The sequence below is a fragment of the Canis lupus genome, chromosome 7 (assembly GCF_011100685.1).
Source record: "Canis lupus familiaris isolate Mischka breed German Shepherd chromosome 7, alternate assembly UU_Cfam_GSD_1.0, whole genome shotgun sequence".
Lineage (NCBI taxonomy): Eukaryota > Metazoa > Chordata > Mammalia > Carnivora > Canidae > Canis > Canis lupus.
In genome coordinates, this window is record NC_049228.1 from 65253885 (window position 1) to 65398063 (window position 144179).

General features: G+C 37.2%; 1 protein-coding gene and 1 non-coding gene across 5 annotated transcripts; one reads left to right on the forward strand and one right to left on the reverse strand.

Moving 5' to 3' along the window:
* The first annotated feature begins 1542 nt into the window (after positions 1 to 1542).
* On the forward strand, positions 1543 to 1647 carry LOC119872785. Its single transcript, XR_005362800.1, has one exon. It is a non-coding gene; the product is annotated as a U6 spliceosomal RNA (small nuclear RNA).
* Positions 1648 to 16688: 15041 nt separating this feature from the next.
* RBBP8 (RB binding protein 8, endonuclease) lies at positions 16689 to 117824 on the reverse strand. Of its 4 annotated transcripts, XM_038543668.1 has the most exons (20): positions 117635 to 117824; positions 100106 to 100207; positions 95661 to 95866; positions 79598 to 79640; positions 72491 to 72586; positions 62920 to 63032; positions 61709 to 61775; positions 53161 to 53336; positions 50813 to 50917; positions 46878 to 46975; positions 45209 to 45318; positions 41497 to 42397; positions 41291 to 41414; positions 36168 to 36256; positions 34526 to 34643; positions 31242 to 31385; positions 25959 to 26031; positions 21331 to 21427; positions 18368 to 18509; positions 16689 to 17090 (listed from the first exon to the last, which is right to left on the reverse strand). In XM_038543668.1, exons 3-20 carry the CDS (start codon positions 95767 to 95769, stop codon positions 16993 to 16995), a joined length of 2703 nt encoding a protein of 900 aa, XP_038399596.1. In that variant the 5' UTR covers positions 95770 to 95866; positions 100106 to 100207; positions 117635 to 117824; the 3' UTR covers positions 16689 to 16992. The 4 variants fall into 4 exon arrangements, with proteins under 4 accessions (XP_038399596.1, XP_038399598.1, XP_038399597.1 ...); XM_038543670.1 differs by lacking the exon at positions 117635 to 117824 and having other exon boundaries at positions 100106 to 100218; XM_038543669.1 differs by lacking the exons at positions 100106 to 100207; positions 117635 to 117824 and adding an exon at positions 99547 to 99792.
* Positions 117825 to 144179: the final 26355 nt, after the last annotated feature.

Genomic DNA, 144179 nt, shown 5'->3' on the forward strand with positions numbered 1-144179 from the left:
TGAAACGCCGGGACACCTGCACCCCGATGTTTATAGCAGCAATGGCCACGATAGCCAAACTGTGGAAGGAGCCTCGGTGTCCAACGAAAGATGAATGGATAAAGAAGATGTGGTTTATGTATACAATGGAATATTACTCAGCTATTAGAAACGACGAATACCCACCATTTGCTTCAACGTGGATGGAACTGGAGGGTATTATGCTGAGTGAAATAAGTCATTTGGAGAAGGACAAACATTATATGTTCTCATTCATTTGGGGAATATAAATAATAGTGAAAGGGAATATAAGGGAAGGGAGAAGAAATGTGTGGGAAATATCAGAAAGGGAGACAGAACGTAAAGACTGCTAACTCTGGGAAACGAACTAGGGGTGGTAGAAGGGGAGGAGGGCGGGGGGTGGGAGTGAATGGGTGACGGGCACTGGGGGTTATTCTGTATGTCAGTAAATTGAACACCAATAAAAAATAAATTAAAAAAAAAATGATGGGAGTCTTTAAAAAAATCACAGTGTATGAAATGACTCTATGGCCAAGTGTTACTTGCTCTGTGGCCCTCCTCCAGAGTGTGAACATTTGGAATGTAGGGAGGTTTCAGGGCCTTAGAGTTTTAGTATCATTTGTTCAATTTTACTTAAAGATCCTGACTTAGGGGCATTCTTGTGTGTCCCATGGGCTGTGACTTCCCTATTGGACACTGCTACCTGGTTAATTGTCATCTCCTTGCAGCCCTCATCACAACCTGGCACCCCTCCTCCTCTAGTGCTCCCAGGCCTTTGCTCATATGACCCCCTTTCCCTTATGAAACCCCCTTTCCCACTTTGCTCCTCAAGTCTGTCTATATACCTTAACTAGTCTTCAAGGCCCAGCTCAAATTCTGACTTCTCCAAGAAGCCTCCTTTCTGATTCGTCACCACTGTCTCTTCAATATTGACAATGATGGTACCAACGACTCTCAATGATTGAGTAGTAACTGTGTGCCAGGCACTATAGGAGACTCCTGCAGCATCTCATTCAGTCCTCATGATAGCTTTGTGGCTGGGAAGTACAGAATGCTCGGAGAGTCAGAGTGCACTGGCCATGTTATACTCTAAGTGATGGGGCTGGAACTACTGTCCTGGTTTGTTTGGCCCTGACAGCCATGCTTTTAACCCCTTCCATTCTGCCCTCCTGAAAGGTGCTGATTATCTAATTGTGAGAAGCTGATGAAGCTAGGTGGGGCCTCAAAGGTCATATTATCTAATCCTCATTTATAGATGAGGATCTTAAAGCCCAAAGAGGCAAAGAGACAACAGGTAACACAGTGCAGTGTTAGCAGACTCGGAGTAAGTACCAGTTTTTCTGGTTCTCAGACTCAGTCATCACTCATTCATTCAACAAAAGTATATTAAAGCCTTCTATGTTTAAGGCACTATGTTGGGCCCTGAGCATCATTCCTGCTGTACCGTTTGTGAGTTTAATGAATCTACACAAAAAGCTGTCTTTTTTTTTGTGTGCCCCCCCCCCCCACCTTCCCAAAAAGCTGTCTTAAAACAGGATCAGAGTGCTCGCTTTGGCAGCATAAAATACTAAAATTGGAACCATACAGAGATTAGCGTGGCCCCTGCACAAGGATGACTCGCAAATTCATAAAGTGTTTCATGTTTAAAAAACAAAACAGGGGATCCCTGGGTGGCTCAGCGGTTTAGTGCCTGCCTTTGGCCCAGGGCGCGATCCTGGAGTCCCGGGATCGAGTCCTGCATCGGGCTCCCGGCATGGAGCCTGCTTCTCTCTCCTCCTGTGTTTCTGCCTCTCTCTCTCTCTCTCTCTCTGTCTCTCTCTCTCTCTCTGTCTATCATAAATAAATAAATCTTTAAAAAACAAAACAAAACAAAATGGGATCAGAAAGAGCAAGCCCTTGCCTCCTCCTAGTGTGGCTTTGTGCAGAAGCGCCACACACCACTGCCAGCTTCAACATGGTACCATTGTCCTTGGTCTGACCCACTCTCAGCAGCAGCAGTGTGTTAGAGACCGGAGGGCAGGGTGTTTGCAGGGTCATGTGGAGGGTGCAGAAAAGCACTGCTTATGAAGATAATTCTTTTTTTAAAAAGATTTTATTTATTTATTCATGAGAGACACACAGAGAGAGGCAGAAACATAGGCAGAGAGAGAAGCAGGCTCCATGCAGGGAACCCGATGTGGGACTCCATCCTGGGACTCCAGGATCACGCCCTGGGCCGAAGGCAGACACTCAACTGCTGAGCCACCCAGGGATCCCATGAAGATAATTCAATATTGTTCAAGTAGCTATTTTAAGGACGAGCATTAGAAAACAGGAAGCATAACTCCAAGTTTTGCCAACAAAGTCTAATCCAATTCCAAAAGACTGTATCCCTCTTTTGCTCTTGTGTGTGCGTGTGTGCGTGTGTGTGTGTGTAGAAGTCACCAAGCTTGTCTTAGCTGTCTCCCCTCCTGACATCACTACCTGACTGTATTATTGTCTTTTATTTCACGGTCAGGTATTGTCTAAGGATCCCTGGAAATGCCCAACAAACCCTCTCAAGTGAGCTAGCAGGAGTTGGGGGCCACAGTGAGATCCTGTTTAGGAACTTGGAAGGAAAGGAAATGCCATTGTTCCTTGAGATTCAAACGGTAATGTCAGCACATACTAGATCAGAATAAAGATAGACACGCACACTGATGTAATGGAGAAAGAGGGCTACGGGGCCAGCAGTATTGGACTGCAGCCTGCCACATGCCACCCGAACAAGGCTGTCTGACCCAACTGCACACAAACAGGCCTTTTCCAAGTGTGTCTAGTACGGAAGCACAGGCACAGAAGCAGTAGCTGAGGGACAGGCTCCCTGTTGTTCATTCCATGCTGGTGCAGCCTATGGTGGTTTAGAAAGGCCAGACTTCAGCCTGTAGGGGAGGGAGCCTGACCCTTGGACTCGAGCTCTTATGCCTCATGGTTGGGAAACCCAGTCTGCCCCAGGTAGAGCACCCTCTATTTCCAACACCCCTCCAACCCTACCCACCCTCCATACAAACTTCCTGAGAGGGACAAGAAGGAGGCTATAATTACAACCAATTATCCACTTGCCCTAAGGGGCCATCAGGATTCCTGCCATCCTGTCCTATAATCTAGTGTCTCTGTTGCTAGAAGCCTCTGGTAATCCTTCCCATCCAGACTGTTCCGTGGGTACAGTCTGACACATCCGTAATGTAACTCAAGCTTTCCAGACTCCTCTCTTTTCTATCTACAACCAAAATTGGTGACCTCATGCACCAAAGGCTTTCAATAGTGCCTGGAGGTAGATGACTCCCAGGCTGGCTTTTCCCACCTTAGCTTCTTCCCTGAACTTCAAAGTCGGAAGCCATTCAGTTGGCAAGCCTCATGCCTCATGCCTGTGCATCTCAATGTCCAAGACCAATTCCTGTCACGCCATCCCAAATTCACTTCTCCATTTTCACCTCGCTGTGCAAGTTAGAAACTCTGGAGCCATCCTTGACTCGGTTTCCCTTGCACCCTTTTAAGTCGCCTGGTGACTCCTACTGATGCTCAGCTCCATTGCTCAGCCTCGTAAACCACCACCAGCTGCATTCATCTAAGACGCCCCACTCCCACTTTTACCCCCTCTCAGCCTTTCCTCACATCAGCTTGAATAATCCTTTTAACAGGTCAGGTCACATCACATTCCATCCCCTAATGGTTTCTCATCTCAGACTAAAAATCTAGTCCTTTCTGGGCACAAAGCTCTACACCATCTTGTCCTTGCTTTCCTTTCTGACCATATTTCCCACCAGATAACCCCAGATATCTGCTCTGCTCCAGATAATGAGGGCTCAGCATACTACATACTCCTACCTTAAAGCCTTTATGCTACTGTTCTGCTTGGAAACCTCTTCCCCCCCCAGGTATTCCTGTGGCTCAGTGCCTCACTTCATTCTGATTTCCCTACTGAAGCCTTCCCTGAAGGCTCCTATCAAAAGAGCCAACACCACCTTTTAGAATGTAATTCAGAGATAGCAGGGACTTGCTTTCGCTTGCTCTCTGCTGAATCACCAGCACCTACAACAGTGACAGGGACATTGTCACTTACTAATTTTTTTAGAAATATTTTATTTATTTATTCATGAGAGACACACAGAGCCAGAGTTAGAGGGAGAAGCAGGCTCCCTGTGGGGAGCATGATGTGGGACTCGATCCCAGGACCCAGGGATCACGCCCTGAGCTAAAGGCAGACGCTCAACCACTGAGCCATGCAGGTGCCCACTAAATATTTGGTTTTTGCTTTTGAAGATTTTATTCCCACATTGGGCTTCCTGCATGGGGCCTGCTTCTCCCTCTGCCTGGTCTCTGCCTCTCTCTCACTCTCTCTGAATGAATAAATAAATAAATCTTAAAAAAAAAAAAAAAAAGAAATGAACCCTGGACTTCTGAGTAAAATAGGTGATATGTTGTGATTTTTTTTCACCATTTTGGTAATAAGTTCTTCAGTGTAAATTTCAGCTTTCAGATATTCTTATTTTAATTAATTAATATTTTATTTTATTTATTTTTTAAAAAAGATTTTATTTTTAATAAGTAATCTCTACACCCATCATAGGGCTCGAACTTACAACTCTGAGATCAAGAGTTGCATGCTCCACCAACTAAGCCAGCCAGGTGCCCCTAATTAATTTTTTAATTTTACTTACTTATTTATTTTTTTAGGCAGGCTCTGTGCCCAATGTGGGGCTTGAATTCATGATTCCGAGAGTAAGAGTCGCACACTCTACCAACTGAGCCAGCCAGGTGCCCCTAATTGATATTTTAAAAATTGTTATAAAAAAGAAACAATAGTTTTCAAAAAGAATACAGGTATTCAGGCTCCTAAGTGTTTAACTCTGACTTTATTATTTTTATTTTTTTTACTTTATTTTTAAAAACCACATTTAAAACTATTAAAAGCTTGTAATTTTAAAAAATGCCATGCAACCATGTTATATATAAAATTCTGATAAATTGGATAGCAAGGAGTTAACTTGTACTGCTAGATTAACTCAAATTTTGTGGCAACTCAGAATAAAGCTTTCCCTACTATCTCTGGGCATATATTAGAAGTTCTTTAAAAAATGTGGAATCAATTAGGAAGTTTACACAGCCATTTAAAAAATTTGGCCTGGTCATGTCTGCTCACAGATAACAGCACAACAAAGACGGTACCCGTCACAACTGTACCACGCGTATTGAACAATAGTGAACAAGGCTCTGTTGCATTTGTTACCATCCTATAATCCGTTAGACAAGTGGGTATTAATACACACAGTTTTGGAAAGTTTTGGCTACTTATGTGACTTGTTCTATCTATGTAAGAAATATAAGCCCTTGTTTGGTATTTTTTTTTAAAGATTTTTTTTATTTATTCATGAGAGAGACACACACACAGAGAGAGAGAGAGAGAGAGAGAGAGGCAGAGACACAGGCAGAGGGAGAAGCAGGCTCCATGCAGGGAGCCCAACGTGGGACTCGATCCTGGGTCTCCAGGATCACGCCCTGGGCTGAAGGCAGGCGCTAAACCGCTGAGCCACTAGGGCTGCCCCCTTGTTTGGTATTATAAATGATTCACCTTTGCCCTGAAATTGCTTTATTCTTCTTCTTCAAGATTTTGGATTAGTTAATAGAATAGCGTCCTATGTGATACAAAATAGATGTTAAAAATGTTTTCCATTAACAACAACTTACCTATGTGGATCAAGATAATCTTGACGCTGAGCAATGAAAATATGGAAATAACCTTAATTTTTATTCTTTTTCAAGATATTTATTTATTTATTTATTTATTTATTTATTTATTTATTTGAGACAGAGAGAGGGAGAGGCAGAGTCATAGCCAGAGGGAGAAGCAGGCTCCCCGTGGGGAGCCTGATGTGGGGACTGGATCCCAGGACTCCAGGATCATGGCCTGAGCCAAAGGCAGATGCTCAACCACTGAGCCACCCAGGCATCCCCAGAAATAACTTTTATACTAAATAAAGCTGGCATAACATTGCAGCTGTCATTTATAACTCCAAATTTCAAATTTATCTCTTCACCTGTAGAAAAAAAGACAACTAATCACATACCCTCAAATTATTTATGAACGGTTGAATTAGATTATTTCCAGCATTCACTTTTTATCCAGTGATACTTTTTCCTAAATTTTAAGTGATCTCTAAAGCCAATGGAGGTCTCAAACTTAAAGCCTTTGAAGAGTTTGCATGCTTCACTGAATGAGCACCCCTATCCTATGATACTTTGAAACTTCCCATCAGATACTTGCTCAGCAGGACATTTTGCAGTTTTTTTTTTAAGATTTTATTTATTTATTCATGAGAGACTAGAGAGAGAGAGAGAGAGAGGCAAAGACACAGGCAGAGGGAGAAGCAGGGTCCATGCAGGGAGCCTGATGCGGGACTCGATCCCGGGACTCCAGGATCACGCCCTGGGCCAAAGGCAGCGCTAAACCGCTGAGCCACCCAGGGATCCCCATTTTGCAGTTTTTTTATCTGTGGTTTTCTTGAGCTTAATGCTAACTTCCTGTAAAATCCACTTGATGGGGGTCCTGGGTGGCTCAATTGGTTAAGCAGCTGACTCTTGAATTCAGCTCAGGTCATGATCTCAGGGTTGTGAGATGGAGCCCGCATATTGGGCTCTGCACTGGGCATGGAGCCTGCTTAAGATTCTCTCTCTCCTTCTCCCTCTCCCTCTGCCCCTCCCATCCTCTATCTCTTAAAAAAATCCACTTGTTAAAATGTCTGACAGTCAGTATATTAAGTTCATATTTATCATTTCCGATGCTCTTCATTCCTACCTGTATTTCCACGTTTTTGTTTGTAATCATTTTCCTTTGACCTCAAGGACTTAGGACACTATTTTAGTGCAAGTCTGCTGGGTGATGAATTTTCTCAGCTTTTCTTTGAAACTGTCTTTTACTTTTGAAAGATGCTTTGAGCATAGAGTTCTAAGTTATCATTTATTTTCTCTCAGCAATTTAAATTAGTCATCCTACTGTCACCTGGATTCCAGTTTAAGAAATCAGCCATCTCATTGTGAATTATTTGAAGGTAATGTATTTTTCCCTCCTCTGGCTGCTTTTAGATTTTTCTCATGATTTCTGGTGTCTCACCATTATATGGCCAGCTGTGGTTGGATTTGTGTGTCTGCTGCTTGGGATTTGAAGGTTGGTGTCATTTGTTCGTTTTAGGAAAGGCTCAACAGAACTATGCTATGGCTTCTGCCCATTCTCTCCTGAGAGTCCATTTACATGTGCTCATTTGAATTATTCTCATAGCTCATTTGAATTATTCAATGAGTCCCAGGTCTCTTAGGCTCTTTATCTTCCTTTTTTTTTAAGATTTATTTTTTATTTGAGAGAGAGAGAGAGCGAGCAGCAGGAGGGGTGGAGGGAGAGGGAGAGAGAATCCCAAGTGGAGCATGGAGCCCTAAGTGGGACTTGATCTCACGACCCCAAGATCGTGACCTGAGCTGAAAACAAGAGTAGACTGCTTAACTGACTGAGCCACCCAGGGGCCCCTACCCTTCTTGTTTTTTAATCTCTTTGCTTCAGTTTGGAAATTTTCTATTAACCTATATTCCAGTTTACTGATTTTATCTTTTGCTGTGTCTAAAGTGATCAAGTTCTTAATTTCAGGTATTATATGTTTCAATTCTAGAATTTTTTTTAAAGGTTTTTAACATAGATTTTAATTTTCTGGTGAAATTGTCTTTTTAAAAAATTGATTTTCTCAGATTTCCTCTCTTTTCATCAGTGATCTTGAAGTCTTTATTCACTCTAGTATCTGGATCACCTGTGAGTCTGTTTTCACCGCTGGGTTTCGGCTATAGGGTCCTGTCTTTTGGCTTGTCTAGAATTTGTTTATTTTTTAAAGTAGTTTCCACACCCACCTTGGGCTTGAACTCATGATTCTGAGGTGGAGAGTTGTACGCTTTATGGATTAAGCCAGCCAGGGACCTGTCTAGAGTTTTTTTTTAATGGAATGCTGAACACTGTGAGGCTCCAGATATGATGTTATATTCCTCCAGAGAGGACTCCCACTTTCCTCTGTCAGGCAGGGTGGAGACTGAGCATCTCAGTCCAACCAGGGACTAAGCGGAGGGCAAGTGGGGTTACAGTGCTGGCGAGGCAAAGCCTGCCTTTGTTAGCCGATTCCGACATCATAGCCCTCCTGGTCTTTCAATTAGAAGTCTGGGGCATTAACCAGGCACCTTCCTGTGGCAGGTCCTGAACTTTATTGTTGCTTTCTTTAGCAGAATGAGTCTGGTCAAAACTGTTTTTAAAATTTTCTCATTATGGTAAAATATAAATATACCATTTTAATAATTTTCCCCAAAAGAGGATTACAGTATAACTTTTAGCCTCTCATCCTGTATTATTTCAACATTTGATATACATCTTGAGGGAAAAGTTGTAATGTAAAGCTTCCAGGGTTGTCCGTCCAGCATTGTGAGACTACCAGCAGTTCCACTGGGTTCTCAGCCTCCTCTGATGGACGAAGCCTGGACTGCTCAGCCTCCCATCCCATAGAAACACTGTCAGCTTCCCTCTTCAAGGGATCTCCTCTCCCTGGAACCTTAGAATCTCTATCTGGGGTTGTTTCAGCAGATCTCTACTGCATTTAAAGAGTGATTTTTATTGAATGGATCCTGCCTGGAAACCTGAATACCTTTCTCTAAGTTAATTTTAGAGACTTTCTCTAGCTTGCCTTTATCTCTATTTTCCCGAGAATTATTGACTTAAGTTTTTAGGCCATTGCCTGGTCCACTGGAAATCCAAGTCATCCTTCATACTTTGAGAGCACTTTTTCTCCCAAATATCTTGTCAAAATAGATTGATGGTCTGAGGTTGGTCTGAGTTTCACATTTATTAGTCCTGCCAGCCTTTGGTGGAAATGTTAATGGACAATGAAAAGGGCCCAGAGTCAGTAAACGTGAATGAATGATTAGCTGAGGGAATAAGTGAATAAAGGATAAAAGAAAAGAAAAAAAAGGCAGATCTCTTGGGCAAATCTCCAACTGGATGATAATGTGTACTCCTGAGCTTGAGTGGAGAGTAACAACAATACTAGGGAATGCATTAGGAGAGATATTCCAAGCCAACTGTTAACAGCCCAATAAAATTGTCCTATATTTTGTGGGGTTTTTCTTTTTTTGGCCTATGATTCAATAAATTATTTTTTGTTGGGTAAATATCTATTATGTCATTGTTGCTGAATTCTTTAATGTGTAAAAATGTTCACTTCAGAATTACAGACGAATTCATCTGTTTTTTAAAGTTTTACCATTATAAATACCATGTGGAGCAAGCGTCTCTTCTCATTTCCAGTGGGAGACATTGTCCAATTGATTCTTACTTCATGATATCCCTTCTAAGCACTAAGTTGGTGATAGGTATCATATTCATCTTTGTATCCTCAGCTGCCACAGTAAACTACAACCATGAAGTAGTTGCTTACATTCTCCCCCCCATTCCTCCTGCCATCATCTTAGCCTAGCTGCTCTTTATTGTGCTTGGAATATTATAACAGATTACTGAATTTTTTTTTCTTGTACACTTGATGCCTGACTACTCCTGACCCCCCCCCCCCCCCAAAAAAAAGAAGGAAAAAAAAAAGAAAAAAAATCATCTTACAAATATTGCTAACTTGATAATTCTACCTAAATCAATGCATCATTAGCCAGCTCAAAATTTTTTAGTCAAGGGGATGCTGGAAGTTTAAAATTTTGCTACTTAGTTTTCTGTTGTTTAAGAGAAATTTCTTAGATTTGTCTCATCCTAATATCTGGAACTTTATATTTTTTCAAAGATTTTATTTATGGAACATGTAGGTGGCTCAGTCAGTTAAGTGTCTGCCTTCAGCTTAGGTCCTGAGCCCAGCTAAGCTTCCCATCAGGCTCCCTGCTCAGTGGGGAGTCCACTTTTCCCTCTCCTTCTGCCTTTCCCCCTGCTTGTGTTCCTTTTCTCTCAAATAAATATCTGAAAAAATAATAAAAAGTCCTTATTCCTTTATTTTTAAAAAATATTTTATTTATTTATTCATGAGAGACACAGAGAGAGAGAAAGAGAGGGAGAGACACAGGCAGAGGGAGAAGCAGGCTCCATGCAGGGAGCCCGACGTGGGACTCCATCTCGAGTCTCCAGGATCACGCCCTGAACTGAAGGTGGCGCTAAACCGCTGAGTCACCCGGGCTGCCCAAAAGTCCTTATTCCTTTAAAAATATTTTATTTATATTAGTGAGACTGTGCATGTGCATGAGTGCATGCGTGAGTGGGGGGAGGGGTAGAGTGAGAGCATCTCAAGTAGACTCCTTGCTAAGCTTGGAGCCCCATACAGGGTTTGATCTCACTATCCTAAGATCATGACTGGGGCTGAAACCAAGAGTCCTATGCTTAACTGACTGAACTACCCAGGTTCCCCCGGAACTTTTGAGATTTCTAAATGCTCAGGCTATACCCAAATCAAAATCCAGAAAAGAAGAGCCTAAAAATCTCTATTTATTAAGCATCTGGGTGACTTTTATGATTAAGTACTTGTGATCCTTGTACCAGCAGCATCAGCATCACCTGGGAGCAAGAAAAAAATGTAAATTTTGGGCCCCTCTCTGCTTTGTGGTGGGGTTGATAGTTTTGGTGTAAATAGTCTTTCAGGTGATTTTGATGTATACGAAAGTTTGAATAACATCAAACTAACCTCCAACAGTGACATAGGGCAGTGGTTCTTAAATTTGGTTGCACACTAGAATCACCTAAGGAGCTTTTTAAAAAAGTACTGATGCCTGGACCTTATCCCCAGAGAGTCTGATTCAATTGGTTTGGGGTATGGCAAACGTTTTACTGGAATATCATGGATAATGAGGCTTATGTCCTCTGCCATCCATAATCATTTCACCATAATTTTGAATTTATTTAGTCTTGCTGATTGGATTTATACGCAAAGGTTTATTAAATTTGGATGCTTGAAATAAACTTAGGACTTTAAAATATCATTGTTTATTTGGATTCTGTGTAAGATTTAATTTTAATAAAGGGATATTACTAATGATTTGAAAACTACAGGACCCGCAGACTCAAGTCTAAACTCTTTAGTCTTTTTTAAAAATTCAATTAGCCAACACACAGAACATCATTTCAGATGTAGTGTTCAATGATTTATTAGTTGCGTGTAAACCCACTGCTCCTCACATCATGTGCCCTCCTTAATGCCCATCACCCAGTTACTCCATCCCCCATGCCCCTCCCCTCTAGCAACCTTCAGTTTGTTTCCTATAGTTAAGAGTCTCACGATTTGTCCCTCTCTGATGATTGCTGTTTTCTTTCCCTTCCCCTATCATCCTCTGTGCTGTTTTTTATATTCCACCTGAGTGAAACCATGTAATTGTCTTTCTCTGATTGACTTATTTCGCTCAGCATAATACCCTCCAGTTCCATCCAGGTCAGTGTAAATGCTAACTAAGTATGCATCCTTTCTGATGGTTGTAAACTGTTTAGTCTTGCCTTTAGGACAGAGTGTACTGCTTCTCTTATTGATACCCCCTTAGCTCTGCTCTCTAGCTGTAACACATGTCTAGGAAGTAGGCCTTCAGCACTTAGGAAGGGGAAAGAGCACCATAAGGATGTCCCAGACTACATTCTAGTTCTAGCCCACTGTAATCTTGGCAAGTCACTAATTCTCTTTGGGGTTCTGTTTCCTCATTATGAGGGGAGGAGATAAAACCAAGTCTGTCTAGGACCCCTTCTGAATTGGTATGTTATCATTTACACATTTAGGTGAATTTCCCAACTTGGAGTGCATTATCTTTTCCTTTCTGCTTCTCTGGGTTAATTTATCCTGAGGCATAGTTTGAATTCTAATTATCCTTACTATTTTTTTTTCATTCAGTCTAAGTTTCTTCAACCTCTTAGGCATCTTTATATGTTTATGTCTGGCTTCCTACTGAGTAATAACAAGGTCTCACATATCCCTTTATATCCCCAAATACCTAACACATGGTAAATAAACACGGTTTGGTTTTTTTTTTAGGACCATGAATTACTGCCGCTGCCCATTTTTGCCCAGTGAATCTTTCTTACTGTACCAAAGGTTCTAATTCATATCTTATTCACCTTATAAAGTTTCTTTTATCATAGTCCTTCCTATTTATCCTCTACTTTCCAGGGAGTGTTCTCTAAAAACAGCTCTCTTCTGGCCTCTGCTGGTGTGATAGCAGACAACTGTTTTGTTAATTCTTGCTTAAGTGCATGCTCAAGGACTCAGGCGTAAGTAGACACTGGAGTTTTGAAAGAAACCATTCTAACAGCATCAATTCAGCAAAGTGAAAGATTTTGAGAGGTCTCTTAAACTGCCACGCTTGCTGAGCACAGACAGCTGGATGGTAAAAATTTGAGATGTATTTCAAAATGCTTATTTCTGAAGTGGTATTTTTCACAATTAAACTCCACACTGTTAAAATCAGGATTAACAGAATAAGATTCTTAGGTGTAGGTTTCTTTTCCTTTTTAAAAGAGATTTTATTTATTTGAGAGGGTGCGTGCACAAGTCGGTGGCGGGGGGGGGGGGGGGGGGCGGGGCGTGTAGATTGGGAAAAGCAGACCCCACTGAGCAGGGAGCGCAATGTGGGACTCAGTCCCAGGACCCATGACCTGAGCTGAAGGCAGACGCTTAACTGACTGAGCTACCCAGGCACCCCAAAGTGTTTCTTTTTCTTAAAGTTTTTATTTATTCATGAGAAACACAGAGAGAGGGAGAGACACAGGCAGAGGAAGAAGCAGGCTCCCCACAGGGAGCCCAATGTGGGACTCCATCTGGACTCTGGGATCATGCCCTGAGCCAAAGGTAGACACTCAATGATCAAAGGCTAAGCCTCCCAGGCATCACTATGCATTTTTATTTAAAGAGTTTTTAGGGATGCCTGGGTGGCTCAGTGGTTTGAGTGCTTTGGCTTAGGGCGTGATCCCAGAATCTCAGGATTGAGTCCCTCATTGGGCTTCCTGTATGGAAAACCTCAAGTTTTTAAAAAGTGCATTTTAAAAACTCATTTAAAGGTAGAGTTGGTCAGGGGCACCTGGGTGGCTTAGTGGGCTAAGCGTCTGCCTTTGGTTCAGGTCATGATCTCGGGGTCCTGGGATTGAGCCCCATATCAAGCTCCCTGTTCAGCAGGGGCCTGCTTCTCCCTCTCCCTCTGCCCTTCCCCATGACTTGTGTTCTCTCCCACTTGCTCTGCTCTTTCTCTCTCAAATAATCTTTAAAAAATATAATAAATAAAGATCTAGTCAATAACAGATAAAAAGGGAGAGGAAAAAAAAGGGAGAAGGACCTTAGTTTACCCAACCTCACAGGTTGACTGAAGAGAAAATGAAAAATGCTAGGTATAAATGGTTGGATAGGGCAGCCTGGTGGCTCAGCGGTTTAGCGCCGCCTTCAGCCCGAGGTGTGATCCTGGACCCCTGGGATCGAGTCCCATGTCGGGCTCCCTGTGTGGAGCCTGCTTCTCCCTTTGCCTGTGTCTCTGCCTCTCTCTCTGTCTCTCATGAGTAAATAAATAAAATATTTAAAAATAAAATAAATGGTTGGATAACTGTTAAGCTACAGGTTAGACTATCTCTTGCTTCCTGTCTCTGCTTAGGCTGCCTTTTATTTATTCTTTAATTTTTATTAAAAAACATTAAAAAACTTTGAAAGAGAGAGAGAAAGTACTTGAGCAAGTGCAGGGGATAGGGGCGGAGGGAATCTTTCAAGCTGACTCCATGCTGAGCGCAGAGCCTGATGCAGGGCTTGATCCCAGGATCCTGAGATCACAACCTGAATGGAAACCAAGAGTCGGCCACTCAACTGACTGGGCCGCTCAGGCACCCCTTAAGCTTCCTTTTATTTATTTATCTATTTATTTAAAATTTAAAAAAGACTTTATTTATTTATTCATGAGAGACACACAGAGGCAGAGGGAGAAGCAGGCTCCATGCAGGAAGCCCAACGTGGGACTCGATCCCGGGACTCCAGGATCACACCCTGAGCTGAAGGCAGACGCTCAACCGCTGATTCACCTGGGCTGCCCCTTAAGCTTCCTTTTTTTTTTTTTTTTTTGCTTTTTTTTTTAAAATATATATATATTTATATATATATATATAAGATTTTATGTATTTATTCATGAGAGACAGAGAGAGAGAGAGAGAGAGAGGCAGAGACACAGGCAGAGGGAGAAGCAGGCTCCATGCAGGAAGCCCGATGTGGGACTCGATCCCGGGTCTCCAGGATCAGGCCCTGGGCTGAAGGCGGCACTAAACCGCTGAGCCACCTGGGCTTCCCCTTAAGCTTCCTTTTAAAAAGGAAAATACATTGGAGATATAGAGCTTTAACTGCACATGTGGTGCCTGTTCAAATCCAGGTGTCCCTGACTCCTGGCCTTTAGAAGTACTATACAATAATGGATACAGCTCTGATTCTGGAATTAGGCAATCCTGGGCTCTAATTTTCACCTCTTAGTTATTAGAGGTAGCCCAGTAACAATTATGGTCATTGAGAAACAGGGGAGGTTATTAGGTGGGGCCTTCTGGAAATAAACTTTTTTTTTTTTAAAGCTTTTATTTATTATTTATTTATTAGAGACAGAGAGCGAGAAGCAGGCAGAGGGAGAAGCAGGCTCCATCCAGGGAGCCCGACGCGGGACTTGATCCAGGGTCTCCAGGATAATGCCCTGGGCTGAAGGCAGCGCTAAACTGCTAAGCCACCAGGGCTGCCCTGGAAATAAACTTTTTAAGTTATTTAAGTGATAAATCTCTACGGCCAATGTGGGGCTCGAACCCACCACCCTGAGGTCAAGAATAACATGCTGTTCTGACTGAGCCAGCCAGGTACCACCTCAATCTAAGTTTATTTGAGTGGAAACTTTTTAAAGAGGGACAGAAACAAATGACATGTTTTTTTCTTTTCCCTTCCTTCTGTTTAGAACATGGATATGATGTTAGAGGTGGCATAGCTACTTTATAGTGACAAGGATGAAGGCCACACACAAAGTACAAAAGAGCAGAAAGCTAGAATCTGGGTCCCTGAGGGCATGATGCGGCTGCATTACCAGCCTTGGACTGCTGACCTCCAGACTTTTTAATGTGAGAAAAATAAAACCAGTCATTTGTTGTTTAATCTGTTTTTTAGGTCCATTTTTTTTTCAGCTTAACGTTAAGCTGACACATGAATTCACAAGATTATTTAAGGATTAAAAGAGAAAAATCTATGGAAGAGTGTAACACAGTTCCTGGCATATAGCAAAGTTACCACTGAATGGGTGCTGTTATTTTGGAGAGATTGGGGACTGCCAGCAGGGAACAAAAATCAAATATAGGATAAACAATTTGGGAAGGGAAGAAAAGTATAGAAGCTACGATATGGGGGATGCCTGGGTAGCTCAGTGGTTGAGCATCTGCCTTTGGCTCAGGTGGTGATCTCAGGGTCCTAGGATTGAGTCCCACATCAGGCTCCCTGCAAGGAGCCTACTTTTCCCTCTGCCTATGTCTCTGCCTCTCTTTCTGTGTTTCTCATGAATAAATAAATACAATCTTAAAAAAAAAAAAGAAGCTATGATAGGCTTGTAAAAAATTCAGATGTTTAGAGCCAGGCCATGTGTGTTCTTAAGGGGTCTTGGAGTAGATACTCAGTGTATGTAATTTCTTTTGCTATCCTCTCTGTGAGAACATAAATTGATATCATGTGTTCATGTGAGAACCTTGATCAACGAAGAAGATGAGACAAGGCAGAGATTTCTAGGAACTCTGAGAACAGTTTTATGTATGTGGTTAGATTTTAGTGAGGCATTCCATTCGGTGTCTCATTTTCTCCTGCTTAAGCAATACTGTCAAAATATGGATTAAAGAAATATTCAAAAAAGACACTGATAAACAAAATGTCACCGAAAATGGTTGACATAAATGTGGTCTGTCATCTTGATGACTCAGATACTAGGTCCCGGAGGAACAGAAGTTTGCTGAATAGAGAAATCTATTTTACTGCCCACTTGGAAGTTAATAATATCAGTCATTTCAGAAAGACAAATACTACTGAGCTTGAACACATTGGCAGAGAAGAACCTAACAAATTCAGCTTGAAAACTGCACCGGAAAAATAAAAGTATGATGAAAAGAGACTGTGAAAATCTGGGATATTATGATCAGATCAAAGAATTATGTGAACTTATAGAATATGCAAAAAGAAGAAAGGTTGGTATTTGTGGCTGAGCCTCCAAAGGAATTCACTCATTTAGTGAATAGTAGCTCATTTCAAGTAAACCAAAGAAGAATGCTGTAAAGTTAAAAGGATTACTAAAATTTAGACTTTTTTTTTTAAGACTTAAATGTCAGATAGTGGAAAGACCTAAAGAAGAGCATCTGATTGGGACGCCTGGGTGGCTCAGCGGTTAAGTGTCTGCCTTTGGCTCAGAGTGTGATCCTGGATTCCCAGGATTGAGTCCCACATCCTGCTCCTTGCATGGAGCCTGCGTCTACTCCCTCTACCTGTGTCTCTCATGAATAAATAAATAAAAATCTTAAAAAAAAAAAAAAAAGGCAACTGATTAAGAGAATGAAAATTTGTAGCGATTCACAAAGCCACTGCTGAATGTAAACACCAAGGGAAGACTGAGTAAAAAGATATGAAAGGCAACAAATCACAGACTACAACTATCATATTTTCAAAATTGTAATAAGGTATTACCAAATAAAGTAAATAAACAACTCTTAAGTTAGAGTGCAAATGAAAGCACCTTACTGTTTTAAAGGTGCAAAGCAAGACAATACAACATAAGCACATCCACATTTTAAATAGTTGTGTGGTGGGTAAATGCCATTTAAAAACACGTTCAATAGAAAAATGATTTATAAGTCAGTTTATAGAAGATCAAACAAAATCAATGTTTAATACCAACTGTAACTATAAATAACTAAAAAGAAATGAACTGTCTTCCATCCTGTTTTTGCTTCAACATCTATGTCTTCTGCTCCTTGCCTTTTGGAGAAAACATTGCATTGTAAGGCTGCCGTCTTTTGGGACGAGGACAAGGATCAAGATCTTCCTTAATGTAACCTTAAAAACAAATGACAAATTTAGGACACTGTATTTGCAACATGTATTTCTCTCAGCATGTACCCAGTAAACATATGACTTATTTAATGCCTTCTAGTTTACATGCTCCTGATTATTAGCCATGCAATGTTAATGAACGAATCATTTCACTACTTATCAAATGTGTTGTATACATTATCTCGGCTAATGCTCACACTCCTTTAAGTAGCCTCCACTATACCTCCTTCACAGATGAGGTAATGGAGACCCAAGGAAGTTAAAGAACTTGTTCAAGTTCACAAAGCCACGAAGTGGAAGAGGCTGACACTTTGCTAAATGGCTGTCAAAAATTCAGAACCAGAGCTCTTAAGTACTTTCCTAGTTTGCCTATTAGTTGCAAATGGGGAAAAACTGCTAAACGAGAACTCTTCACTATTACAATACTATTACAATAATTCCAGGTGCTTATCAACAAGACTTTCTGTGGCAGTTACTTCTTTAGATGACGTGCCCCTATACTCTTCAATCATCCGATTCTCCTAAGGTATCCTGAATCATGTAGTTTGCACTTTGTCATAACCCCTTAAGGTCATAGTAGGTGTATAAACACAGGGTCTATCTAGATTGTTTAATTCTATTTGATGACCAGGCAGGGTCATCAAGACAAAGGGAAGGTAATTTGGCTTATTAGCGGGGAAAGTGAAAATATGGTAATGGCTACAAGAGACTTTGCATCTTTTGGAAAAACTATCTTACTACTCAATATCTGGAGCTTCAGAGCTATATACATTCTCAAGTCATATTAAATGTTAGCGCCAATTGGAAGGCGCTAGTTGCAGCAGTCTTCCAAACAATGGTCCTTTTAACTCAGATATGGTTTATAAATACCCAGCATTCTGGATTAAGTGAGGTTTTAAAATCTAAAATTCAGAGTAGTTGCTTTAAAAAGATACTCTCTTTTTAACGATATAACTTTGCTGGCAACTTTTGTAATGTCATTTTATTAAAAGTCATTTTGATGAAAAGAAAGGATAAATGAGAAATTAACTTTCTGAAATTTGAGTGATAAATGAGGATAATGAATACACAATCGTATTTAAGTGATTATACACAATCTCTGGTTTCAATGACATTACTCACAGTGTTAAAGGTAAGCCTTTTATCTTTAGGAATTTATTTTTATGTCCCAGAACTAGCCTCTGAGCAGAAGGTAAAAGGAACTATAGGGAAAAGTCTAATGTTTAGACTTGCATATACACATTATAAAAAAGCCAAAATGTTATAATCTGTACTCTCACCTCTTTCCATACATGTCTGCGTGGAAGGAAAACCAACTTCCCAGAAATTCTCTGGTGTGTTGGGTGGAATGTAGCGGAATCGATGTCTTGAGCAGGAAGCCAATTTCTTTTCTCTTTCTTCTGCTGGAATATCTGCATAATACTAATAATAGAAACTGGTAAGTTTTTTCACTTAGAAATAATAAATGTACTGTTAGGCTTATTGATTACAAACTGGAAGCTAATAAAAAAGCTGTCAAAGTATTCAGCATGTTAAAGGGACGGCTGGGTGGCTCAGTGGTTGAGCATCTGCCTTCGGCTCAAAGAGTGATCCCGGGGTCCTGGGATCGAGTCCCACCATCAGGCTCCCCAGAGGGAGCCTGCTTCTCCCTCTGCCTATGTCTCTGCCTTTCTCTGTGTCTCTCATGAATAAATAAATAAAATCTTAAAACAACAACAACAACAAAGTATTCAGCATGTTAAGGAAACAACATTCACTGAAGATAATATTAGTAATTAATACTAACAGTAACTAGTGCTGGTCTGTGAAATCTTTGCTCCACAAATGAGAAAAGGAGCCTGGAGCTTGTATAAGGTAAAAGCAATATGCTGCTTTTCTCATTGATAAAGTCTTACAATACAAAAACAAAAACTGCCAGCTTAATAGTGTGCTGAGTGATGTAGTTGATTTATATAATGGCACAATCTCAACTGTCAGATGAATAACAAAATTGCACTTTGAACAGCACTTTTCTCAGTTGTTATTTGGATATAACATGTGTGTTCTGAAGTAATTTTCTTATTTAAGTAATTTTCTTATCTAAGTTTTTACAAATAAAAGTTTAGCTCTGCAGTTGCAGGTTTCATGACTTCTCCCTTCAAGCTATTTTTTCAATTAGGATCAACGATGTATTGTTTCTTACAACTGCAAATAAAGAACTTGAACTTCATAAAAAGAAGGCTAAAATTTATTTTTATTTTTAAAAAAGATTTTATTTATTTATTCATGAGAGATACAGAGAGAGAGGCAGAGACATAGGCAGAGGGAAAAGCAGGCTCCCTGCAGGAAGTATAAAAAAGAAAAGAAAAACGAGGACAGAGGTATATGGGAATTCTCTGTACTTTCTGCTCAATTTTGTTGTGGATCTTACACTGCTTTCAAAAAACAGTTGATTAAATAAAACAGAAGGAAAGCACATAGCAGCTATTTTAGTAGTCCAGAGTGATGAAATGGTGCCTTGGTCCAGGGGATTAGTGGTGGTGAAAGTTAAGTGGGTGGAAATGAGATACACTTTGAAGGTAGAACTGATGGGATTTGCTAATAGATCTGTTACTGAGATACGAAAAGAATAGAGGATAGTTATAAGAGCTTTGGTTTAAACAGCTAGAAGAATGGACTTATAAGAGATTCAGTTGAGTAGGGGATCAGTGGTAGAAACTCTGCTTTTGGATATAGTGAAATTTGAGATGATTATTACACTTCCATATGTATATTGCATATTCCACAGGTTGGAACAGACACTGGGATACATTTTAGCAACTGTCAGCATATAGATAATATTTAAATACACAGGACTGGCACTTTCACTCCTGGTCATGAGAGAGTAACAGGGAACAGATTTATCTATCTTAAACAACAAAAATATTGGAATAAAATATAAGAGACAATGGTTTTTAGAGACTGAATAGCAGACAGCATAAGAAATGATTCCTGAGAAAAAGAAAGCAAATTAACAGTTTGCACTATACCTGTACTATAAGCTATCCATATATAACTAACTTATCAAATTTTCTTTCTTCTTTTTCTTTTCCCTTTCCCCTTTTCCTTTCCCCTTTCCTTTCCTTTCCTTCCTTTCTTTCTTTCAAGATTTTATTTATTTGAGATCGAGCAAGAGCAAGCATGAGTGGGAGGTGACGGGTGGACAGAGGGAGAAGCTGACTCCCTGCTGAGCAGGGAGCCCGATGTGGAACTTGATCCCAGGGCTCCAGGATCACACCCTGAGCCGAAGGCAGATGCTCAACTGCTGAACCACCCAGGCGTCCCAAAAGAAAATTTTAAAGGGGGACTAAATCATTAGAGGCAGGCATCTAATAGGTAACAGATAGCAAGGGAAGTAATTAAAAAAACATGTTTCAGAAAAACACAGAACCTGCATGAGATATTTAGTGATAGGATAATTAGTACTAATTCTATGTCATTAGTCCAAGATAGCCAATATATAAAAGGAAAATATAATTGTGTTCAAGGATGACACAGAACCTGTTCATCACATTTTGTTTAGGAAGGAGTATTTGGGGAAAAAGTTAAGAGCTTATAGTTATATCAGTTATTTAGAAAAAAAAATTATGGATACATCTCATTTCCTGAGATTACTGGTATAATAAATGTTAAAGATTCCTACTAAAATATCAGAATTTTCCCCAACAGCATATGAATAAGGAAGGGTCTTTGCTATAATGTAACACCAGGGGAAAGAAATTAAAACATTTTTTTTTTTAAACTTTTATTTATTTATGATAGGCACACAGTGAGAGAGAGAGAGAGGCAGAGACACAGGCAGAGGGAGAAGCAGGCTCCATGCACCGGGAGCCCGACGTGGGATTCGATCCCAGGTCTCCAGGACCGCGCCCTGGGCCAAAGGCAGGCGCCAAACCGCTGCGCCACCCAGGGATCCCAAATTAAAACAAATACAAATAAACAGGGAAAAGAAAAACGGCACAAATGTCTTAAGCTGGTAAAATGAATGAGGGCTTAGGCTCCAAATTCACTTAGTGAAAGTCTGAGACTGAGGGCTTTCATTTCCATGTATTTAGATCTCTCAAGTCACAGCCAGTGTGCTCTTTAATTATGCATCCTGCTATTCCTGGCTCAAACTAGGTTTCTAGATACAAATATAGCCTCTATGATTTTTAAGTCATGCATTTATGATCTATAAAGCCATATTTTAAAAAATCCACTGGACAGTATTTACATTAGTACTTACAACTTCACATTCCTTGCATGTGTGTCCAAGCAATTTCCTTCTCTCTTCTTTTTTCCGAACTACCTCAATATGAGGAAAATTTTGTAACCTAGTCTCTCTGGAAGAAAAAGGAATTAAATTTAAAAATTAATCCACTGTTACTACAAAGATCCCTGGTTTAGAGTTTTAATTAATGAAGGTGAGAGCCTAGAGGAGAAATAATCCCAAAACATTAATTCATTTTACTTGAAATGTTTATTATGTTAGAAAAACATTTTGGGCAGCCCCAGTGGCGCAGTGGTTTAGCACCGCCTGCAGCCCAGGGCGTGATCCTGGAGACCCTGGATCGAGTCCCACGTAAGGCTCTCTGCATGGAGTCTGCTTCTCTCTCTGCATGGAGCCTGCTCTCTGCATGGAGCCTGCTTCTCTCTCTGTGTCTCTATGAATAAATAAAATCTTAAAAAAAACAAAAAATTTTTTCATGCATTCTTCTCTAAATACTTATTAGATACCTACTATTTGTCAGGTATTTTTATGTATATTGTTCTCTAACTGAAAAAAAAAAAACCCTATTATTTCATAGTTTTGGCTCTGGATGGCAGAAAATAATATATAAAACAACCTAATTTATTATTATTATTTAAAGATTTTATTTATTTATTTAGAGAGAGAACATGTGGGCAGTTGGGAGGAGTCGAGAAGGACAGAGATAATCCCAGGCAGCCTCTGTGCTGAGCATGGAACCTGACGTGGGGCTTGATCTCACAACCCTGAGATCATGACCTGAGCTGAAACCAAGAGTCAGATGCTTAACTGACTGAGTGAGCCACCCAGGAGCCCTGAAAATAACCTAATTTAAAAAGAAATGCTGTACTATTAAAGTCCGGAATTGGTATTCCATAACATAACCAAGAAAGAGAATAACTGCCTGTTAATTCAGTTTTCTTTAAGAACCTGTATTTCTGGGCTAATCTACTCCCCTCCCTCAAAAAAAGAGATTCAATGGGATGCCTGGGTGGCTCAGGGGTTGAGTGCCTGCCTTTGGCTCAGGTCGTGATCCCGGGGTCCTGGGATTGAGTTTCACATCGGGCTTCCTGCAGGGAGCTTGCTTCTTCTCCCTCTGCTTACGTCTCTAGCTCTCTCACGCATAAATTAAAAAAAAAAGAAAAGATTCACCTGTTTGTATGTTATTTGTCATTTTCTCTAAAAATTCCTTTTGCTGCCTCCACCAACCCTAGATACTTCAAAATGTTAGGAATAATTATTTGCGCTTGTCCTTAAATGGATCAGATCCTACTGAGAACTACTGGGAACTGAAGAGGGTCAAAGCCATGAGGTATGTATTAATGAGGTATAGAGTGTTTTGGGTAGAAAGAGCAAGCAGAAAGTATGGAACTTTTTAATATACTGTATCCTGCTATAAATTTTAAAGCCAAATATAGAAAGTCCAAACTTACAAAATAGGTAAATGAAGAATTAAATGATGGTATATATATATTTGTTTATAATAGAAATCTCCCCCAGGAGCTTCAACAGCCTGACTCACAAAATCTGATTTCTGAAACGATTTATTGGTAACATATCTACTCCTCTGAGGCATTCTGATCACATGCCCCTCTAGTTGACAAGTACTTTCTCTCAAAAGGAAGCTTTAATTGCTCTAGATCAAAGTATATAAGGTTATAGGTTCTGGGGTGGGGCTAAAACCCAGGAACTCTCAACTTTAGAACAATCTGTAACTTAAAAGGACAGATAAAAATTGCTTTCTTTCAAATAGTTTATGGACTTTTAAAAGCTTTTGCAGAATACATTTTGGCCATATCCTCTCCTTTGTTGTTTATTCTGCTTTTGTTGTTAAAATGCTGTCGGGAATCTATTAGCACTCTGGCATCTGTAGCAGACCTTAAGCATCACCTAAAAGATTACTAAGCTTCTTGTTCTACAAAACAACCCATCTTCCCAGGTTTTGCTAGTATTGTCTATGGGGAATAATGCTAATCTTAAGACTTTTACCATCCTTATGCCTTATACTCAACTCTTAGGTCTCCAGCTATCTAATGGTTTCAGAATAAATAAAACTACACATGTTTTTAAAAAGTTAGTGAACCTTCAATATGAAAAATTTGAAATGACAGTTCTTACTCTGCAATCCTACTTCAAGGAATCTACCCCAATGATACACAACAATACAAAAAGAGAATGTACGTTATTCACTGCAGTGTTTTGTGTTAGCAAAACTATAAACATCCCAAATACCCATTACTAAGGAAGAAACTATGGTACAAACAATAAAATACTATGCAACTAAAAAGAGAAATGTGGAATACCATCATACAAAATTATGAGTGATTTCTAGCATATATACTTAAATGAAAAAATTGAAAGCAAAATGGAGAAAAGTATATATAACACCCTACCACTTGTTTAAGGGGAGAGAAAACAAAAATATATTTCTGTATAGATATCTGCTTTTATTTTTTAAAAAAGACTGAAAATCCTCATTTTTAACGAATGGTTACCTTTAGGGGTGGGAGCTGATAGGGTAATGGGGACAATGACAGAAACTAGAGTATCTGAAAACACCTTGTTTTGAAGCCTCTGAAACCATGTACGTATTTTACATAATTAAAAAAAAATATTTATTTATTCATGAGAGACACAGAGAGAGGCAGAGACACAGGCAGAGAGAGAAGCAGGCTCCATTCAGGGAGCCCAACGCGGGACTCGATCCCGGGACTCTGGGATCAGGCCCTGAGCCAAAGACAGATGCCCAACCACTAAGCCACACAGGCATCCCTATTTTACATAATTTTTTAAAAAAGAATTAAAGATAAAAAGAAAAAATTTCTACAAAATTCAAAAGCAAAATAAAGCAAACCAAAGACTGAATCAGTGACATACCTACACAAAAAATAATTATTCCAAATGGCTTTAAAACACAGTGACTGTACATTTATAATAGTCATAACTTTTTTCATTTTTATAATTTTTATTGTATGAAAATTTGCAGATAACATGGTTGTTCTAATAGATCTTAAGAACAAAATCCCCCACAAAAACACATTAAACCATTTTCATAAATCATAATTATTGGTGATAATTTATGTTATTCTGAGATTGCTCAATATACTAAAGAATAAAGTTAAAGAGAAATGTTGTTGGTAGCATTGAGAGGTGGGATTCTCAGAAGGGGAAAGTAGGTACAGATGTGAGACAGAAGAGGTTATTACATAAAGATCCTGAAGTTGCAGCTATCAATATGAAAAAGTATAGTTATCTTAAAAATCAAAATGAAACAAAAACCTTATTCCTAACTCTGTCCACCCAAAAGATCTAGAAACAATGACTAATAGTAGCAATGAATAACCCTAGTGCTCAGAATAAAACACACGAAACATTTAAATCCATGAGTTCATAATAACACCATAAATAAAAACTCCCTACTCACATCTGGGATTGCTAGAGTACTATTTCTTTGAAGAACTGGTAAATAAAGGAAAAGAATTAAGCACTAGCAATAAACAATAGTTCTTGTCTATCAGAGTCTTAAGGGTATCAACAAAAGTTTGTCTCAGCCTGTCAGATCTCTAAAATTCTCAACAGAAAGAAGTATAAATTTTGTATATTGAATAACTCAATTTGCCAACATCATAATGAAGAAAAAAAAAACATAAAAAATTTTTAAATTGAATTACTATGCCTAAGTTCACTTCTAGAATGAATAGTACATGATTAAAAGTTACAAAATTTGCCATCTTTGGGGGCACTTGGGTAGTTTATTCTGTTAAACATCTGACTTTAGCTCAGGTCATGATCTTGGGGCCCTGGGATGGAGGCCTGCATTGGGCTCCCTGCTCAGTGGGGGTCTGCTTTGCCCTCTCACTCTGCCCCTCCCTCTGCTCATGCTCTCTCTCAAATAAACAAAATCTTTAAATAAAAAAAAGCAAACAGAATTTGCCACCTTTGAACAAAGGGCACAAAGCAGCATCATGGTTCAAAATCAAGATGTAAAAAAAAAAAAAAATCAAGATGTTCAGTTTTTCTTTTAAGGTTTAAAAACCCTCATGTGGGACGCCTGAGTGCCTCAATGGTTTAGCGCCTGCCTTTGGCCCAGGGTGTGATCCTGGAGACTTCAAGATCAAGTCCCACTTCAGGCTCCCTGCATGAAGCCTGCTTCTTTCTGCCTGTGTCTTTGCCTCTTTCTCTGGGTCTCTCATGATTACATAAATAAAATCTTTAATAAAACAAAAACAAAAACAAAAAAAAAAAACAACCCCCATGCAATAATTCTTAAGCACAACCTAAGGCTTGCCACCTAAAGTCTTATTACTATGTAACAGTTACAGTATATAATTTAACAAATTCCTGAAATTTAAATAAAGTCTACAATAAAACAGAACTAGAATAACATTTGTTATAAAAAAGAGAAAATAACTATTGCCACTGTTAGAGTAGTGGTGATATCAATTGCCTTATTTGTAATATTAATTTTTATGCCTGACTCCATCTTTTTTTATGACCATAAAATTAAATCAGTGATCTGCACCTGTTTTTAACCAAAGTAGCAATTTAACAGTTCAGTGGTACTCTGAGAACGATAGCTGTTTTACTTCCAATCACATCACTAGTATTAATCAAGGCCAACTTACCTTTCATCATCCTTAAAATATAGCTCCACAGATGCTTTCTGCTTGACTTTATCTTGTTTATTATCATCATGAACTGTAAACAAAACACACATACCACACACTGAATGCAGAACTAAGAAAAAGTTTTTTTGCAACAGGAATGACTTACATCAAAACTTCCATTCTTATTGGATTTCATACTGTAGGCTACTGGGCAATTCATTTAAATTTTCTGTAATTTTTTTTTCTTCTGCTTAATGAGCTGATTATCTTGTTTACCTCAGAATTACTCGAGACAAAAATCTTACCTAGAAAACTATTTTAATTAAAAAAAATTAAAAAAAGATTTTATTTATTCATGAGAGACACACACAGAGAGAGAGGCAGAGACATAGGCAGAGGAGGAAGCAGGCCCCCCGCTGAGTAGCGAGCCCAATGCGGGACTTAATACTTGAGTTCTGGGATCATGCCCTGAGCCAAAGGCAGATGCCCAACCACTGAGCCACCCAGGTGTCCTTAGAAAACTATTTTAGATTTAAAAACTATATATATGACGTATATGTACATATGTGTAGATTACATATAAATATCAAGTATTTTAGACTTTAAAAAGAGTTAGTCTGATGCCCGTTATCATTTGGCATCAAACAAGACAGCTTTTAATAAGTTTCATTTTTAGTCTTGTTGATTTTTAAAGTAAGCTCTATGCCCAACATAGGGTTCAAACTCACAACCCTGAGATCAAGAGTCACAAGCTCCAAGTAGGTGGTCCAGTCCTACTGATTTTTATAATGTGTCTTTGAGGTAGATTAACTAGGAAATAGCGGTTAAAAAGTTTTATCAGAAAATTGGTGACAAAATTAGAACAGAAGCTCAGGGAAATGAATCCCAAATTGTCTAGACCCAAATAGCCAACTGCTATTGTGTATTCAAATAATCAAAATTTATCAAGCATCTTGCTAAGTTCTGGCCATGTAATGTCCAACAGAAGAAACCAGGTCTCCTGTCCTCCTGGAGTTTATGCCACAGTGAGGGAAAAAGGCATTAAGCAAGTAGATAGCTAAAGCTTATCTGAGGAAGGACATGAAAGGTGGTAACTAATTCAGCCACAAAAAGCAAGAGTGGAGAATGGAGAAGGTTCCAGGTAAAGTTCTTGAGATGGGATAAAGTTTGGTATATTATAAGAACTAAGAAAAGGCCAGTGTGGTTGAGATTGAGTGAAGAAAGGTGTTAGGAAAGATGAGACTGAAGGGGTAGGCAAGTACCATATCATGATGGGCTCTGAAGGCCAAAAAGAGTTTGAATTTTGTTTTGAATGCAAAAGAAAGCCACTGAAGACTTCTGAAAATCCACTTTACTGAGGTAATATTTATAAAGGAAACACCCTGATTTTAAATATATTAGGATTAATTTTGGCAAATGTTTACTCCAGTGTAACTACTATCCAAATCAAGACAGGGAACTTCAACTTCCCTCATCCCTGGAAGTTTCCTCCTGTTCTGCTTCTCAAACACATGTTCTCTGCTGTCTCTTCCCTTCCCCTCTGGAGGGATGATTTCTGCCACCACAGCTTAGTTATGCTGGTTTTAAAACTTTGTATCAATGGAATTCCATAGTATGTATTCTTTTCCATCTTTTGGATTTTTCTAGCTCAATAGATTTTAGATTATTGCTGAGTCTAATACCCTCCTTTTTATTGACAAGTAGAGGAGTTTACCACAATTTGTATTTCGTTACCTGTTGATGGATATTTGGTTTATTTCTAGTTTTGAGCTACTACAAATAGCACTATGAACATTCTTGAGCACAATGCTTTATGAATGTGTTTTGGTTTTAAAAAAATATATTTTATTTATTTATTTAAGAGAGAGAGCATGAACAGTATGGGGTGGGGAAAGAGAAGGAAAGAAAAGCAAGCACACCACTGAGCAGGGAGCCTGATGTGGAGCTTGATCCCAGGACTCTGGGATCATGACCTGAGCTGAAGGCAGATGCTTAACCGACTAAGCCACCCATGTGCCTCTGTTTTCATTTTTCTTGTTTATATACCTAGGAATGGAATTGCTAGGTACTATGGTGGGTATGTATATAACTTTATAAGAAACTGACAAACCTCAATAAAGCTGTTAAAAAAAGCCTTGCTGAACTCTTTTCCATAGCACACTTTTATATTCCCACCAGCAAAGAATGAGAGTTCCAGTTGCTCTTCACTCTTGCTCATGTCAGATATTTTTTTTTTCTCATGTCAGATATTACCAGTCTTTTTAACCATTTCAGTGGATGTGAAGTGGTATCTCAGTCCCTCATGTCCAATAACGTTGGGAATATATTTTATTTATTTTTATTTATTGATTGATTGATTTTTTACGTTGAGCATATTTACATGTGTTTACTGGCCCTTCAAATATCTTTTCATTGAAGGTTTTTAAGTAAGAAGATAATACAATCCAACTTACATGTGAAATAAATGATTTTTAATTTTGTGCAGAGAATGGATTGAAAAGGAGAAACAACTGTCATAAAAAGACTAGTCAGGAGGCCTGTAGTTGAAGAGGTGGAAAGGAGAGTGGTTGAGACTAGAGCAGTGGCTACAGAGATGGAGAGAAGTGAAATGATAGGAGACATATTTTGGAGATAGTAGTGCCAGGGTATCAGACTGGGCATGATGAGGAGTTGAAAGGAGAAGTCAAATATGACTCCCACATTTCTATCTTTAGTAATCAGGAGGATAGTAACTGAGGTTTAAGGAGACCAGGAAAGGCAGGGATAAATCAAATTTCGGTAGGAAAATAAAGATTTCTAATTTGAATTTATTAAGTTCAAGGTGCTCATAAGATGTCCAAGAGGTAGCTGGATTCAAGCCTGGGGTTCAGAAGAGAGAGGAAAAGGCTAGGAATAATGAATATATAGAAACGTCTTAAAAAAAAAAAAAAAAAAAAAAAAAGAAACGTCTTCACATGACTTCCACTACAGCACATACTCCTGTTTCCTTCCTATTTCACTAGCTGTAGCTCCTTCCAACTTCCTTTGCTGGCTCTTCTTTCTTTCTCCAACCTTTTATTTTTTTTATTTTTATTTTTTTTATTTATTTATGATAGTCACACAGAGAGAGAGAGAGAGAGAGTCAGAGACACAGGCAGAGGGAGAAGCAGGCTCCACGCACCGGGAGCCCGACGTGGGATTCGATCCCGGGTCTCCAGGATCGCGCCCTGAGCCAAAGGCAGGCGCCAAACCGCTGCGCCACCCAGGGATCCCTCTCCAACCTTTTAAAGTTGTCATACCCTAGAGATCAGAACTTGAAATGCTTCTCTGATCTCACTCAGTTTCGTGGCCTTAAGTACCATCATCTACTTGCTGTTGACCTCCTGCCCCCTAAATCATTTCTTTATCCTGGAGGTCTTGTCCAAACTCAACACCCTATCAATTACCTACTGATACTTCCACTTGAATATCTAGTAAAGTATTAACATGTCTGGAACTAAGCTTTTGGTACCCTCCCTGAAACTTGTTCTTTCTAAAAAAGATGAGGTAGAATTTTGTGATATGAGGGTCAAGAAAATGAAATAAATGGACAGTAAAATCCTAAACCATGTGACTGAGAAATGAAAAAGTCTGAAAGGTCATTTGGTAAGAAATAAATGGAACCTGGCTTGGATATGTTAAGTTTAAGTTGTTGAAGAGACACAAAAGTAGCATTTGCATTTATATTACATTTTCTCTAAGAATTGCAGGACTGGGATTCATCAGAGAAGTCAAACTAGAGATACAGAGGTAGTTAAGAAAAGCATGAGAAAAATATATGAGAAAGAAAACAGAGTCCTGGGATACTCTAAGAAGCAGAAGTTCCCAGAGATCAAAAGAACAGTACAGCACTGACACAAATGATTAAGTGAGAAGAAACTTTGGGATGGTCAGTGTAAGATAAAAAAAAAAAAAAAAGAAATTAACAATTATGTCTAGTAAAAGAACCCCCCCCCTTAAAGATTTTATTTACTCATGAAAGACACAGAAAGAGAGGCAGAGACACAGGCAGAGGGAGAAGCAGGCTCCATGTGGGAGCCCGATGTGGGACTCGATCCCGGGTCTCCAGGATCACGCCCTGAGCCAAAGGCATATGATCAACCACTGGAGCCACCCAAGTGCCCCTCCCTCTCCCCCTCTAAAGTGAAAACAATTAGCAAAAGGCTCTTCTTGGGGGAAAAAAGTGAGCTGAACAGTTGTAAATTTTTATTACAAAAGTTGGCCTGATCAACTTTTTGCCATGGACTGAACAAGCAAAACCCTGCTGTTTTGTACCTTTGGTTAAGGTCTTTCTCGCTTTGAGCTAATAAGGGCTGTATTTTTAAAAACCTGATGGAAGCACAAGGAAAACATAATCAAGAGAGAATGTACTAAAGCAGAAGGTGTGCTCATTTATAACCTTTGCACTGGACTACAAATTCCCTTTTATTCACAAAAAGAAAATGAGACATTTAACTTTAACTTTCAATTCAGATTATCTACTTGGAGTTTCACTTATTCTTTTGATTGCTACCTTGCACTATAAACTACTGCTTCTAACATAAAGAGTTTTAAAAAGATTGATACATATAGTTACATTATGTTGTTTGGGAAGGAAGGTAAAGCATTCAAACAAAATTAGTCTGAATTTTCTATAAAACTTTCTCCTTCCACTGTATTACAATGATTAATTTATTACTTGACAAAAAAAATCTCAAAACTTTTATGAACTTTATGAGTAAGGTACAAAGAAATTTGTAGTATTCAATCAAGATTAATTTTTTAGTTCTTTTAAAAAATTTTTTAGTTTTTAAACATTTTATTTATTTGAGAGAGTGAGAGCGCAAAACTGAGAGGGTGAGAGCGTACAAGAGAGCATGAGCGGAGGGAGGGGCAGAGGGAGCAGCAGACTCCCCACTGAGTAGGGAGCTGTACCTGGGGCTTAATCCCAGGACCCTGGGATCATGACCTGAACCGAAGGTAGCCACTTAACCAACCAAGCCACCCAGGCACCTCAATTTCTTAGTTTTGATGAATATTTTTATGGTAGTATTTAATATAAGGGGAAACTGAATGAAAGGTACAGAGAATTCTCTAATTATTTTTTTCCTTCTGAGCTATCTTTTGTAACTCTTTTACTGGTCTGAAATTATCTCACTATCTAAAAGAAATTTATGTAAGAAATATGAAATTTAATTGTTAATATATACCTCATCAAGCCTTTGTTAACTAACTAGCTCCTTGACTTGATTTACTAAACTGAGTGTAACTGAGGAGCCATAATTAGGAAGAAAATAGCCTTACTGTTTGGTTTCTTTGTGGTAGTTGACAATCCCTCTTCTTCATCTGCCACCTGGGGGAAGCTATCTGCCAAACAGGATTCATATTCTTCATGTGTTGTCCGATCAAACATATCTTCCAAGCTATCATTCATTTTTCTTTCTCCATCTGTGTAAAAGAGCATTGGCTTAGGGCAAGAAGCAAGCTTTTTGCTTTCTATGTAGACCAATGTGAAACTTGTAGTAACTGCCACAAAAGACACTTGCCTCAGATGTACATGGGGCAACAATAAACCAAGTCTAGATAGTTACTGTATTTATAAAGACTTAGCGCTTTAAATGTCCCTTACTCATGTGCAGAGAATGCTACTTTTTTGTTGCTGTCATTACATACATAAAAATCTTTTTCTCCCTATTAGCTCATGTATAATTCATACTATGCAGGGCAGCCCTGGTGGCTCAGTGGTTTAGCGCCACCTTCGGCCCAGGGCATGATTCTGGAGACCCAGGATCGAGTCCCACATCGGGCTCCCTGCATGGAGCCTGCTTCTCCCTCTGCCTGTGCCTCATTCTCTCTCTCTCTGTCTTTCATGATTAAATAAATAAAATCTTCATAAAAAAAATAGTAATTCAAAAAAAAAAAATAGTAATTCATACTATGCTAAAACGAGTCTTACCAAAAACTGTAAGGAATAGAAAATGCATCATAATGAATGGTGAAAAATACTAAGTTTAAATAAAATGTGTATAAACAGCTGACATTAAAATCTATAGAATCTTGCTCATCTGCTTATTTTTCTAATGTACTTGCAAAAAATGTAATTTCTTACATCATTATTAACCATCATTTCTTACCATCATTATTGGTAATTGAATACTGATAGAAATAATGAATTCAATTCCTCATTTGAAATTTTAAGTGCTAAATTCATCTTCAGAGTACTAACTACATTTCCTACTATATAATCACATTTTGAAAAACAGCAGTTAACTAAAAAACAGAAATAGATCCAACTGGCTAACAAAGATGATGGAGCAGAAGCCTGCTGAAATTCCTCTCTATGAAAGAATCACTTCCCCCAACCCCCAATCCCTCTCTTTCTTTTTTAAACAGAAATAAGGAAAACATTATCAGGAGTTGATACCAGAACAAAATACTCTTAAAACCAAAATATCTCTCTCTTTTTTTTTTAAAGATTTTATTTATTTATTCATGAGAGACACAGAGAGAGAGGCAGAGACATAGGCAGAGGGAGAAGCAGGCTTCCCACAAGGAGCCCGATGCAGGACTCGATCCCGGGACTCCGGGATCATGCCCTGAGCTGAAGGCAGATGCTCAACCACTGAGCCACCCAGGCGTCCCAAAACCAAAGTATCTTCTTAAGAAGAAAGTTACTTAGGTGTCATTCACTATAAAAGGACAATAAATAACTGTTAAAGATTCTTTTAATAGGTATTGTCCTTTCCATGTAGACAGCCAGCTACTTGATCTTATAGTTCAAAGACTACTACAATTTTTTCTTACATACTGCAGTTAGGGCAACAAGAGAGAGTGTTTCTTCTTCTTCTTTTTTTTTTTTAAAGATTTACTTATTTGGGATCCCTGGGTGGCGCAGCGGTTTAGCGCCTGCCTTTGGCCCAGGGCGCGATCCTGGAGACCCGGGATCGAGTCCCATGTCAGGCTCCCGGTGCATGGGGCCTGCTTCTCCCTCTGCCTGTGTCTGCCTCTCTCTCTGTGTGTGACTATCATAAATAAATAAATAAATAAATAAAATTAAAAAAAAAAAAAGATTTACTTATTTGAGAAAGAGAGAGAGTATGTGCATGAGCAGGGGTAGGGGCCAAAGGAGACAGAGAGATTGGGGCAGCAGATCCCTTCTGAGCGGGGAGCCTGACATAGGGCTCAATACAACAACTGTGAGACCATGACCTGAGGTGAAACCAAGAGACAAACGCTTAACAGCCATCCAGGTGCCTCAAGATAAAGTATTTCAAAAGAAGTGAGAATAAGGGACACCTAGGTGGCTCATGGTTGAGCATCTGCCTTTGGTTCAGGGCGTGATCCTGGGGTCCCAGGATCGAGTCCTGCATTGTGCTCCCCAGGGAGCCTGCTTCTCCCTATGCCTATGTCTCTCTCCCTGTCTCTCTCACGAATGAATAAATAAAATCTTAAAAGGAGTGAGGACAAGACTGGCTTCAGCCCTGGGCAGGCAGATTACAGAATATTCAGAACAAGATAGGATATGTACATATAGTCTGATTGTCCTCAGCTACTAGCAGATGATCCCTGGAAAATGTCCTTGCTTTTGGTACTGCATCCTCTGTGGCAGATCCTAACCCCTCAATACATAAGGGTGTAAGTGACACTATTCCTGGGATATTGCTAAGATGGTGCCAACCAAAATCCTTCTACTGTTCCTGAGTCTTTTAGAAATTCAAGGCTTTATTTTATTTATTTGAGAGAGAGAATGAGTGAGCATGAGAGAGACAGAGAGCGAGCACGAGCAGGGGGGAAGGGCAGAAGTAGAAGTAGACTCCCTGCTGAGCAGGGAGCCTGATGCAGGGCTCGATCCCAGGAGCCTGGGATCATGATCTGAGCTGAAAGCAGATGGTTAACCAACTGAGCCACCAAGGCACCACAAAATCAAGGCTTTAGATGAATAATTAATAGTTTGTCACCACAAAAGGCTAAATATCTTTTTCTGTAGAAGCAGAATATGGCAGAGTAACTCAGCATATACACGATTACTCTTAGTTTACTGTTAACTTACACTAATACTTATCAGTAGAGTCTCCCCTTTTCATACCTTATCAAATTGCTTTGGAAATTCTGCTTTCTAAAATAGGACTCTCAATATTCCCTTTTACAAAAAATTATCTAGGGATAATACTAGGGATCACAGCAAACATTTTCTTAAAAAGGTCAGACAGGAAATATTTTTGGTCTGGGGGCCCAAGAAGGTCTGCAACTACTACTCAGCTCTGCTGTGGTACCATGCATGCAGCCACAGGCAATACATAAACAAGTGAGCCTGTGTTCCAATAAAACTTTGTTTATAAAACTGGCAGCTGGTTGTGGTTTGCTGAGCCCTGGACAATTCGAGTTCTTTCTGGAAAAAAAAGATTTTGGCTAAAGATATTTTCCCCTTGTAATACTGAAACTGAGCTTTACTAAGAGAAATCTATTCATCAGAACAAGAAAAAACCCCTGGTTTATGGTGAAGAGGTCACTTCTGGTCATCAGTGCAATGGTATGACTATAAACTTCCCTCTACATTTTTATTAAATTAAAAAAAAATCAAATCTTACTTGGACTTTTCTCTCCCTTCTGCTCTTGCTTCTTCATTTTTAAAAGCACAGTTTCACTAACCAATGTGCAGTCCATGTCCACTGTCTCTCCTCCTGCTAATCTTGACTGACTGCCATCCTAAATATTTAAAAATTCAAAAATTTTAACAATTATCCCATATGGCCTTATATTTACTTTTTAAAAATTCTGGTAAAATATACACAGCATGAAATTGACCTTTTTTTTTTTTTTTTTTTTACCATATTTTAAGTGTACACTTCAATAGCATTAAGTTATATTTATTTTTATTCTTTAGGAATATATATAGATTTAGGTTTTATTGCCTGTAAAACATTTTAGCTTCAATACACAAGTATCCTCTCTCAAGCCCACAAAAAGAAGGACTGCTGCCAAGGAAGGGAGAGATGCATACCACTGACCTCCCTGGGCTTCTCCTCCCTTTCTTCTCCAGTTGGCTTCACAGTAATGAATGTCAGTGTACACAAAGAACAACAATTTCATACTGTACCAAGTTAAATACTTCATTAATATGCTCCCAAGTGAAAGAGTACTTTTCAAACTATATAAAACCTAAAAACAAGCCAAAAGAGTTATTTCCACTAGGAATTTTATCTTTTTTTTTTTTTTTTTAAGAGCAGGGGAGGGGCAGATGGAGGAGAGAGAGAATCTTAAGCTGGCTCCATGCCCAGCATGAGGCCAATGTGAGGCCTAACTCATGACCCTGAAATTATCACCAGAGCTGAAATCTAGAGTTGGACATTTAACTGAGCACCCAGGAGCCTGGGAATTTTAATTTTTAGAGAAATATACAGTATTTAAAAAATAGCCAACTGGGAAAATAATTTTTTTCTTTATGGTATGTTATTTTAAAAGTTAATCAAGGCATATGATGAATTATTTTGATAAAATATAAAATTATTAAGGGGCCTGTGGCTGGCTCAGTTGATTAAGTGTCTGCCTACTGCTCAGGTCATGATTCCAGGGTCCTGGGATTGAGCCCTGTATCGGGTTCCCTGTTTAGCAGGGAAATCTGCTTGTCCCTCTGCTCCTCCTAGTTTGCGTGCGCGCACTCTCTCTAATAAATAAATAAAATCTTTAAAATATATATGTGTGTGTATAAAATTATTAAAATATGTAATTAGCATTTTTCGTTATTTAATACTATAATATTTTTCAGCAAAGGCCTTTCTTTTTCATTTTTTTTAGGGGGGGGAGAGAGAGAGAGAGAAAGGGAGACAGAGACAGAGACAGAGAGAGAAGAGGGGCAAAGGGAGAGGGAGAGAATCTTAAGTAGGTTCAAAGCCCAGCATGGAGCCTAATGTAGAGCTCAATCTCACAACCCTGAGATCATGACCTGAGCTGAAATCAAGAGTCGGATGCTTAACCTACTGAGCCCCTTGGGTGTCTCAACAAAGGCCTTTAAAGTCAGAAAGTATTATTACCCTTTCAAAAACATCATAAAGTTAGAAGAATAAGCATTTTCATTTCTTAGTTTTCTGAATAAAGAAATGCAGGTTTTATTTGGAATAAATAAATGCAGATATGTGATTATCTTAACGTCACAGAGTTAGTTAGGGGAGAAGGATGACTAACAACTTACTAGAATAACCACATGGGCCTTGGTTTTACTTTCTAACTTACCTTTGTATCTACTACAGTAGTATCCATTTTATATTGAGAGAGGTCTGCTCCTGGATCTATGCTCCACTGGATATTTTCAAAGGATCCATCTTCAATAAGGAGAAAAAAATACAATTAAAATGGAAAAAATGGATTTTAAACATTCTTATCACTTTAAAACCTTATGAGATCCAAAGAATGGGAAAAAAGATTTGCAAATCCTCTATTTGCTAAAGGGGCTGCATCCAGGACATAAAAAGAACTCTCACAACTCAATAATAAGACAAATACCCCAACTGAAAATAAGCAAAGAATCTAAACAGACAATCCTCAAAGAAGATATACAAATGGCCAATAAGCATATGGAAAGACATTCAACAGCATTAGCTGTCAGGAAAAGGCAAATCAAAACCACAATGAGATAACACTTCATACCCAAAGTATGGCTAGAATAAAAAAGATAATAACAAGTATTGGTGAAAATGTAGAAAAATGGGAACTTTAAGTGTTGCTGATGGGAATGTAAAATGACATAGATGCTCTGGAAAACAGTTCCTCAAAAGGTTAAATACAGTTAGCATATGGTCTAACAATTTTACTCCTATATATAACTCAAAAAAGATGAAAATATACATCTACATAAGATTGCACTCAATGTTCTGCTATGAACATTCATAGTAGTGAAAAAATGAAAAGTCACAAAAAATCATATATGATTCCGTTCATATGAAAACACAATAGGCAAATCTATAGAGATAGAGGGTAGGCTAGTTGCCTGGGATTGGGAAAGAGGGAAGAGGAATGCAGAATGATTGCTAATGGGTATTGTTCTTCATGTAGAAAATTCTTTCTTACTCAAGTATAATTAACATCCAGTGTTATATTAGTTTCAGATGTACAATGTGATTCAATAGTTCTATACACTTCTCAGTGCTCATCAAGAAAGCGTACTCTTAATCCCCTTTATCTAGTTCACTGATTCCCACTCCCCCACCTCCCCTCTGGCAACCATCAGTTTGTTCTATGTATTTAAGAGTCTGCTTTAGTTTTGTCTCTTCTGTTTGTTTCTTAAATTCCACATGTAAGGGAAATCATACAGTATCTGTCTTTCTCTATTTCACTTAGCATTATACCCTCTAGGTCCATCCATGTTGTTGTAAATGGCAAGATATTTTTCTTTTCTATGACTCAGTAATATCACACTGTATATACATAACCGCATTTTTGTTTATTCATTGATTTATCTATGGACACTTGGGTTGCTTTCATATCCTGGCTACGGTAAATAATGCTACAATGAAATATGGGGTATATATATCTTTCTGAATTAGTATTCTCTTTTTAAAATTTTTTTAAAATATTTTATTTATTTATTCATGAGAGGCACAGAGAGAGAGAGAGAGAGAGAGAGGCAGAGACACAGGCAGAGGGAGAAGCAGGCTCTGTGCAGGGAGCCCGATGTGGGACTCAATCCCCAGACTCGAGATATGCCCTGAGCCAAAGGCAGATGCTCAACCACCGAGCCACTCAGGCACCCCCTGAATTAGTATTCTCATACACAGTAGTAGAATTATCGGATCATATGGTAATTCTATTTTTAATTTTTTGGAACCTCTACACTGTTTTCCATAGTAGCTGTACCAATCTGCATTCCTTTTTTTTTTTTTTTTAAAGATTTTTATTTATTTATTCATGAGAGATACAGAGAGAGAGAGAGAGAGAATGAGAGAGAGAGAGAGAGAAAAGCAGAGACACAGGCAGAGGGAGAAGCAGGCTCCATGCAGGGAGCCTGACGTGGGACTTGATCCCGGGTCTCCAGGATCAGGCCCTGGGCTGAAGGTGGCGCTAAACTGCTGAGCCACTGGGGCTGCCCACGCATCTGCATTCCTTTTTTTTCCCCAGGATATAAGTGATTTCTATTATTTTTAGCCCTGAATGATTTTAGGAAAAGTTGGAAAAACAACATTAGAGAAACAGCATTAGAACATTAGAAAAACAACAACAACAACGCCAGCTCTACATTTATCAAGCATGGCTTAGTTTTTAATCCATTATAAACCAATATTGTTTCACTCAGCTTCTTTTTTTTTAAAATAAATTTATTTTTTATTGGTGTTCAATTTACCAACATACAGAAAAACACCCAGTGCTCATGCTATCAAGTGCACCCCCCCAGTGCCCATCACCCATTCACTCCCACCCCCCGCCCTCCTCCCCTTCCACCACCCCTAGTTTGTTTCCCAGAGTTAGGAGTCTTTATGTTCTGTCTCCCTTTCTGATATTTCCCCACACATTTCTTCTCCCTTCCCTTATATTCCCTTTCACTATTATTTATATTCCCCAAATGAATGAGAACATATAATGTTTGTCCTTCTCCGATTGACTTACTTCACTCAGCATAATACCCTCCAGTTCCATCCACGTTGAAGCAAATGGTGGGTATTTGTCATTTCTAATGGCTGAGTAATATTCTATTGTATACATAAACCACATCATCTTTATCCATTCATCTTTTGATGGACACCGAGGCTCCTTCCACAGTTTGGCTATTGTGGACATTGCTGCTATAAACATTGGGGTGCAGGTGTCCCGGTGTTTCATTGCATCTGTACCTTTGGGGTAAATCCCCAACAGTGCAATTGCTGGGTGTTAGGGCAGGTCTATTTTTAACTCTTTGAGGAACCTCTACACAGTTTTCCAACTGTGGCTGCACCAGTTCACATTCCCACCAACAGTGTAAGAGGGTTCCCTTTTCTCCGCATCCTCTCCAACATCTGCATTCCTAACAATAGTGCGCGAGGCTTCCTTTTCCTCTACATCTTTGTCAACATTTGTAAAGATTTTTTTTTTTAATTTTTTATGATATTTGTCAACATTTGTTATTTGTGTTTTTGCTTTCAGTCATTCTGACAGGTGTAAAGTGATATCTCACTGTGGTTTTAATTTGCATTTTCCTGATGATTAGTGATGTGGAACATTTTGTCTTTTAAAGTCTACATTTTATTTATTTATTCAGACAGAGAGAGAGAACAAGCAAGTGGGGGGGGGGGGGGAAGATAGGGGCAGAGGGAGAGAAAGTCACAAGCAGGCTCCATTATTGTCCCGGGGCTCGATCTCACAAACCTGAAATCAAGACCTGAGTCTAAATCAACATTCAGATGCTTAACTGACTGAGCCACCCACGTGCCCCGTAGAATATCTTTTCATTATGTCTGCTGGCAATCTGTAAGTCTTCTTTGAAAAAAAGTGTCTGTTCAGGTCCTCTGCCCATTTTCAAATTGAATTATTTGTGTTTTTAGTGTTGTCTAAGTTCTTCACATATTTTCGATATTAATTTGATGTGTACTGTTCTTTTTGAGGTGATAAAATGTTTTAAACTTAAGATTACAGTGATGGTTACACAACTCTGAGTATACAAAATAATGGACTTGTACACTTTAGTGAGTGATTTTTATATAACAGATTGTTTTAAAAAAAATTGTAGGGACGCCTGGGTGGCTCAGGAGGTTGAGCGTGTGCCTTTGGCTCAGGGAGTGATCCCAGGGGTCCCGGGATTGAGTCCCACATCAGGCTCCCTGCGAGGAGCCTGCTTCTCTGCCTATGTCTCTGCCTCTCTCTCTGTCTCTAATGAATAAATAAATAAAATCTTTAAAAAAATAAAATGTTAAGATTGTAATACTGGAGGAGTTTTCAATGTATGTGGACATACATGACACCTATATAAAGCACAGTCACAGAACACAAAGTGGTGCAATATTAACTTTAAGTAGGTCATGAAAGGTTAAGTATGTAAACTATAATCCTTAGAGCAACCATAAGAAAAGAACTTCAAAACCAAAAATGTAAAAAAAAAAAAAAAAAAAAAAAATCAGAAATGAGAGTGAAAAAAAGTGTTTTTTTTCATAGACAGACTGAAACTCTTGCTGGAAAAACAATTAAAAGGAAAATAAACCCAGAATGAATGAAAAACTCCACAATGAAGAATAAAAGAAAAAATACTACCTATACAGTACAGAAGCATTTGGTGGCCAAAAAACAAAGGCTCATTTTAAACACAGCAAAATTATGAAAAGATTAACATACATATTAAGAGCAAAAAAAAAGGGGATCCCTGGGTGGCTCAGTGGTTTGGCACCTGCCTTCAGCCCAGGGCGTGATCCTAGAGTCCCAGGATCGAGTACCACATCAGGCTTCCTGGATGGAGCCTGCTTCTCCTGTGTCTCTGCCTCTGCACCTCTCTCTCCCTCTCTCTTTCATGAATAAATAAAATCTTAAAAAAAAAAGAGCAAAAAAAGATTTCAAATAAGTTTAAGAACCCACATAAATGTATATACGTGTATGTTTATATAGATACATGTAAATGCAAAGAAAAAGGACAGGCTACCTGTGGACTGAGGAAAAAGGTTTGGATGATGGAGATTTTACTTTATGTATTTAAAAATTCCACATAGTTTAAAATTTGTAAAACTGGGGATGCCTGGGTGGCTCAGTGGTTGAGTCACTGCCTTTGGCTCAGGGTGTGATCCTAGGTCTGGGACTAAGTCCCACATCGGGCTCCCTGCAGGGAGCCTGCTTCTCTCTCTGTCTCTGCCCCTCTCTTTCTCTATCTCATGAATAAATAAAATCTTTTTTTTTCTTTAAAGATTTTATTTATTCATGAGAGATACAGAGAGAGAGAGAGAGAGATGCAGAGACACAGGCAGAGGGAGAAGCAGGGTCCCTGCAGGGAGCCTGACATGGGACTTGATCCCAGGTCTCCAGGATCACGCCTTGGGCTTAAGGCAGCGCTAAACCACTAAGTCACCCGGGCTTCCCAATAAATAAAATCTTTAAAAAAAAATTTGTAAAACTTTAGTAAAGAAAGTAAGAAATTACATAAAATAGGTAAATCCACAAAATCACCTATAAAAGTAGGTGTTAAAGACTTTCATTCATTTTTTTCAAAAAGCATGAAAGCAGGAAAATTACATGTAAATGAAACCAGTGAGAACATTCTATAAACACAGAAATATGCAGGAAGAAATGTTTTTCCTAAAACAATTCAATATAGCCAAAGAATATATATAGTATAACACTCAAAGCCATTAAAAAAAGAGGGGAAATATTATTTTCTTTTTTGGAAATACTACTTCCATTAAACATACCTTGACTGTTTTGTACAGACTTTGTTTTAGTAACTCTACATGGATTTAACTGAAGAACGGATGTAAGTTCACATGCTCCACGGACCGACCTGGCTATTTTTGTTGGCTCGTGAGAATCAGCTCCCTAAAACAGAAAGAATTATTAGCATCTAGATGAAATCATGAGCAATAATTTTAATAAAAGTACTTGAACATTTAACACAAACCTTCACATCATCGGAAAGATTCTCTGTCTCCAAACTTTCACGTGGACGTAGAGGGATTTTAAAGATGGGATTTTCTTCCTTGATTTGTAATGGTGTTTTATTATCTGGATATGATTTCTCCAAGGACTGGAGGACGCACTCCTGTAAACAGGGCTCCTCTGGGGAATCTCTGGTAAACACAATGCTCCCACTCAAGCCCTTACGGCTTGAGGAAGAGCCCTTTGGAATGGGCTTCAAGGCCTCATAGAGAGTCACTTGCCTGAATCTGATTTTAGAGGTCTCACTTCCTTGGCTTTTCTCTTGACGCTGAATAGCTGAAAATCGATCAGACAGGTCTAGAGGTTTATCCATTACATAGTCTCCTCCGTTCATGGAAGAATGACTATCCAGTAAAAAAGGAAAAGCATTTTCTTTATCAAAAGAGCCTTGGGGGCAGCTTAGTTCGTCTTCACTTTCTTCTTCAACTTTCCTCCTTTTGGATGTCCTGCTTCCCAATGATTTCAGGGGCACTGCATGTTTTTCTTTATCATTGACAGTATCTTTAATGTGATCAAAACTATCCTGTTCATTTTTGGATTCACTTATGTTTTTACTGATAAGCATCTGCTTAATTGAAGATGACTGGCTAATAATCTTGTTCACTTCAGACCCAAGATTATGATGTGTGAAAAGGGCACTATCTTCAGATTTTGATCTGGTTTTCTCTGATCTAGAAGTAGAAGTGTTGTTGAAGGGTGCTGTTTTCAGGAGGTTTTTTTTCCCAGTCTCTAAGAGAGAAGGGGATAAACTCGTATTCAAGCCTAAACTACGTTTCACATTAGAAGTAGCTCCAAATACAGGAGATGATACCCGAGCAGTCAATTCTTCTTGAGGAGGAGTCCTGGACTTAGAATCTGAAAATCTAAAAAAAAATAAGGAGTGGTAAAACGTTCTTCCTACTAAAGAAATAGGATAAACATTCTAAGACAAGCATATGAGAAAGCTTACACTAAAACAGAATTATTAAGAGTAAGGGTCTTAGCCATGTATCAGACTCATGATTAACCAACATTTGAGATAGGGTAGAGTTGTCAGCTTTTCTTCCTTTGGCTGACAAAAGGCAGAGAGAAATGATACAGTAAATATATCTTAATACCTTGATATTCCTATCCATAAATATTTTTCCTAAGATATTTAAACTTCACCATATAAAAAAATCATATTTTAATAAATTCCACTGGAGACTCAAATTCTTTTGTTGATATGAAATCTCATCATAAGTAACTTCAAAACACAAAATTCTTATACTATAGAATTGAACATAACTTAAGACTGAGCCTCCTTTTAGCAGAGTAGACAGCTGATAGTAGAAAGAGTATTGGGTTAAAGTTTGAAGATGTGGAATGGGCAAGAGCTCTGGCTCTAGTCATTAACAGCTATATGGTATTAAAAAAGGCATTTAACCTCTGTGGACTTGTGTTTCTGTTGACTAAAAAATAGGAGTAATAAAACCTACTTTAATGAGTTACTTTGAGCAGCCACTTTGGAAAACTGTGTGGAGGTTCCTCAAAGAGTTAAAAATAGATCTGCCCTACAACTCAGCAATTGCACTGCTGGGGATTTACCCCAAAGATACAGATGCAGTGAATTGCTGGGACACCTGCACCCGGATGTTTATAGCAGCAAGGTCCACAATAGCCAAACTGTGGAAGGAGCCTCGGTGTCCATCGAAAGATGAATGGAGAAAGATGATGTGGTTTATGTATACAATGGAATATTACTCAGCCATTAGAAACGATGAATACCCACCATTTGCTTCGACGTGGATGGAACTGGAGGGTATTATGCTGAGTGAAATAAGTCAATCAGAGAAGGACAAACATTATATGGTCTCATTCATTTGGGGAATATAAAAAAATAGTGAAAGGGAATAAAGGGGAAAGGAGAAAAAATGAGTGGGAAATAACAGAAAGGGAGACAGACCATGAGAGACTCCTAACTCTGGGAAACGAACAAGGGGTGGTGGAAAGGGAGGTGGGCGGGGGTGACTGGGTGACGGGGACCAAGGGGGGCACTTGATGGGATGAGCACTGGGTGTTATGCTATATGTTGGCAAATTGAACTCCAATAAAAAAAAAGAGTTACTTTGATGACAAATTAAATATATGTATCTAAAACCAAAAGCAGGGATCCCTGGGTGGCGCAGCGGTTTGGCGCCTGCCTTTGGCCCAGGGCGCGATCCTGGAGACCAGGGATCGAATCCCACATCGGGCTCCCGGTGCATGGAGCCTGCTTCTCCCTCTGCCTGTGTCTCTGCCTCTCTCTCTCTCTCTCTCTCTGTAACTATCATAAATAAAAAAAATAAAAAAAATAAAAATAAAAAAAAAACCAAAAGCACTTTTAGAAAGCTAAAGTATTACATAAATATAGGTATTACTAGTTAGCAGATATTCTGAAGTTAGTAAATGAGTTGCAACACAATCTTAAAAATTAATGTAAGCTTATAGATGCATTTTATACAACACCTAGTTTTTGGAAATACAAACACAGAAGGGATGATTGGGTCTTTATAGAGGTAGAGTAACAAGGCTGAAACTTAAATAATGCTTGATAGAAGAACAGAAAGAGGAACGCCTGGGTAGCTCAGCGGTTGAGCATCTGCCTTTAGCTTAGGGCGTGATCTTGGGATCCGGGATCAAGTCCTGTATCAGGCTCTCTGTAGGGAGCCTGTTTTTCCCTCTGCCTATGTCTCTGCCTCTCTCTGTGTGTTTCTCATGAATAAATAAATAAATCTTAAAAAAAAAAACAAAACCTAAAAAATAATATCTTTCTCTCTACAGCAATGCAAAAGGCCCTCAATTCATCATAAAGTAGGGAAAAAATATATAAAGATTTATTTGTTTGAGGGGGGGACAATTGTGAGGAGGGGAGAGGTACAGGAGAGAAAATCTCCAGCAGACTCCCCACTAAGCATGGAACCTGACTTGGGGCTCAATCCCATGACCCTGAGATTATGACCTGAGCTGAAATCCAGACCAGGATGCTTAACTGACTTCATTACCCAGGCACCTCATGGGGAAATTTAAAAAAAGTTTTAATTTTTATTTATTTATTTTTTGAAGATTTTATTTATTTATTCAAAACAGACATAGGGAGAGAGAGGGAGAGACACAAGCAGAGAGAGAAGTAGGCTCCATTCAGGGAACCTGATGTGGGACTCAATCCCAGGACTCCAGGATCATACCCTGGGGTGAAGGCAGGTGCTCAACCACTGAGCCACCCAGGCATCCCTGGGAAATTTTTTTTTAAATAAAAATTAAGGGACGCCTGGATGGCTCAGTGGTTGAGTATCTGCCTTTAGCTCAGGGCGTGATCCCAGGCTCCTGGGATCGAGTTCCACATTGGGCTCCCCGCAGGAAGACTGTTTCTCCCTCTGCCTCTGTGCTTCTCTGTGTCTCTCATGAATAAATAAATAAAATCTTAAATAAATAAATAAATAAAATTAATACAGGATGTCTGGCTGATTCAGTTGGTAGAGCATGAGACTTGATCTCAGGGACGTGAGTTCAAGTCCCAGGTTGGGAATGGAGCCTGCTTAAAAATAAGTAAATAAATATATATCACCAGAATGCCAAACTATATGCTGACAGACAGGTGCAGTTTGATTATATGGAACTCACTATAATGAGATCTCATTAGGAATCTGTAAGTTTTTACCAGTGTCCCAAATTACCTTAAATTATCTTCATTGTTTCTTATAGATTCCTCAAAAGGTTGTTTCTTGTGATCTTCTAGACAGTGATAGAGTTCATCACCAAGAGGGCTCACGGGACCCTGAGATTCCTTTAATAGTAAAACAAGAAGTACATAAATACAATGGAAGATTATTCATTCTTTTTTTTTTTTTAAAGTTTTATTTATTTATTTGAGAGAGAGAGAGAGAGAGAGAGCACAAGAAGGTGGAGCAGGAGAAGGAGAAGCAGTCTTTCTGTTCTATTGAGTAGGGAGCCCAACTCAGGGCCCGGTCCCAGGATCCTGGGATCATGATGGAGCCAAAGGCAGATGCTTTACTGACTGAGCCACCCAGGTGCCCCAGATTACTCATTACTTTAAAGAGGAATGAAATGTTGATATGTACTGTGATGTGGATGAATCCCACAAACAGACTAAGTGAAAGTAGCCAGACTCAAAAGCCACATCATGTAGGCTTTAATTTACATGAATTATCCAGAATAGGTAAATCCATAAGGGACAAAAAACAGATTGGTGGTTGCCAGGGGCTGGAGATACTGAGGCATGAGGACTGAATTTTTAACAGTTATAGGTTTTATTTTGAGGTGATAAGAATGCTTTGGAACCAGAGAGGTGGTAGCTGTATAATACTGTGAATGTATTAAATGCCAATGAACTGTTAGAAATCATTAAAACACATTTAAAGTTCAAAGGTTAAAAACTACCCACTACCATTTGAAGAGTGATTTAAAACTAAAAAAAAAAAAAAACAAAAAACAAAAAAACAGACAAATCCAAATGTAATGAAAAATCAATTCAATTTTTAAAAATTTAACAGCAAGACCATTTTTTAAAAAAGATTTTATTTATTTATTCGAGAAAGAGAGAGAGAAAGAAGCAGAGACACAGGCAGAGGGAGAAGCAGGCTCCATGCAGGGAGCCCGACGTGGGACTCGATCCCGGGTCTCCAGGATCAGGCCTTGTACTGAAGGCGGCGCTAAACCGCTGAGCCACCTTGGCTGCCCAGCAAGACCGTTTCATAAGAGCAAATACACATTTACTGACTAAAGCAAAGGAATACTATACTAAAGTTGTATCAAAATAAAACCTAAGATAGAAGAATTCAAGTTTTCTATTTTTAGGGATCAATTAAGAAAAAAAGTGAATGTGCCTGATGTAAGGAAGTACTAAAACAATGAAATGAAATTCATGTCCCAATCCCTAAGAATTAGATTGCACATGTAAGGACAAAGAACTAAAGCATCTACAGCAGTCCCAAGAATTCAGCCTGTTTTCCAAACCAAACCCCAGTTTGAAGAATATTGAAAAATTACAATAAATTCTGGCACCAACCTTAAGGTTTAAGTCTTCAGTTAGATGGAACAAGGTAGGGATAGGGAGGTTAGAGGAAGCAGGGAAGACAAACTTCCAAGCCATCATCACTTCCCTAAATTTTGACTCAACCCACAACCTTTAATACAAAGAATTCTAAAGACCCAGGTTTTGGGGATGCTGGGGTAGATAATATAAACGGGCCTTTCTAACCACATAAATTTTGTTCTAGGCCTTTATCCCATGATCTTTGGATAAAATAATTTTTCTCTCACTCAATTCTCTAAAAACTGACCTAAAAAGACACCAATTAATTCATATTATCAACAATTACTCACAGATTCTTCTTGAACACTAAATCCAAGTGTTTCAGCAACAACTGTAGCTAAATTAAAGGATGACTTAGCAGTAGGACAACTGCTTGTTCCATGTGTTTCTAAGAAAACAAAAACAAAAACCTGCAATTAATACAATTGTAGAAATGAGATGTATTGAAAAATACAAAAAAGGAAAAAAAGAGGCTCAAAGAACCATTTTATAAGATGGCACTGGACAATTTTAAAATTCTGTGCAAAATAGCTATCATAAATAGCAATAAAGTGCAGGTATCTAGGAACTATATTTGCCAAATTTTTTTCAGCTAAGATTTTCTATTTTTTCCTAAATGCACTGAATGCAACAGGCAGATTATTTTTCTTACTGACACTGAACCCCCCCATTATGTATATTTATGATGGCTTTCTTGTGATCTAAGATATAGCATATTTATAGTATCTTTCATGAAAACATAGTTTGTGGGAGAGATTTTCAAAATTTAAGCTAACATATATTTATACAGAAATTACCTATGTTCAAGTATTTTACAAATTTTTATGTATAGAGTTTCAAATCAACAGGTATTTGCAGAGCACATACTATATACTAGGCATTGTGCTAGGCACTAGATGAAAAAAGGTTCTTGTCCTCAAAAAGCTTAAGGGCTCATACAAGTGAAACAGGTAAAAAGAGAATTGCAATAAAATATGATAAACATTAAAGGCACATAAAAGAGGGGATTTAAACAGAGGAAGGACTCCTAAATCTGCCTTCGGTTATCAAGGAAAGCTATACCAAGTGATACCTAGGCTGACCCCTTGAGAGAAAGAGGAATTTGACAGGTCAACTGGGCTAGGGGAGAGAGGGTAGGCTCTTAAGTATGTGCTTAATACTTAAGCAGGGTTCAGATACATGAAACAAAATTGCATGTTTAGGGAACTACAGTACAGGTGTTTTAATTGCTGGAAATCAAAATGCAAAAGATGTAATAGTATTAGGACATAAGCCCAGCTTGACCAATCCTTCCAACCACCAGACTCTGGATCCCAACTCCTCTCACCTTTTCTTTTTTTTTTTAAAGATTTTATTTATTTATTCATGAGAGAGACAGAGAGAGAGAGAGAGAGAGAGAGAGAGAAGCAGGCTCCATGTGGGGAGCCTGATGTGGGACTCGATCCCAGGACCCCAAGGATGCTGCCCTGAGCCAAAGGCAGATGCTCAACTACTGAGCCACCCAGGTACCCCCCCTCCCCACCTTTTCACGGATGTAGTTACTGTTCTCTCTTTCCTTAGAATTATTCATTTCTCTCTTTGTACTTGCCCATTCCATCAACATAAAAATATGCTGTAAAGGGGTGCCTATGTGACTCAGTTGACTCAGTGTCCGACTTTTGGTTTTGGCTCAGGTCATAATTTCAGGGTCCTGGGATTGAGCCCAGTGTCTGTCTGGCCCCTTGCTGGGTGGAGTCTGCTTGTCCCTCTCCGTCTGCTCCTTCTCCCTGCTTGCTCTCTCTCTATAAAATAAATAAATTTTAAAAATATGCCGCATATGTTATAATATCCCATCTTTTAACATCCTCACTTGACCCATTTTCTAGCTACTGTCCCATTTTCCCATCCCCTTGGCCACAAAACATCTTGAAGGACCTGTTTACAAGTGCTTTCTCCCATTTCCCTGCTAGCTTCTCGACATTCAACAGTTTAGCTGAATACCATTACACCCTAATAGTTCATGTTATGAGTTTTAACATTCAATGATCTGCATGTGACCAAATCCAATGGCCAATTTTCAGTCTTCATCTTCTCTGACTTATTGACACTCTCTGCCACAGTTGACCACTCTCTCCTCTTTCCATGTGGCTTAAAGAACACTACTTTATCAGTTTTTTTTTTAAAGGATGTATTTATTTGAGAGAGAGAGAGAGAGAGAGAGAGAGAGAGAGAGAACCAGGGGAGAGGGAGAGGGAGAGAAGCAGACTCCTCACTGAGCACAGAGCCTGATGTCAGGCTGGATCCCAAGACTCAAATATCATGACTTGAGCCGAAATCATGAGTTGGATGCTCAATCAACTGAGCCACCCAGGCACCCCTATCTCAGGGGTGAGATATCATCTCACTGGCAGCTCCTTCTCTGGTTAATTACTTTGTTGATTCTTTCTCATTTTCACAATCTCTAAATCACCATCTAGACAACTGTAAATACTGCCTTTAAAGAGGTGAAAAATGGTTCTTTGAAGGCAAAAGAATCTTTTTATGCATAAAGCATTTATATGGATATACTCATACTGAAATTCATGGAAAAGTAGTTAGGGAAAAAACATCTAAAAAGGCTAGTGTGATGGTGAGAAAAATAGCTATGAATCACTATTTTATATAATGAAGCACCCCAGAGCTAAGTACTTGAACTTCTCTTCTCAATCTACATTCACTTGCTTGGTGATCTCATCCAGTTTCCTGGATTTGATACCACCTTATTTATTTTTTTTTTTAAGATTTTATTTATTCATGAGAGGCAGAGACACAGGCAGAGGGAGAAGCAGGCTCCATGCAGGAACCTGACATGGGACTCGATCCCGGTCTCCAGGATCACACCCTGGGCTGAAGGCAGTAGCTAAACCGCTGAGCCACCCAGGCTGCTCTAGATACCACCTTACATGCTAACAATTTCCAATCATATCTCTATCTTAGACCTTTCTAAACTCACATCCAATTACTCATTCAAAATCTTAACTGAAGTCTATCTAACATGTCAGAATATTCTCAAAACCAAATTTCTGATTTCTAACCACTCCTATTCCTACTTCAATCTGTAAACGTGACACTCTTGGTTTCTTTCCCCTTAGTAAACAGCAGCTCCAAAGAACAGAGTTGCTCAAATCAATCTCCTCTGCACTCACTGTGCCCCAGCCAGAGGATTCCTTGATGTTCTTCAGAAAGAACCAAACATCCTTGTCCCAAGGCCTTTGTGCTCTGATTTCTCTACCTGAGGTGTCCCTTCCCCCAAATCCACATGACTCCCTTGTTTCCTGACATATCTCTTCAAGTGTCACTTTTTAATTTTGTTGAAGATTATATATATGTATATATGTGTGTATATATATGTATATATGTGTGTATATATACACACACACACACACACGCACACATATATATTTATTATATATATATTTATTCATGAGAAACAGAGAGAGGGAGGCAGAGACATAGGCAGAAGGAGAAGCAGGCTCCCTCAGGGAGCTTGATGTGGGACTCCCTCAGGGAGCTTGATGTGGGACTCCTAGAAACCCCGGACCACAACCTGAGCCGAAGGCAGACGCTCAACTGCTGAGCCACCCAGGCGTCCCAAAGATTTTATCTATTTGAGAGAGAGACAGAGCAAGCACCAGCAGAGGGAGAGAGAAAGGGAGAAGCAGACTCCTCAATGAGCAGGGAGCCCAATGCAGGGCTCGATCCCAGACCCCTGGGATCATGACCTGAGCTGAAGGCAGATGCTTAACCAACTGAGCCACCCAGATGCCCCAAGCCTAAGTGTTACTTTTTTAAAGTGAGGCTTTCTAATATCTCATGTTACCCTGCTTTATTTTTCCTAACACTTGCTTCTATCTAATATTTTCTTTCTCCCTCAACTAGATTGTATACTCTATGAGGTTAAAGGCTTTGTTTTATTCAGTGCCTGGTATACAGTAGGCACTCAGGTATTTGTTGGATGAATGAGTAAAGCACAGGAAAGCCTGTTTACTTAAAATTATTAGCAATTTATATTAATATGGACTGGGATAAATATGAATTAATAATAATAGGATAATATGACTTTCCAATATGAAAAAGATTGTCATACAACCAATAATACAAACAAAATCATATGGAAAATACTGTCTAATTCAGATTGTTGGCCACTCTTGGCCACCAGTAACCACAAACTTTAAACTTATATAGTAAATCTCAGTATGTTGCTTACTAGCCACGGGGGATTGACTCTGATCACAAGTGTCAGCCACTAGAATTTCACTTTCATTAGGTTTAGGCTGTGGATGAGTTGAAGGCTTCGGAGCTTTTCCCAGTTCTAAGGGGAAAAAAGAGATAACATAAATAAATATTTGATATAAAATACCAAAATATAATCCAATACAAACTTGTCTTTAAGTGCATTAGAAGTGATATTTTATTGATAAAATTTTCATATTCTAATAAAAGGTTCATTCTTTTAGTTTCACTAAGAAACAAAGCCAGAAGTTAGGACAGTGGGAGAGAAAGGACTAGAATAGATACGCTTCTTCTGACTTAAGTATCTTAGAGTTCTAATTTTTTTTTTGAGTTCTTATGTTTTAATATATCTTTTCCTTTTGTATTTGTTGCAAATCAGTAGGTTCATTTAAAATGAAAACTGCATTATATATCTCTACAATCTTTGTTTTTAGAGTTTTTATTTTCTGGGAAGAAATCCTGAAACATGCTTTATTAGAAATCATTCCAATGTTTAAGGATTTAATTTAAAGAAAACCAGAAGAAGAAGAAAGGGAAACAGACTTATTAATTATAACCAGAAAATAATATTATATCATACTATAAACTTTAAAATAAGCAAGGGTAGTTAGAAAGAGATGACCAACTAGTCATTAAATAAGTTTTAAAATAATTTGCATGGCTCAAAAATGATATTTTATAATCAAAATTTTAGATTCCAAGTAAAAATGATCAGAGCAAGATTAAAACAGACAAGTTTTAAAATACTTACAGGTTATTCTCATTTGATGGATAAATAAACCAGAAGCATTTATACAAGATATAAAAAAAGACTTTCCTAATAAAGAAAACTGCTGTGATTTTTTTTTTTAGGTATTCTTCAGATGGATTTAAACATGATCTAAATTATGTAGATATTTGTAGTGATTCTGTCAGCAGACTAAAAGGCCAATGAATGTTCATTTTAGATTCAAGATCTTACATTTTACTTTAATTCCTAATTACATGTAAGATTTGTAACAGTTCTTTTGTTTTCCACTAGATGGTGATGCAAGCTCATCTAAAATGGAAAAATAAAATGGTGCCAATTTTCCAACAAAGACTAAGATCTACTTATTATTTTATAAAAATAGCTACTGTCAACAATTTATTTATATTATGAAAATATCTCTAGAAGTATGTATACCCCTTCCCTCCAAATGCTTTCCTTGTTACAATTTAGGTTAAAAATGAAAGTATCATTTATATCAGATCAATTTTTTTTAAGATTTAAAAAAAAAGTATTCATTCATGAGAGACACAGAGAGAGAGAGAGACAGGCAGAGGGAGAAGCAGGCTCCATGCAGGGAGCCTGATGTGGGACTCAATCCCGGGATTCCAGGATCATGGCCTGGGCCAAATAAACTACTGAGCCACCCAGGGATCCCCTACTTCAGATAAATATTAAAAGAAATAAATAATAATTGCATCACATCACATGATAAATTTCAGGCTATATGCAAAGGTAGTCTCAAAGTATTTAGCAGTAATGGTAAATGGGCCTGGAATTAGAAATCTGTCATGGATAAGTCACAAGGTAGATGTCTCCAGGATCACATCCTGGGCTGAAGGTGGTGCTAAACTGCTGAGCCACCCGAGCTGCCCAGTAGATACTTTATAAAGCCATTTTCTTGGTTACCATCAATTACTACAAATTATAACAACTTAGCTTTATACAAATGATAACATTTAGCTTTAACTGGCTAAAGCTCTTGGTAGGAGAAGTTATGGGTAAGACATGGAAAGTACCTTTAGAGCCAGGATAATCTGTATTTGAATTCTGACTCATCTAGTTACTTGACAGGTGACCTTGCATGAGTTATTTAATTAATCCCTCCAAAGAGCATACCTTTCCTCATTATAAAATGAAGATACTGACAGCTACCTTCCAAGCTTGTCAGAAGAATTAAAACATAGTAACAATGTACTCAAATCACTCACTTATCTGGCACACAGTAGGTGAAAATTAACATTAAGTTCTTCTAAAAAAAAAAGTTCTTTCCTCTTTTCCTTCTAATCCTACTCATAGAAATATTTTTTAAATAAAAGCAGAAAACCTATATACTACATTTATATAATGTTGAGCGTTTACATATTCAGATAAGCAACACATGCCTATACATTACATAGGCAGAAAATGCCTTCCCAGTTCACCTCACTAATGGAAGTTAAACTTATAGTTGTGATGTGAATTCCCTGAACAATGGCTGTCTTTCTTCCACTTGATGGAAGAATGCAAAAACTCACCATTGTAGAATATGTTTTTATACAAAAACATAACTAAAAGAAAACTCCAATCCTTACCATTTGTACACACAGATTGCTCCAGTTTGGCTTGTGTTTGTTCTATGTACCGGACATGGAGGTTCTCCTTTCTTCGTAGCCGGTTAATGCCAGAAAATGAAAAGGCTGTTATCGGTGAATCTGGAATAACATTTTCCTCAGATTCAAGATCAGCTGGTTGGTGCTGTTGATCATTCCTAGACGAAAATGACAAACAAAAGAAAATAAATTCAACAAACATTAAAACATCTCTATCTAGTATGGACTTATAAAAGAGCACAGGTTGAAGCTGTAAGAGATGTAATTCCTTGCATTTAATGCTCCAAATCTAAATATAAGGACTAGAGAAGTATTCAAATGAATGATTAGAGCACTAAGTAGGGAATACTATTGTGAGAAGTGAAGTACAAAAACAAAAAAAGTGAAGTACAAAGTGTGATTGGTGGTACTCTGAGGTGAAATGAACTTCAAATGGCAGAGAAAATGAGCAGATTCCATACATTTGAGTAAAGGCATATAAGTGCACCTGGTGTTAGAGAATGGCAAACTGGAACTACATGAAAAAGAGCCTTGTTTAAGTGTGTTCATAATTTAGAAAGCAAGGAAGGATAGAAGAGTTAATTAAGGTTTCAAAGCATGGAAGTAATGTGATAATCCAGCAGCAAGATCATAACATGGACTGGGACAGAGAGAAAGGAAGCAAGGAATCAACTAGGCAGTGGCTATAATGGTCCAGGCAGAGTTTCTGTGGGTTTGGGATGCCTTGGGGTGGCTCAGTGGTTGAGCGTTTGCCTTAGGCTCAGGGCGTGATCCTGGGATTGAGTCTTGCATCGGGCTCCCTGTGGGAAGCCTGCTTCTCCTTCTGCCTGTGTCTCTGCCTCTCTCTCTGTCTCTCATGAAAAAATAAATACAATCTTTAAAACAAACAAGACAAACCAGAGTTTCTGTGGGTTTGAACTAGAAGGTTGAAAACAGCTATGGAAAGGAAGGCCCGATTCTGTGGTAGCAGAATCAACATGACTTGGCAAATGACAAATACAGAGTGATTAATATTAACACTGATAACTACCAACATTTGTTGAGGTTTATGTTGCCAGGCACTTAAGTGCTACATGCATCAGTTTAATTATCAGAACTGTATGAGCTATTAACATCATTTTCATTATACAAATGAGAAAAAATGAAAATATAGAGTAAAGCCACTTACTAAAATAATAAGTAACAGAAGCAGGATCTAAATCCAGACAGGCAGATTCCTAAGACAGTACCGAGAAGCATTCAATGTGTTATCCTTAGTACAGACCATGAGATAAATAACTGACTATGAGTAGGATTTAAATTTTGAGTTTCCACCACTGCTTCTACCCAGGCCCCTTTACAATCTACTCTCAACATATCAGTCAGAAAAGTCCTACAATTTAGTCATATCCTATTACTCCTCCAATAAGCTGCTACCTCTCCCCATTTCACTGGAAACACAAGACAAAGTCCTTTAAATTATTTACAAGGTCCTACATGATCTAATTGTCCATTCCTCCTACTACCTCTCTGATCTATTTTTATATTAGACTCTATTTTAATCATCCTTGCTTCCTCAAGGTTCCTTGACCTACCCACCTTAGGTTCCTTGCTCTAGTTCTTCCACCTGCTTGGAATGTTCATCTCTAGATATCGCTTAGCTAGATAACTCTTTTTAAAGATTTTATTTGTGTATGAGAGACAGAGAGAGAGAGAGGCAGAGACACAGGCAGAGGGAGAAATAGGCTCCCTGTGGGGAGCCGGATGGGGGACTTCATCCCAGGACCTGGGATCATGACCTGAGCCAAAGGCAGATGCTCAACCACTAAGCCACCCAGGTGCCCTTAGATATCTCATTTCTTTCAAGTCTTTGCTGAAGTTTTATTTTCTCATCAGTGCCTACCCTGAACGTGCTATTTAAAATTGTAACCTCTGGGGTGCCTGGCTGGCTCAGATGGTTGAGCGTCAGACTCTTGGTTTTGGGCCTCAGGTCATGAGATTGAGCACCATGCATCAGGCTCTGCGCTCAGCACCGAGTCTGCTTGAGATTCTCTCCCTCTGCCCTGCTCAGTATTTATGGCTTTCAAACATAGTATGTAATTGATTTGTCTACTGCTCACCTGCCAGAATGTAAGCTCTAAGAGCATAAAGAATCTTTGGTTCACTGATGCATTATGTGTCTACAACAGTAGGCACTTGGTATGTGCTCAATAAATTATTTGTTGAATGAATAAATATGAGAGAATCCCAGATTCCATTAGAAAAAAAATTTGTGCTGATCCAGGCATATGTTTCTGTCTAACTTGATTCAGGACCAATGGCATGTAAAGACTGGGTTTGGACTGAATTGTGGTTATCAAGTAAATGATTAACTTGAACTCAATTGACTTTCCTGTGTGCAATGATTACTGACTTTATTGACCAATTCTTACCAGTCTGGCAGGCATATATAAGACTTTATGTGACAAAACCAGTCTATTATATTCATTATTAATTTGTAATATGATTTCAAACAAAAATTAATGAGAATTTTATAAATTATGATCAACAGAGGGTTCTGGGTGGCTCAGTTGGTTAAGCATCTGCCTTCAGCTCAGGTCATGATCCTAGGGTCCTGGGATCAAGTCTCACATCTGGGTCCCTGCTCAGTGGGGAGTCTGTTTCTCTTTCCCCCTCTGCTCCTCCCCTCTGCTTGTGTTCTCTCTTATGCTAATAAATAAATAAAATCTTTAAAAAATATATGACCAATAGAGATCTTTAAAAAATTACAAGATTAATTTTTCCTAACACAAATTTGTATCTTAATTTCCTGGGGAATATCAATATTACTTAGAGCCTATAATCCTATAATCTATATTGAGGAAAATCTTTAGAGCTAATATTTACTTTTAAATTGTCTTATTCTGGAAAAACAGAGTAAGCTAAGGTCATATGAGAAAGCCTTATAAATTAATGGAGTGTAAAATCTATCTGACCTTGCTTTAACTAATCACGTCACAGGCTATCTGCTTATTAGTCATGAAAATTCAACCTGGAACATGAATGAGTCATAAGAAATTGATTTCCCGGCATCATCTATAAGTAGTGAGGATCACAAAAGGAAAACAAAACAAACCCCCAAAACTCCTAGATCTAATTAGAGGAATAAGTAAACAAGTGCTGACTTTGTTCTCTTTTGTCATAAAAGGGAAAAAAACCAAACTAAGTCCATGTATTAACCAAATAAATCTCTTCTTTAAAGCATTAGGTCTTGGATTTTCTGAGAAACTTTAAAAGTTCACGCTATATTTAGTTATTATGCACACTCATCAGCTTTCTTCTACTTTTCTAACAGCAGAGTAAAATTTTTTTGATTGTTTTGTTGGCCTCCCCTTAAATTCCTTTCAAAACAACTTTAGTTATTTATTCTAAAGACCTATAAAGATCCAGGGTCTCCCTCTATATAGAGTCTACAAAAAAAGTTTTTAACATTGAGCTTTTCTCCTCTAAAGAACTTAGAGTTAGTGAAAACATATACTTAATGAAGCAGTTATAGTCATCAAGTTTACTTCAATATTCTGACTTTTAGGGCACTTAGGTGGTTCAGTTGGTTGGGCATCTGCCTTTGGCTTGGGCTGTGATCCCACGGTCCTGGGATCAAACTCCACATCAGGCTCCCTGCTCAGTGGGGAGTCTGTTTCTCTTTCCCTCCACCCCTCACTCATGCTTGCTCTGTCTCTCTAGTGCTCTCTCAAATAAATAATCTTTTTAAAAAAAGATTTTATTTATTCATGAGAGAGAGAGAGAGAGGCGCAGAGGGAGAAGCAGGCTCTGTGCAGGGAGCCCGACATAGGACTTGATCCCGCGTCTCCAGGATCACACCCCAAGCTGAAGGCGGCGCTAAACCGCTGGGCCACCAAGGCTGCCCCTCTCCCCTTTTTAAGATTTTATTTATTTATTAATGAGAGACACAGTGAGAGAGAGGCAGAGACACAGGCAGAGGGAGAAGCAGGCTCCATGAAGGGAGCCTGACACAGGACTGGATCCTGGTTCTCCAGGATCAGCCCTGGGCTGAAGGTGGTGCTAAACTGCTGAGCCACCCAGGCTGCCCTCAAATAAATAAAATCTTTAAAAAAAACCCCACAACATTCTGATTTTCAAAAAAAAAAAAGAAAAATTCCCTAAAATACAAACTAGTGAGTCTGAGATCCTGCTCTCTTAGAACCACTACAAGTTTATAATATGAGTAATTCAAGTAAGGCTAATTTTAATTCTGAGGAATACTGTATATATAGCTCTCTCTGGAAGGCATGTGAAAATGATCCTCTTGGTATCATCTCACAAAGAGTGATAATGAAAGAAATATGTAGTAATATGCCTCAGGGCTCCATCCTCAGGCAGATTTTGCTCAACATTTTATTAATGATTTTGATGCTGGGCACTAATGGAATACTCATCAAATTTGTGGAAGACATAAAGCTGAAAATAAGCCCTAACTTAATACAAGGCAGGAAAAAAACCAACTATGAAAGACTTCCAGAGGAGGGAATAATGGGCCAAATCTAACAAAGCCAAATAGAACAGGTTAAATGTGTGATTCTAAACCTCACTGAACTGAATCAGAAGAGAGAATCCAGCTTGCCACCCACACAGGCAGGTAATTTTTTGAAAATGCTTTAGCACAAAACTATAGAAAGGGTATACAAACTCTGAAGTGAGGTAGACCTGGGTTCAAACGCTGGCCCTGACGTTTATCAGTCACTTTGGGTAAGTCAGTTAATCTTTTTGAAACTTAGTTACCTTATCTATAAAGTATGGTACTGTAAGTTACTACTTCCTTTTTATAGGAAAGCTGTGAAATGGAAGCAGTATACATAAAGATATAATCCAATTTCTAGAATATAGTACTTATTCAATAGTGTTCTTCTTTTACAATGGAGTAGGCTAAATAGTATAAGGTTTCTCTGCAACCTACTCTGAAGCCATGACTATGAAGTCCTTTATTTTTATCTAAAACAACGTATCTACAAGTAGAGGATAAGAAAGATGGATTTCAAGGTTCTAGTCACAGTAAGCCCAATAAGGAACAACCAATAATATCTAAATGCTTTGACTATATTAATATAAGTAAAAGAGACACATGCGAGCGTAGAGCGGGTCTGTACCAGGGAGGTACAGAGGAAGAGAATCTCAAGCGGACTCCCTGCTGAGGACAGAGCCCAACATAGGGCTTGATCTTATGACCCTGAGATCATGACCTGAGCTGAATCAAGAGTTGGATTCTTAACCAACTGAGCCACCCATGTGCCCCTAGACTACTGAATTTGTAATTAGGATTTTTGACAAACTAAAACGTTTAAGAGAAATGGTCCTTTGAAGTCTTGAAGTAATGCTGCCTGAGGAACAGTTAATGAACAAAGGACTATTTACCCTAAGGAAGAGTAAGACTCAGGAGGGCCCTGACAGTTGTCTTCATGTGCAAAGTAGAAGAAGAGTAAAATTTGTTCCAGAGGCTCCTGAAGGCAAAATTGGAATCAACAAATAACCTGTAAGTAGAATAATTTCTACACAAACTTAGGAAGAGGTTTTTAATATCTCACTAAAATTAAACAGACTCAGGGGATCCCTGGGTGGCTCAGCAGTTTAGCGCCTGCCTTTGGCCCAGGGCGTGATCCTGGAGTCCAGGGATCGAGTCCTGTGTCGGGCTCCCTGCATGGGGCCTGCTTCTCCTTCTGCCTGTGTCTCTGCCTCTCTCTCTCTCTCTCTCTCTCTCTCTCTCTCTCTCTCTCTGTGTCTCTCTCATGAATAAATAAATGGAATCTTAAAAAATAATAAAAAAAAAATTAAACAGGTTCGAGAGATTAAATTTACAGTAGTGTATTCAAACAATGGCTATTTGTTAAAGAAGTTATATAAAGAATTCAATTTAGAAAAGAGTGATAATGGGCAGCCCGGGTGGCTCAGAGGTTTAGCGCCTGCCTTCAGCCCAGGGCATGACCCTGGAGACCCGGGATCGAGTCCCACGTCGGGCTCCCTGGATGGAGCCTGCTTCTTCCTCTGCCTGTGTCTCTGTCTCTCTCTCTCTCTCTGTGTCTCTCATGAATAAATAAATAAGATCTTTAAAAAAAAAAAAAAAAAAAAGAGTGGTAATGAAATGAATCCTATAGTCCTTAACTGTATAGACTGCTTTGACCACTGATGTAGCACATTCATTTTCCAAAACAAAAAGAGCCATGACCTCAACACTTAGCTTATTTAAACTTATATTTAGCTTATTTATTGCTTTCTGTGACTGGTAGAGTTGAATATATATTATACATATAAGGATACACATACACATTTTTAAAAACTTTATAACAGCAAATTTTTTTTTCTGAATAATTTCTTAGTACAGTGTCACTAAGTAACTGTCCTACCATATATAACATATCTGTAACATCAAAACCAGTTTAGGTCTCAATTATTGCCTATAACAAGCAGAAGCATAAGTCAAATGTTTTTTCTAAAGTTCAGAGAAATTTCAGGCCTAATAGCATAATGTTACAGTGGTTTAGGCAGTCAAAGAAAAGATAATACTTGCCATTTTTTTAAATTGCCAAATAAAAGTAAATTTGTTTAAGGAAAGCAAGCTACAAAAGAGGTTGGCTTATGAGAATAACAACTCTCTTAAATTTCAGAAGAGAACTTAAAGACATGCTAGATAAGCTCCTACACTGTTCTGATTCAGGCATGTCTGAAATTAAAGAAGCATACCTTGAAGCTCATCAACCTGGTTAATCTTAACTGTAATTTCAAACTTTAGCTCTCATTTCTTTTCTAAAATACCAGTGAGCTTCAAGTGACTTTTAGAACACTAAAAATAAAGTAATTCTGAATGAATTCGAGATCATATTTCATCAAGCAAGTGACATTATCCAGTTTCAATTCACTTCATATGCCTTAAGTGTTAGAGGCACTCACCTCTCTGGTCTTATATTAACCTCTACACTCTCATTATCTTGTTTATCTTTGGTATTCATAAATATCAAGGCTGGGGTGTTCAAAATACCATAAGCTACATATGAATCACTTCACAAAACATTAATTAATATAGGTTAACAATCACTTAATCTGAAATCTTTGGGACCAGACGTGATTTGGAATACAGATTTTTTTTTAACATGAAGGGTAATATGGAGCATATATAGCTTATTACATAACACCTCCAGTGGAGCCCAAGGCATCATCCTGTAGTCAAGCATGCTGAGACTTTCACAGCAAAGCATAGGAATGCTCACATGAAGTGGGATAAATAAGGACTATATAAATAGCATCCTGTGAGTTGAGGTGAGGTTGCAAATAACATTTAAAAAACTTTTGGATTTTAGAATCATATAAAAGATTGTGGATGTATGTTCTAGCCTTACCTCAACATGCAGCATGAGTAAAACTGGAAAGTGTTGACATTTTGAAAATTTCCTTTGCTAATAATATTTAGTTGACTGATAACATGGGAGGAATGTCAAAATCCTATTGGATATCCAGTACTTAAAAGTATATACTGATAAGGATGTTAATTCCACCTGTAAGATGTGTTTGCACTTAAGACAATAACTATTCTAAGCCAAAATAATGTGTTACACCTGCATAATTTATCAAAATTTTGTTTATTTATTTAATTTTTACCAAAATTTTGTAGATGTCCACTCATAGGCAATGCAATAGAATCTTTAAAAGCACTATAAAACCATTAAGACTATCCTGAACCTAATTCTTAAAAAATGTTTCATAAAGTTTATTATAAATGGGGACTAAGAATATCTTAGCTCTGACAGATCATATACACAAAAAGATTATTTTCTTTTTCTTTGAGATACTGTTGAATAATGGAAAAAATAGAGGCCTTTAGGTCAAAGGATAGATATCAAGCCCTGCATTGGGCTCCCTGCTCAGCAAAAAGCCTACTTCTCCCTCTTTCTTTGCTCCTCCCCCTGCTCGTCATGCTGTCTCTCCCTCTCAAAAAAATAAGTAAAATCTTTGAATAAACAAACAAATAAATAAAAATGTAAGTATTTCAGGGGCACCTGGGTGGCTCACTGGGCTGAGTGTCTGACTCTTGATTTTGGCTCAGGTCATGGTCTCAAGGTTGTGAGACTGAGCCCTGCTTTGGGCTCCATGCTTGGTGGGGAATCTGTTTGAGATTTTCTCTCTGTTTCCCTCCTCAGTCCCTGCTCATGCTCTCTCTCAAATAAACAAATCTTAAAAAAAATACATATTAAAAAATTTTTTTTAAATTAAAATGCTTTCCATTAAAATGTTCTGATTATTGAATTATTACTAAATCAAAATGCTTTAAATTAAAATGTTTTTTATGTATGCATTAACCAAAGAGATACATATACACTCTTCATGTATACTCCCAAAACACAAAAGGTGCTTTTCTTATATTGTTACAGAAAACTGTACCGTTTTTTAAAATAAAATCTGTAACTCTTAAATTATCTCTATAGTTTGTATAGCTAAGTGTAATAAAGGAAGAAAAGTTGAGGGGAAAATATTCAATTTTATGCTGCAATTAAGGAAAGATACTTACTCAATTTTCTGCTGCAGCTGTTCAGAAAGCTTTTTATTTTCTTCCTGGAGAGTATTCTTTTCATTCACTTAAACATAATATGAAAAAGAAGCACATATTATAGCTATATGAACATGTCTGTTAGGCTTTTTTAATAATATCATTAATTATGGAGAAATTAGGATTTCTAGTTCTAAGTCATATGTTAGAGTTAATACTACTGTGCAAGACTAATCCGTTACTAGGTAGTGATTACTACATCCCATATATTGTGCCAGTTCCATGTAACTAATTAACTGATAATTTTATTTTATGCTTTAGGCAAAAGAGAAAAAGTACTTCATGTACTGGGGAGTACAGTTTAATTATCCATACTAAGGTCAAGGGAGCATTCCATCTGTTGCTCAGCCCTACTAATTTCAAATACTATTTTAGTAAAAGATATCTTGAAATAAATCTGATAATAACAGTAAAATAACACTGAATAGCAGTATATAATTTTTATAACGTAAGCAGATTTAGGTCCAATTTTCTTCCTTAGTCATACCCTGTTTCATAATTTTGGTATTAGTATTTGTTTGAATCTACCTTGACTAAATTTGTGTTTATTTAATTTAGAAAGCAGAAACTCAACTTTGGGCTATAATTTCCACTTCAATCAGCACAAAATTATTATAAATCCTTAGTATGAAGTCACTGTTAAAGCACATTCTTCACTAGGAGGAATATCAAGATCATAGTAAATATGACTAAACCTCTAAAAAAGAAAGTTAATCATATTCCAAAAATATGTTAATAACTTAGTGGTTTACAAATCTAAACATATTTTCCTTCGTTGAGTAAATAAAATTTTTTTTGGCTATCTATAATATGTGAGGTTACTAAACTAACCCTGGTTAACTTTACTAAGTACCAGTTAAATTATATGAAATAAGATAAAACTAAGGAAACAAACATGGACATGATCAAAGGAAATTTCCTTCTTGCTTTACAGCTGCTAAGACTTGAGGGCAAATGTGAACAGTGTATATCCCATCTTTTTGTACCCTATTTCTTATTGAAATAAGCATTAAATTAAATCTACAGAAAGGGAATAAAGGACATTTGAACTTTTGCCTACATGAAGAAAAAGGTATATAAACAATCCATTTGACTGCAACCAATTTAATAATAGGTTTAAACAACAGTACATTATGCTTTAAATACTTAATGAATAAAGAAAGGCAACTCACTAAGCTCTGTGATAAGTTTAAGATTCTGCTGCCGGATATTTTCAAACTCTTGCTGTTTTTTCCGCATATGCTCTTCAGTTACTGCACAGCGATCACATAATCCTGCTCTTAGCCTAGGACACAAAACCAAAATATTTTAATTTTTTAAAAAAGATTTTATTTATTCATGAGAAACACACAGAGATTGAGAGAGGCAGAGACACAGGCAGAGGGAGAAGCAGGCTCCATGCAGGGAGCCTGATACGGGACTTGATCCTGGACCTGGGGATCACGCCCCGAGTCAAAGGTAGATACTCAACTGCTGAGCCATCCAGGCATCCCAAAACCGAAATATTTTTAGAGTAGAACTTATTCTCACCAGAAAACAAATATGTGAGATGATGCTATGTTAATTACTGGAAATTCTTTCACGATGTATATGTTTACCAAATCACCATGATGTACGTTTTATTTTACACTTTTATCAATTATCAATTATACCTCTATAAAGCTGAAATTCAATTTTTCAACTACTAAAAGTTATTTCCTTATATTTGGACTCCAAGATTTTTATACTTTATAAAGCTCTAAAGAACTGACTTGGTAAATATAGAGAAAATTAACTAGTTTAATGATGTATTATTCCTTTAACATATTCTAGAATAGGCTGAAATCATGCGACAACATCACTTTCTACAATAGATTATAATTCCAAGTGGAATTCTGTAAATTCTGCCAATTTTATTTATTTATTTTTTAAAGACGTATTCATTCATTCATTCTTGAGACAGAGAGAGAGGCAGGGACATAGGCAGAGGGAGAAGCAGGCTCCATGCAGGGGGCCTTACATGGGACTCAATACCGGGAGGCCAGGATCACACCCTGGGCCAAAGGCAGGCACTCAACTGCTGAGCCACCCAGGCATCCCAAATTCTGCCAATTTTGAACTCTATCCAAGGAACTTATTTATTGAAGAAACTGACCTTGTTTTATTTTATTATAGTCAAAATATGAACTCCAGTCCAGTACCATGGGGCTGAATTATATATTAAGCAAGCTGGCATCTTTCCTTTCCATGTAAATGCAAATTGTTTTGGACACTGTTTATTGATGGATTAAAAAAAACAATATATTTAAAGAACAAATTAAAAAATATACTAGAATATTAAATGCATTGCTGGAGCCTTTTCTAGTAAAGATAGTAGGGGAATAGCTATTTTGGGGCCATATTTTGTTTAGGTGACACCTATTGCCCTAATAGGGGAGGTCTTCTACCATTGCCTGCCATAACCCCTGTTAGATGCTGCACTGTACCACTCGGAAGTCCCTAAGGCGAGAAGACTGGAATTAAATTAGAAATCAATAACAAGGGCAGCCTGGGTGGCTCAGCGATTTAGTGCCGCTTTCAGCTTGGGGTGTGATCCTGGAGACCCGGGATCCGGTCCTGCGTCGGGCTCCCTGCATAGAGCCTGCTTCTCCCTCTGCTATGTCTCTGCCTCTCTCTCTCTCTGTGTCTCTCATGAATAAATAAATAAATAAAAAGAAAAAAGAAAAAGAAATCAATAAGAAAATTTAGAAAATCCATAAATCTGTGAATCTTAAACAATGTACTTCTAAATAAACAATGAGTTAAAATAGAATCACAAGGAAAAATGACAAAAATAGGCCATAACACACATGTACATATAAAGCAATGATCAATAAATAAAAAGTTCTTGAATATTAAACATGTGACTATCAAAACAACTTCAATAGTAGGGTTGTTGGAAAATAGAAGTCTTCCAGAACATGGGGTGGGGGGTGGGGTAACAGAAATCAGAGAAAAGATTATAAAGTATTACTTTATGACCAAGAAATGTTACAAAAAGAGATAACATATTAAACTGGAGACAGGAAATAACAGAAAAAGATTGCCAGACCTTTAGAGATACTAGCCTTCAGGTTAGTAACAGGCTGAGTGCCTAACACACTGAAGGAAAAACACATACAGCTCCCCCTCACAAAATTTCAGAATGATAAAAAGATCAAAAGTCCCAGGAAAGAAAAAATGTTACAAAGAATAACATTAGAATGATATCAGTCTTATCAACATTGGATGCAAAGATAATGAGAAAACAAATGTCTTCAAAGTTTGGAGGAAAATTATTTTGGAAACTAGAATTTTATATCCTTTCAAAATATCATCTAAATCTACAGTAAAATAACATTTTTAGATATGCAGAGACTCTGAAAATTTACTTTCTGTGCTCTTTTCAGCAGATACTTGAGGGTGACCTATAACAAAATAAGCATGAAAAAACCAATAAAAAGGAAAAATAGGCCCACATTTCATCAACCATGTTCACTTGAATATCTTCAAGGTCTAAAATAGTGCCTTGGCACAAAACAAGTGCTCCATAATTATTTGCTAACATGAACATGAGTAGAAAGAAATAATGGCATTAATGTGGGGATCCAGTGAAGAGAAACTCCAGAATGGCAGTTGTAGAATAACCTAGAAAGTAAATGGTCCAAATCAGTACAGAGTATTTCAGCGAAAGAAGTATGCCTTCAAGGAAAAGAACAAAAAAAGATTATAATCAATAAATAGAATAACACATTACATAATACTAATGACATGGTAAGGAAAACATGTTTCTTATCTCAATATGAAAAAAGTTGTTAGAACTTCTAGGAAAAACACAGCAAACTCACTTAAATATGTCCAAGTCATAATATAATTATGGGCTGATTTGAGCAAGATATGAAACAGAATAGAAAAGAATCTATGTGGCCTGGACATTGGAAACAGTCTCAAGTGGCACAGAGGTCATGATATTGGATCTGTAGAGAAGGAAATCTTATTCTGGCTCAGCTGAGAGTATTTACAGAGTCAATAAATAAACACTGTTTACAATTTTTCAGCTTCTATAATTAACTTATAAACCAAATATAAAAGATTGAGATCTGGTAACAGAAAACAATGTAACATTTATCAAGCTTGTCATTATTTACACTTAAAGGTTCAGCTGAACAGAGTGGGAAGTAGAAGAGAGGAAGAATGATGCCGGGAAGGGTTAAAGTATCAATACCTTCCTGCAATATAGTGGTGAGTTCAGGGAGACGGTTCAGACATTTTCCTAAAATATATTCCTGTAAAGACATACTTTTTTTTTTTTTTTTTTAAAGATTTTATTTATTTATTCATGAGAGACACACAGAGAGAGAGGCAGAGACACAGGCAGAGGGAGAAGCAGGCTCCATGCAGGGAGCCCGACGTGGGACTGGATCCGGGGACTCCAGGATCACGCCCTGGGCCAAAGGCAGGCGCTAAACCGCTGCGCCACCCAGGGATCCCTGTAAAGACATACTTTTACAAAAATGTATGTATTAAATAGGCTGGAAGGTAAAATAGAACTAAAATAGTAACTATTCAAAAATACGCAAGAGATAAATAGTATACTCATCTTCATAGTAAGAAGTAGGCAGATAATGTCTCAAATTGATAAATCAAGTGTTAGAGTGAAAATACATTATTTATGGGGCACCTGGGTGGCTCAGTCCGTTGAGTGTCTGCCTTGGGCTCAGGTCATGATCTCAGGGTCCTGAGACTGAGCCCTGTGTTGGGCTCCCTGCTCAGCGGGAAGTCTGCTTCTCCCTCTCCCTCTGCCTGCTGCTCCCCCTGCTTGTGCTCCCTCTCTTGTTCTTTCTCTCAAATAAAAAAAATAAAATCTTAAAAAAAAAAAAAAACATCATTTAGAACTTTGGTGAATGAAGAACTGGGACTGGCAGGGGTGGCAAAGAGAAGAACAAAAAAACCTACTGCTTTTATAGTAATTATACAACTTTATACAACGTACATGCCTTACTTGAATAAAAATTCAAAGGGGGGAAATATAAGCTAAATGGTATATTCCTTTTATCATAGCATTTTAATTTAATAGTAGTACATTCTAGTAAACTTTGTGTGCCATCTTTTTGAGAATTAAGGTACTAAAAAAGACATACATCTTCTTGTCTTTCTGCTCTAATACATGTCTTCAGATTCTCAAGCATTTCTAAAGCTAATGGTAAAGTCTGTTTATGCCCTTAAAATTCTAAAGGAAACAAGTCTCTGTAAACTATTCCAAAACCAAGACACTATTAAACTATTTTAAGAGGAAACTCAATTTTAACCATTTGCTTAAAGTACCTGACATTTCATATTTACATTTCTCTTTTAAGATTTGTTCAAATAGCTTAGGGTCCAATTAATAAAAATTCAAATATTTGACCCAATTGTGGTAAATAATTTACACACAGAATTTTTAAACTATAAAGGCCAAAGAGATGGGGGATCCCTGGGTGGCTCAGCGGTTTGGCGCCTGCCTTTGGCCCAGGGCGTGATCTTGGAGTCCCGGGATCAAGTCCCATGTCAGGTTCCCTGCATGGAGTCTGCTTCTCCCTCTGCCTGTGTCTCTGCCTCTCTCTCTCTCTCTCTCTGTCTCTCATGAATAAATAAATAAAATCTTAAAAAACAAAAAAATAAAGGCCAAAGAGAACAGAACATTGAAAAGTCACTGATGGGGCTCCTGGAAGGCTCAGTCAGTAGAGCATGTGACTCTTGATCTCAGCATTTTGAGTTCAAGTCCCACGTTGGGTGTAGAGCTCACTTAAAAATAAATAAATAAAAATTAAAATAAAAAATTGAAAAAGTCATTTTTGAAAAACACTGAATGAAGGAGATAAATGGCATTTAACAATTCTAATGGTTATTTAAATGTCATTCTACTAGTTGACTTGTCAGTAAAAACTGAACACTACTTTGTTTCTAAGAAATCAAATCTAATATATTAAAATATCATAATGTATCATCAAAAACAATCCCTCAGAACCCCTACTTTCAAGTTTAAAAATGCTACTTGTATAGACAGTTCTAAAATGAAACAATATTTCCTAACTTGTTTATTACTACCAGTTTTCTCCAGTCAACTGCCATTCTTTTTTTTTAAATTGGAGTTCAATTTGCCAACATATAGCATAACACCCAGTGCTCATCCTGCCAAGTGTCCCCCTCAGTGCCCATCACCCAGTCACCTCAATCCCGTGCCCACTTCCCCTTCCACTACCCCTTGTTCATTTCCCAGAGTTAGGGGTCTCTAGGTTTTGTCACCCTCACTGATATTTTCACTCATTTTATCTCCTTTCCCTTTGTTCCCTTTCACTAATTTTTATATTCCCCAAATGAATGAGACCATATAATGTTTGTCCTTTTCTGATTGACTTATTTCACTCAGCATAATACCCTCCAGGTCCCTCCAAATTCAACTGCCATTCTTGATAACATCTGTGAAAAAGAGTCAACTCTTGACTGCTTACAGATCCTAGTTTAAATTTAAATGGATGTGAGAAAATATGCTAGCTCCTATTTCTATCAGCAAAGTTCCACTGCTTTCCTCTTGCCTCTCTTCCACTGATGCTATCAGAAAAAGAAACATAATTCCACTTGTAAGATTAGAAAGCAACATGCTTCCTAAGTCATATTACAGTTTGCTCATAGAGATGAACAAATAAAACCTTTCATTTTGCAACTGGAAAATTTACCAGACTAACAGAACGCTCAATTGTTTATATCCCAAAAAGATTTCCTCAAATTTATTCATTTTCATTCAAAAGGGTTTACTGAATACCTACAATGAGTACTATACATGCCAATTATACAACAGTGGCCAAGATAATGTCATTTGTTTTAAAGAGCTTACAGTGTATTAGAAAAAGGCAATAAAAAAGTAATTATGGCAAAGTATGATTCACATCGCGACAGTGGAAATACATGGTACTATGAAAGTACTTACCAGAATTAAATCCAGTCTAGAAAGTCAGAGGTTTCATGAAGAATATATTTAAATTCAAATCTATGGGACGCCTGAGTGACTCAGCAGTTGGGCACCTGCCTTTGGCCTAGGGCGTGATCCTGGAATCCCAGGATCGAGTCCCACATCAGGATCCTAGCATGGAGCCTGCTCTCTCTCTGCCTATGTCTCTCATGAATAAATAAAAAAAATCTTAAAAAAAAATCTATGAGTAAGACAAAAAGAGGACAGTCTATTATTTGAAAAATAGTTTCACAACCATAAATCCTCTGATTAGAAGTACAAATTCTCCCTTTCAATGACAGATGAAATATGACTTTCCCATGATTGCCAAAAATGCTTTTAGAAATACTAAAATCTATTAGACAATCATGGTTTAACTACTTTGTTCAGATTTTTTTTTTTTAATGCATTCTGTCTACTTCTCCACACAATGACTATTTCTTAGATTTAGTGAAATACTTTGTTTCCTTTAAGGAAAGTCTGTTACATAAATAGGAGTAGAATATAAATCAGCCACAGAAAATTAGAACTTTTTATTATCTAATTTACTTTTACCAAGTAATTCCTCTCATCTAAACATCTCACAATGTTTTCACGTAAGTATAAAAATAAAAATGGTCTTATCCTACAAAGAGTAGTAGCATGTTTCAGAATTACTGTCTAGAAATTTTAACAAAACACTTTTGCTTTTTAAAGGTCTTGGCAAGGGATGCCTGGATGGCTCAGGGGTGCACTCTGCTTTTCCACTTGGGGCGTGGTATCACGGGGTTCAGGGATCAGGTCCCACATCGGGCTCCCTAAGGGGAGTTTGCTTCTCCCTGTGTCTCTGCCTCTCTCTCTCTCTCTGTGTCTCTCATGAATAAATAAACAAAATCTTAATAAAATAAAATAAAATAAAATAAAAAATAAAGGTCTTGGCAAAACATTCATTTGTATAGATTCTTAAAGCTTGCTCTATTTATCATTCTTATGTAACATAAAACTACAATGAAATTTTAAATAAGGCAGAATTTTACCAAATTATCTACTTAGACATTTAAAAGTAGAATATAGTTAGCAATTTAAAGGAGAAATAAAAAACAAAACTTCCCCCAAAAAACCAGACTAGAAAATGGACAATGCTGGGGAGTTAATATTTCAGAGTATCTGTTTTGGTAACTTTAGGTCAAATACAAATACTTTGAAATGATCAGTTAAAGTATAATTCATTTATATCACATTTACAAAATTAAAACAATATACAAGCAAGGCTTCAGGAACACAGAAAATAGGGGGTTTGTAAGGTCAAATTTTACCTCATTATCCATTAACTGTGATTTAGGGACAGTTTCTTCAATCTTTGCTAGCTAAGTTTCCTCACATGTAAAATGGTTTTATCATCTGCCTTATAGCTTTAATGTGAAGATTAAGTGCTAGATGTCTGGGTACAAAGTGAGCCTTCAATAGATATCAATTGCCAGAGGTTTTTTTTTTTTTTTTTTTTTTTTTTTAAGATTTTTATTTATTTATACTCATGAGAGACACAGAGAGAGAAAGAGGGGCAGAGACACAGGGAGAGGGAGAAGCAGGCTCATGCAGGGAGCCTGAACTGACGTGGGCTTCGATCCTGAGTCTCCAGAATTACGCCCTGGGCTGAAGGTGGAGCTAAACTGCTGTGCCACCGGGACTGCCCTGATTGCCAGAGTTAAAGCCTAAGAAAGATATGCTCTCCACCATTCCTCCTAAATGCTCCAATACATATCCAGAGAAAACAAGGAAATCCCTCACCACACTAAGAGTACCTAGCTGATGGTTTCCCTTTTGATCCTGAACTGGGGAGAAGAAGGGGGCAAATGACTTTCTAGTTTCCTGATACCTCAGCAGGAGAGAGACTGGGTCTGGCTACTCTACAGACTGGAGTACAAATGGCTGGAATCATAGTCACCAATTAGGAAGGACACTATAAGTTTTAAAAAATTGTTATTATATACTTTTACTTGTATTAATCTCATTTTATCTTCAAAATAGCCCATGACATTTATGGTTAATGTCATGTCATATGTTCTTGACTTTTCTTCTACTCTGATAATTTTTCTTTCTCAATTTTTTTTGGCTGGCTGAATCCTTATTCTTCATTAAACCTTAATTAGTATGTCGAAGGATTCAGCCCTAACACTTCTAATTTTCTTCCAATACTCTAACATGTCCTTAGATCTCTTACCCAGTCTCTAGGTTTCAAATGCCGTTTATATACAGATGACTTTCAAATTCTTTTCTCTAGCCCTAATCTCTCTAGTTAGTTTCAGACTCAACATACCTATCTACTTGACATCTCCACATGGATATAACAGATGCTGTCAATACCTGCTCATATTCCTTCGTAATTTCCCTGCTTAAACCCTCCAAGTGCTTCCTGTTGCAATTAAAATCCAAGCTTTTTGACTATGATTCTACATAATCTGGTTACTCCCACCTTTCCAATCCTAGCTCCTATCATTCTCCTACTCATTAAGTTAGAACCACAGACGACTTCCTATTCTTCAAATATTTCAAAACTCATTTCTACCTAGTTGTTTTGCATTTGTCTGTTCTCCAGGTGACTAGCTCTTATCTGTATCATTCAGATCTTAGTTCAAATGGCACCTCCTCAAAAAGGCTATCCCTGACACCTATCCCTTCACTTCCCAATGTCTGTGGTCACTTCATTACATCATATAATTGTATTTCTTCATAGTCCTTACAATCTGAAATCATCTTATTTGTATGACTTGCTCCAAACCTTTGAAAATTAAATATCAGCTTCATGACATACTAGGGATAGTATTATCCCTAGCATGTATAACAACACCTAGATTGTAGTAAGGACTCAAATATTTATGAATCTGAATTAAGGGCACAGTATAAACCTGATTTCAAATTCACACCTATGATTCCAAAGCATATGGAGCTTTATTCCACAATAGGCTGCTTATTTTAGTAAATGTGCATCATCTGGGACAGGAGTTGTAGAAGACAAGCATACAACTGCAATTTGCATAGGTGCATAGTAGTAGGTTACCCCACCACTAAAGGAACAGTGGCAAACTCAAACCCACCAGCCCTTCTGTAACATATACAAAATAGTAACAAAAGAAAATTATTAATTATAAACACAGGAAACATTATTTGTTATAGGTAGTTCAAAGTTTTAAATAGCACTTATAGTTCAGACAGGAAAATACAGCAAATTCTGGAAGTCTCTTCTAAACCTAGGGTGTTAATCTCATAGGAGTGAGAAACAAAGAAGGATGTATGTGGAAGCAGAGTAAGTGATAGGCATCATTTTGGAAATACTCAGAAAGAAGAATCCCTAGACTCTCCGCAAGTAGAGAAATATGCAGGGAAAAAAGGGCAGAATACAAAGACAAATAGAATTGTGAAGCAGTTGCCACCTACTTAGAGGTAAACATGGAATTAAAGGATCAAATGAATTAGAACATTAATTCTAATTAATTAGTGCTACTCTTACGCTTGTCCTGTATCAAATACCAGATAAGGAAATATTATTTAAAGGGTAAATTGTTGAGATTGCTGTAATTAATTAAAAAAAAACGAACTTGCAAGAGTAGATCCTTGATTTCATAAAGTATTTACTCAATGTTGACACTGGATAAAGGGCATTTATATAAAGGTTGGGAAAAGGGTACTTTTAGTCCCAGAACTATTTATAAATTAAAAGCAATGTTCTATTAAGGAGGGAAATAACCTCTTACACAAGAATACCCAAGAACTAGACTCACCGATCTTCTAAAACTTTAATAGTTTCATGGAGGACTTTCTGTTGCTCCCTCAGTTGTTGATTTTTGGTGAAGAATTCCTCTAGTCTCTGCGCATCTCTAAAAGTCAAGAAATAAGTTTTTAAAAAAATCCTAATAGGATAATTATCATAACAGGATTAATTCTACTATAAGAACTCCAAAGTATGGTCTCACATTTACATAACATGTATTTCTTGTATCAAAATAAGTAACTTGAAAGGTAAAGTTTAAATATCTTGTTAATTATAGTTCAAATTATACTAGAATTTGCTACATAGTATTTTTATGTACCATAAAAGTATTGTCCTATTACCAGCCATTCATTATACAATGTTGGAACAGAGGAACAAGTGGATTCTGATGCCATCAGTGGATTTTGATGACTCAATGTTGTCAAAAATGCTATTAAAATGTACACTTACGGTTTTTTATTACCTTGTCTACAGTTGTTAATGTAAGTAACAGATATCTCCACTCATCTCTATTCCAGTTATGGGAGAGTTCATTTGCAAGGACTAAACACTAATTTGTGTATAGCATGCAGAATAGTACAAGCACATATTAAGTTCTATTTAAGTGTTTAACATTGTGATTTTATAGTCAAGAAAAAACAAAGACATCTAAAATTTTCTCCTAGATTACCTAATTTCTTTCCAAGTTAGTGTCTTATTCTATTCCTCCATATTTTTAAAAATCACATTATTATATAAAGTATACATATCATTTAATTCTAAGAAAACCAATTAGGTATTTGACTGGGATTTTCTGTATGGTCTTGAAGCTGAAAAAGATAATACTGTGATTGAAATATCTTCCTCAGTTCTCCCAAGGGTCTAAAATATCAAATGATGACAAACCAGTCCACTTACAAAAAGTAGATGTCAGAATGATTATGTCAAAATGGTTAGACTGTAATATCACTGGTAGCAAAACAGAGTCAAACTAAGTAAAATGCCAGATACCCAATACAGAGGATACCTCATCATGCTGGTTGAACAGCTGACATTGAATGAGAAATGAAAAATCAATACATCTAAGAATAACCGCCTACTGCATATGGTTTTGGTAGCATATGTAGATATCCAAAACCTGGGGAATAATATGGTGATAGCTGAAACTCATTAATTTGGCAGTTTCTCACTTAATTAAAAAAAATTATCAAAAAAAATTATCAAAAAACCCCGCCATATTTTCCAATACTTCTAGAAAATGTATTTAATTCAGATGCAGTACATCAAGCTCTCGCTGATCCTACTTTGCAAGTATTTAACAAATATAACCAAATTTAAAACTTGTCTGAATTAGGGGGAACAACTGAACACATTTTCTAAGTTAACAGATTGTTAGCTGCTAAAAATAATTTGAATTTATTTAATTTAAATCATAAAAATATATCAAATATTACATTCCAGATTCATATATTAAAGACTTAGACACACTCTCTCTCAAGGAATGAAAAGTTCATAGCAAAACTTTTTTCTTAAATTATGAAAAGAGAAAACTTGTAATAGTAATGTAATATCTGATTTTCCTACATCTATACATTGTTTCTATTTAGAATGATTCAGAACATAATAGAATTTGTTTTAAAACCAGACTGACTGATGGCCAAAGTTCAAATTAAATCTAACCTCAATTACTTAATTAAATATTCATGTCAACTCAGTGGTAAACAACAGGTTTCTACTAATTATAAGGATATTTTAACAAATTCTTTAAGAAAGCAAATTGATGAATTCTAAATGGTACAAAAAACAGTCATGCAATTTCAAAAAAATTGAGTGAAAAATATTGTTTTCTTTTAAAGATTTTATTTATTTATTCATGAGAGACACAGAGAGAGAGAGAGAGGCAGAGACACACAGGCAGAGGGAGAAGCAGGCTACACGCAGGGAGCCCAATGTGGGACCCGATACTGGAATTCCAGGATAACGCCCTGGGCCCAAGGCAGGTGCCAAACCACTGAGCCACCCAGGGATCCCCGTTTGTTTTTGTTTTTTTTTTAAGAATTTATTTATTTATTCATGAGAGACAGCGAGAGAGAGAGAGAGAGAAAGAGAGAGAGGGCAGAGAAAGGCAGAGGAAGAAACAGGCTCCTCACAAGGAGTCTGATGTGGGACTTGATCCTGGATTCTGGGATCAAGACCCCAGCCAAAGGCAGACCCTCAACTGCTGAGCCATCCAGGTAATTACAAGTGAAATATATTGTAAGATAGGTTTACCTTAGAACTCATCCAAAGGAAGTTAGTGACTAACTAACCAACTTCACCTATATAAGGTAAGCTCAATGTATCTATCCCACAAGCAACACTCTTACTAGAGACTTAGTATCATTTTCCTAGTAGGCAACCTTCTGTTTTTCTGAGGTAAATGAATATTTTAAATAAATAGCATGTAAATAATAACTGGCATGTAAATGTGGAAAAAACTTTAATTAATTAATTTTAATTAATAAAATATATAATATATATAAATAATATATAAATAAATTTTATATATTTTAATTAAATTTTATTAATTAAGAAATTAAAAGTATGAAAACAGTCCTGTACAACTGCAGGATTTTTTTTCTTTGTAATTTAAAAATTAAAAAAATAATTTAAAGGGATTTATTTGTTGGTGGTTAGTTTATTTGTTGGTTTAGAATTTCTAAATTTCTTGGCAGCTAAAAGGGGAATTATCTTTACTATAAAGCTAGATAACTGAATATGGTAAATGTTAATTTTTATATTTCCTCAGTGAAAATTAAAGTAGTTATTATTTTTCTTTAAAGAAAAGCAGGGGCACCTAGGTGGCCCAGTCAGTTAAGCATTTGCCTTTGGCTCAGGTCATAGTTCGAGCCCCACATTGGGCTCCCTGCTCAGCGGGGAATCTGCTTCTCCCTCTGCTTCCTCCCTTTGCTCATGTTTCCCTCTCTATCCCATGTTCTCTTTCAAATAATTAAATAAAATCTTAAAAAAAAAAGAATGGCAAATAAATAGGATGATCAGATTCATGAATTGATTATTAAGACAGTTAATCAGTTGGTAAGTAATGGATATACATTGGCAAAGAGATGTAGTCCATGTTCACAAGCAGATTAAAACAATCAGGCGGACCTGGCTTAAGTATAACTTTTCAAAAACAATCTCACAATATTCAGCTGTTGACATTTTCCCATGTTTAGTTTTATAAATGAATTTGTGTAAGAGAATACCATGAACTATGTGCAAGAACTATCATCAAAGCACATATCTGAAACAACCAAGTGATGAATAAAATATGGTATAATTAATTCCTCTTCTAATTGCTTTTTTCCAGGTGGGAATATCGAAGGATAGGGAATCCCTTTTTTCTTTTTTAAAGATTTATTTATTTACTCATTCATGAGAGACATAGGCAGAGGGAGAAGTGGGTTCCATGCAGGGAACCCGAAAGGGGACTCAATCTCGTGGTATCACACGCCCTGAGACAAAGGCAGATGCTTAACTGCTGAGCCACCCAGGCATCCCGGGGAATCCCTATCTTACAAATATAGCTATTCTAACAATATGGAGATAAGACATCTTGATTATTCTTACACCCTCACTGTATACTGTAAAATATACCGATATAGGGGGATTATGGTAATATAGTCAAGCTCAAGTTCCTGATCTCACAATGCAAAGATTTAACTTACTACAAAATAGAGCACCTCATGAATTCTCTGATTACTCAGGGAATTCAGTAACTTACCTGTGCTTCCAAAATGTACACCCCAAGCTACCTGAGGTACACAGGTACAAAGCAGTTACAATATATATTAGAAGGTTGCTAAGATGATCAAATGACTCTGTAAACTTACAAATGAAGGCATTATTATCAGCTATTGAAAAACCAGCTTTGTTTCCACTCTTTAAAATTCAAAGTTGTTGTGATAGATTATTTTTGAGAAAGTAAAATTCAGCAATCATTTACAAATTTAAGAAGTTTTTCATGTGGCTGATTGATTATAGATACGGAGAAATACGTTTGTGTAAAAAGTCTGTAATAAAAATGTACATTTGTGATAAGCAAATCTAGATGGCTTCTAATTATGTGTTACCATTCAACTGCAGGGAAATGATTCTGATTCAAGGTCTACCTTGTAGTTATAAATCTAGGATTTAAAATAGTAATATATTTTGGGGCACCTGAGTGGCTCAGTGGTTGAGCCTCTGCCTTTGGCTCAGGTCATGATCCCAGGGTCCTGGGATTGAGTTCTGCATCAGGCTTCCTGCACAGAGCCTGCTTTTCCCTCTGCCTATGTCTCTGCCTCTCTCTACGTGTCTCTCATGAATTAATAAATAAAATCTTTAAAAAAAAAGTAGTATTTTAGAAAATTACTAGGTCTACACGAAGAATCCATTTTAATAAAACTAAATTCCTTTAAAAACATGTTGTGAATGCAACTTAAAATGTGTAATCAAATCACAAACACAGTAATTTCTGTGTTTCAGTACTGCTTCTTAAAAGTGACCAACATTTTGATTAAAAGATGTCATTCTGGGATACCTGGGTAGCTCAGCGGCTCAGTGTTTGCCTCTGGCTCACGGCCTGATCCCAGATTTCCAGGACCGAGTCCCACATCGGGCTCCTTGCATGGAGCCTGCTTCTCCTCCCTCTGCCTGTGTCTCTGCCTCTCTTTCTGTATCTCTCATGAATAAATAAATAAAATCTTAAGGGAAAAAAAAAAGATGTCATTCTAATCAATGGTTGTTAATCCAGCATTAACAAGATTAACATGAAACCAAGGTACAATATAAAGTACTCATTTTCTAACTACTAATCAACTCAGAAACATTACACTTTTGATATTAGAAAAGGCCAGAAGTTGAGCGCCTGGGTGGCCCATTCAGTTAAGGGGCTGACTGGAGTCTGGCTCAGGTCAAGATCTCAGGGTGGTGAGACTGAGCTCTGAGTTGGACTCCACCCTGAGGTGGAGCCTGTTTAAGATTCTCTCCCTCACTCTCTCCCTCTGCACACCACCCCCAACCCCTGTTCATGTGCTGCACATGCTCTCTAAAAAAAAAAAAAGAAGAAAAAGAAAAAGAAAAAAGGCCAGAGGGAACAAGTTTGGTATGGTACTTATTTTCTGATTAACAATGTTTGTAGCAACCAAAACTAGCTGGGCTATAAATAAAAATGAGGATGGCAACAACACAATAAATACATTTTATAATTTTAAATCTCAAATGACTCAAAATATTTTCACCATTGAAAAGAAGTGTATTTATTTCTAAGTAAAACAAAGATGTTTCCCCTTTTTTATTTCAAGTGGATTAAAAAGAGAAATTTTACTTAAGCAAGAAAATGATCCTGTTTTTCTCTTTTGACACAATTTCAAAATATTTATTTTTAGAATAACTATTATTGGAAGAATTTACATTTAGAGTTTTCTTCTGCAACTCTTCAGATAATTCTGACATACATAAACATAAGGTGATACCATCAATACTAACTAAAGTACACTAAAGAGCTGGAGTTTTTAATATCCCTATTGCCCACAGAAACAGAAGGTAATTTGTGCCATAAAAGGAAATCATGCCTCAAAAGTTGCACTGGCAACTACTCTCTAAACTGTAGGAATAGGGCTAGTCTAACTATAGTGACATTTTTGGTTGCCTGTCCAATAGCTATTTCTTTCTCATTCCTTGCTAAAAGAATGCTGAATTTCTTAAATATGCAACAGCTGCTTAAAGAGAAGATGATCTCTCCAGATTCAGGGGATGAATATTAATTTTTAAATTTTTTTAAATGTTCCATTTTAAAATCATTTCAGATTATAAGTAAGTTGCAAACATAGAACAGAGTACCTGTATATCTATCACTCAACCTCTCAAAATGTTAACATTTTGTGTAACCATGATACAATTATGAACATCAAGAAATGAACACTGATACAATACTATGAACTAATCTATACATCTATAGACCTTATTCAAATTTTGCCAATTGTCTCTCTAATGTCATTTTTCTGGTCCAGGATCTAATCAAGGACCCTACACTGCATTTCATGTCATGTCTCCTTCAATCTGGGGCAGTTTGTCCAACTTTCTTTGTCTTTCACAGTCCTGACATCTTTGAAAAGTACTGGCCAGTTAATTTGTCCTTCGACTTGGGTTTTCTGTGTCTCCGCATGACAAAACATGGGCTGGAGTAATGTGCTCTTCTTAGTGCATCAAATCAGGAGGTGTGTGAGATTGACATACCATATTTCTAGTTAACTTTCAGTTTGATAGAGATGAAATTTATAATTTTATATTTCTGAATTTCAGTCATCTCCCAAACATGATTTTCTAGGTATGAAAGAAACTTTCCAATTTTCATTTTCAGATTATAATGGAGAAAAACAACTGGGTGTGTTTTGATGGGTGGTTGTTAACTTCAGATTTTGGTTAGAGCCTTAGAAGCTTTAGGAATATGAAATAACGGAGGCCCAATGGTATTTATACACCATAAAGCAAATGCAATATTAGTCACGATGATATTAATTTTGTTATGAGCAATAATATTCTATGACTCCATATGTTTCAGATTCCCAGAATGTGGAAGATGTAAAGAACCATGAATAAGATCTGCTTCTGACTTAGAAAATCAGATCTGATTCTAGGCTTAATAACCAACAAAACAATTTAAGGGACTCTCTGGTAACTTCACACTGGTTAATAAAGGGGTCTCATTTGTTCCCATTTCTTTTATCAGTTCAGAAATCCCAGAATTATTCTGCTCCCTTCTTGCAGTCCAGGTGTTAATCACAGCTGAGAAAAGAATGTCATTAATAGATCAAAAATGAATGTCTAGAACAGCTCTCATCTTAGTACTTCATGGAAAAAAATTATATATACATACAAACTTATATGTGTGAACATATAAAAATTATATTAAAATATAAATACATGCAAATATTAACTAAGATATACTCAAAATTAAGTTATTCTTTTTACCTTAGAATTTTGAAAAATTCATTGTCAACTATCCAAGGTCCATGCTGTAAAGCTAATTTCTTATAAATAAGACACTGAGGTCAAATAGAACATCAGTGTCAATTGCTTTAAAAATAAGAAATCAGTGTTATATACTGATACTTACAAAATTCGTTCCTTTTTCAGTTTGGTTACTTTTACTTGTAAACCTGAAAAAGAAAAAAAAAAAAAACCCCACAGTATTTTATTTATACATTCATCATCTCCAAAGCAGTTGATCTGAGTTTCTTTATGAGTTTAATGCTACACTATTAAGTCACTCAACTCTGGGCTCTGAATAATGAGCCAGGTCCCATTAGTTTGGAGAGTGTATTTCCCTTACTTGTACCCTGAGGTCACAAAAGTATATCTGCAACATTACTGCTTTTAGTCTACTATGTGACAGCTAAGTAGAATGAAATTTTCTCCACCTAAAGTGAGTTACTTCCTTTATAATAGCAGGGGCAAGCATATAATTAGAGGTTCACTATAAACGAAGGTCTATGTTCTGACATAGCCTAGGTATTTGCTAACAGTAATCGTGCTTATGTAGGCTCAAGTCTTCTGGGATTAAAATAGATTGTGGCAGGAAGTCCTGGACAGGGAGCAAAACTGCTTACACTAAAGTACTTAACAAAGAACACTCAAGATAGCTGTTCTATGTATTTTTAATTTTAATGGAATCTGACATGAAACACAAGAAAAGATCTCTGCCTATGGAACTCAAGTAGTTATTGTGAAGAAAGTAGACTGAAGAGCACTGAAATTGCAAAGAAGGATATGAACAAAATAGGGTGACATTTCTAATTTTCAGAAATAATAATTAACAAAAGGAGAAAAACAATCATTAAACAAATATGAAAAGCTATCCAACATTACTAGCAACTAACTATAAATTCAAACCAAAACAATTACTTAGCAAAATTATGATCATAATACCTAATATGATAAAAGTGTTATGAAACTATACTCCTATACTTTGCTGGAGATACTACAAATTTGATACAATTCTTTTGGAAAGCAATTTAGCAATATGTAATAGGACTCTTTCATCAAGATCTCATTTCTTGGATTCTAACCTACGAATATAATCCAAACCAGAAAAACTTATAGTCACAAAGGATATTGAAAAATTTAAAGCAATATAAAATGCTTAAAATAGGGATATGTTTAAGTAAAATATGATATAAACACTTGATGGAATAATACAGTTATCAAAAGCATTAGGTAAAAAAAAAAGTCTGTTTAGCAACACTAAACAATTTGGTTTTCTATTTTCTCTATGACCTCTATTTTCTGCAATGTGATTATCATAAAGGAAGGAAAAGGTTTCTGTGTTTACTTTTTCTGATTCCTAAATCAATCTTTATAGTATTTTACAATTTTCCCAATTGTGGATACAAGTTTTACCTCCAGGAAATGTTCAATTGATACACTACAATTTTACTTATTTTTAAAGCTTAAAACTTGAATAAACGAATATTATGAAAAGTAAAAAAAGTTATAAATAATCAACTGTTCACAGAAGCTTTATTCATAATAGCCCCAAACTAGAAACAACCCAAATGTCCTTCACCAAGGCAACTGTTAAAAAGAAAAAAAACTGGTGCATACTTATAGCACAATGGAATATTCAGCAATAAAAAGCAATGAACTACTGATACATGCAACAACTTGGATGGTTTCCAAGGAAATTATGCAGACTGAAAAAAAAAGCCAATTTCAAAGAATATATCCTATGTGATTGTACTTATATAACATTCTTGAAAGGAAAAAATTATAAAAAACAGATTATGTGTAGCCACAAACTGGAGGGGTAGGGATAGGAGAAAGGGGGTCAGGAATTTTAAAAAGCAGTGTGAGAGATCTTTGGTGGTAGTCACAGGATCTATGTGATTGAACTGCATAGAAAACACGGTGCACACATATATGAGTGAATGCATATAAAATTAGAAGAATCTGAATAAGGTTGGTAAATTGTATCAGTGTCCATCTCTTGGTTGTGCTATTACACTACAGTTATAAAAGATGCCTCCCTGGGTAAAGAGCACAGGACAATTCTTGATATTATTTCTTACAACTTCATGTGAACCTACGACAAGCTAAAATAAAAAGCTAAAAAAATTTATGGAAAAAGATCAGCCCCAAGAGTTGGAAGACCATTAAAATATGAAACATAATAGGGGGACGGGGTGGCTCAGTCATTTAAGTGTCTCCCTTCAGCTCAGGTCATGATCCCAGGGTCCTGAGATCGAGCCCCACATTGTGCTCTCTGCTGCAGGAGTGTGTGTGTGGGTGGGGGGAGCCTGCCTCTCTCTCCCTTCCCCTCTGCCTGTTTCTTCCTAAGCTGGTGTTCTATCGCTCTCTCAATCTCCCTCTCTCAAATAAATGAAATCTTAAAAAATAATAATAAAGGAAAATATTTTAATGTCAAGGATTAAAACTGGTACGATTTTTTAATCTTTTCCATTTGTCAAACAAATTCAGGTAACGACAAATGCATGAGAACCTGAAATTACTTTAGTAAATCATCAAATCATTTTGAAGAATTAAGAACTTATGACCTGATTAGGCCAAAAACTGAAGTCAGCAGTTTTTCAGTCTTTTTCTTCCCAAAGTGTGTGAAAATTTACTTATTGATAGATTTTCTTATTTTTAATTTTAGCTGACTTCTAAAATTCAGTGCAGCCAAACATGAAGTGGATTCTTGCCATGGCCATTTTAAGAAAAGAAACAATGAGATACAAAATCCATATAAACATCAAAAGAAAATTCTTGGGAAATATGGAAAGAGTACTCTTTTATCTTACAAGCATTCAACACCTGTGAGGCATTTGTTCTGTCACGCAGATCAGCCCTGAAACAGGTTTATGTATGTATGTATATGTGTGTGTGTTTAAATTTTAGCATTTGCTATTCATCAAGTCAATTAGGCATCTACAATTAGAACCCCTATAAAGTGTGCTTTAATCCTGCTCCACACCCATCGGAAGGAATGAGGCTATACAACAATGCAGCTCCTGTATGAACAGGTAGTCTGTTCGGCAAAGTATTTGGGATTGTAACACTGGCAACCTGAGATACCTATTGAGGAAACAGCATTCACAAGACTAAGCACTGTACTACAAATTAACCCTACACTGGCTAACATACGAATATTAGAAGAAATGAAAGAATTAAGGGCCCATATGTATAGTTATAACAATGACACAAATTTATAAGAATTTAGAAATGAGGGGATCCCTGGGTGGCGCAGTGGTTTGGCGCCTGCCTTTGGCCCAGGGTGCGATCCTGGAGACCAGGGATTGAATCCCACGTCAGGCTCCCGATGCATGGAGCCTGCTTCTCCCTCTGCCTATGTCTCTGCCTCTCTCTCTCTCTGTGTGACTATCATAAATAAATAAAAAAAAAAAAGAAAAAAAAAAGAATTTAGAAATGAGGCAAGAATTTATTATAAACAAAATAAAAATCACTGTTATTTTTTTTACTTATTTTAGTTGTCTACCCAGAACAATCCAATCCATATATGGTGTACGTATATTGATTGAGTCACTTTATTGATTTATTTTTAAAGATTTTATTTATTCATTCATGAGAGACACAGAGAGGCAGAGACACAGGCAGAGAGAGAAGCAGGCTCCAGGCAGGAAGCTTGGTGTGGGACTTGATCCCGGGCCTCTTGGATCATGCTCTGAGTCAAAAGTAGATGCTCAACAGCTGAGCCACCCAGGCATCCTCGTATTGTCACTTTAAAACAAGTTACTTATGGTTTTGAATAAGCCTAATAATACTTTTCTTGGCAAATAGTGGTTTTGTGTATATAGCTCAAGCAATTTAATTTCTACCAAAATATTACTATTAGTATTTCTGCAAAGGCCCTAATAAGTTATTTCAATACCAAAGTAAAAAATCTTGACTTTATGTTTTGTTTGGTCTTAAGATTTAATTATCTCAAAATGGATAAGTTACTTTCTGTAGACTCAATTGAACTTATAGATGTTAACACAAATGGAAAAATAATAGATGTGAGAGCTGATAGAATTCTTAACAATGAGTAGGACACTGATGTCATGGACCAAAATTGCATGCAATTCCTTTCACTGTTTATTTATATAGTCTTAATATAAATGTTATCTTTTAGGAATTTTTGACGAAACATCTGAGGAAATAAATGAAATAGTCCAGAACTGAATCAAAAAGTATTTATCCTGTTGTATGAGAACCTCTACAGTTTCCTATTTATTTCTTTTTAAGTAATCCTCACTCAACATGGGGCTCAAACTCACAACCCTGAGATCAAGAGTTTCATGTTCTGACTGAGCCAGCTAGGCGCCCCTAGTGTTTCCTATTTCTTCAAAAGGGGTTCCAATTTTGTCCTGAAAAACCTGCCTAGTTTTCTAAGAAACTGATGTTCAGATTTACTAAAACATTATTAGATGAGATGCTGACAGTAGAACCCGGCACGGATAAGAGACTATTTATTAAAATGGTGCCATTCTAAGGTGCCTCTACACCACAATGGGTGTAGAGATTAATTAAAAATGAAAATCTTTAAAAAAATAAAGAAAAATAAAATGGTAGCACTCTGAAAAATAAACATTCTAACTTCTATTTTATTACCTGTGCTTTTAAGTAATAAACTTGATACTGAAAGATTTAAAAAGAAAAAAAAAATATTGCACCCAAATACTTCATTCAAACCTTTAAAATTTAACAAATTCTGAAATTTCTATTAAATTATATTAAACATAAAACATGCTCTAACAAATTATCAGTAACATTTATCTGTAACAACTTGTTTTTGACCCTGATAGTAGCAGCATTTGCCACAAAAGGAACACGAAACACTAAAGGGAACAATCATGAAAGGATACAATTATCCTAAGGATACAAGATATAAAAACTCAGTCACAAATGTTTCCAGAATTTTCCAACAAAAATGGTCTCCTTTACATAGTTTTTCAACAGAGGTTGACTTTATTCTTTCCCATTTTAAAAAGAAATGCATGTAGCTTAATACATTCTTGTGATTAATGTACAAACTGTTTTGTATATGGCATGTTTTAGTTACCATTTTATCATGTTTTGGTCAAATGAGGGAAAAAAACATCTTAAGATACAGTGTGGGTATTCAGATGCATGTAAGTGCCTATGGGTGGGTAGACTTCCTTGGATATCTAAGTAAAACTTATATATTCAAGTACTCTTGTTCAAAACATTTCTTTTCTCTCTCTTTTTAAAATTGACACAAAGGTTTAAAAATAATGAGTCAATTTTGATTCCTATATATACTTCAAAACCTGCAAAGTCTGGACAAGTCCATGTTTGATGTCTTTCAAATAGCCTCTTATACTGGTTTCTCCAAGTGGATCCCCCACTTTAAAAAAAAATTAAGTACCCTTCAGGCATGTCTTTGATCTTATCACACAGTTGGAAGATCTAATTTTATATGGAACTATGTGGAATACATTGACAAAGAACTATGCTTTAAAAAGTCTGCTTTCAAAAAGAAAAAAAAAGTCTGCTTTCAGCAAACTTGCCTCATCTAAACCCCCAATTTTTTTTTTTTAAAGATGTATTTATTTATTCATGAGAGACACAGACAGAGAGAGAGGCAGAGGGAGAAGCAGGCTCCTCACAGGGAGCCTGATGCGGGACTTGATCCCAGATCCAGGGATCACCACCTGAGCCAAAGGCAGGCATCAAACCACTGAGCAACCCAGGCGTCCCTAAACCCAAATGTTTTAAAATAACATTACCTTTTTTTTTTTTTTTTAAGATTTATTTATTCATGAGAGACACACAGAGAGAGAGAAAGGCAGAGACACAGGCAGAGGGAGCAGCAGGCTCCATGCAGGGACTCGATCCCAGATCTCCAGGATCAGGCCCTGGGCTGAAGGCGGCACTAAACCGCTGAGCCACCAGGGCTGCCCTAAAATAACATTACTTTTTTAAAAATAGTACTCATTCAACACCTTTAAGAATCCAAAATGATTCTGAAATTGGAAAAAGTACCCTGATTAATCTAGTATTCTAAGATATCAGAAATTACCTTCTCATCAATTCACACATATATCTAATACCTACCATTCATAAGACACAGATATTAGCTAAACATACTAAAAATTGTTATATTCCTCTCAATATTTTCAGTGTATACAAACTCTCTCTCTTGGGAATGTGATGAGTATTGGGGCATAGCTATGAGCACACAATTGAAAATAATTATTGCCATATAATATTTGTGAGTTTTATATGTTTTATAATCTGATGAATATGGCATGTTGTTTCTTATAAAAAGTGTATTATTTATTTTCCTGACTCTTCCTCATCATAAAATAGTTATCTTCTGAAGACCCTGAAACACTGAGGAACCTGAAGAAGAAATCTGCCAAATATTTTATCCCTGTTAAAATAAGATCCTAAAAATAAAACTGGCCCAATTTTATTTTTATTTATTTCTTTAATTTTTTAAAAAATATTTTATTTATTCCTGAGAGACACAGAGAGGCAGAGACATAGGCAGAGGGAGAAGCAGGCTCCCCATTTGGAACCCGATGTCCACATCAATCCTGGAACTCTGGGATCACACAGAAGCTCAACTGCTGAGCCACCCAGGCATCCCAGTGGCTCAATTTTAAATGGGCATATATAAAAATTCTAAAATGATTATGCACAACATGGAAAAGCAAGCAGAGTTTAAATGAAATAATAACAAAAATAAGCCAGATATAAAACACTATATACATTGATCACAACAATACAAGCGACACAAATTTCTTTTAAAACTAGGAATGAAAATAAATAAATAAATAAATAAATAAATAAATAAAGAAAGAAAGAAAGAAAGAAAGAAAGAAAGAAAGAAAGAAAGAAAGAAAGAAAGAAAGAAAGAAAGAAAACAAACTAGGAATGAGGGGCAGCCCAGGTGGCTCAGCAGTTTAGTGCCGCCTTCAGCTCAGGGCGTGATCTTGCAGACCCAGGATAGAGTCCCATGTCAGACTCCCTGCATGGAGCCTGCTTCTCCTTCTGCCTGTGTCTCTGACTCTGTCTCTCATGAATAAGTAAATAAATAAATAAAATCTTTAAAACAAACAAACAAACAAAAAACTAGGAATGAGGGATGCCTGGATGGCTCAGCAGTTGAGTGCCTGCCTTTGGCCCGGGGCGTGATCCTGGGGTCCCAGGATCCAGTCCTGCATCAGGCTCCCTGCCTGGAGCTTGATGGAGCTTGATGGGTAGTAAAGTATTTCAGCATTTAAAATAAATATAAAATGCTGATATTTTCATGTTATGGGATTTAAAATACTGATGTTCACGAAAATATTCCATTGACCAAGCTATAAACTATGTAATTCATTCATATATCATTTATTATTTTTTTTTACTCTGTGCCAAGCACTCTTACCTACAGAGATGTAAAGATGAGTAAGATAGTTACTCTGCCTAATAAAAACTTATGATCTTCTTCAAACCAGTTATAAAACAACAGAAAGTAATTATTTGAAGGATAAAGAACTTAACTTTATGCCTGAAGACAGCAGAATGCTAATTCTCTATCAAATGCTTATTAGTAACTAACTCAAGTACATCTGGTCCTATTTAAATTACTTCAAAGTATTGTATTTGCTTCACTTCCAGGTCTCAAAGAGTAATAACTTTTATAATATGCAGCAGTAACACTCCCATAATAAACTTAAAGCTGTTCTTATTGGTAAACCTATGTGATACAGTATGGGAAACCAAAAAGAAGATATTGCAGCTCTTTAACAGAAATTGGAAGACTGTTTATTCCTCCCCAGTTTTAAAAGTAGTGCATATAGTGGATTATATTGATGCTATTAGGATTACAAAGACTCTCTTGTATGTGACTTATTTTTGCTATCATTTCATTATGCAATTACATTGTATAAACATTTTCCTTAAAAGAAAAAGAAGGGATCCCTGGGTGGCGCAGCAGTTTGGCGCCTGCCTTTGGCCCAGGGCGTGGTCCTGGAGACCTGGGATCGAGTTCCGCATCGGGCTCTCTGCATGGAGCCTGCTTCTCCCTCTGCCAGCGTCTCTGCCCCCCTCTCTCTCTATGTCTATCTTTAAAAAAAAAAAAAAAAGAATACAAAGCCCCAAAACCCACTATGTCTTCTTCACTGCTGTATCCTCAGCAACTCCTATCATTCCTAGCATATAATCCAATTACTACTCCCTGAATGAATAGGAAGTCAGTATTAAAACTCAGAATTGTTCCTCAATGTTTTACACTAGATTTTCTGGGAGAAAACCGTATAGTCAAAAGAAGAGCGAATTAATTTAAAATATTCATATTTATCCTTGGACATATGACCATGAGCATAGTTCACTTTAAAATTAGATCTTTATCAGTACAATTTTGAATTTCCATTTTTTAAAATATTTGAAGTCAATTATCTGCCTCAGTCAACTAAACAGCTCCAAGAAATTGAGACGAGAAAGGCCAACAATCCTAAAAAGTGAGCAATAAGGTATATAACAATTCATAAAAATTGTTATAAATTTGTAAAATTGTTATAAGTTCATAAAAATTCATAAAAAATATAAATTACCCTTAAACATAAGCAGATGCTTAATCTCATAAGAGAAATACAAAAATAACATATACAGTAATCAAATATAACATGAAGAGGTCTTTTAGATTCAGACTTGAACAACCAACTATAAAGACACCTTAGATAATTGTAGAAATTTGAACTCTTTCATCTATTAGATATTAGATGTTAATAAATTGTTTTGTTAGTGTGATAACAGATTTATTTGGTAAAAAAAAGCCTACGGGAGGGATGCCTAGGTGCCTCAGCAGTTGGGCATTTGCCTTTGGCTCAGGGTGTGATCCTGCGGTTCCGGGATCGAGTCCCACATCGGGCTCCCTCCATGGGACCTGCTTCTCCCTCTGACTGTTTCTGCCTCTCTCTCTCATGAATAAATAAATAAAATCTTTAAAAAAAGAAGCCTACTGGAAATACATACTAAAGTATTTATAAATTAATTATGTCAGAGACGCCAAAATGACTGACTGAAAGAGGGATTGAGAAGTACATGGAATACAAGTAAAATAAGACTGGCCATTTACTGATGATAGTTCAAGCTGAGTGATTAAGTATATAAGAGATTATTATACAGTTTTCTTTACTTTTATATATAGTATTTCCTAAACAAAACAGAACAAAATATTTTAAACTTTATTTAAAAAAAATTTTTAAAGATTTATTATTCATGAGAGACACAGAGGCAGAGACATAGGCAGATGGAGAAGCAGGCTCCCCATAACGAGCCCCAATGTGGGATGATCCAGCATCCTGGGATCATGCCCTGGGCCAAAGGCAGATGCTCAACCGCTGAGCCACCCAAGTATCCCCATTTTAAACTTTAAATTAGAAAAGAACATAGAAGAACTCAAACACAAAGGATTATAAAAGGGAGCCTGGGTGGCCCAGTTGGTTAAGAGTCTGTCTTCGGCTCAGGTCATAAATGTAGGGTCCTGGGATTGAACCCGATGTCGGGCTCCCTGCTCAGCAAGAAGTCTGATTGTCCTTCTTCCTCTGCCCCTACTCATGCTCTCTCTCTGAAATAAGTAAATAAAATCTTAAGAAAAAAAAAATAATTATAAAAGTGGTTGCCAGTTTGTGTTGGGGTATAACTTTTTTTACTTTGTGTTTCAATATTTTTAGGAAAAAGTTTAAGCTAAAATAAATCAATACATAAAACAATAATAAGAAAATTGATACCTGGACTTCTATTTTATTTTTAAAGATTTTATTTATTTATTTGAGAGAGGGAGAAAGTATGTACTCGAGAGAGCACAAGCAGTGGAGAAGGAGAAGCAGGCTGCCTATTGTAAAGGAAGCCTGGACAGCCTGGGTGGCTCAGAGGTTTAGCGCTGCTTTCAGCCCACGGTGCAATCCTGGAGACCTGGGATCGAGTCCCATGTCAGGCTCCCTGCATAGAGCCTGCTTCTCCCTCTGCCTGTGTCTGTGCTTCTGTCTCTCTGTGTGTCTCTCGTGAATAAATGAATAAAATCTTAAAAAAAAAAAAAAAAAAGAATAAAAATAAAAAAAAGAAAAGGAAGCCTGACTTGGGGCTTGATCCCAGAATCCTGGGATCATGACCTGAGGTGAAGGCAGCTGCTTAACTAAGCCACTCAGGTACCCCAATACCTGGATTTCTAAATGAAATTACACCCTAGTTGCATGAGCAATTCTATATGCTGAAAGAGGGCTTTAATGAAAACATGAAACAGAATGATCTATCAAAGAATGAGACTAGAAGAGTAAGGGATACTTGTATAGTAGAGGTAGTTGAACCCCAACCTTTCATAATAAAAAAAAATTACAGAGCTTTTAATGTTTATTTCAGCTAGGAATGAAAAAAACTACAATTAATAAGTAAAGACCTCCAACAAAGTTGCAGGATACAAAATCAATACATAGAAGTCAGTTGTGTTTCTATAAGCTAACAATTAGAAAAGGAAATGAGGGGTGCCTGGTTGGCTCAGTCAGAAGGGTATGCGACTCTTGACGGAAAAGTATGTGACTCTTGAGATCAGGGTTGTGAGTTTGAGCCCTATGTCAGGTGTAGAGATTACTTAAACAAAAAAAAAATTAATGAACTTATAAAGAAAAAATAAATGAAGGAAACAATTCCATTTATAGCAGCATCAAAAAGAATACTTAAAATAGACTTAACCAAGGAAATGAAATATTTAGACAAAGAAAATTACAAAATATTCCTTAAAGAAATTGAAGAAGGCAAATTAAATAGAAAGACATGGCATGTTCATGGGCTGGAAAACTAAATATTGTTAAGATGTCTAAAAGACTACTCAAAAAGATCTATAGATTCAATGCAATCTCTATCAAAATCCCAATGAGGATTTTCTTTTTTCTTTCTTTCTTTTTTATTTTTTTTTTTGGATTTTTGAAGTAATAGAAAAATGTCTTAAATCCACATGTAATCTCAAGGGACTCCCAATAGCCTAAATAATTTTGAAGAAGAACAAAACTAGAGATCACATACTTCCTGATTTCAAAACTTAACTAAAAGTTACAGTAATCAAAACAGTGTAGTACTGACATAAAGACAGAAGTGGAGACCAATGGAATAGAATACAGAGCCCAAAAGTAAACTCTCATATATATGATCAAATGGTTTTTGACAATGGTGCCAAGACCATTCAACGGGGAAATGGTCTTTTCAACAAACAGTACTGGGAATACTGGATATCCACATGTAAAAGAATGAAGCATGGCCCTTACATCAGATACAAAATGTAACTCAAAATGGATGAAAGAAAAAAAAATGGATGAAAGATCTAAACATAAGAGCTAAAACTATAAGATTCTTAGAAGAAAACAGGGGAAAAGCTAAATGATAGATTTGGCAACGATTTCTTGGATAAGACACCAAAAGTACAGGCAACAAAAGAAAAAAATAGATAAATTGGGCTGTATCAAAATTTAAAAGTTCTGTGCATCAAAAGACACAATGAACAGAGTGAAAAAGCAACCCACAGAATGGGAGAAAATATTTGCAAATTATATTATCTGATAAAAGATTAATATCCAGGGGCACCTGGGTGGGTCAGTTGGTTGAGTATCCGACCCTTGATTTTGATTCAGGTCATGATCTCAGGATTGTGAGATTGAGCCCTGCTTCTTACTCTGCGCTCAGTGGGGAATCTGAGATTCTCTCTCTTCTCCCTCTGGTCCTCCTCTGCCCATGCATTCTCTTTTTTTCTCCCAAATAAATAATCTTTTAAAAAAGATTAATATCTAGAATATATAAAGAACTTCTACAACTCAACAACAACAAAAAAAACAAACCTGATTAAAAAATAGGCAAAGGACTTGAATAGACATTTCTCCAATGATACAGAAATGGACAATAAACACATGAAAACATGTTCAACATCACTAATCATTAGGTAAATACAAAGCAAAACCACAGTATCACCTTACATCCACTAGGATAGCTATCACTATCAGAAAGAAAAAGAAAGAAAGAAAGAAAGAAAGAAAGAAAGAAAGAAAGAAAGAAAGAAAGAAAGAAAGAAAGGGAGGGAGGGAGGGAGGGATGGTGAGAAAATGGAGAAATTATAATCCTCATGCATTGCTGCTGAGGATGTAAAATGCTACTATGGAAAAGAATATAGTAATTAAAAATTAAAAATATAATTACCATATAATTAAGCAATCCTATTTCTAGGTACATACCCAAGAGTTGAGAGCAGGATCTTGAAGAGATTACTTGTACACTCATGTTCAGAGCAACAATTATTCACAATAGCAAAAGGATGGAAGCAACTCAAATGTCTAATAATAGATGGATAAGCAAAATGTGGCATATACAATGGAATATCATTCAATCTTAAAAAAGAAAAAAATTCTGATGCTACAGTATGGATGAACCTCGAAGACATCATGCAAATGAAATGAGCCAGTCAGAAAAAGACTGTAACATTCCACTTTTACAAGGTGTTTACAGTAGTCAAAAATCACAGAGATAGAAAAGTGGCTGCCAGAGGCTGGAGCAGGTAAATGGGAAGTTATTGTTTAATAGGTATAAAATTTCAGTTTTACAAGATGGAAGAGCTCTAGAAATGGATGTGGTGATGGTTGCACAACATTATGAATGTAATACCACTCAACTGTGCAACTGAAAGTGGTTAAGATTAAAAACTTAATGTATATTTCATGACAATATACTTTTATTTTTTTTTTTATTCCTGAAAGACACACAGAGAGAGGTAGAATCAGACAGAGGGAGAAGCAGGCTCCTCATAGGGAGCCCAATGCGGGACTTGATCCCCGGACTGGGATCACACCCTGAGCTGAAGGCAGCAGACGCTCAATAACTGAGCCACTCACGCGTCCCCCTCATGACAATTTTTTAAAAGTAACTATCCCCATTCTTCAAAAAGAGATGGTAACTCTCCCTTGAGAGAGTAACTATCCCGTGCCAAAAGAGATAGAAGATAAGAATTTTCTAAGATTTCTTAACCATTTAAATTTTCTCATGTTTACTTTGGCCATTCTTTCTGGTTTTTTTTTTTTTCTAGAAATTAGTTCACAAAAATCATAAAGAGGAAAATAAAAGGAATCAGTATGTGAAACCTCTGTTACGAATTTTTAATAGTATCTTATTGTACTTGGCTGGGATGGTGGTCCACAGCAGGCATTGATAATATAATGGTGCTGCTTCAGAAGGATAGCATTCTAATATCTAACACATAATCACTAACACATATTTTCTTTACTATGTGCCAGAAACTCTCCCCAATGCTTTACATATATAAAACTATTTAATACACTATGAAGTAGCTATTATTAGTATCTTTATTTTATAAATAAGGAATCTGATGCATCATAAAGTTAAATAACTTGTACAACGCCACTACCTTTGAAAGGTGAGATGGCTTTCAAATGGCATCTTAGATGGCAGCCTCCATCCAGAACTCAGACTTAACAAGTATATCTCTTTCTCAACACAGCACTACTCCCAAACCTTAGAAATAGGTGTTGTAGGATTTATACTAAATCCTAAAGGCAAAGCATGATAACAATCCCTTAAGTATAGTACATACTGTTTTACATAATCTGAGCCTATCTCCCTTTCTAGCATTATCTCTTATCCACCTGCCCAATAAACTCCCATCTCCTGCCTCATTCCCTCTGTGGGCTATACCAACCTGTCTACAGTTCCTTGATTAAAATGAGGCCATTGGGATCCCTGAGAGGCTCAGCGGTTTAGCGCCTGCCTTTGGCCCAGGACGCGATCCTGGAGTCCCAGGATTGAGTCCCACGTCGGGCTCCTGGCATGGAGTCTGTTTCTCCCTCTGCCTGTGTCTCTGCCTCTCTTTCTCTCTCTACGTCTATCATGAATAAATAAATAAAATCTTTAAAAAAAAAATAAAAAAATAAAAAAATGAAATAAAATAAAATAAAATAAAATAAAATAAGGCCATTAACTGCCAAACCTTTGCATATGCTGTTCTCTTGACTTCATTCGATTGTAAAGTCTGGTCTGACAGTAAATCTCACATGCACCCCTGTTCTTCCTTTGTGTTTCCAGATAACAGGGTACACTACAAAATCCCTTAGAACTATAACTATATATGATTCATTCTTATTCACAAGTTATGGCAGATGGCAAGTGCACCCCTTCAATAAGTGTCTCCCAAGTACACCGGAGGCATGCAAGAATACTTCTGGGGCTCATGTTTCAGAATCAATTAATGATGAGTCCATTATGATGAAGTTCTGCCAGAAACTACATTTACCACAGGGAAAGTTCCAACACCTAGATTTAGGTGGATCATGTTTTAATGGCACCCCAGCATAACGTAAAAGCTGCAAAGCACTGTACAATTAAACCTATAGTTGGGATCCCTGGGTGGCGCAGCGGTTTAGTGCCTGCCTTTGGCCCAGGGCGCGATCCTGGAGAACTGGGATCGAATCCCATGTCGGGCTCCCGGTGCATGGAGCCTGCTTCTACCTCTGCCTATGTCTCTGCCTCTCTCTCTCACTCTCTGTGACTATCATAAATAAATAAAAATTAAAAATAAATAAATAAATAAGTAAACCTATAGTTACAGCAAGAAACAAATGTAATACCACACATTTCTCATGCATCGGAAAAATGTATTCTGTTACAGAATTAGACAGATAATAATATTATACCTTGAGTTTACCTTTGTATTTTTAAAAAGATTTTATTTATGAGAGCACAAGCAGGGTGAGAGGCAAAGGGAGAAGCAGACTCCCTGCTGAGCAGGGAGCCTGATGCAGGGCTCAATCCCAGGACTCTAGGATCATGACCCAAGCCAAAGGCAGACAGATGCCTAACTGACTGAGCCAACCAGGTGCCCCTTGAGTTTACCTTTAATTGAAAATTGTTTTAGATGGAGTACCTTATAACACAATCACAATTAATATTTATATATTCATCCCAATCAAATAGCTCAATCCTCTGCACACTAACTGTACATTGTATAAACCTTTTAGCTCCTATTTCATTACACTGTAATTATCTGCTTATATAACTCTATCTCTATTAGACTTCAGGCTCTTTTTTTTTAAGATTTATTTATTTATTTATGAATGAATGAAAGACACAGAGAGAGAGAGAGAGAGAGAGAGATAGGCAGAGACACAGGCAGAGGGAGAAGCAGGCTCCATGCTGGAAGCCTGATTCGGGATTCTATCCCGGGACTCCAGGATCATGCCGGGGGCCAAAGGCAGGCGCCAAACCGCTGAGCCATCCAGGGATCCCCTAGACTTCAGGCTCTTTGAGGGCAAACTGCCATTTGTTTTTATATCTTAGTGCTTGGTAGCAAATAGATTCCCAAAGGCCTAGAGAATAACAAGTAGCATTTCAAAGTCTATAAAGAATCCTACAAGTTGGGATCCCTGGGTGGCTCATCAGCGGTTTGGTGCCTGCCTTTGGCCCAGGGCGTGATCCTGGGGTCCCAGGATCAAGTCCCACATCAGGCTCCCTGCATGGAGCCTGCTTCTCCCTCTGCCTGTGTCTCTGCCTCTCTCTCTCTCTCTCTCTCTCTCTGTGTCTTTCATGAATACATAAATAAATAAAATCTAAAAAAAAAAAAAAAGAGGGATCCCTGGGTGGCGCAGCGGTTTGGCGCCTGCCTTTGGCCCAGGGCACGATCCTGGAGACCCGGGATCGAATCCCACGTCGGGCTCCCGGTGCATGGAGCCTGCTTCTCCCTCTGCCTGTGTCTCTGCCTCTCTCTCTCTCTCTGTGTGACTGTCAAAAATAAATTAAAAAAAAAAAAAAACTTAAAAAAAAAAAAAGAAAAAAAAAGAATGCTTCAAATAATTTTACAGAAAAAAATTAAGTTTAAAGCTTATTAAACTGAGATCATAGAGCAAGGAAATAAATGAATTCAGAATTTAAATACCAGTCTTCAATCAACAATTTCTATGCCCTTTCCACCATACCACACATATTACTGTAAGTAAATAACTACATATTGTGCAAGAACTACATTCTATAGTAGTTGTCTATAGTTATAAAGCTTAACCATAAATGGGTCACAAAAACTTACAATAAAGGTACTTTATAAATGAGATCTCAGAACTGTCACACAAAGTTATCACTATTAGTCTCGATAGAACACTATTAGTATTTTAAAAAAAAGATTTTACCTTGTACTTCCTTATCATGATACTCCTTTAGTTTTGTCCAAAGTTCCTTAAAGTCATTAGATACATCTACAGAACTAGGGCTTCCACAGTTGCTTCCAGAGATGTTCATCTTGTTAAAATGCTCCACACTTCTATCTGCCTAATATTTTCTGACCTTTTTCTGTTACATTATATAGGTATGAAGTTGTCTTCAACAGTTGAAATACCTGAAACAACAGATGGCAACATAAATGAATTTCGCATTTATCTGTATGTAATTTGAAGTCAGAATATCTTTGAGCCTAGCCAATTCGTCTCAAGTTTTCCTTTACCTACAATCAATCACTTTGAGAATTCGGGGGAAGGAAGTGAAGAAGATAATTATGGTGAGAACCCTCATGGCAGTTATTTGGTCTTTAGTTAAGCTAAATCTTCAGGCAAACTTTCTCTAAGTCCTCCTAGAAAGAAGCAATTACTTAAGTTGAGATGATTCTACTTTTGACAGGTTTGTAGTCATTCATGCTCAGTATTAATTGCTTCACCTTCTAAAATAATTTATTCCTCGTTAAACTTTTTTTTTCCCTCGTTAAACTTTTGAGTTGCCTGGAGTGCAACAAAAACTGGAAAACTTGACATACTTTTGACTTAAACAACATTCACATCTACATACCTACATATTCCAAGAAACACAAACCTTGTAAAAGAGCAAGAAAGATGATTGTGATGAATACACCTGAAGATCTGAATACCTTTCCCATAACAAGAGAAATCAGTGAGCAAGACACAGGAACAGTAAAGATCTATGAACACAAAAATGTCTAGCAACAAGGCAAAAAGGTAGTAAGGCTATACTGTGTCCCTCTCAGAGTAGAGGTGAATGATTATTTGTGTGGCCCCTAAAAGAAGCAATGGTATGCTAAGAACTTCAAGTGGATTCATAAACATTTTAAGATGTGTCCTTAAACTGAACCCATTAACTAACTACTTCTAAAAGAGTAAAACAAGTCTACTAAATTTCACATATGGCTCCTTAGCCAAGGCCTTACTATTGCTAACGTGCCCAAACTGATTTAAGTGTCTCTTACAAACCACTTCTCAAGGTCTCTGATGATGAAGCTAAAATGAACAATGACTTTCTTTTTGTAAATGCAGGCTCCATGCCTAAGGTGGGGCTTGAACTCATGACTCTGAGATCAAGAGTCCTATGCTCAACTGACTGAGCTACCCAGGCGCCCCAGCAATGACCTTTCTAAAGGAGCAAAGTGATGAGTGAAGATACTTTAAAAGCACTACAGAAATACTGTTAAAATACACCTTTATTAAGCTTTTTAAAAATTGTGATTAGGCTTTTTTGAGTGAAAACATGTACTGGGGGATCGCTGGGTGGCGCAGTGGTTTGGCGCCTGCCTTTGGCCCAGGGTGTGATCCTGGAGACCCGGGATCGAATCCCACGTCGGGCTCCCTGTGCATGGAGCCTGCTTCTCCCTCTGCCTCTGCCTCTGTCTCTGCCTCTCTTTCTCTCTCTCTCTCTGTATGACTATCCTAAATAAATAAAAAATTAAAAAAAAAAGAAAAGAAAACATGTACTGGATTTTAGATAATGTTAGGGAATTATTTTTAATTGTCTTGGGCATGATAGTGTGCTCATGTTAAAAAAAAAAAAAGAAAAAAAAAGGGCAGCCCCGGTGGCCCAGCAGTTTAGCGCCTTCGGCCCAGGGCCTGATCCTGGGGTCCTAACATCTAGTCCCATGTCACGCTCCCTGCATGGAGCCTGCTTCTCCGTCTGCCTGTGTCTCTGCCTCTCTCTCTCTGAGCCTCTCATGAATAAATAAATAAAATATATATTTTTTAAAAAAGTCCTTAGCTCTTGAGATATATTCAGATATGTTTACAGGTGAATTCACCTGTTGTGCATTTGCTTTCAAATACTTCAGCTAAAACAAAAAACGAATGTTGGATGAAATAAGAAGGGCTGCTTTGACAATTATTGAATATAGGGAATGGATGGATGTGTGACAGAGTTTGTAATTCTAGTCTCTTTCTTGGGTATATTTATTATTTCCGTAATTAAGTTTTTATTTTTTTTTAAGACTTTATTCATGAGAGACACACAGAGAGAGAGGCAGAGGGAGAAGCAGGCTCCAGGCAGGGAACCCGACCTGGAACTCGATCCTGGTTTTCCAGCATCCTGGCCCTCAGCTGAAGGCAGGCGCCTTAACTGCTGAGCCACCCAGGTGTCCCAGTAATTAAGTTTTTATTTTTTATTTTATTATTTTTTTTTAATTAAGTTTTTAAAAGAGGGGTTGGGTGCATGGATTAATACAGCTTTAATTCCAAAGAGGCCTGAATTCTACTATATCTTAACCCTAAAAGATAACAGGCCTATCTATTGTCAACAAAAGCTACCATTTACTACTACGTAAGATAATGGAAAAAGAAAAAAAAAAAAAAAAGATACTGGGATCCCTGGGTGGCGCAGTGGTTTAGCGCCTGCCTTTGGCCCAGGGCGCGATCCTGGAGACCCGGAATCGAATCCCACGTCAGGCTCCCGGTGCGTGGAGCCTGCTTCTCCCTCTGCCTGTGTCTCTGCCTCTCTCTCTCTCTCTGTGACTATCATAAATAAATAAAAATTTAAAAAAAAAAAAAAGATACTGTAAGGTTTTATAATTATATCTTAAAACCTAATCTTGAGAACTCTGTAAAACAACTACTGTTAATAATTTCATTTAAAAAAATAATAATTTCATTTTAGAGTTGGAGAATCAGGTTTAAGAGATTAAGTAACTCGCCCGAGGTCATACCGTCAGGTCCAACAAAGGCTACTAAATCCCTGGGACACCGGTAAAGAGGTGGGGGGAGGGGGCTCACAAGTGATGCTAATTAACTACAGAATACTGCCGCCCAAGAAAAATAATTATTTCTCTTAAGTGATAGTTAAGTCTTATTTACCTTAATGAAGGATTTAAATCGCATGGTATTAAATGACAAAAACAATAGTGTAAAACAAGCATTCTTCAATGTGTCTTCAGAAGTAGTTTAAAAAAAAAAACGGGGGGGGGGGGCAGCCCGGGTGGCCCAGCGGTTTAGCGCCGCCTTCAGCCCAGGGCGTGACCCTGGAGACCCAGGATCGAGTCCCACGTCAGGCTGCCTGCGTGGAGCCTGCTTCTCCCTCTGCCCGTGTCTCTCTGAATAAATAAATAAAATCTTTTCTTTTTTTTTTTAAGTCTTTTTCCCCCACATAAAAACCACTGACTAACACAACACGAAACTTGGCATTTCTGGCTCGCAAGCCCTCTCCGACCTATGCTGCACGCCCAGCCGTCCTGTCAAAATCCCGCTTTCAGCTGGAACCGTTACCTTGCACGATGACGTGCCTTGATTTCGCAAAAATGTTCACCTCGCGTCTCGAAGTGCCTCCCGCGCTCAAAGGTCCGTAATAATGTGACTCATTCCCACGCATCCTGCGGCAGTGTCAGCCACCACAGGGAGGGCGCTCGGAGAGAGTTTCTTTCCTGTCGCACCCACCACACGTCCTCGCACACGGAGGGCGGGAGCCGCGCCCGGAGTCACACAGGCGCCCGAGGTGAACCAGCGGGGACTTGGGCCGGTCCTCCTCCCGGCAAAGCAGAGGTGCAGAGGGCCCGCGGCCGCCAGCTCTTCCGCCCTGCGCCGCGCAAAGTTCCGCCACCGCCGTCACCCGAACTCGCGAAACCCCGCGCGGCGCGATTGGCGCACAGCGCGCGACGCGCCCCCGGCGCATGCGCGGGGCGGGCTCGGCGCCGGGAGGCCGGTCCGCAGCGCGCGCGGGAAACCAAAGGCCCGCGGGGAGCGCGGGCTCGTCCTCCCTCCGACCCACCCCGGCCGAAGGTCGCCGGGCCCCAGACCGGAAGTAGCCGCTACGACCCACCGCTCCGGATTCGGGGAAGGAGGTGCCTCTTCACTCACGGCTTCCGAGATCGCCTCAGGGATCCTCGAAAGCCCCCGCGCGGAAGCAAGCACGGCTCCGGGGCTGTGAGGAGGCAGCCGCTCGCTCTTCCTCCCCTCACTAATCCGCCAAGCCCCCTCCGGGAAAGCCGGCCCCTCGGGGAGACTCGCGCTTCCGGAGGCGGGGGAGCGCCCGAGGGCCGCTGGCCGGGCTGGGAGGCGCCCGGCCCCGCCCCGCGCCCGGGTCCGCGTGACGTCACGCGGGGTTCCCGCTACGTCACGCCGCGCCTCCCGCGGCCGAGCGAGGTGGTGCCCCGTGTGTCCCCGCGCCGCTGCCTGTGACTCGGGAGCCGCCCCGGGAGCTGGCGGCCGCGGCGCTTTGGTTGAGATGCGCTGGAGAAAGCGCATGCTTTTCTGCCTGGGGAACTTCAAGCCCGCGGTGCGTCTGACTTCGGCGCCTTTCGGGCAAGCATGTGCGAGAACCTCCTGGAGGTTAGAACCGAGGAGGGAGCGGACCGTAGTGTCTGCCCTGGAGCTATTACCTGCAGCTCAGTAGTGATGGGAGCGGACAGGACCGGGCGCTGAGGCCGTGTGGCAAGACGAGGTGTATTTTGCTGAGATTGCAGGCAGAGTTCCTGAAGACCCTGAAATGAGACGGAATCAGAAGTGACTAGTATTATTTGTTGGACCAACAAGCTCTTAGGTAATTTAATGTCTTATTTATTCATGAGACACAGAGAGGCAGAGAGAGACACAGGCAGAGGGAGAAGCAGCCTCCATGCAGGGAGCCCGACGTGGGACTCGATCCCCGAACTCCAGGATCACGCCCTGGGCTGAAGGCAGGTGCAAAACCGCTGAGCCACCCAGGGATCCCCTATTTTAATGTTAAGAAAAAAAAAAATCAACAGTGCCTGTGGCTGTTTATAACATTCAAACCGTTGATATGTTTTCTTATTTATTTTGATTAATAAAAGAAGCGTGTTAGCATTAACAATTCTACAAATGAAGTTGAAAATAAACAGAACAGGCTAGAATCAACAGGATCTTTTAAGGCGGTTCAGTCCTTTTCTGTAGTACTTCTAAGATCTGGGTGGAAGACAGGATAGTATTAGGAACTTTTAGAGGTTAAGCAGTATTTAGGAGACCATAGATACTAACTGTAAAGGTAATTTTTCCACTCACTCCCAGTGTTAAGGGATGACTGTCAGAGCTTACTCCTTTTGGAATGGCCCCCACGGGGTGTTTCTATACCATTCTAGCAATGCTATAGGAACGTTGGTTTCTTTAGGGAAGAGAGTTACTGAATCTTCATTACCCTATGACAGTAATCTATCATTTGCTTGTAAATTTTTAAAAATATTTATTTATTCATGAGAGAGAGGCAGAGAGATGGGCAGAGGGAGAAGCAGGCTCCTCGAAGTGTGGGACTGGATCCCCACAGCCAGGATCACGCCCTGACCTGAAGGCGGATGCTCAATTGCTAAGCCACCCAGGCATCCATTTGCTTCTAAATTTTATAAGACTTCATAACACTTTTAAAGAAAATGGGTGAAAAATTGACCGTCACTTCTGATACAACACAGGAGGCATAATTGGTAGTATAAGTGTTTAGAATGGAAACAGTTTTGTTATAAATGGGAAGAACTTGTAATCAGTTTGTCATATAATAATAGTACACTGGAAGAACAGTGTACTTGTGGTCCAAAGAAAAACTGTCAGAACAAAATGACCTAACCTGTTCCTCTGGCCTCTGCTGAGGTTCCGCTGTCCAATGCATTTATACAAGTCAGAATCCAAAGAATCTGGTCCTTGGCACCTTTTTCCCCTTTAGCCCCTGTATCCAACCTAGGATTTTTACTTCAGTTTTACTTACCAAATATATTCCAAATTAATCCCCTTCTTTCCTTCACTACCACCATATTCCAATATACCACTTTCTCTTACCTGGTCTGCTAGTCTATTTTCCGTATCTACCCAACCAACAAACCCACCTAAACCTTTCTCTTCACTGGTGTTCAGAAAAAAATGTGAGTATTCTCAATTCATCCATATATTTAAATTTTAAGTTGTATACATTCAAAAAAAAAATAGGGGCACTTGGCTGGCTCTATCGGTAGACTGAGACTGCCAACTCTTGGTCTTGAAGTCATGAGTTCAAGCACCACTTTGGGCGTAGAGCTTAATTAAAAAAAAAAAAAAAAGAGGGCAGCCTCGGTGGCGCAGCGGTTTAGCGCGGTCTGCAGCCCAGGGTGTGATCCTGGAGACCTGGGATCGAGTCCCACATCGGGCTCCCTGCATGGAGCCCGCTTCTCCCTCTGCCTGTGTCTCTGCCTGTCTCTCTCTCTCTCTCTCTCTCTCTCTGAATGAATAAATAAGTAAATCTTTAAAAATATATATATATAAATTGTGTACATGTATTGTTGAAAAATGGTATATAGTCTAATGGGTAAGTTGGGATCTGGAGACAGACTTCTGGGTTTGAATCCTGCTCTAATACTTCCTTAACAAGTGAGCTTTGACTGATTTTTTAATCTCTCTGTCACCTTTTCTTGCCAGTAAAATGAGGATATAGTATCAACCATACAGGGTTATGAAGAGTATATGATTGAATACATGTAAACTGCTCAGTACAATGTTTAGATACACAGGAGGTGTTCAGAAAAAAAAGCTAGCCCTTATTAGTACTTCTGAGCTAACTCATGACTATTATTATTTTTTTTATTAAAGATTTTATTTATTCATTGAGACACAGAGAGAGAGGCAGAGACACAGGCAGAGGGAGAAGCAGGCTCCATTCAGGGAACCCGACTTGGGACTCGATCCCGGGTCTCCAGGATCACAACCCCGGCTGCAGGCGGCGCCAAACCACTGCGCCACCGGGGCCGCCCCAGTATTACATTTTTGAAGACATTTTTTAAAAGGATGAGAAAAAATGGAAATCTAATATTTTTTCCTCCTCCCACCGTAAATTTTACGCACTCTGAGTCCACTTCTTTACATTGTAGCTACTGTGATCTTTCTGAAAAATCTGATAATGGCTGCATACTCTGAAGAGTAACTGAACTGTCTATTGTGTCTCCAGGCCTTGCTGACCTTTTAGTGTCTTGCAGGTCTTTGCATGCCTTCACTTCTGTTTGGAATTATCAACCAAACCTACCTTTGCTGTTTGCCTAGCTATTTACTAATCATTTTATCTAGTTTTAATAGTCTTTTCTATTAGATCCTCTTATGTTACTATGTACCTTCCCATCTTGCACTTACTAGTTTTTTTTTTTTTTTTTTTTTAAGATTTTATTTATTCACGAGAGACACAGAAAGAGGCAGAGACACAGGCACATGCAGAGGAAGAAGCAGGCTCCATGCAGGGAGCCCGATGTGGGACTCGACCCAGGATCACATCCTGAGCCAAAGGCAGATGCTTAACCGCTAAGCCACCCAGGCGTCCCGCGCTTACTAGTTCTAATTAATTAATTGTCTCTCCCCACTAAACTAAATTTCTTGAGGTCCAAACCATGTCTTGTCTACCTTTTTTTTGTTGTTGTTTTTTATCTCCAGAAACCCAGTGCCTGCCATAAAGTCTGTACTGTGTGGATAAACGAATAAATTGGGCATCCCTTAAGGGATTGCTATTTTTTATGTAAGTGGAGAAAATCTTTGAATCCATTTAAAATTCTTAGATTCTCCATGTGAGATTTTATGATGGTCATTTAATAGTGGAAATGGTGGGCATACTCATATACTCATAGATATTCTCTCCCTATAGGAGCTTTAAGCCCCACATTGTAGAATAAATTATGAGGTCCTAAAGATAAGTGAGAAAACTTTGTGGCTTTGAACAATGTTTCCCAAACTTTTTCAATACTTAGAAAATTAGTATTAGTATTTGTTTTGCATATTGTAATAAAAAAATGAACACACGATATTAGTGAACTGGGCTGAGCTGTCTATAGTCAGAACTATTTTAAGAACAAGACAAAATGCTGTTTGAGAGATAAGAGGGAAAAGAAGTTTTGAGACAAAAGAAAATTATGTTACCTGTCAGCATTTGTGTCAACTTGAACACTTGATTTAATTTTTTAAGTTGTTTACAGTAATTACTAAGTGTTGTTTGTGGGTAAGAGTATATATCAGTTAGTGATCTTGCCCCAAGTGCCAAAATGTTTTGTTTATGATTTGAATTGATGGTGGCAAGATTCCAGTTGGGTTGAGCAGTTTTATAATTGTTTTAAGAATGTATTTAACATTCTACAGAGAATGTCAGTATTACAGTTTTTATTTTGGCAGTCTTAAATGGTCATTAATGTACTTATAACAGACATTAAAGATTATACATTGCTTTCCAATTAGAAAAATTAGCCTTATGTAGTCTGGCCAACTTCCAACTTAGATATAAGAAGCTTGATTTTTATTATGGCTACATATACATTCTTTATTTCTCTTTATAAACTATTAAAGTAGTTTTTTTGTTTTTAAAAGATTTTATTTATTTATTCATTAGATATACAGAGAGAGAGAGAGAGAGAGAGAGAGAGGCAGAGACATAGGCAGAGGGAGATGCAGGCTCTATGCAGGGAGCCCAATGTGGGACTCGATCCCTGGACTCCAGTATCATGCCCTGAGCGAAGGCAGACGTTTAACCACTGAGCCACCCTGGCATCCCTGCTTGTGTTATTTATATAGCTACTTCATTTCACATCAGTAATGGGCAAAGTTTTATTAGATATATAATTTGCCCAATTTATCTCTTTATACTTGATAAAGATTTCTATACACTATACAATATAGTGTATATTTGGTTAGTTGCCTACGTTTAAATTGATGGCAGGCTAATATAGAATGATAATGATATGTTACTACAAAATGATTTATTGTGAATGGAAAAGGTCTTCTTTTACTTCCAGGTCAATAATTTTATTATTTGGTGGCTGCTTGACAATATTTCATACTTATGCATGTAGGTCTATTAAGCCCAGGAATTTTGTTAGTTAGCCCTTAGGTCTTCTAACATTGGCATTTATAAGAACTCCAGAGCTTAACTGCTATGGAGATGATAAAAGAATTTAAGAGTGATCTGTAAGACCATAGAATAGAAAAGTGGGTTTTATTTTGAAAATCTTATAAAACTAAGTAATATTTAACTTTTTATCCAGTAAATATAGTACTATACTTGCATTCTGTATACATATGTATAATACTAACGTGATGAAAGCTGTGGGGACAATATTTAGGTACAATAATGTAAATGGAAAATTTAAGAAGGATTAGCTGTGAGAATAAGTCACTGACAGTTGGATTCAGTTGAAGCAGTCCTTAGTAGGTTCACAAGAGCAAACACATTTAATATTGTTTTGTCCACTTTAAGAAAAATAATGATTCATGCCTTACATGGTATTTTTTCCATCTATGAATTGATGAATTTATTCAATCCTGAAAAATAGTTGTGATCTTTAATGTACTCATGCCTCACAAAGTACAGGTTTGTCTTCAAATCACTGGCAGACTTTGTTTCCCAATTTTTCTCTATTCTGTTTGAGAAAAATAGACTTTGTTTAAAATATCAGCTTTTTGCTTTTCCTAATTCATATGTCAGTCTACAGTTAAGGAAGTTTTGATAGTTACCTTTCCAAAAATGTTTACATTTTAAATTTAGTTCTTAGGGATGCCTGGGTGGCTCAGCGGTTGAGCGTCTGCCATTGACTGAGGTCGTGATCCAGGAGTTCCGGAATGAAGTCCCACATCGGCCTCCCCGCAGGGAGCCTGCTTCTCCCTTTGCCTATGTCTCTGCCTCTCTCTGTGTCTCTCATGAGTAAATGAATAAATTTTTAAAAATTTAGTTCTTAGAGGAGACCTTCAGTTTTAGCCAATACCTGTCAATTTTACTTAAGTTATAGTCAGAAGTGTTAGAAATTAAATTATGTTTTAATTTACCTCACACCTTTGGTGACTATTTTTGTGGATTATTTATGATACTAAGACAAATCTAATATGCTTATCTAAAGTGACCATATCCCCTGGCTTACTAGCAATAAGTCTGGTTAATATCTATTGTTCTGGTTTAATTATTAATAGGGCTCCTGTTTACTCTCAAAAATGTCCTGGTTTGGGTGATAAATCATATGGTCAGAAGCTTTAAGGCATTTGAAATATAAACTAATAAAAAAGGGAAGATTTGGGCAGCCCAGGTGGCTCAGCGGTTTAGCGCCGCCTTTCACCCAGGGTGTGATCCTGGAGACCCGGGATCGAGTCCCACATCAGGCTCCCAGTGTGGAGCCTGCTTCTCCCTCTGCCTGTGTCTCTGCCTCTCTCTCTCTCTCTCTCTCTGTGTGTCTCTCATGAATAAAATGAATAAAATCTTTAAAAAAAAAAAAAAAGGGAAGATTTAAATGACTCTTTGTAGTCAAGAGTATTTCCTTCATAACTATGTACAGACCTATCTAAATTATTTTTAAAGAATATTGTGGAATAGATAATATAAGCCATAAAACGATTGTATTTTTTGACTTATTGATACTACTCTGAAATTCCAAGTTGAGGAGTGGTTTGTTTAATACTTATAGGAAATGGATTCAAAATAATTAGCTATAGTAAAATACAAAATACTTTTCCTACATATATTCCCGTTGAGCCTAGAAATAACTGTCATAAAGGTAGAACAGTTTCAGTTTTCATCTTTTTTTTTTTTTTAAGATTTTATTTATTTATTTATTTACGAGAGACACAGAGAGAAAGAGAGAGAAGCAGGCTCCATTGGGTCTCCAGGATCAGGCCCTGGGCTGAAGGTGGCGCTAAACTGGTGAGCCACCGGGGCTGCCCCTGGTTTTCATCTTTTTCACAGAGGTTGAGAAATTAGGTGATTTGACTAACACTATATGTACAAACTAGTAGGTAAGTTGATCCAAGACTCCTAACCCAGTTTTCTGGCTATAAATCCTTTATCTATGCTCTTTCCAGTACAGTATGCTATTTTTGAACAATAAAATCTATATAAAGTTTATTTTGTGCTTTTCTATTTTTTAACTTGGAAACTATTTTTGAGAAAACAACCAAGTAAAGTTTCTAAATTTTGATCAGTAGTTATTACCTATCACAAAAATTATTCTGTAAAGGCTAATTTGCAGTCCCAGTACATTTTTGTATTTATTTCAGAAAATTTATAAGAGGTTACTAAAAGGAATTTTAAAATTTGATAGCAATTTAAGTCCGTAATTTAGAAAAGAAAAATAAATTGGGCTCTCTCCCTCAGGGTTGGAGTGAAGCACCTCCTATATGGACCAGTCTGAGTTCATTTTTTTAGACTTTTTTGCATTAATAATTATACTCGGTAGAAATTATGGCACCCATGTTCTTTTACATGCCTTATAATGGTGGACATTTGAGAGATGAATATAAATCAGCTTCTTTTTTTTTTTTAAGATTTTATTTATTTATTCATGAGAGACACACAGAGATACAGGCAGAGGGAGAAGCAGGCTCCATGCAGGGAGCCTGATGTGGGACTCAATCCCAGGTCTCCAGGATCACGTCCTGGGCCGAAGGCAGGGGCTAAACTGCTGAGCCACCCACGGATCCCCTATAAATCAGCGTCTAAAGGAGTTAGCAGAAGCATTCATACTAGCTTTCTCCTGAGTTTAAGCTTCTTCCATGTTGTAAGTTTAAAACTAAGTAGATGGAGGGGCCTTAAATTATGTTGTTCTCTCAGAAGGGACCAGAGCAAGGAGTGCTCCAAAAAACTATGTTCTAAATCGATGATGGCATATAGACATTTTCCTGGCCTAGGATACTGTACAAGTCCTGAGCTGGAGACAGGACCCAGGATTTAAGATTTAAGCACTAGGATTCTCTGATAATCTGCATGTTTCCTAGGCGAGTCTTATTTCCCCCAACTGAAAAATGAGAATATTCATATTGTGTCCAAGGGGCTGTTATAAAAATAAAATAATATATGTGAAACTTCTTTTTTTTTGTTTTGTTTTGTTTTGTTTTTGTTTTTGTTTTTGTTTTTGTTTTTTTGTGAAACTTCTTAAGGAAAATTTCAGAGAAGTTTGAGGCAATTTGCCTATTGGGAGTAGAATGGTAGAAAGCTTTCCAGGCAGAAGGTATGTGCAAACATTCTGCTATGGGGAATTATTGTAAGTGCTGGAAACTGTAAGTATAAAGTAATGTATAGGTTGAATAAATTCTAATTTTTAATAATAATTATACTGAGCAAGAAATCTTAACTTCTCTGTGCCTCAGTTATTTATCAGTAATATGAAGATAATATATGCCTTGGGTATTTTACATACAAGATTGTTGACAGAATTGAATGATTATGAATGTATCCAAAGAGTGTAAGAAGCTGTGGTTAATAGATTTAAGAAGTACAGCTTAGAGATCTCTTCAATTGCAAAAGTTATGTAATTGTAGTAAAACTATTGAAATGCTATGAAAATTGTGAGATACATAATTGTAGAAAAGTTTAAATTACAGTGTAAGTGCTTTTACATCTTATTTGATTCATGTAACTAAATTTAAGCCAGATAGAATTATTATATTGGTGTTATTTCTGTTATATTCCAAGGGACTTTTTTTTTTTTTTTAAGATTTTATTTATTCATGAGAGACACTCAGAGTGACAGGCAGAGACACAGGCAGAGACAGAAGCAGGCTCCATGCAAGGAGCTCGATGTGGGACTCTATCCCTGGTCTCCAGGATCACGCCCTAGGCTGAAGGCGGTGCTAAACCGCTGGGCCACTGGGGCTGCCCTCCCAGGAACTTTAAAAATCATCTAGCTAAACTGCAAAACTGTATAGAAAGGGGAAACTAATTTCTTCATGTGTTTTGGAAATTTGTGATTGTAAGAAATTGTTTACCTAACAGATTTGTATTTACCTACTCAGCTTCAGGTGCAAGAAAGGAGGTATTGGCATCAAGTTGGTTGTGATCTGAACTAATTTAGTGAAGATCTGAGAATATTTGATAACTCCTTCTAAAAATAGTATCTCTTCGTAATGGCCTTTGTTCAACAGTGTGTGTACTCACTTTTAAAAAATTTCTATGCCCTCTTTAGTTCAATTTCTCTATTTTACCCTTATGAATTCGTTAGCTAATCTAACCACTGTCCAAGAGAGTTATTTTATAAAACTCAGATATTTGATTTTAACATAATTCAAGTTAAATGAAGATGATATGCTTTTTTTTTTTTTTTTTTTTTTTATTTTTATTTTTTTTTTTTTTTTGTTTTTTTTTTTTTTTGCTTTTTTTTTTTTTAAGATTTTATTTATTTATTCATAGAGACAGAGAGAGAGAGAGGCAGAGACACAGGCAGAGGGAGAAGCAGGCACCATACAGAGAGCCTGACGTGGGACTCGATCCCGGGTCTCCAGGATCACGCCCTGGGCTGCAGGCGGTGCTAAACTGCTGCACCACCAGGGCTGCCCAGATGATATGCTTTTAATCAGCTCTTTTTAAAAAATTTATATTTACTCCTTCCTCATTTTCTCTAAATTCGGTTTTTATAATTATGCAACAAATAGGATATTTACGTAAAGCAAATAACTGGCTATTTCAGTTTTCTGTTTTTAATCTACTTGAGTAGAGCCTTCCTCTAATGTATTCTTCAGAACTATGCTCCAAGATCACATAAAGGTTATAATGAATTAGCTCTTGTAACCAGACCCTCTTGGACATAGTCCAACACAAACTTGTACTATTCAAAATTCTGTGTTTCACTATAATGAGAAGTGTTACTTTAGGGTCCAGTGTAGTCAGTCTGTTTTTAACTACAATTTTACCAACGTAAACTAAACAGTAAAGCCTTTGAATCAATACTGGGCATAAAAGTATTTACAGAGTACATACTGATTTGTTCATTTGGTGCTGTTTGGCCCTTTAAAAATTGGCAGCCAAATTCAGGAAATGAAATGTAGTTTATTAGAAAATGCCTTTCTCACAAAAGATCAAGTTTCAATGCATCTCAGGTTTTGTGGGAATGGATCAAATACATCAGACAAAATTAGGCTAAAGTTCCTCTCTTGCCATTTGAAATTGCTATACTCATTTTTCAGAAAATCCATTTTAGTTGCATATGTATTAGTTTAAATTATATTGGTCAATTAAGGAAAAAGCAGTTTAATCATATTTCTCCTATCACAGTGAGGTACTGGACAGCTCTTGGACTCCGCTGGCTTTAGCCGTTCCAATGGCAGCTGGATTCTTGAAGGTAAAACCTGACAGCCCTTCACCTGGCTTTCTGCCTGAGGGCTTCTTTGAAGCCTTTGGAAACAGAAGTACCCCCTGAAAGTGTGAGGAAATTAGCAACCTATGAGGCAACCCTTAACTGACAGAAGTCAGAACTGATAGATAAATGCTTCTCTCTCATCTTCTGGCAGGCAAGCCTGAGGCAGCTTCATGGCTTGTAAGAAGGGTCCTGGGATTGAGCCCCATTTGCCAGTATAGAAGTAAGCATTCAAGGATGCACTCTTGTTTTGGCTTTCCCCTCCCTCCCATTTTCTTCTAATGCCCAGCTCTTGTTCCCTGGAGATGACTTCTCAAGTAGAGAATTTGCATGTAATTTGGAAGACTCATTTTCCACGGAAAATCCAAACTAAGACATAAGGTTTCCATTTCAGGGGTGCCTAGCTGCCTCAGTTGGTAAAGCTTGTGACTTTTGATCTCAAGCATGTGAGTTCAAGCCCCATGTTGGACATAGAGCCTACTTAAAAAAAAAAAAAAAAAAAAGATTTCCAATTCACTATTTTTATTTTTAAAAATTTATTTATTTATTTTAGAGAGAGGGAGAGCATGCAAGAGGGAGGCAGAGGAGAGAGGCAGAGGGAGAAATTGTACTTCAAGAATCCTGAAATAGATCCCCTGCTGAGCAAGGAGCCCCATGAGAGGTTCAGTCTCACAACCCTGAGATCATGGCCTCAGCTGAAGTCAAGAGTCAGATGCTTAACCAATGAGCCACCCAGGCGCCCTATCCATTTCACTATTTTAAAGATATTAATAGAAAATTTAATTTTTGGGGGTATCTTCCTGGTTCAGTTGATAAAGCATGTGACTCTTGATCTTGGGGTTTGAGTTTGAGCTCCATGTTAGACATAGAAATTAATTTAAAAAAAGAAAAGAAAACTTAACTTTTGAAAGTTTGAATGTGTGGATGGGACAGTCAGATTAATTATATGCAGTAATTTGTAAGGATTTTGATACTGACTCAAGACTGATTGGACTTGCACAATTGAGACTATTTTTCTGGTAGTGGTAACAGTTTGATTTGAAGGAATTTATATACTCTTGCTCAGTCTCTTATAGGGAAGAGAATCTTTTCTTGCCACTTTTCAAACCTTATTGAACATTAGAATAATCTGGAAAAAATATAAATATGTAGATTCATAGGATCTAATGTGATATGTCTAGAATGGAGTTTAGCAATCTGCATTTTTAATAAGCATCCTTCAGGTGAATTGGATGGTCTACAGACTACACTTTGAAAAACACTGATACATTATTACAGTGATAATGCTGCTGAGGGTAACCTGTGACTATGAAATAAATGAAAGCCAATTTACTCCACAGGGACTGAATGAGTGTCATGATACTATTAATCACATGTTCTCATAAACTGAACTAAGAAACCATAGACTGGGTTGTCAGATTGAAAAGATAACCCAATTTTAATTTCAGAGTCATTGTGCTCTTCCTCTGTAGAAATTTGATTTGGTAATACTTACTTGGCTTCAACATTTGTATAAACATGTGGTTTGTTATGATACCAATGAACTGCTGAGAATTTAATTTATGCTAGATGTGTTTAATTTATATTTAGTGGAGAAATTAGAACAACATGCCATTCATCTCAAAGATGTAAACACATCTTAACAAATAAAGCTATGGGAAAAGAGATTGATATTGTCATGCTGGAATGGACTGAACAGCTTTTCTTGCTGAATGGCCTGTAGCCAGTTTCAAGTGGTTAAATTGACATTATAGTTAAAAAATAGTATACTTACTCCTGAGCAACATAAATTTAAGTTTTGTTAAACAACTGCTTGGAAAATGACTAGAATAGAATTTAACAGCTCATTAAAATGCTATGGAATAGTGTTTACCATTCAGTAATTATTATATTATTGAAAATTGATTACAGTATTAATACTTTTAGAGACGTGACTGATTTTACCATCTACTTTCAGTTAGGAGAACTTGCCCTCCAGATTTAGCCCTGTATATGTTAAATGTAAATTTTTTAATAAAGATCCACATTACAGAACTCCGCAATATTGTTCCAGGTTCATAAATGTACTGCGAGCTACATAAAGTTACTGATATTGTATTTCTTAATGCTTCAAGATTCATTTAGAAATTCATTAGATTTAAAATGTTTTCATATTGGGGGGAAGTGTTTCTCACTGCTAATCTAAATCATTGTAGTAACAGACAAAGAAACTTCAAGGGAATTGTTTTAAGATAGAACTTTGAAACTAAAGTTGGCCATGCAAGTTATATTTTCACTCTGTCAGTAATACATAACTTCTAAGGCAATAGTTTTCTGATTACTTTTAAGTCTGTATGTCTTTAAGGATGAGCTATAACATCTTCTGTTTCTTAGTTAGTCTTTGAGGCTTAGCAAGTTTGATTGTTACGGCTGATTTATCCAAATTAGCTATTTTATGCAGAAATTTTTAAAAATTCTTTTTTTAAACTAAGCTCTATGCCCAATGTGGGGCTTGAACTCATGACCCCAAGGTTAAGAGTCACATTATCTACCAATTGAGTCAGCTAGGTGCCCAAATAAAGAAATATTTTTAAAATATTTTTAAAATTTATGTTACTTCCTGCCTTTTCAATTGTTTATAGTAATACCCACTCTAAATACATGAAAATAAATACGCAAATTGAATACTAATTCAGTAAGTACTCAAATAAAGCTAAATTGTTTATGTATCTAATAAAATAGTTTTAATAAGAATATTATATAATTAGTGGGCTACATTGGTGAAGTGATATTTTTGTCTCTAGGTATACCATCTACATACAAGCTTTTCACTTTAAAAGAAAAACAATTTGGGGCTTTTGGCTGGCACAGTTGCTAAGCATCTGACTCTTGATTTTGTCTCAGGTCTCATCTCATGGTCATGAGATGAAGCATGTCTGGCTCCATGCTCAGCAGGGAGTCTGCTTGTGATTTTTTTCCTTCTGCCCTTTCCCACTGCTCATGCTCAAGGACATGAGCTTCCTTCAAATACATAAATCTTAAAAAAAAAAACTTTTTTGTTTTTTAGATTGCAAGATTAAAATGAGTCCTTGTTATAAATCAAGCACAGCAACGACAGGCATTTTGAAGTAGCACTTAAAGACACATCATCAGCAAAGTAATGAGATATTTATTGTTTTCAAGATTTACTGGCACTCTAATAAATGCCAAAATTGACATCCGTCAGTGTGGGTGTAGGATTCTGCCCAGAATGATAAGCTGGCACATTCCTCTTAGCATTTAGGAGGAAAACACAGTGCAGGTATGGCTCTCAAAATGTGTTGTGTCTGGTCAATCTATGGGTCCTTGTGTTGAGGGAAAGACCTACCAACTTCAGGGATCTCCTGTCAGACCAGGAAGTTAAAGTTGATTGCAAGAGCTCACTAAGATGAGTTTGTGTTATAAGTGAATCTATTTGTTGGTTCTAATATCAAGTCATAATCTGTTTCCTGCTTTTTATTTACACTCTGGAAGATGTGTCAATCAACCCAACTTTATTTATTTTTAAGTTGTTTTTGTTTTTGTTTTTTTAGTAATCCCTACACCCAGTGTGGGGCTTAAACTCATGACGTCAAGATCAAGAATTACATGCTCTACTAAGCTAGCCAGGTACCCCCTTGGCCCAACTTTAGTTAAGCAAGCTCTTAGCTCACTATTCTGAACTCCCTTCTGATCCATGATATAAAATTTCATAGTATCTCACGTGTGAACTTTGCTTGTTGGTTTCATCTCTTAACCAATGTATCACTAATTTAGTATTACTTTTAGAAAATGTTAAATCCTATTCCATCTTACTTCTTTCACCCACCCCTCTTTGGACTCAACCTATCATTATTTATTATCATGAGAATGAAGTACAATTTAATATTGACCTACAATAAATTTAATTTGGAAGAGAATCTTTAAGAAGAACAAAAATATTCTAGAGCCCTGAAGAAATAATTCAATCAGTACTAGAAAGAACACAAGCCTTAGAGCATATAGAAATCTTTGGCCAACTAATCTGTCTTATAAAATAATAGATACAAATTGCTATGAAATGGCTTTGAAAAACTTGGATATGAGGCACAAGTAAGTATGATTTGTACCGTCCTTGCCACAATTCCTTCCTTTGGTATAGACGATTGATAATTGAAATTTTAGGGTGCCTGGCTAGCTCAATCAGCAGAGCATGCAACTTTTGGTCTCAAGGTTGTTAATTCAAGCCCCACATTGGGTGTGGAGCGTATTTGAAAAAAAAAAAAGAGAGATTGTCCTTTACTAAGGAGCCTATCTGCATAATAAGGCAACCTTTGTTTTTCCAAACACATCCTTTTACATTCTTGCTAATGATTTTCCTCCCCTTTGTATCCTCGAACCATACCCCTCCTTTGCTCATATAAGTTTCATGTTGTCTCATTTTCTTTGGAATTTCATGTTTGTGTGGATTCCCCAAATGCCTATTAAATTGGATTTTCTCCTGTTAATCTGTCTCATGTCAATTTGATTATGAGTCCAGCCAGAAGGACCATAGGGCAGGGGCAGGCATTCCTCCCTGACACTTTCCGAGGTTGCTAATTTAGTTTTTATCTCTCTGACAAAAATAAAGTGTATATTCCAAGCTAAGCTTTGACTTTTCTTACTTAAGCCATTTGTTGAAATTTATTATATAGTCTATTAAAGAGATGGGAAGGATATTGAATTGACATCTGTGGCACCTACCGTGTACTTGCTAGGTGGTTTAGGCAAAGTATCTCATTTAATCCTCCCAACAACTGAGAGAATGGTATTCGCTTCCTTAATTTACAGATGGAGAAAAGAGAATTCAAAGTTAAATAATTTGCAAAGGTAAACTAGGTTGTAACAACCAGTATTCAAATACATCTTAGTTTGACTCAAAAGCCTATGTTTTCCAGTATACTACCTTTACTCTAAATTGTAAAAATGAGAAACAAACGGAAGTGATTATTTTTCAAAGTCCACTTGGACAAAACTAAATTTGCGAAAGTTAAGAAGCATCCCTCAAGTACAAGTTTACCTGTGAAAAAATAAGGGGATTAGGAGAATTAACATTTAGTTCTAGAAATCAGAATTGCGATTTTTGAGCCTTTGTTCTCAAGATTTCTGTGGTCCCATTTCCTTGCAATTCCTCAAGTTACAAACATTTAAAACATTTTTTGAGAACTTATGTGCAAAGCACCATATTAAGAACCTTACCCCTTAAAAAAGCAGGTTCTGTTACCTCTAAAATGGGTTTTGAACTTTGCAATTCTGGTCTTTATAACCTTACTGAAATTTTCCTGCCAGTTCCAACCAAATTTTAGAAGTACTAACTTCTTTGGCAAATCCTAAACTATATTGATATAAGGGTAATATATATATATATATATATATGAAAATAAACATTTTTTTGTTTATGAGTTAGTAGAGACTTATAATTTTATCTTTTACAGTTCTTTAGAAAATATAGAGTAGATTTCATGTAATATTCAGAAGACTCAATGTAGGATAGTGAAAAATATTAGTTTGGGCTAGTATTCAGGAAACTGAAATGTTTTGCTCCCAGGTCTACTTTTAGCTTGAATAGTAGTGATTTAACCACATTTGGGGGCTTTTTATTTAAGTGAAGAATGGAGAGTTGGATGCTTTATTTATTTATTTATTTATTTATTTATTTATGCATTATTTATTTATTTTCAAGTAGGCTCTTGGCCCAGCCTGGAGCCCATTGCAGGGTTTGAACTCATGACCCCGGGATCAAGTCCTGAGCTGAGATCAAGAGTCAGAGACACTTAACCGAGTAAGTCACCCAGGTGCCCCTGCACTAGTTATTCTTTAAGAGTTCTTCAAGTTAAAAAATTTCGGGATTCTAAGTGCTTTTTGTTGGAAACATATGAAGAATTTAGGAAGGAAACAGGTTGCAGTTGTTAAGAAAGCTAGAATTGTTGACAAAAAGAATCATTGTGTGAAACTGAGAGGCTAGAAATAAGGATAAAGGAATACATCCCTGACTTAATTTAAAGAATAAAGAGATTTTTAGATGGGTAGAATCCTTTTTGACCTGGGTCCTGAGATAATGTAGGGCTATGTGAAATACACACATGTACACTTACAGCTCCATAATTTGATTTATAAATCCATATGTCCTTAATTTTAGCAAAACATCACAATGCATTAGTATTTTAAAGGGATCGATTTACAGGAAATACATAAAGGTCATATTTATGGACTTTCATATATTTGAAACTGCAAAGTGTATTATATGAGAGCTGTAGAATCCTTTTCCAAAGTATAGTTAGGCTTGAAATTTTATCCAAAGTTTTCATGTATATATGAAATATGTATCTAGTTTCTAAATAGCTTTCTTTAAAACCATAAACAAAAAATGTCCACTAAATAAACTGCAGTTCCCACTTAAGTTTATCTTTAAACAGAAAGCCTTGTATTTTAAACAGTATAGTTTAAAATTTTTTAATTAATATGTATAATATATTTACCAGAAACACTAAAAGTATACTCTAATGACATATATCTATATCTTGCCTGAAAACTAATTGAAAAGAGAAACTTTCAGCCAACGAAAAATTTTGATCCATAGTCTCCCCTAAAATTGTCAGAATACAAATGTATGCTGAATAAAATTGATTTCGGTTTGTTGAATCAGCATATTCCTTATGCAGATTCAATATACATAGCTTTTTAGAAGTTCAGCTGAATTTTCAGAAGTTTTGTGCAGAATTGCCTGCAATTCTGTGCAAACCTTCCTGCAAACAAAATGATATCTGAACATTATTTCTCACTTAAAAAAATTCTTTATTAACTTCCTAAAGAAACTTTTAGAGCCTTTGAGTTTGAACATCATGACAAAGTGGGGACCTGGGGACAATAAAAAAGATGCATCACTCTTGCTCAGTTTAAGACAAAGTCATATTAAGATGATCTATAGACAGCTCTTGACAGAAAAGTATTCAGTATAATTCTGTTTTAAAAAGCTGTTTTAATTCCCAGATAAATTCACTTGTCAGCTGCTATATTAATTCAATGTCCAGAAGATATGTACATTCAATTCAATCCGATATTAATAACTAAGGGAGTAGTTTGGTAACCAAAATAAATGTAAAGGGATTGATTGGTAACTTTGATTTTAAAAGACACAAACTACTTAAAATAAAAATTGCATCAGTAAAAAAGAGAGGTAAAAATTATTTAAAAATATAAAGGAAGATCCAAATATTCTTTAACTTAAAAAGTTTTTCAGACCTAATAGGCATGACAAAACCTGTCTTCATTCCTTTCTATTCAGCTCAGCAAGTACTTTTGAGCTCCAATAGTTAATCAGTTACCAGATTCCACAATCTTTGTTTTTCACACTTCTCAATTCTTACTGTGAATTGTTCCTGTAATGTACTTAGGATCACCAAGCAGGCCAACACTATTTTTTATGCCTTAAAAAGGCAATTATTATCATATTCACAATTAGATTGACCATATAAAATTGTTACCATATAGCAATGTCCTATAAAACATGATAGTATATTATCAAAGAAGTAGATGGCTTAACATGAATCATTAAGAGGAAATCTATTTAGTAAAAGTATTCAACCCAGCTTTCTTCATAACTAAAGCCATGCCCAACTTACAAAAAATAGTGTATTATATACCAAGTAATCTTTATCTAAACAAATCAATGAACTTATATTTAAGTATTATAAAACAATATTTAGCCAACTTGACATAAAAGGTATAATCCAGGCATTATCATGTTAAACATAGATACCTGTTTAAACATCATTTCTTAATTTAGCTTTTCAAAAGTGCATAGAAAATTGAGGAATATAAAAAAATATGTTAACTTACCCTTCAATTTATTTAGGAAACCTCTGCTCTGGGTCAAAAGCACAAGGTGTTTCACTTCTGACTTCTGAAGCTACAAACTTAAACAGTAAATCAGAGGAAGCCGCTTCTCTGGACCACACTAGAGTTTGCTAGACACTACTGCTATGTGAAAGAGTCCTGCTGCATCTAAGCTATATACAGTGTGCAATGGATAACCTAATATGCCTTTCATTTAACTGGCTGGGCAGGTTTCTACCGTCTGTGGAACATGGAATCAAACCAGAATATGTTGGCATAACAGGCCAGTCAAACCGGTTCTTCTGTAGATCCAGAACCTGTCCAACCAGTCTGCATCAAAGGCTAGCCCAACAAGCTGCAGCGGCTCAACTCTGCTAAGCTTGTATGGGTGAGTTATCCCCACCTCCCATCAACTCCCAACAAACTACTCAGAATGTTGTAGCCTCCAGCAAAATAATTCAGAGTTCTAGTGGGAGGGATAGATCTATGCAGGCATAGCAAGAGTCCATTGTTATAAACCTCTTATTGTAGATACTGGAGTATCTATCATCTTCAGAGGTAGGTAATCCTTTTAAAAATATACTTCAGGGCTTTCTGCAGATTAAAGCCTCTAGAAAGAGATTATCTACAATGAAGAAGAATCCATAATGCCTGACCTTTTCCACTAGTCCACTTGGCTCTGCTTGGTCTAGTTTAGCCTTGAGAGGGAAGTTCATATTCCCTACAAGGGTAGTGGCCCTGAGACCTAGATGGAGGCATTTCTAAAGGGAGGAAAACAAGGTATAAGTTGACCAGATGTTTGCCTGAATATGTTATCTTCCTTGTACTCAAATGATCCTCATATCATTCCAGTCTAAAGCTGGGAAAACCTCCTATTTCTATATACTAGGACAACTTGAAGGATTTTTACTTTGAATATTCAACAGTTGAACACAAATTATTGATACCTACCATGTGCCAGGTACAGGGTTACAGTGGTGTAAAAGAGAAGTTTAGTAAGAGATTGGAACAAGGTCCCAGTTCCCAGTTAAGTATGTGTAGTAATCTTTTGGAAGGAAGAAATAACAGAAGATCATATTTTGACAGAAATTGGTTGTATTAAGAGAGATCATGTGAGATTTGTTCTTCTCATAATATTTGCACATTTATAAACAGCCTTTCCTACTTACTGATACAGTGATTCTCAAACTTTCCTATTTATCATCTGAAGTGCTGATTATGAACAGATTACTGAGCCTTACCTCTTGAAATTCTGATTCAATAGGTCTGAATGTTCTTTAGCACTCTGGTGAATCTGCTGCAGCTGTTGAAGGGACCATAGACCCAGATTCCATGCTCAATTTCTTTTCTATATTAAAAATTGCCATATTCACTTTTCTATCTCCAGTGTCTAGAACACTGCCACTTAGAAAGTATTTAGTAAATGCTTATTAAGTAAATATCTACTCAGGCCCAGCACTTGCTAGATCCCAGGGGAGTCATAGCTAGTAACTATGATGTGAATGAAACTGCATTAAGTACTTTAATTATAATAATTGAGAAAAGGAGCAAGTATGGTTGAGTATGGGAAAGACTTCACAAAGGAGGTTGGTTTAGAAACTTTCTTTTTTAACCATGACCAAAGATTGCTATCTGTAGGATAACAAAAGGTTGAGGAAACAATAAAAAGAATGTCTTTGATTTGATATAGTAATAAAAGCTTTAAAAGTACCTGAGGACATCATGACCTCAAAACTTAGTAATAAGGTTATTTCTAGAGCAGGGGTCTGCAAATTTTTCTACAAGTGATCAAAAAATAAATCTAGGGTTTGTGGGCCAGATTGTTCTGTTTCAATTATTTGTCTTTAACATTATAGTGTAAAAGCAGGCATAAGCCATAATCAAAGACTGAGTGTGGCTATATTCCAATAAAACTTTATAAAAACAGGTGACAAGCTGGATTTGATGAGTAGGTTATAATTTGCTGACCCATGTTCTATAGTGAAATGTATAGAAATTAACAAGATTGTTTAATTGGCTAGGAAAATGGGTTTTGGAAGTCCAAAAGACTTGGGTTCCATTCCAATTTTGTTCCATTAAATTAGCTTTGTCGGGCAGCCCCGGTGGCTCAGTGGTTTAGTACCCCCTTCAGCCCGGGGTATGGTCCTGGACACCCAGGATTGAGTTCCACGTCGGGCTCCCTGCATGGAGCACGCTTCTCCCTCTGCCTGTGTGCCTCTCTCTCTCTCTCTCTCTCATGAATCAATAAAATTAAAAAAAAAAAAGTCAGTTGTCAACTGACTTATAAAAAAAATAATAAATTAGCTTTGTCATGTGAATTACGCATCTGTTTTACTCATAAAATATGAATGAAAATCATAATACCTACCCTCTAGAGTTACTGAAAGCTTCAAATACTGTAATTCATGTGAAGTTTTATCCAAAAATCAGTAAAGACCCAATAAAATGTCAGCTAAAAATAAAACTCATTAAATATGATAGTTAAACATATTAGTGTTTATTTCCATTTTTAAAAAAAATTTATTTACTTATTTGAGAAAGAGAGCACAGCAAGAGGAGCTACAGGCAGAAGGAGAGGGAGAAGCAGCCTCCCTGAGAAGCAGGGAGCCCAATGTGGGGCTCAATCCCAGGACCCTGGGATCATGACCTGAGCTGAAGGCTGATGCTTAATTGAGCCACCCAGGCACACTATTTCTATTATTTTTAAAAGTCCTGCTCCAATGGCAGTAAAGAACCAATAGCATGAACCCTTAAAAATCAAAAAGAATGAGGAAGATAGCGGACAAGAGATGACCATAAATTTTGGAAGAATGAATGAGGATGAGTGGTGATTGATTTAGCAGAGTAGAGAAAGAGGAAATGTAAGCAAGTTTATCTCTGCTGCAGAATTCTAAGTAATGTTGGGGATTTGAGGCACAAGATACCTCTAAGTAGTCTGGGGGAGTGAGTGGGGGTGGGGGGCTTGAAATGGAAAGATTGGTTAAAAATCTGCTTAAGGAGCAGTTTGGGGCAGCCTGGGTGGCTCAGCAGGTTAGCACCGCCTTCAGCCCAGGGCATGATCTGACATCGGGCTCCCTGCATGGAGCCTGCTTCTCCCTCTGCCTGAGTCTCTGCATCTCTCTCTCTCTCTCTCTCTCTCTCTCTCTCTCTCTCTCTGTGTGTGTGTGTGTGTGTCTCTCATGAATAAATAAATAAAATCTAAAAAAAAAAAAAAAAGAAAAAAAAAGAAGGAGCAGTTTGCTCCCTAGATCCCTTCCCCAATGCAGGTGCCTGGAAACTGCTCCTTCTTCAACCTTGAGAGAAGATCAGTGGGAGTTGTTGATTGTTGATGAGAGAGATTGTCCCAAGTTGGTTCTGGTCTTGAGAGTATCAAGCAGAGGTGAGGGTGATTGGTAAAGTACCAAAGTGTAAGCAGTGTGATTATGTTAGTTTTCTATGGCTGCTATAACAAATTACCACAAATTCAGTGGTTTAAAAGGACACAAATTTATTATCTTCTAGTTCTAGAGATCAGCAATCCAAAATGGGTCCCAATGGGCTAAAGTTAGAGTGTTATTCTCCTTTTTGGAAGCTAGGAGAGAATCTGTTTTCTTGTCTTTTCCAGCCTCTAGAAGCTGTTTGCATTTCTTGCCTGATAGCCTCTTCCATCTTTAAAACCAGCAATAGCCAGTCACTCATGTTGCACCATTCTAACACTGACTCTGCTGCTTTCTTTTACCCTTAAACCCAACTGTGAAATCCATGGTAATCTCCACATTTTAAGGTCAACTGATTATCAACTATAATTTCATATGCAAATTTAATTCTCTTCTGCCATGTGACATAAAATATTCACAAGTTCCTGGGACTAGGATGTGGACAGCTTTGAGAGACCATTATTCTGCCTATGGCAGAGATTAAGTCAAGGTCTCTATATTAAGTGGTGAGACACCCAGGTCTAGTCTTCTGGTAGGCTTCTGAATGCTGGTAACCAGTTTATATTCCTTACTCAGAAAGCAGAAAACTGGATAGTTTATCACAAGAAATTCTCAAAACTCAGGATCCCTGGGTGGCACAGCGGTTTGGCGCCTGCCTTTGGCCCAGGGCGCGATCCTGGAGACCTGGGATCGAATCCCATGTCGGGCTCCCGGTGCATGGAGCCTGCTTCTCCCTCTGCCTGTGTCTCTGCCTCTCTCTCTCTCTCTGTGACTATCATAAATAAAAAAATAAATAAATAAATAAAAGAAATTCTCAAAACTCTCATTACCAGAATACAGTGGTTACTAATTAAGGATGATTTTGAGCCCAGGGGACATTTGGCAATGTCTGGAGAAATTTGCTATTGTAAACAACTGGGGGAAGTGGGGAAGATGCTGTTGGCATCTAGTGTGTAGGGGCCATGGATGCTACTAATATTGTACAAGGCACTGCATTACATCCTTACTTGTCCTTACACCCAAAATAATTATCTGATCCAAGATGTCAGTAGTGCCAAAGATGAGAAACTCTACTCTAATGTTAGGCTAACTGGTCAACATCACTCTAATATAAATAAATAAATCCTACCTAGGCACACACAGTTGCAAATGAGCATTTTTATTCCTTGTTTTATGATACAGAGAGCATGTAGCATGAAAGAGGCAAAAAGAAACAAATAATAGATAAAATGAACCTACAGAAAATGGTCAATGTTGGGAGCAGAATAATTTTTTAAGTATATTAATATCTTCAAAGAAATTAGAGAAGATACTGAGGACATAAAACAAGACTATCTAAAAGTGGAACTTAGGGAGAATAAAAAAGAGATATTGGAAAGTGAAAATATGATAGCAGAAATAAAGTATGCAGGAGTTAGAGGATGAAGTTGAGGAAATCTACCAGAAATGAAAATTAAGAAACTATTGAGGGATGTGCTACAAAATAAGAGTAAATTAAGAGAGATGAAAACATGGAAGTTTAGAAATGGAGATAACAGTCCCAAGACCACAGCACTATGTAGAGTTGCTGCATGCCAATAAGGTATTGAAGACTCTGTGATTTTTACTTCAAATTTGAAGTGTCATGACTGAGGGAAAGAAGGGGAGGTTGGGAGGAGAGAAGAGAGTGAGAAAGAGGCTACATGGGAGGAGGGAGATGGTTTGGTTTTGGGTATAAGATATAAATTTAAAAGATTTAAAAATGCATGTGTTCACTTGTTTCACCACTAACCAAGGGTTAATGTTCAAAGATCACAAAATGAGGAAGGTAATCAAACTGTACAAGTACAAACTTGCACCTGCAGAAAAAGTCTGCACAAATATTTATATCTGGCAGTATTCATAAGTAAAGGTTTGCAACATACTGTCCAATAGCTAGTAAAATCTGATCATTGTAAAATTAAAAGCATGTTGCACTTGAATAAGTTCAAATGATGAAACCTGATTTTAAGCTTGCCTCAGTCACTCTCGGTTACCTTTAGTTACTCTTATGTAAACATGAATTAGTTCGTTATTTGCCATCCTGAAGCTGGGTTGCTTCATTTATTAAATGAGAGGATTTAATTGGATATATTCTTTAAAAAAAAAAAAGATTTTAAAAGATTTATTTATTTGAGAGAAGAGTGCGAGAGTAGGGGTAGGGGCAGAGGGAGAGGGAGAGAGAGACTCTCAAGCACACTCCATGCTGAGCATGGAGCCTGATGCAGGGCTTGATCTCATAACCCTAAGATGGTGACCTGAGCCAAAATCAAGAATTGGAAGCTGAACTGAGCCATTCAAGTGCCTGCCTCCGACACTTAACAGATTGAGCTGCCCAGGTGCCCTGGCTATATCTGTTCAGCTCAACACTTTTATTCTAAAGTTTTTTTGAGGGGATCCCTGGGTAGCTCAGTGGTTTAGCACCTGCCTTTGGCCCAGGGCATGATCCTGGAGTCCCAGGATCAAGTCCCACATTGGGCTCCCTGCATGGAGTCTGCTTCTCCCTCTGCCTATGTCTGCCTCTCTCTCTCTGTGTGTCTCTCATGAATAAATAAATAAAATCTTTAAAAATAAATAAAAATAATTATTAACCACAGGGCCTTGTTCAAATTCCAACATAGGAAATTACACTTTATTTTTTTTTTATTTGGAAATTACACTTTAAAAAAAAAAGAATAAAGCTTTATTGAACAAACAAAAAATTAAAAAAATGTGGGAGCAAAAGCAAAATAGACCAATTGAGACATTTTATAGAAAAGCAATTTTAAAATGCAAGCTAATTTTAGGTTGTGTTCTCCAAAAGCTGACACTGAGATATGGACCCAGGTGCAAGTGATTAATTAGAAAGGTGCTATAAGGGATGCCTGGGTGGCTCAGCCGTTGAACATCTGTCTTTGGCTCAGGGTGTGATCCCAGGGTTCCGGAATTGAGTCTTGCATTGGGCTCCCTGTGAGGAGCCTGCTTCTCCCTCATCCAATGTCTCTGCCTCTCTCTCTGTCTCTCATGAATAAATAAATAAAATCTTTAAAAAAAAGAGAAAGAAATGTGCTATAATATGAAATCAATAAGGTAGTCAGGAAGGCAGGACAAGAAAGGAGAATAAGAAAAGCAAGGGTGGGCAGCCTGGGTGGCTCAGCGGTTTAGCGCCACCTTCAGCCCAGTGCGTGATCCTGGAGTCCTGGGATGGAGTCCCACGTCAGGCTCCCTGCATGGAGCCTGCTTCTCCCTCTGCCTATGTCTGTTCCTCTCTCTCTCTCTCATGAATAAATAGATAAAATCTTTAAAAAAAAGAAAAGCAAGTGTATGATTTCAGCATCAACTTAGTCCCAGGGACCTCCAGAGCATAAATTACAAAGATAGAGTTTATCCCACCTGGAGGCAAAGGAGCTAGGCTTTCATACCCTGAACAAGTTACTAGCTACTGACTACTCCTGGGATTTGTAAATCTCCAGGTACTTTCACCTCTCTGTGAGAAGTGGATCTAGTAACTCAAGAACATCCCTTTGAAGAAGATTGCAGGTACTATAACATTAAGAGTGAAGCATTATGACTTCTGCTTCCACCCAAGATGGAAGTTATAGGAATCAGATTTACCCTACCACCTGAAAAAAAAAGAAACAAGGACAAAATGTATAAAACAAGGGTTTTCAAGACATTGTATATCAATCAACAAGAATAGTTATCTCTAAGAGAGTAAACAAACAAACAAGTTGAGTTCTGTCAAATTGGATAAAATTGCAAAACCGAACTTTATACTGCCCTCAGTAAACATACTTTGGACCTAGAAATCCAGATAGGTTAAAAGTTAAAGGATTGAAAAAGATATACCATGCTAATATTTATCAAAAGACATCTGGAGTGGTTATATTACTATCAGACAAAATAGGTTTTATTTATTTATTTTTTTTTAATTTTTTTTTTTTATTTATGATAGTCACACAGAGAGAGAGAGAGGCAGAGACATAGGCAGAGGGAGAAGCAGGCTCCATGCACCGGGAGCCCGACGTGGGATTCAATCCCGGGTCTCCAGGATTGCGCCCTGGGCCAAAGGCAGGCGCTAAACCACTGCACCACCCAGGGATCCCACAAAATAGGTTTTAGATCAGAGAATACTACAGGGCACCTGGCTGACTCAGTAAGAGAGTGTGACTCTTGATCTTAGGATTGTAAGTTTGAGCCCCACAATGAGTACAGAGATTACTTAAAAATAGATCAGAGAATATTACCAGGGATAAAAAGGGTCATTTCAAAATAAAAGGAAATGTAATCTACATACTTGTGCATCTAATCATATAAATAAAAAGTATGTGAAGCCTCTCTCTGTGTCTCTCATGAATAAATAAATAAAATCTTAAAAAAAAAGTATGTGAAGCAAAAGCTGATAGTGCTGAAGGAAAAGAGAACATATCCATAATTACATTTAATAATTGTGGCTGAGGATTTTAACACCCATTTCTCAGTAATTGTTAGAATAAGTAGAAAGGAAATCAGACTTAACACTATCAACCAACTTGATATAATTGATATTTATAGATCACTTGGCCTAAAAATACTTAAATACATATTTCTTCAAGTGTATATGGAATATTTACCAAGTTAGACTATAATCTGGGTCCTAAAATAAGTCTTAAATTTAAACAGATTAGAATCCTACAAACTATGTTTTCTGACCACAATGGAACTAAATTAGAAGTCAGTAAAAGAATGGTGTGTGGGGATGCCTGGGTGGCTCAGCAGTTGAGCGTCTGCCTTTGGCTCAGGGTGTGATCCCGGGATCCAGGAAGGAGTCTCGCATCCGGCTCCTTGCAAGGGAGCCTGCTTCTCCCTCTGCCTGTGTCTCTGCCTGCCTCTCTCTCTCTCTCTGTGTTTTTCATGAATAAATAAATAAAATCTTAAAAAAAAAAAGAATAATGTGTGGAAAATCCCCAAATATTTGTAAACTAAATACACTCTTAACTCATGGGTATTTTAAATAAATGAAAGTAAAAATACAAAATATTTAAGTTTGGGAAGTAAATATGTATTTAAATTCAGAATGGTCTAATGTGATGGTGGTAGTAAATCACTTTTAAATCTAGTAAGAAGGCTAAAAGACAAAAGTATTAAAAATAACTATAATTATAATTATCTGTTAATGGATACACAAGGTAAAAAGATGTAAATTGTGACATCAAATACAATGTTGGTAGGAGAGAGTAAAAATTTAGAACTTTAGTATGTGTTTGAAGTTAAGTTGCTATCAAATTAACATAGACTGTTATAACTATAAAATGCTTTATGTAAGCCTTGTGGTAACTACAAAGCAAAGACCTATTTTGGATACATACATAAAAGATAAAGTTATCTAAGCATAACATTACAGAAAATCACAAAATCACAAAGGAAGGGAGTAAGAGAAGAAAGGAACAAAGGAATTATAAGACAATCAGGAAACAGCACAATGGCATAGTGAATCCAGTTTTATCAATAATTACTTTAAATGTAAATGGACTAAATTCACCAACAGAAGACACAGAGTGGCTAAATGGAGAAACAAACAAAGAAGACCCAACTATATGCCTACAAGAGACTTATGCTTGAAGGGCATACATAGACTAAAGTGAAGAGATGGAGAAAGATATTCCATGTAAATGGAATCAAAAGCAAGAGGGATTGCTATACTTATATGACAAAATAGATTTCAGTCAGAAACTATAACAACAGACAAAGAAGGCCATTATGTAAAAATAAAGGGATCAATTTATCAAAAGGATATAACAATTTAAATATTTATAACCCAACATCAGAGCACCTAAATATATAAAGGAAATAATAACAGATCTGAAAGGAGAAATAGACAGCAATACAATAATAGTGGGGGACCTTATGCATATATGGGCAATTAATTTATGACAAAGAAGCCAAAAAAATACAGTGGGGAAAGGACAGTTTCTTCAATAAATGCTATTGGGGAAACTGGAGAGCCACATGCAAAAGAATGAAAACAGACTACTGTCTTACACCACACACAAATCAACTCAAAATGGATTAAAGACTTGAATATAAACCTGAAACCATAAAACTCTTAGAAGAAAATATAAGCAGTAAGCACCCTGACAGTGGTCTTGGCAATTTTTTAGATTTGACATCAACCACAAAGCCAATAGAAGCAAAATACAAATAACTGGAGTGCACCAAACTAAAAAGTTGTATATTATTCTGTATATTTGAAAGTTTAAAAATGTTAGATATTAGATCTTAAAAGTTCTCATCACAAGAAAAGAAAATTGTTACTCTGTGTGGTGATGCATGTTAACTAGACTTATTGTGATGATCATTTTGCAATATATACATATAACAAATCATTATGTTGTACACCTGAAACTCTCAAAAGGCTATATGTTTATATATATATATATTTAAGATTTACTTAAGTATTTATTTATTTTAAAACATTTTTTAAAAAATATTTATTTATTATTTATGATAGACATAGAGAGAGAGAGGCAGAGACACAGGAGGAGGGAGAAGCAGGCTCTATGCCAGGAGCCTGATGTGGGAATCCAGGATCGCGCCCTGCGCCAAAGGCAGGCACTAAACCACTGAGCCACCCAGGGATCCCCAAGTATTTATTTTAGAGAGAGAGTGGGGGGAGAGGCAGAGAGAGAAAGAAAGAAGCAGACTCCCTGCTGAGCATGGAGCCCAACACAAGGCTCAATCTCATGACACCGAGATCATGACCTGAGCTGAAGTCAAGAGTCAGATGCTCAGCCAACTGAGCCACCCAGGCACCCCAATTATATTTCAATTAAAAAAACAAAATTAAGTCAGAGGCTATATCTCCCTTGTTTTACATTATACTCCAATTCCTAGCATAGGATCTGCTTGACATAGAGCGAACATTCAATAAATACATGTAGCACGAATTTGAACCAAATTCTATTTGACTTAGCAATCTGGAAATATTTCTTCTTTTCTCTAAGCATTAGTTTCCCTGTCTGTAAAATGAGGGCTATGTTCTAGACACTCTGTAAGGTTCTTTTCGGATTTGTCATTTTATGGTTTACTTTCCTTAAACCTCAATCTCACTCTCAGTAACATTTCTTATTGATGAAAAAAAAAAGGGGAGGGGGATGCCAGAGTGGCTCAGCAGTTGAACATCCGCCTTTGACTCAGGGCGTGATCCCGGAGTCCCAGGATCAAGTCCCACATCGGGCTTCCTGCATGGAGCCCAGTTCTCCCTCTGCCTATGTCTCTGCCTCTCTCTGTGTGTCTCTCATGAATAAAATAAAATCTTAAAAAAAAAAAAAAGAAAAAGAAAAAAATAGTAGGGGACTTTAAAACCTTGCTTTCAACAATTGATAGATTATCTGGATAGAAAATCAATAAGGAACATTGGGCTAAATTTACACATTTGATTAGATATATCTAAAAGACATACACAGAACATTCAATTCACATTGGACTATATGTACCTAAAAGATATACAAGACATTCCATCCAGCAGCAAAATACACGTTATTCTCAGTGCACATAGAACATTCTCCAAGAAGACTTAGCAAATATAAGGAGACTGAAATCATACCAAATATCTTTTCTGACTACACTAGTATGAAGCTAGTTATCAATAACAAGAGGAAAACTAAAAATTTCACAAATGTGTGGAAATTTAGTAATATACTCCTGAACAATCAATGCATCAAAGAAGAGATTAAAAAGGAAACTAAAAAATCATGAAACAAATTAAAATGGAAACACAACATATCAAAACTTATGGAATGCAGCAAAAGTAGTTCTAAGGGAGAAGTTTACAATGATAAATGTCTACATTAAGAAAAAAGAGTTCACACTCAATGTGGGGCTTGAACTCATAATCTAGAAATCAATAGTCAGATGCTCTACTGACTGAAGCCAGCCGAGTGCCCCATAAAAAAAGAAAGATCTTAAATAAATAACCTAATTTGATATCTCAAGCAACTGGAAAAAGAACAAAGTCCAGGATTAAGAAGGAAGGAAATAATAATTGGAACAGAAATAAAAAGAAACTAAAAAGACAGTGGAAAATATCATTGAAACTATGAATTGGTTTTTTTGAAAGCTAAAAAAATTGACAAACTTCTGTTAGACTAAGAAAAAAAGAATAGACTCAAATAAAATCAGGAATGAAAGAGGAGACATTAAAACCAATAACACAATTACTAAGGATCATAAGAAAATGTGAACAATTATAATCTAACACAATAGATAACCTAGAAGAAATGGATAAGGTCTTAGAAACATACAACCTAGGGCACCCGGGTGGCTCAGTTGGTTAACCATCTGCTTTTGGCTTGGGTCATGATTGAATACTGTGTCAGGTTCCCTGCTCAGTGGGGAGTCTCCTCCACTCCCCTCTCCTTTTTTCTCTGTCCCTCCCCCTGCTTGTGCTCTTTCTCACTCTCTCTCAAATAAATAAAATCTTAAAAAAAAAAGAGAAACATACAACCTATCAATATTGAAGCACAAAGAAAGAGAATCTGAACAGACTAATACTAGTAAGGAAATTGAATCAGTAATCAAAAACTGCTCAACAAAGAAAAGCCTATGATCAAATGATTTCACTGGTGAATTCTACTAAACATTGACAAAAAATTAATATCAATCCTGCTTCAACTCTTCTAAAAGATTGGAAAGAATACTTCCAAACTCATTTTATGAAGCCAGAATTATCCTGATACCAAAGCCAGAAAAGATACTATAAAAAAGATTATAGGATACCAGGGTGGCTCAGTGGTTGAGTGTCTGCCTTTGGCTCAGGTCATGATCCCAGGATCCTGGGATCGAGGCCTGCATCATGCTCCCTGTAGGGAGCCTGGTCTCCCTCTGCCTATGTCTCTGCCTCTCTCTGTGTGTCTCTCATGAATAAATAAATGAAATCTTTAAAAAATATAGGCCAATATCTCTGATGAATGTATTTGCAAAAATTCTCAATAAAATATTAGCAAACAAGATTCAAGAGTACATTAAAAGAGACATACACTTTGATCAAGTGGGATTTATTCCTAGTATGCAAGGATGGTTCAACATATGCAAATCAATAAATGTGATACACTATATTAACAAGATGAAGAATATGAATCATATGATCATCTAAATAGATGCATAAAAAGCATTTGACAAGATTCAACATCCTTTTATGATAAAAAATTTCATCAAGTTGGGTAAGGAAGGAATATAAAGGCCATATATTTCAAACACAGAGCTAACACACTCTATAGTGAAGAGCTAAAAGTTTGTCTTCTAAGATCAGGAGCAAGACAAAGATACCGGGGATCCCTGGGTGGTGCAGCGGTTTGGCGCCTGCCTTTGGCCCAGGGCGCGATCCTGGGGACCCAGGATCGAGTCCCACGTCGGGCTCCGGTGCATGGAGCCTGCTTCTCCCTCTGCCTATGTCTCTCCCTCTCTCTCTGTCTGTGACTATCATAAATAAATAAATAAATAAATAAATATTAAAAAAAAAAGACAAAGATACCAATTGTCAATACTTTATTCAACATAGTACTGTAAATCCTAGCCAGAGCAATTAGACAAGAAAAAAGAAAAGCATCAAAATCAAAAAGCAAAAAAAAAAAACAAAAAACAAAAAACAAAAAAACAAAATCAAAAAGCAAGAAATAAAATTGTCTCAGTTTGCAGATGACATATAACATATAGAAAACCCTAAAGACTCCACCAAAAGCTGTTAGAACTAATAATGAATTCAGTAAAGTTTCAAAATACAAAATCAGTGATATTTCTATACACTAATAGCCAACTCACAGAAAATGAAATTAAGAAAACAATCTTATCAAAAAGAATAAAATACTCAGGAATAATTTACCAAGGAAATCAAAGATCTGTATGCTGAAAGCTATGAAACATTGATGAAAGAAATTGGAAAGATATTCTGTGCTTATACATTGGAATATTATTAAAATGTTCATACTAGCCAGAGCAATCTACAGGTTGAATGTAATCCCTATCAAAATTCCAATGTAATTTTCCCCAGAAATAGAACAAACAATTGTAAAATTTGTATGAAACTACAAAAGACCATGAGTAGCCAAAGCAATTGTGAGAAAGAACAAAGGTGGAGGCATTATGCTTCCTGATTTCAAACTATATTACAAAGTATAGTAATCAAAACAGTACAATATTGGCATTAAAACAGTCACATAGGTCAATGGAACAGAAGAGAGAGCCCAGGAATAAATCCACATGTATATGATCAATTAATTTATGACATAGGAGTCAAGAACACATGATGGGGAAAGCATAGTCTCTTTAATAAATAGTATTGGGAAAACTAGACAGCCCCATGCAAAAAGAGTAAAATTAGATTGCTATCTTACATTATAAACAAAAATTAACTCAAAATGGATTGAAGAATGTAAGCTTAAACTGAAACCCTAGAAAGAAAAAAGGGGGGAAGTTCATTGACATTGGTCTTGGCAATGATTTTTTTTTTTTTTTTTTTTTTGGATTCAACACCAAAAGCAAAGGAAACAAAAGCAAAAATAAATAAGTGAGACTACATCAAACCTAAAAGCTTCTGCACAGCAAAGGAAACTGTGGACAAAATGTAAATGCAACCTACTGAATGGAAGAAAATATTTGCAAACCACATATCTGATAAGTAATATCCAAAATGTACAAGGAACTCTTACAACTTGTAGCAAAAACAAAAACATAAAATCTAAATATATATGGACAAAGAACTTGAATAGACATTTTTCCCAAAGAAGAGATACCAATGGCCAGTAGGTACATGAAAAGGTGCTGAACATCACTAATTATCAGGGAAATACAAATCAAAATCATAATGAAATAGCACTTCACAACCTACTAAGTGTGGCTATTATTGAAAAGACAAGAGGGGGCACCTGGGTTGTGTAAGCATCTGACTGTTGATTTAGGTTCAAGTCATGATCTTAGGGTGGTGCAATAGAGCCCCACATTGGGCTCTGTGCTGGGTGTGGAGCCTGCCTAAGGTTCTCTCTCTCTCACTCTCCCATTGCCTCTGCCCCCTCAAAAAAAAGATGAGATAACAAAAACCAGTGCGGGTGTGAAGAAAAGGAAACCTTCATACACAGTTTGTGGGAATGCAAACTGGTACAACCAGTATGAAAAATAGTATGGAAGTTCTTCAAGAAAATAGAATTACAACTTCTATATGATCCAGCAATCTCACTTCTGGGAATGTATGCAAAGGAAAATAAATCATATCCTGAAGAGATATCAGTACTCCTGTGTTCATTGCAGGATAGTCACAAAAGTCAAGATACAGCAATAACCAAAATGTCCATTGATGGACAAAGAAAGTGTGATATATATTATTAATAATCACATAAATATATTTCATATAATATTACATTGTATATGTAACATATTATTTATGTATGTATTATTCTGTCATAAGAAAGAAGAAAATTCTGTCATTTGTGACACCATTGGTGAACCTGGTGAACAGTAATGCTAAGTGAAATAAGCCAGACAAAGACACATACTGTATGGTATCAATTATATGTGGACTCAAAACAATTGAAGACACAAAAAGAGAGTAGAATGGTAGTTGCTGGGGAGCTGGGTGATTTGGGAAATAGAAGAGGCTGATAAAAGGGTACAAACTTTCAGTTAAAATGAATAAAGTCTGAGAAGTTCTATTGTGGGCAAAATGCTGCACAAACAGCATTGCATACTGCAGAGAAATCATCCATGAAAGAAAGAGTCGATCAATGAGGGAAACTTCATTACTTCATTGTTCCCTATTTTAAGAAATAGCCACAGCCACCTCAACCTTCAACAACCACCACCTCGATCAGTCAGCAGTCATCAACATGGAGACAAGACCCTCCACCAGGAAAAAGTTAATATTAAGTGAAAGCTCGGATGATGATAAGCATTTTTTGGTAATATTTTCAAATTAAGGTATGTACTATGTTTTTTAAAAAATGGTACTATTGCATACTTAGACTACAAAAGAGTGTAAATATAACTTTTATATGCGCAGGGAAACCAGAACATTCATTTGACTTGCTTGATGATGATACTGGCTTTATTGTGGTGGTCTGGAGCAGACCCTCCAGTATCTGTGAGTTATGCCCATAATTCAACCTGTAGCACTGGTATTTGTCATTAAGATAATGTAATTTTTACTTTTGTTACCTTTGTTTCTTAGTGTATGTGAGGGAGAAAAAGTCTTTTTTGCAGCAGCTCAGTTTAAACCAGCAGATTAGCTGATTAGAATTAGGTTTCAATTCTAAATCCCCAGGAGGGAGAATCAGATGGACAGAGGTTAGATTATATATCCATCCCTGAGCACTCAGTTTTGGCCAAGGTCAGGTTTTTCAGTACATATCAGGCTAACGGGGCCCATCCTTGTTGACCAGAGGTAATTTCCAGTGAAGTGAGAGCAGGAGCTGGTCAGTTACCTAAAACAATATTTACCATTAAAAAATTGGTATAGGGCACCTAGATGGCTCATTCAGTTAAGTGTGTGCATTTGGCTCAGGTCATGATCCTGGGGTCTTGGGATTGAGCCTGCTTCTCCTCTCCCACTCCTCCTACTTGTTCTCTCTCTGTCTCTCTCTCCCTCCCTGTCAAATAAATATATGAAATCTTTAAAAAACAATTGGTATAAAAACTGTTTAGAATTGAATAAAAAAGAGAAATATGGTATATTTTCCAATTTTTATGTCTCAAACTAACTTTAGTAGTAGAATAAACCTTTGAGAATTTATTACTTAGAAAATTTTATGATTGAAAAGACTTGAAAGAAAAAGAACTTGAAATGGGTATTTTATATCTATATTTAAAGCTGAAGTAATTGGTGTGCTTAAACTTCCAATATGAAGTCATAGAACTACAAAGCAAAATGAATTTATGGTTAAATATTGCAACTTACTTTGTCTGAAATTACCTAAGTACTATATAGGTGCTAATGAATTCTCCAACTTGAGGAGACATGCAACGAAAATTGCATCATTCTTTCATTCTGAGTACTGCTGTAAGCTGTATTTTTTTTTTTTCCACCGAGGCTTTTTTCCTTTAAATTGTTACCTTGTGCCAAATTAAGAGATATGAACTTGCAAATGGCTTCATTTTATGTGCTGCAATAATAACTAGACTCACCAAGGAAAAGTAACCTCAGCCACCTTTATAAAAGTTCCTTTTTTTTTTTTTTACTTTATACCTGTGTCACTACAATTTTTTTTTTTCTGTGACACATGTTAGAAGGAGATTTCCTTTGTCTGAGAGTGTCATGACCAGTGTCTTTAATGCCAGAGAAGTTGTAATTAGCTGGAAACATGGCTAGAGGTCACATTTTCTAAGTAACAACGTATCTTTACTTCTGGCTTGGAGAACAGTGGCAAGCTTCTCTTCTTATCCCTCCAATTCTTTTCTCCTTGGCTTTATAGTATAGTTGTTAAGAGTTTGGGTTTCAGAATGAGAAAGGCTGAACTCAAAACCCCCTTAAACCACATACTAGTTGTTAATTCTTGGGTAAATTACTAGGCTTCTGAGCTTAGTTTCTTCATCTGTAAAGAGAGATATAATAAGATTATTACAGGGATTAAATGGGATAATATTTGCAACATGCTTAGCAAGAGGCTGGCACATACTAAATGTTTAAAAAAGTAGTAACAATGATTAAAAATGATACTGATAATTATTTTCAGTGCTAGGCCTGGGGAAACAAAGATGCTGATGCATGGTCCTTGTCTTGAAGGAACTCATAGACCAACAGAGTACAGGACTCAGAAAGTGTTGAGGAGGCACTTGGTAAATGATAGTTGGTTCTTGATATTTCCATTAAGCACTATATTATTATTATTTAATAATCTATAAATACAACTTATTCTTAACTTTGGATTTTAAGAATATTATACTCAGAGGAAGTTATTGTAAACAACTCACTAGAACTGTAGGTGCTGGCATTCTTTGCCTTGTTCTTAATTCTATCCCAGTTACATAGGCTGCCAGGCTTTTTCTTGGGTACCACGGAGAGATTAAGATGAAAAAAAAAAATGAAGCATATCCTATCTAGAAGATTGGCTCTAGTACCAGATTTGGAAGTGGAAGGACTAGAATGTGAGAAGCAAACCCATGCAATCTATCGAGAGTTGAGGCAAAGAAAAACAGGCTCAAGTCACTCAGTTGGTACCTGGAGCCAGATGTCTTCCAGGCACCTGTACCTGGAGAAAAGGAAACAGAGACACTAGGAATTCAAGAAGTTTGAGTAGAAGCTCAAATCAGCATCCTGACCCTTACACAAGCAGCCTAACCTGAGGGTTATGTAAGGTGAGAGACGTGGAAAGAACAGCGCTACCAATGCTTTTGCCCAGTGGTGTCCAAACCTTTCTGACTGTTGGTCTTTATTTATAAATTATATACGGGTATCTCTATTCCTAGTAGCATATTAGTGCATAATAAAGTTCATTGTTAAAGTTCATTGTTAAAGTAATTGCAATTACTTAATTTTTCTGTAGTAAAAAAGATTTTTTATTAAGAAGGCTTTGTGCAATTACTTTAGATAATATAAGTAATTTAGAATTATTTTGGCTGGCTTCTTGGCAGATTTGATTGTTACTTTTTTTAAAATGAAGATAGGCTGATGAAGAAGAGATTGGGCAGCTTTTTGATGTTTGGTGTTGCACTTGCTTTATCAGTGTTATCTTCAATTTGCCTTTTCTTTGCATTTTAAAGCCATCATGTGAAGGTTAGGTTAGTAATTCCTAAGTACACCTAATTGAGCACATAGAGACAGAAATTAATTTCTATATACTGAAATCCAATGAAAAATTAGGGTTCCCTTTTTTCTCTTTTGATTTATAAAGCTCCTTTTCCCTCATACGACCATGCATATCACATGGAACTTATATCCTCCCCACATTAAAAGGATCCTTTTATTTTTTTCTGAACTGATGTTGGGAAGAGATTGGGAGAAGTTAAGGAAGTAACACTTTGCTTTTTAAAGAAGGAGAAAGGAGACAGTTTTATGTATAGGGCTGCAGAGAAGAAGAGGAAAAAAGGGGAGGTTAAAAAGATACAGGAAATTACCAATTTTGCAATGACAGAGTACATATAACACTTCACACTCAACGTGTCTTTCCTTGCTCCTTGCCTGTCCAAATTCTGTTCAGCTCAAAATCCACTTTTTAAATTAACCTGTACCAGATTGTATTTTCTAAAAATGGAGGCAACAATATCTCCCAACCCACGTGATCTTTTACCACCTTGATACCCTTTCATTCACTGAAGAGTTATTATAGATGGGAAATAAGTCCATGAAAAAATGTTCAACATCACTAGCCATTAAGGAAATGCAAATGAGGACTACAATGAGATATTTCTTTTTTTTTCCAATGAGATATTTCTAACATAATATAATAAGTAAAATAATATATAACATAATATAACAATATAATAACTAAAATTAAAAAATAGCAGCAATACTAAATACTGGTGAGGATAGTATTTATCTATCATATATTGTGAGTGGGCATATAAAATTATATGGCCACTCTGGAAAATATTTTGGCAGTTTCTTAAAAAACTAAACATATATTGGGGTGCCTGGATGGCTCAGTTGGTTAAGCATCTGCCTTCAGCTCAGGTCATGATCCCAGGGTCCTGGGATTAAGCCCCTTGTCAGGTTCCCCACCCAGCAGGGGAATCTGCTTCTCCCCTCCCCGCCCCCCCACCACCGCCACTTGTGCAAATTCTCTCTCTTGCAAATAAATAAAACAAAATCAAAATAAAATAAAAAACTCAACCCCCCTCGCCCAAAACTAAGCATGTATTTAATGTATAATATAACCTAGGAGTGACTCCTGGCATTTATCTCAGAAAAATGAAAATTTATGGTCACAAAAAAAAAACTCTTGACCTGAATGTTCATGGTAGCTTTATTTATAATAGCTCCAAACTGTAAATAACTGAAGTGTGATTAGCTAAGAAATGGTGGCATATCCCTACCAGGGAATATTGCTTAGCATATCCCTACCAGCAATACTATTGATGAATGCAATAATTTGGTTGAATTTCAAAGGATTATGCTGAGTGAAAAACATCAATCTTAAAAGGCTACATACTGTAATTTCACTTATATAACATTCCAGAAATGACAAAATTATAGATATGGACACAAATTAGTGGTTGCCAGAGTTTAGGAATGATTGAGAGGGTGTAACTCTAAAGGGGTTTCACAAGAGAGATCTTTGCGGTGATAGTTCTGTATCTTAATTTTGGTGATGGTTCCATGAATGTACCAATGTGACCAAATGGACAGAAAATGACAATGTCAATATCCTGGTTTTGAGATTTCTTGGTTTTGAGCCACTATAGTTACTAAGATATAACTGTTGGGGGAAACTGAGGTGAAGGGTATATGAGACATCTCCGTACTTTGTGTGAATCTATAATTATTTCAAAATAAAAAGTTGAAAGAATGAAAGAGACTCATTTTAGGGTAGATCTTTATTAGTCTTTGTCTCTATTTTTTCTCTGATCCTGAAAAGTCCATAGAGGGGTGCTAATGGGCACATACCAGAAATATTTTATAATTTTTCTTGTGAATTTTTTGACTTCAGTATTATGTAGAATTATATTATTTAATTTCTAATTTAATTCCATTGTGTAAGATTTTAAACTTCTGAAAATTTTTGAGAATTTAAAGCCCAGTATATATTTTACCTTAGTGAGCTTTCTAACTACACTTAAGTAGCATGTGCATTCTGCAGTTGTTGCTAGAGTGTTTTATGAATATTAATTAGGTCAAGATGGTTTATTTTTCTACTTTCTTCCTTAATTCTACTGCCTAATTTAGTCATTTCCTAATCCAAATCCATTGCCTAATTCAAAGCAGTGGATTTTATTTTTTTATAATTTATGTTTTTTTCTTTTTTTTTTATATAATTTTTTATTTATTTATGATAGTCACAGAGAGAAAGAGAGGCAGAGACACAGGCAGAGGGAGAAGCAGGCTCCATGCACCGGGAGCCCGACGTGGGATTCGATCCCAGGTCTCCAGGATCACGCCCCGGGCCAAAGGCAGGCGCCAAACCGCTGCGCCACCCAGGGATCCCTATAATTTATGTTTTTCTGCTAAAATTTGCTGTTTACTTATTAAGACCATATTTCCTTTGGACAATTTTCTTCTATGTCACTGAATATGTTTATAAAAGCTTCTGAAAGTCTTTATTAAATTCAACATCTGGATCCTCTCAAAATTGATTTATATTGACTATCTTTTTTCTTGACTATAGGCCATGCCATATGTTCTTGTTTATCCTTCTGCTCAGAGTCTTACAAGGATGAGAATGTAAGTGTTGGCTGGGCTATGTTCTCATCTAGAACTGAAGTCCTCTTCCAAGCTCATTTGGTGGTAGCAGAATGCAGTTCCTTGATTGTACCACTGAGGTCTCCATTTAGTGGTCTTTAAGTGCCTCATATAGGTAGAATCATACAGTATTTGCTTGTTTTGTGACTTGCTCCTGTCACTTAGCATAATGGCCTCAAAGTTCAACAATGCTAGCATTTTGCAAAATTTCCTTTCTTTTAGAAGCTGAGTGATATTCTTTGTATGTATATACCCATTTTGCTGATTCATTCATCTGTTGATGGACACTTAAGTCACTCCCACATTTTCACTATTAGGAATAGTGCTACGAAAATGTTCATAGTACTCTCTCTCTCTTTTTTTGAAAATATTTTTATTTATTTGAGAGTGAGAGAGAATACAAGCAGGGGGAGTGGCAGAGGGAGAGCGGACTCTCTGCTGAGCAGGGAACCCAACCCGGGGTTCTATCCCAGGACCCTGAGATCATGACCTGAACTGAAGGCAGACACTTAATGAACTGAGCCAGCCCCCATGCCCATCACTTTCATTTCTGATTTCAGTAATTTGTGTCTTCTTTTGTAATTCTTCTTAGTCCATTTAGCCAATGAATTGCCAATTTTGTTGATCTTTTTGAAGAAGCAACTTTTGGTTTCATTGAATTTTCTGTATTGTTTTTCTATTTCATTTGTATGTGCTCTAATTTTTATTTTTCTTCATTCTGCTAGCTTTGAGTTTAGTTTGTTCTAGTTCCATAAGTTGTAAACTTAAGTTCTTGATTTGAGATCTTTCTTGTTTTTATATATTTATTTATATTCTCTTTTTTATTTGAGAGAGAGAGCACAGGCATGAGTTGGGGGAGGGAAAGAGGAAGAGAATCTTCAAGCAGACTCCCCACTGAACATGGAGCCCAACACGAGGCTCAATCCCATGAAATTGAGATCATGACCTGAGGTGAAACCAAGAGTTGGGTGCTCAACTGACTGAGCCACCCAAGCACTCCCCCTGTTTTTATTTTTTTTTAATCTTTTTTTGGCATCAAGTTGGTGACCTGGAATTTCATCATACTTTTTTTTAGATGGTTCTCTGCAAGCATTCTGCAGTGAGTAAAGGTAAGTCAAACAAATTAGAGTGTTCTTTACATTATTTTTCTCATAGTGTTAGCAATTCTTTACACTTGTGTACTAAGCTTTGTTATTTCATTTGTTCATTCAGCAAATATTTTATTGAGCACCTTCTATGAGCCAGGAACTCTTCTTCTTTTTTTTTTTTTAATGAGGTATAATCGACATATAACACTATATTAATTTCAGGTGTACAAAATAATGATTTACTATTTGTATGTATTGCAAAATGATCACCACAATAAGTGTAGTTAACATCTGTAACACATCCATGCATACACAGTCACAAATGTTTTATTCTTGCAATGAAGTCTTTTAAGATTTACTCTTTTAGCAACTTTTAAATATGCAATATGGTATTATTAACTATAATCACCATGCTGTACATTACATCCCCATGACTTGTTTATTTTATAACTGGAAGTTTGTTCCATTTTACCCTCTTCACCCATTTTACTCTCCTCCTCCCCAGTAGCACCTCTGGCAACCACCTGTCTACTCTTTGTATCTATTAGTTAGGTTGTTTTGTTTTGTCTTGTTTTTGCTTTTAGATTCCACATACAACTGAGATCATATGGTTTTGTCTTTCTCTGTGTGACTTATTTCACTTAGCATAATGCCCTCAAGGTCCATTGATGTTACAGATGTCAGGGTTTCATTTCTTTTATGAACTGAATGTTGTACGTATGTACCACATTTTCTTTATCTATTTATCCATTGATGGACACTTAGGCTGTTCCCATATCTTGACTATTGTCAATAATGCTGCAGTGAACATGGAGGTGCATATAACTTTTTGAGTTGAAGTTTTCTTTTTTTTAAAGATTTTATTTATTTGAGAGAGAGAGAGAGTGCACTAGTGAGCATGAGCAGTGGGAGGGACAGAGAAAGAGGGAGAAGCAGACTCCTCACTGAGCAGGGAACCTGACATGGGGCTTGATCCCAGGACTCTGGGATTAACCAACTGAGACACCTAAAGTTTTCATTTTCTTCAGATAAATATTCATGAGTTGAATTGCTGGATCATGTAGTAGTTCTGTTTTTAGTTTTTTGAGGAACCTCCATATTGTTTTCCATTGTGAGTACACTAGTTTATATTCCCACCAACTGTTCACAAGTGTTCCCTTTTCTTTCCTACATCCTTATGAACACTTGTTATTTCTTATCTTTTGATAATAGCCATTCTAACAAGTATGGGTGGATGTCTCATTGTGCTTTTGAGATGCATTCCCTTTTCATGTACCCATTGGACATTTATATGTCTTCTTTGGGAAAATGTTTATTCAGATCTTCTGCCTATTTTTTTTAAAGATTTTATTTAGGGATCCCTGGGTGGCGCAGCGGTTTGGCGCCTGCCTTTGGCCCAGGGCGCGATCCTGGAGACCCGGGATCGAATCCCATGTCGGGCTCCCGGTGCATGGAGCCTGCTTCTCCCTCTGCCTGTGTCTCTGCCTCTCTCTCTCTCTCTGTGACTATCATGAATAAATAAATAAAATCTTTAAAAAAAAATAAAGATTTTATTTATTTATTCGAGAGAGAGAGAGAGAGGCAGAGACACAGGCAGAGGGAGAGGGAGAAGCAGCCTCCATGCAGGGATCCCGATGCAGGACTCGATCCGGGGTCTCCAGGATCACACCCTGGGCTGAAGGTGGCACTATACCTCTGAGCCACCTGGGCTGCCCCTTCCACCTATTTTTAAATTGAAAAATTTTTTGCTATTGTTTGTATGGGTTCTTTATATACATTGGTTATTAATCCCTTTATCACATATATGATTTGCAAATATTTTCTCCCATTCGGTAGATTGCCTTTTCACTTTGTTGATGGTTTCCTTTGCTGTGTAGAAGCTTTTTAGTTTGATGTAGTCCCACTTATTTATTTTTGCTCTTTTTGCCTTTGCCTTTGATGTCAAATCCAAAAAGTCATTGCCAAGATTAATATCAAGGAGCTTACTGTCTATATTTTCTTTTAGGAGTTTTATCATCTCATGCCTTACATTTTTAAGTCTTTAGTCCATTTTGAGTTAATTTTTGTTCATAGTGTAAGATAGTGATTCAATTTCAGTCTTTGGCATGTGGCTGTCCAGTTTTCCAAGCACCACTTACTGAAGACACTGTCCTTTCCCCATTGTATATTCTTGACTCACTTGTCATAAATTAATGAACTATATATGTGTCAGTTTATTTTGGGGCTCCCTATCCTGTTCCATTTCTCTATATGTCTGCTTTCATGCCAATATCATACTGTTTTGATTACTATAGCTTTGTAATATAGTTTGTAATATGGTTTGAAATCAGGACACATGATGCCTCCAGCGTTTTTCTTCTTTCTCAAGATTGCTGTAACTACTCAGAGTCTTTTGTGGTTTATATAAAATTTAGGATTGTTTGTTCTACTTCTGTGAAAAATGTCACTGCAATTTTGATAGGGATTGCATTGAATCTGTAGATTGCTTTGGATAATATGGACATTTTAACAGTTTTAATTCTTTCAATCAATAAGCACAGGATATCTTCCTATTTGTGTCTTTCTCAATTTCATTCATTAGTGTCTTATAGTTCAGTATACAGTTCTTTTACCTCCTTGGATGAATTTATTCCTAGATTTTTTGGGGGGATACAAAGTTTGTTGATTTGAGATCTTTCTTGTTTTTTAATATAAGCATTTAGAGCTATACATTTCCTTTTCTGCACCTCTCTTTTCTGCAGCCCATAAGATTTGATACGTAGTGTTTTCATTTGAATTTGTAAGTATTTTCTAATTTTTCTTGTGATTTATTTTTTGATTCATTGGTTATTTAAAAATATGTTGCCTAGTTTCTATAATTTTGTGAAATTTCCAGTTTTCCTTCTGCTATTGCTTTCTTTCTTTCTTTCTTTTTTTTTTTTTTTAAGATTTTACTTATTTATTCATGAGAGACATAGAGAGACAGAGAGAGAGGCAGAGACACAGGCAGAGGGAGAAGCAGGCTCCATGCAGGGAGCCCAATGCAGGACTTGATCCTGGGACTCTAGAATCACACCCTGGGCTGAAGGCAGATGCCAAACCGCTGACCCACCCAGGGATCCCCATGCTTTCTAATTTCATATTGTTGTGATTAGAGAAGATACTTTATGATATCTGTCTTTTAAAATCTATTGAGGAGGGATCCCTGGGTGGCACAGCGGTTTGGCGCCTGCCTTTGGCCCAGGGCGCGATCCTGGAGACCCGGGATCGAATCCCACGTCGGGCTCCCGGTGCATGGAGCCTGCTTCTCCCTCTGCCTGTGTCTCTGCCTCTCTCTCTCTCTCTCTATGTGACTATCATAAATAAATAAAAAATTAAAAAAAAAATCTATTGAGGGTTGCCTGGGTGGCTCCCCAGTTAAGTGTCTGTCTTTAGCTCAGGGCGTGATCCTAGAGTCCCAGGATCAAGTCCCATATTGGACTCCCTGCATGGAGCCTGCTTCTCCCTCTGCCTGTGTCTCTGCTCCCCTCCCCCCCCCCGCCCCCGTGTCTCTCATGAATAAGTAAATAAAATCTTAAAAAAAAAAAAAACTATTAAGACTTGGAGCACCTGGGTGGCTCAAGTATTTTAAGTGTCTACCTTTTCCTCAGGTCATTATCTCAGAGTCTTGCTCAACAACAAGTCTGCTTTTCTCTCTCCCTCTGCCCCTCCCCCTACTCTCTCTCTCTCTCTCTCTCTCTCTCGCTCATTCTCTCTTAAATAAATAAACTCTTTTAAAAAAGTCGATTGAGACTTAATTTGTAGCTTATCATATAGTCTCTCCTGGAAAATGTCCATGTGTACTTGAGAAGAATATGTATTCTGTTGTTGGTTAGAGTGTTCTGTACAGGCCTGTTATAAACCAGTTAGTTTATTGTTGTTTAAGTTTTCTATGGTTTTGAATGTATCTTTGAAAAAAAAATGTATCTTTGGTCTGGTTATATCCATTGTTGTGAGTGGGGTATTGAAGTCTCTCTTATTGTAGAACTATTTTTTCTTTTAATTCTGCCAGTTTTTGTTTTATATATTTTGATCTATCATTATGCGCATAAATGTTTATAATTATTATATCTTCTTGCTGTATTGAAAATTTTATCAATATATAATGTCTTTTTGGGTATTTTGTAAACTTTGGGGGTTTAAAGTCAATTTTGTCTAGTATTAGTATAGATAACCCTGCTCTCTTTTGGTTACTACCTGTGTGGAATATCGTTTTCCATTCCTTCACTTTCAGTCTATTTAGGTCTTTGGATAGCATATACTTGCATTGTGCACTTTCACCATTATGTGAATCTCTCTTTTTAATTGGAGAGTTTATGGCATTTACATTTATTTATTTATTTATTTTTAAAAATATTTTATTTATTCATGAGAGACACACACACAGAGAAAGAGGCAGAGACACAGGCAGTGAGAGAAGCAGGCTCCATGCAGGGAGCCTGACGTGGGACTCGATCCTAGGTCTCCAGGATTTCATCCTGGGCCAAAGGCAGGTGCTAAAACGCTGAGCCACCCGGGGATCCCCATCATTTACATTTAAAGTAATTTTTGTTGAGGCTTACACCTGTCATTTTCCTATTTGTTTTCTATCTTAGAGCTTTATTGTCCCTCATTTCCTATATGACTGTCTTCTGTGTTTAGTTTCAATTCTTTACTCATTTGCTCTTGTG

What these genes read in the sequence shown, in the direction of transcription:
- RBBP8 (XM_038543668.1), bottom strand. Translation starts at nt 95,769, where the DNA reads ATGAACATCTCTGGAAGCAACTGTGGAAGCCCTAGTTCTGTAGATGTA. An exon ending in CTACTGTAGTAGATACAAAG is followed by an intron (nt 34,644 to 36,167) that starts GTAAGTTAGAAA and finishes TTAAATATTTAG; the next exon opens with GATGGCAGTCAGTCAAGATT. An exon ending in TATTTTAAGGATGATGAAAG is followed by an intron (nt 21,428 to 25,958) that starts GTAAGTTGGCCT and finishes TTTTTCTTCCAG; the next exon opens with AGAGACTAGGTTACAAAATT.